The following is a 144,179-nucleotide window of genomic DNA, read 5'->3' as shown; positions in this document are numbered from 1 at the left end:
TAAAACTTTAATTGACAGGCATTCAACATCAATTATTAACCACCATCCAGTAACCCCAGTCAACTACTTATTGACGGGCCTAAATTCAGAGCACTTTTCGGTCTATATTACATAATCACCCATTTGAAACTCATTTTAGATAATCACCCATTTGAAACTCACCCCAATTCAGTAATTAAGGCTGCCGTATATATAGCTTTTTACGGTTTCCCACGTCCAATAAATTTACAATAGAAATATCTTACCAATCCCTGTATCTAAATATCAATGATCTCATTAAAATAGCAGATCATTATGTACTTATATTAAGACCGTCTAAAACCAATCAAACAGGACCTTCAGTAGAAATACCTTTTAATCCCACAGACAAAACTGGTGCCCAGTTAAAATTCTGGACCACTATTGTCACACTATTACAGGTTGTCCAAGAAATATGCCCCTTTTGTTACTGCTTGGTAAACCAGTCACGTCCGCTAAATTTATATTTTACATCAGGACTCCATTCGTGAGGCTTGGACTAGACCCATCTACATTTTTAGGATATTCCTTCAGAATCAGTGCTGCATTGGCTGCCTCTAGCAGGGGTATTTGCGCTATACCTCTTTTTTCTGACCACAAATATTATTTAAACAGACACATGGTTTTACATAGACCCTTTATTTTGTACAGTGTATTCACACATATATTATGCAACATAGCGTGCTCAGTTTGGTACATGGTATATTTACTTGGTTAATAAGGGCATTGTTTACTATGTATAGGGGTATACTAGACCGCCTACATTTTTTACATTTATGTTCATATATTTTTCATATATCAAATATATTTTCTTGCTACAATATGATTCATATCTCATCATTCTGCTTTTTCGTTAAGTGTTTATCATTTAAATATAGTTTTTCATTTACATTTTATATATATGGAGACCTTTTTTTTTTGTTTTGGTTTTTTTATTCTTTATTTTTGTTGTGCATGTTATAACAAAAGAGCTTGCACAGCCACGACAGCATGGGCAAGTACAATATTGACAGTAGAGAAAGACATCATCATGGCTTATGTAAAAAAGCACAAATTTTTAAGGGAAATAGTAGGTTACGATAGGTTAGTGCGCAAATACAAGACATGCCCCCCCACTGGGTATGTTAAAGGATTCAAACAGTGTGCTATACTCAGGAGCCCAGCTCAGTAACGTGTTAGAGCTACATATTATGCATTGTATAGAGTAGTGAGCTATACAGTCCTGTATAGCAATATGGACACCTTTTGAGTGCCCCTTACTTCTATTTGATATATATTTCCATGCCAAGGGAGCACCAAGGCAGGATTTTTCGTTTAATATATCTAAGAGGGTGAGTGCCAAGATTAATTTTTGTATATATATATATATGTGTGTGTGTGTATATATATATCCACATTTTTAGATATTTATTTTATAGCTTTTTTTTTTTTTTAATTCTTTATTTGTCATGACACAACAAATTGTACAGAGAGAACAGTGTCACATGGCATTGGTTTACAACTTTGACAAGGTATAACAGGGTTACAATGTCTCAAACGCCTAACGAGTTATAGGGTTACCACTATCTCCCTGCATCTCCGTTCACTCTGGTATGCCTTACGGCTCCCTGAAGAGATCTGTTGTACTTGATCCTAGGCCGTAGCAACCCTTGCGTTGTCTGGATGAGATAGTGTCTAGTGTTTGTCCTGTCTGTGGAATGCCCCCTGTGTTGCGGCTGTTTGGGCCGCTGTTGTCTACCCCTGGATGAGGATATGCCTCTCGTGTCTGTTCTCATGTATGCGGTATGTTGGTCATCTATCTTTATGTCTAAGTCAGAAGAAAAAGAAAGAAGGAAGAAGCGAGAGAGAAGGTCAAGGAGGGGAGGGGGAGGGGAAGGAGAAGGGGGGGGCTCCAGTCACCAAAATCGCTGGGTCGCCATCAAGATCTGGCTGTACGTCAGTTTCCCAGGGTAGAGTTTTCCCAGGGTGCCCAAATTTTTTGGAAGGATTTGGAGGTACCCCTGAATCGAGCTGTCAGATCATCCATCAAGTGGACCTCTTTTTTGTTAATGACCCCTGCAATGGGAGGTGTGCCTGGTTTAAGCCAGTCGGAGGCTACCGCCCGCCTGGCCGCTAGAGTTATCTTGTGGAGTAGCTTTTGCTCTTGCCTAGTCCAGCCCTCGAGAGTCCTACTTAAGAGAAAAAGCCATGGGTCGAGGTCTGGGGGTCTACCAAAAACCTGTGCCAGTAGAGCCTGTATTTGTTTCCAGAAAGCGACCATCTGTGGGCATTCCCACCACATGTGGACATACGTCCCTCTCTGGCCGCATCCCCTCCAGCACTCGTCCGTAGGGGTCTTGTGCATTTGGTATAGTTTAACTGGCGTGGTATACCAGCGCAGCATTGTTTTGATAGATTGTTGTTGGAGGGAAACACACACTGACGAGGTGTGGTTCGCCTCCCAAATCTCTTGCCACTCTATGCCTTCCAGCGTGTCCCCTAGGTCTCTCTCCCACTGATCCGTATAGGCTAGTTTGCCCCAGTCCCTTGCTTCCGAACAGAGGTGGGCGTAAATGCGTGCTATCATGCCTCTGGGTATGATCTCTTGGAGGCAGATGCGCTCAAAGAACGTCATCTGTTTCCGAGCTGCCATCTTTATGTGTGTCTGGTTCGCGAAGTCCCTGATCTGTATGTATCGAAAAAAATCCGCGGGGGTGAGATGGCCCTGCTGTCTTAGGGCATCGAAGGGGACAACCTCTGTTTCCTCGTATAAGTGGCAGATGCGTTGTAAGCCTATGCCTTCAAGGTTTTTAAAATCTCTCGCCGTCATCCCTGGGACGAAGGCTTTGTTGCGTAAGTATGGCATAAGCGGGGAAGGGTCCAATGTCAGCTGATATTTAAGCTTGGAGGTGTCCCATACTTGAAGGGAGTTAATGATAGACGGGCATGTGGCCCTAATCTCTGTTCTGAATTCCTTTGGGACCCACATGAGAAGCTGTGGGATATCCGCGCCCGTCATAAGGGATTCTATGTGAGCCCATTTGCGCTCCCCTGGTGGGGAGTGCCACATTGCCACCTGTGATAATTGTGCCGCCATGTAATAGAAATATATGTGCGGGAGGCCCAGACCCCCCCTCGTGCGTGGCCTATATAATATAAATCTGGAAATTCTAGGTTGTTTATTCTGCCATATGAAGGCTCCGATCGCCCTCTGCAGGGGCTGCAGGGAGGCCCTGGTAACGCGAATAGGAAGCGCCTGGAACAGAAATAATATTCTGGGCAGAATATTCATTTTAACGGCGTGTATACGCCCTATCCACGAAATTGGCCTGTCCACCCACGTCTCCATCTCCTTCACCAGCTGTTTTAGTAGTGGCGTATAGTTTTGGTCGTGGAGGTGGTCTGGTTTGGCTGTTAGGCGGATGCCCAAATATTTGAGTGCCTGTTGCTCTATATTTATGTGGTAAGTATCCCGTATCATAGCTGTGGTTCCTGTCGGTACCCCTATGGGGAGGGCGCCCTATTTCGCCATATTCGCCTTATACCCGGAAATGGCCCCGAAAGTGCCCAGCACCCCTTGTAGGGCCCTCATGGATCACACCGGGTCGGTCATAGCCAAGAGCACATCATCCGCATAAGCCGAGACCAGGAACTCCCAGCCTCCCACCCTTACGCCCGTGACGCCAGGATGCCTCTGTAGTGCCTGCAGCAAGGGTTCTAACGATAGTACTAACAATAGGGGGGAGAGGGGGCAACCCTGCCTCGTACCTCCAAGATTTGCACCTGTGCCCTGACATTAGTGTACATTGCGGTTAGTAAGGTCATGAACTGGTCTGGGAAGCCCAGATGGGTTAGCAGAGTGAACAGGTACGGCCACACCACCCGATCGAAAGCCTTTTCTGCGTCAAGTGACACGAAAAGCGTTGGGGTTCTCGTGGCCACCTGTCTCCATATCAGGTCAATGTTCCTGCGAGTGTTTTCAAATAGCTGTCTGTTTGGTATAAAGCCGACCTGATCTGCGTCTACCAGCGACGCAAGGAATGGGTTAAGGCGCTCAGCCTGAATTTTTGCTAGGATCTTCATATCATGGTTTATGAGCGAAATGGGCCTGTAACTCTCTGGGGCCAAAGGATCTTTATCTGGTTTTGGCAGTAATACGATGGTGGCGAGGGACATGTCCGGGTTGGGAGCGCCGCCGGCTTGGAAACTCTGGAATACTGTTGCTAAGTGGGGGACTAGTTCCTCTCAGAACGTTTTGTAGTAACTACCGTCGAACCCGTCGGGTCCTGGGGCTTTATTCCCTTTCAGTAGCGTTATTGCACGGTCAATTTCATCCGGTGCGATCTCTGCTGCCAAGGTGTCCACCGCCTCTTGAGACAGCTTAGGGAGGCCGAGATCTCAGACAAATCGTAGGGTTGCCTCGTCTGTCTGCGACAGTCGTGGGTTGGCGTTTGGGGAGTGGTTATAAAGAGATTTATAATAATCTGTAAACACCTCCTCTATATCTCTAGGTAGTGTTTTGACCGTCTTATCTGTATGTCGGATGGAAGTTATGTGGCCTCGTTTCGCCCTAGGTCAGAGGACACGTGCCAATAAGGTGTCCATTTTATTTGCCCACTCGTAAAAGTTTTGTTTGGTCCAGGTCATGACCCTCACCGTATCGTCCACTAACAAGGTGCATATGGCATGGCGGGTTGCCTCAACTTGTCTATACGTGTCCCCGTTTGGCTGGTCTTTATGTTTTTGTTCTAATGTCCGCAAGTCTGTCAAGAGTCCCTGTAGTTTTTGGGCTTTCACTTTCTTTTTAGCAGTCACTATCTGAATGAGTGATCCTCGTATTACCGTTTTGTGGGCCGCCCACAGATTTTCCGGGCGCATGTCCGGCGTATCATTGGAGTCGAAAAACTCCAGAATGTCCGTACGGATCTGTTCAACAGTTTCTGGGTCCTTGAGGAGGGATGAGTTTAGCTTCCACGACCATGGAGGGGCCACGCACAAGTTCCCCAGTGTAACGTGGACGTCCGCGTGGTCCGACCACGAAATGGACCCTATCTCTGACCCTGTGACCCATGCGAGCGAGCGCCCATTGACCAAGAACATGTCGATTCTAGAATATGTACCATGAGGTGTCGAGTAAAAAGTGAAGTCCCTCGTGCTTGGATGATATGCTCTCCAGATATCCACCAACCCGGTGTCCACGAGAAACTTGTGGAGCTGCCTATCCTGTCCCCCCCTGATCCTGGTCCCTGAACCACCACTGTGTGCGCTTCTGTCTATCGCCGGATTCGGCGCTGCGTTCAGGTCTCCTCCCAGGATGGTGAGCCCATTGTTTAGTGTGCTAAGTTTGGCTTTTAAGTCGTCCCAGAACCCTTGGTCCGGGTGGGTGGGGGCATAAACATTAATGAGGTGTATCTTGTGTGAAAGAAGTGTGCCAGAAACTATTATGTACCTCCCATTCGGGTCCGCCATGGTGGAGTCTATTTTTAAGGGGCAGCTGTTGCGGATTAATACCGCAACCCCATTATGCTTTGTGTGTTTGCGTGCTTCATAGGAAACCTGAAATGTGTGATCCTTTAATTGAAATTTTGCTTGCTTCGGCAAATGCGTTTCCTGTATAAAAGCAATGTCGGACTTCATTCTCTTCAGTTCCTGGAAGAGAAGCCGCCTCTTGGTCGGCGTGTTAAGCCCTTTTACATTTAAAGATGAGATCTTCAGAGCCATTCTAGTAGGTTATAGGTTGTGCCCGTCTGCACGCCCACCTCCGTCCTCCTCTGGGCCCCCCCACCCCGCCCCCGGGTCCCCCGCCCCAGGGTGAAAAAGGAATGGACAACAGGGTTAGGGTAAGAGAAAAGGTAAAGGTCAGAAAAGAAAATAAGAATATGAACAATAGAGAACCATGGCCGCGCACGCGCGGTGCTCGGTTGTCTTCGTCTGGTCTTATCCGTCGCCAGACTGGTGTGGGGTTCACAATTCCCCATCTCGTCAGCGCTCCGCGCTAGAGAGAGATGTGGATGCATGAGCCGCCAACCATGTAGCGCTGTCTTGCTATTGGTTAAGATTGTATATGTGTGCCATGTGTTCTACTCCTTTGTGTAACATGTCATAAGTACCCGGTTTGTACATAGGTCTCAGGTAACAGATATGCCGCATTGCAGGGCTAGTAGCGGCCAAGGATCCCCAAATAGGGAGGGAGTTTGTCAGTGCCCCTAGTATTGTGGGTGAGTGATAACGCTCTTCCCCCCTACCCTCAATTACCCCCCGCTCCGAAGCGAGCTCTCGAGCCCCCAAAGGTTCCCCACCCCCTCTCCAGGTGCCCCCCCGCCTCTCCCTTCACTGGGACTGCTCCAGCCCGCTGCCCCCCCCAGCCTTCCTCATAGGGCCCCTCGCCTCCGACCTTTACCCCCCTTGCTACTCCCTCCAGCCAGAGTAGGGCAAGAAACCCACCCGCCCAGCCCCATATCCTGTTGTCCCGCCACCCTTGGCACCACACCCCCGGCTGATACCCGAGGGAGCCGGCGCGGAGCGGGCCCGCAGGTCACCAGCCCATTCGGGGGGAACCCCTGTCCCACTCCCAGCAGGTACCATATGGCGAAGTGTCAGATAAAGCCGGGGGGCGCACTTTTGCTTTGTGCGCATGCCCTTCATCGTCCGCAAACAACAAAAAACATGCACACAGTGTTGGAGCTAGTTTCTGCATCCCTATGGAGGTTTTACTTATAGCCGTGAAAAGGAATCTTCACCTTAAGAACACTAAATAGATACACCCTTGTCAAACTTGTTGTACACTATTTAACATTCAGATATGGTTTTGGAACATACATTCAATAGATAATGACTTGATGGCAATGATGCTGCTATCTATTCTAATCATATTTTGTCTCTGATGCCTCATCCTCACTCCAGGGCATTGTACATCGACAGTTCTCTGGTGATAACAGAGGCTTAAGAAAGTAATTGACCATGTTTTAACTTGGGGAACCTGCTTTCCTTGTTAACATTTATGTTGGTGTCACGACACTCCTTAGCTGATTTGCCCTCGTGCAGTACTCATACTCACCACTGTTTCTGTTTGGCACTGTTCCTGATTTCTTTTCATTAAGCACTTCACCTGGTCCTTGTTTAGCACCTATTTAGTTTGGGTTCTCCCCTCACTCCTTGCCAGATCATTGCCTTTTGTTTCCTGTTTCCCTGGTTTCCTGTGTTCTTGGCTCCTGGCTCCTGCATACTGTGAATTGGTCCTGTTTCCTGTGTCCTGTGTCCTCCTGATCCTGCGTTATTGTGTCCTCCTGATCCTGCGTTATTGTGTCCTCCTGGTCCTTCGTTATTGTGTTCTGGTTCCGTGGTTCCGGCTTTACTACCAGTGATCCTGTCCCTGCAGACTTATTCATTGATTTTCCTTTGGATCTTGATGTCACTATAATTGTCTTGTGACTCTGGACCTGTGCCCTACTGTGATGTAATTCCAGTAAAATACAAGTTTAGCAGGCTAAGATTGCCACAAGGCATATGTATGTATATGTGTTTGTAGTATCAGTTAGTTAATAACACGTAGCTAAGATACTGTTATCACTGTACTGACCAGGTGCAGGAATGTAAGAACTGGAATTACGCGTCCCTCTCCTTTGTATCAGATGAGCCACGTGGTTAGACCGGATGGATGAGTTTAGACTCTATTTATTAAATAGGTTAAGGGTATGTGTGGGTGTAGTTAATTGTGGGAGGAGCTACAGTGCTATATAAGGAATGTACTCTATGTATTCAGTACTCAGACTTTGCTGTATTTTGGTGACGCTAGTCCCTCTGAGTCCCGATCGGTGATCCAATAAAGAATCTCTTCCTTCCTGAAGAAACCTGTGTCCATCTCTCTGTGCTTGGCTTCCGTCAGTTTCTCCGGTATCATTTGGTGCATTGGCCGGGAAGCTCATCGTTCAACGGTAGCTGAGAGGCAGAGGCGTGAGACGGTCTATCTTTGCCCACGTTCTCTACGGCTGCACCCCTGAACTTCTGCGTGGACCTCCCTTCGTCTCGGCGCCACTGGTCTGTTGTCCAGGAGATCATCGGCCTCTACGTGAGAAGTGCTGGGGTGTCCCCGTCGATGAGTGTGAACTCAGGTTCAGGAACGAGGAGGTAAGATAACTGCTGTTTTAGACGGCAGGACCCGCTAGGGGTATACCGATTGTGCGGTAGGCCCAAAGGGGTTTTTGAATCTGTATCTGCCCCCTCTGTCGGAGGGAAGGAGCGAAGGCGCACCGCTCGATCGAACGCTCTTTAGTCAGACCGTTTGATTTGGTTAGTCAGGCGGGGTCCTGGTGTAAGATAGCCCTAGCCGGACACCGGTGTCTTGTCTAGACTAGCGTTCTAGGGTGTATATTACGTTCGCTAGGTCGGAGGGACCGGGAGACTAAGCGGCGCCTGTGTAAATTCGGTTCGCTAGTTCTCATCCTATCTGGGCTAAGTGGGAAGGCGTGTAAATTTGGAACCCACTAGACTTTTGATAGTACGACTAAGAGGCGCCTGTGTAAATTCGGATCTCTAGCTCGTTGTATAGTGCGACTAAGAGGCGCCTGTGTAAATTCGGTTCTCTAGCTCGCTATGTATATGTGGTGATTGGGCAGTGTGGCTAACCAAAACGGGTGTATATAGTTTTAGGTAGTCCATTCAAGGTACTGGCCAATAGTTTAGTTGGGAATTGTAAATGTGTTAACGATTGTTTTAGTAAAGTGTATATCTTGTTAGATAGCGCGAGCTCAGCCGTCTAGCGAGAGTGTTAATAGTGTGTTGCTGTATTATAGTGCACGGTACCATAACCCTGTATATTTACTGACATTATATAATAAGTACTAATCATTGTCGTCCATTGCATGTTTAACACCATAACCACTAATAATTGTATTGTGACCTTAACTTGTGCTTTGACCTATGCTAACCGTACTGTAACCGCTATTTGTAAAAGACGATGTTACTGGGGTGTGTTATAGACGGGTAATTCGTATATAGAGAATTATAGCGTGGGTGACTGTGTAGTTACGCCAAAGGGCATAATATTGATTATATAGTGACTGGTGTAGCAGCTGTGTGTGTACGGGAATTCCCTGAGTGTTTATTGTTATTGTGTACGTTTCACTTGGTAACCGTACCACGTGGTGCTGTTGCCAGAGGAAACGGGTGTGACTGTTGAATAGTACGCGTGTATAGTAATCGTTGTCGACGACGTTCCACTGTTAAGTATGGGTGCGTCGCAGTCAACGATTCCGGATCCCTTAGGTTGTATGGTTAAGAATTTTAAAAAGGGATTTAAAATTTGTGATTTTGGGGTAAAGATGTCTCCTGTGCGTTTAGTTACTTTGTGTACTAGAGAGTGGCCTACTTTGGTTGCGGCATGGCCGCCACGTGGCAGTTTGGATCCAACTCTGGTACAGCGCTTACACGTGGCTGTATCGGGTAGGCCTGAACTTTACGGCCAGTTTCCTTATATTGACTGTTGGAGACAGGCCGTAAATGACTCGCCAAAATGGCTCCAGACATGCCACGAGGAGCAGTGTCGCCTCATGGTAGCTAGGACTTGTTCGTCCACTAGGACCGGTGTTAGGCCCATTTTGGACACGCCCCCTGAGTCCGAGATCCCTTTGCCGCCCCCTTACTTTCCGTTAAGAAGAAGTGACGCAAACGCAGGAAGTCCTGCACCCCTCCCCTCATTACCCTCATCCACTTCCGCTTCCTCCTCCAGTACAGGATCCACCCCCCCTCGTACTAAATCTCCCCTTCCGGAACCAGAATCCACCCCCATTAGAAACGAATATCCTGATTTGGCGCCACTTCAGACTTCCGGTCAAGCTTCATCTAGCTCGGCTCGAAGTGTTTTATTTACGACCTTTTCCCAAAACCGACCTCCCACATCCCCATACCCTATCTCTCCCCGACCGGAACCCATGACTGACGCCTCTCTACGTAGCCCCATCCAAACCCGACAGTTGACTGGTGCCCAACAATTAAAGCACTATCAGATGCCTCTTCGCTTAAATCCCGGGTCAGCTTATATCGATGCCGCAGGTCAAATGGCACACGCTGACCCTGTCTTCGTATATGTCCCTTTCACCACTACCGACCTTTTAAACTGGAAGACCCATAATTCCTCGTATACTGAGAAACCACAAGCCATGACTGATCTGTTCACCTCAATAGTACAGACACATAATCCGACATGGGCTGATTGCCAGCAGTTATTAATGACTTTATTTAACAATGAGGAAAGGACAAGAATAAATCAAGCAGCCATTAAAGCATTAGAGGATAGAGCCCGTGCTTTGAACCAAGCTAATCCAGCAGCATGGGCCGCAACACATTATCCCAACACTGATCCCGATTGGAACGTAAATGGTGCTGATATGGTTCAACTCAGAGCCTATAGAGACGCTATAATTGCTGGCATGAAAGCCGGAGGAAAGAAAGCCATTAACATGTCGAAGACAGTTGAGGTGATCCAGAAAAGCGATGAAGCGCCCAGTGTCTTTTATGACCGATTATTGGAGGCATACCGCTTGTATACCCCCTTTAATCCGGAAGACGCAGACAATTCCCGAATGGTTAACTCCGCCTTTGTCAGCCAAGCATACGGAGATATTAAGCGCAAGCTACAAAAGTTAGAAGGGTTTGCAGGTATGTCCATCACCCAACTAATGGAGGTAGCAAATAAGGTCTATATGAACAGGGATACAGAAAGTAAGAAAGAGGAGGAGCGCAAGATGCGTAGAAAGGCTGATATGCTAGCGGTAGCAATCGCAGGCGTAGATAAACGGGGCCCAGATAGAGGCGATAGTAGATGGAATAGGGAGCCTTTGAGTAGGGATCAGTGTGCGTATTGCAAGGAAGAAGGGCATTGGAGGAACGAATGTCCGCAAAGAGAGCAGTACGAGAGAGACCAACCCAGGGCAGGCTACGGAAACTTTAGAGGCAGAGCGAGAGGTAGAGGAGGTCCCGGAGGGAGTAATGGTTATAGAGGGAGTAATGGGAACAGAGGAAGTGTTAGGGAAGACAGGTATATTCCAGCAGCGCAAAGGTCTCGCGATAGAGAAGGTAGGGACTTTGTAGGATTGGCTGACACTGTCATGGAGGACTATTGATACCGACCGGGCTCCATCCCCCTTGGTCGAGCGGAGCCTATGGTCGATGTATCAATAGGGGGGAAAAGGAGTGCGTTCATGATCGACACTGGTGCTGAACATTCAGTGGTGACTAATCTAGTTGCTCCTCCATCTGGAAGGACTATTACTGTGATAGGAGCAACTGGAAGAAGTGCTGAAAAACCGGTTCTTAAAAGTCGACTCTGTACATTGGGAGGCCACGTAGTAAAACACCAATTCCTTTATATGCCTGAATGTCCAGTCCAATTGCTGGGACGTGATATGCTATCAAAATTACAAGCGCAGATTACGTTCCTACCAAATGGAACAACATCCTTAAAGTTTAATGGACCTTCAGGTATTATGACTTTATCCGTACCAAAGGAAGAAGAGTGGCGACTTTATACAGTGTTGACTAGCCAAAACCCTAGGAGTGATGAGACATTGTTTAACATACCAGGAGTTTGGGCAGAGAACAACCCACCAGGACTGGCCCGCAATATTCCACCAATAAAAATTGAACTGAAACATGGGGTTTATCCAGTGAGCCTAAGACAATATCACATTCCGCAGAAGGCTAAGAAGAACATCCAATCCTATCTGGATAAGTTCATACGGTATGGTATCCTAAAATTCTGTACTTCCCCCTGGAACACCCCATTGCTGCCATTTCAAAAGCCCGGTACAGATGAGTATCGACCTGTACAGGACTTAAGAGCAGTCAATGATGCGGTTGTTAGCATACATCCAGTTGTACCCAATCCATATAACCTGCTTGCTTTAATTCCGGGCGGGGCTACTTACTTCACAGTCTTAGATCTCAAAGATGCCTTCTTTTGCCTCCGAATTGCCGCAGAAAGCCAATGTATTTTCGCTTTCCAATGGGAGAACGCTGTAACGGGCTCAAAACGCCAAATGACTTGGACAAGACTGCCCCAAGGGTTTAAAAATTCACCTACCCTATTTGGTTCAGCTCTAAGTCAAGATCTACTGGATTTCGAGTCTATCCCAGGAGAATGTGTATTGTTACAATATGTAGATGACTTGTTGATAGCAGCAGTTACAAAAGAAAAATGTCAGCAAGCAACGCACGATCTACTACATATTCTCTGGAAGGCAGGATACAAGGTGTCCAGGAAGAAGGCTCAGTTGTGTTTGCCAACTGTCAAGTATCTGGGATTCCATATCTCTGAAGGTCAAAGGATTATGGGGCCAGAGAGAAAAGAGGCTGTCTGCCAAATACCAATACCCAAGAATAGAAGACAAGTGCGAGAATTCTTGGGGGCAGCAGGCTTCTGTAGGATATGGATTCCCAGCTATGCGATACTGGCAAAACCTCTGTACGCAGCTATCAAAGGTACAGAGCACGACCCCTTCCTATGGACCCAAGAACAGCAAACGGCATTTGAAGATGTGAAGAAGGCTTTGATGAGTGCCCCAGCATTAGGTCTACCTGATCACACACGACCATTCTACTTATATGTACACGAGCAAAGAAGAATGGCTGTGGGAGTATTGACACAGTACTTGGGATCATGGCAAAGACCTGTTGCCTACATGTCTAAGCAACTGGATGCAGTGGACAGCGGACTTCCACCTTGTCTAAGAGCCGTAGCTGCAGCCGCCCTGCTAGTAGCTGAAGCCGATAAACTCACTCTGGGTCAAGAACTTTATGTACGAGTCCCACATGCAGTACAGACGTTGTTGGATTACAAAGGAAATCATTGGTTTAGTAACAGCCGTATGACCAAGTATCAAGCAATGTTGTGTGAAAACCCAAGAGTGCATTTAGAGACTGTAAACACCTTAAATCCAGCTACCCTTTTGCCGCAACCTACTGAAAGTCAACATGATTGTTTGGAAGTAATGGATGAAGTATTTTCAAGTAGACCAGATCTTCGTGATTTTCCCATCCAGAACCCCGATGTTCAATATTACACCGACGGCAGTAGTTATGTGAAAGAAGGGATCCGCTATGCAGGATATGCAGTGACAACAATAGACAAGGTGATAGAAGCTCGGCCACTGGCGAAAGGAACATCAGCACAAAAGGCAGAATTAATAGCACTAACACGAGCGTTACAATTGGCTGAAGGTTTAAGAGTAAATATCTATACGGACTCTAAGTATGCGTTTTTAACCACTCATGCCCACGGAGCTTTGTATAAAGAAAGAGGACTACTGAATTCAGAAGGCAAAGAAATCAAGTACGCAGCTGAAATCCTACAACTATTGGAAGCAGTGTGGGAGCCGAAAGAAGTCGGTATCATACATTGTCGAGCGCATCTGAGAGGAGATGGTGATGTAACCAAGGGAAATCGGATGGCAGATAGTGCAGCTAAGCGTGCTGCTGAATCAGGAAGACAGGAGTATGTGGGGCATATAGCTGCTCTTATACCAACTCCACTGTCCCAATGGACTCCAGTTTATACAGCTCAAGAAGAGGAGTGGTTAAAGACTGAACCGGGAAAGTATTTGGAGAACAAGTGGTATCAGCTAGAAGATGGAAGAATAGTTATACCAGCATCACTAGCGGTAGAAATTGTCCAAAATTATCATAATGGGACACATTCTGGGAGAGACAGTACAGAAGAATCTCTCAGGAAACATTTCTACATACCAAGATTGTCCAACTTGACTCAGGCCATTGTACGTAGATGTGTAACGTGTGCTAAAAATAATGCAAGACAAGGACCAGTAAAGCCACCAGGAGTCCAGTTTATGGGGGGACTCCCCATGTCCGATCTACAAATAGACTTTACAGTAATGCCTAAATCGGGTGGACATCGTTACCTGTTGGTAATTGTGTGCACCTATTCAGGCTGGGTAGAAGCATGTCCTACTCGTACAGAGAAAGCAGGAGAAGTTGTAAGATTCCTGCTACGAGAAATAATACCCCGATATGGACTACCCTGTTCTATAGGATCGGACAATGGTCCAGCTTTTGTTCATCAGTGCCTACAACAACTGACTCATATGCTTGGTATAAAGTGGAGGCTTCATACTGCATATAGACCCCAGAGTTCTGGTAAGGTAGAGAGAATGAATAGAACTATAAAGAACCAGTTGGCTAAAATGTGTCAGGAAACCCAACTTAAGTGGAACGTTCTCTTACCTATAGCCTTATTGCGAATCCGCAGTACCCCTACCAGAAGGATGGGCCTCTCTCCTTTTGAAATCATGTATGGGCGACCACCTCCCGTACTTGGTAACTTAAGGGGGGACTTGAGTCAGTTGGGAGAAGGAATTACTCGGCAGCAGGTTGTAGAGTTGGGTAAGACTATGGAGGAGGTACAGAAATGGGTACAAGATAGATTACCTGTGAATATTTATCCCCCTGTTTAAAGAGTGGAATAATGTACCGTTAGGGCCCAAGTGGAGAGGTCCTTATGTTGTTCTTTTGTCTACCCCTACAGCAATAAAAGTAGCAGAAGTGACTCCGTGGATACATCACTCCAGGGTTAAACCAGCAGCAGTCGATTCTTGGCAAGTTACAGCAGATCCAGAGAATCCCTGCAAGATCCGGTTGAAACGCACTACTCAGTCGGAGTAACGAGGAATTATTGTGGATTACAAATTTTATTGTTACAGGTGTGAGTGAGAAGGCCATAATAAAGCCTGTCCGCTTACCATCACATAGTGTATAAGCCAGGAAAGTCTCGAAGGGACACCTGTGAAGACGAGCAGAACTCCATTCCCTGCAGCCCCTCACATCCTGGAAGCTGAGGCGCCATCGCACGGACGAAGACTGAGGATGACGGCGAAAGATGTGCTTTTGATAGTGTTTATTTATATGTGTTTTTATATTCAGGAAGGTAGAGGTACCGACACTCCTAGCTGTGAGGTATGCATTAAGACTACGAGAACAGGTAACCATATTTCCCAAACCCTAATTTGGCATTCACAATACGAGTGTAAAGGAGATGTATCGAGATGTAGATACTTAAATATAGATTATAGTGTGTGCCATTTAGGAGTAGGAGAACCTAAGTGCTTCAGTCCGGAGTATCAGCCTCGTACAATTTGGTTGACTCTCAGGAATGGAGATCCTCAGGGGACCCTAATTAATAAAACGGTGTTAGAATCCGTACATTCTTCGGGTGTTCTGCTATTTGATGCGTGTAAAGCGATATCGAGTGGTAGAAAGCCGTGGAATGTATGTGGGGATCTTAGATGGGAGAGGACGTATGGGTCTAACGATAAATATATTTGTCCCAGTAGCAAAAATAAATATGTAAGTCCTAGATGCCCAAATAAAGACTATAACTTTTGTCCATATTGGTCTTGTGTGGGGTGGGCGACTTGGGGACAGACAGTAGACAAAGACATGATAGTGACTAAGTTGCCGACTAGCCCTTATTGTAAGTCTATGGAATGCAACCCAGTCCATATACTCATTAATAACCCCGACAAGTTCTTAGATAAGTATGGAAATTTATTTGGGTTTCAAATATACGGGACGGGTTTAGATCCTGGGACATTATTGTTTATAGGAATAGAGACTGATACGGTATCCTCCCAGACTCATCAAGTATACCATTCCTTTTACGAAGAGATGAGTATAGATAATAAGATCCCCCATAATGCTAAAAACCTGTTCATCGATTTAGCTGAAAGTATTGCCGGTAGTCTTAATGTTACCAACTGCTATGTGTGTGGAGGTACTAACATGGGAGACCAATGGCCTTAGGAAGCAAAGGAGGTAATGTCCGGTTCTGAGGCAGTTCAACAATTAATATCTTCACAAGCCGATTATCAGATGAGTGTTAGAGGTAAATCTGAGTGGAGATTAAAGACCTCCATCATAGGTTATGTTTGCATAGCAAGGAAAGGAATAATGTATAATACTTCTGTAGGAGAATTAACTTGTCTAGGGCAAAAAGCTTATGATGATGATACAAAGAATACAACTTGGTGGTCGGCTTCAAATGTCTCAGAACCATCTAACCCGTTTGCTAGATATGCCAATTTAAAGGATGTGTGGTTTGATCTATCCATCACATCTACTTGGAGAGCCCCAGCAAATTTGTACTGGATCTGTGGTAAGAAAGCCTATTCGGAGCTGCCACAGGACTGGGAAGGGGCATGTGTGTTGGGTATGCTCAAACCATCCTTCTTCTTGTTACCGATTGAAACAGGTGAGACTTTAGGTGTTAAAGTGTATGATGTGAATCATAGGAAGAAAAGGGGACCCCTAGAGATAGGTACCTGGGAAGATAATGAATGGCCTCCCCAGCGTATCATAGATTATTATGGGCCAGCCACGTGGGCAGAAGATGGTACCTTTGGTTATAGAACCCCAATTTATATGCTCAACCGTATTATAAGATTACAGGCGGTGGTTGAGATTATTACTAATGAGACCTCACAAGCACTCAATCTTCTAGCGAAGCATAATACCAGGATGAGGACAGCAGTGTACCAAAATAGATTAGCCTTGGATTACCTTTTGGCAGTAGAGGGAGGTGTATGTGGGAAGTTTAACCTAAGCAATTGCTGTCTTCAAATAGATGACGAAGGGCAAGCAATAGCTGAGCTTACTAGCCATATGGTTAAACTAGTGCATGTGCCTACTCAGGTATGGAAAGGGTATAATCCAAGTAGTTGGTTTGGTAGCTGGTATGAGTGGTTTGGAGGGCTTAAGGCAGTGGTAGGTGGAGTCCTACTGATTTTACTGTTGTGTCTACTCCTACCGTGTCTTATACCCTTAGTAGTTAGGTCTGTGCAAAGCCTGATAGGAAGTATAGCAGAGAGGAAGGCTGCTGCACAGATAATGGCGATATATAAGTATAAGGCTCTAGATCAGGGAGAACCAATGCAAGAAGATGAATGTTGAAGATTCACATCATAAGATAAGTCTGGTCTGGTTCATGGTAACCTGAGGTATATGCAAACCAAGGTTAAGTGATGCCTCAAGTAATTGTGAAATATCAGAGGCATCAAAGGGGGGAATGTGATGTAATTCCAGTAAAATACAAGTTTAGCAGGCTAAGATTGCCACAAGGCATATGTATGTATATGTGTTTGTAGTATCAGTTAGTTAATAACACGTAGCTAAGATACTGTTATCACTGTACTGACCAGGTGCAGGAATGTAAGAACTGGAATTACGCGTCCCTCTCCTTTGTATCAGATGAGCCACGTGGTTAGACCGGATGGATGAGTTTAGACTCTATTTATTAAATAGGTTAAGGGTATGTGTGGGTGTAGTTAATTGTGGGAGGAGCTACAGTGCTATATAAGGAATGTACTCTATGTATTCAGTACTCAGACTTTGCTGTATTTTGGTGACGCTAGTCCCTCTGAGTCCCGATCGGTGATCCAATAAAGAATCTCTTCCTTCCTGAAGAAACCTGTGTCCATCTCTCTGTGCTTGGCTTCCGTCAGTTTCTCCGGTATCACTACCTGATAATCGTGGTAGCTGCACAATCCTACCCTTATACCAAAGGACTGTTTCAATATTTGTTGCCTGCACGATTAGTGCTAATTTTGATTTATTGTATATATTTTGTGGCCTTGTGTGTGTGTGTGTGTGTGTATATGTATATGTATGTGTGTGTATGTATATATATATATATATATATATATATATATATATATATATATATATATATAGAGAGAGAGAGAGTTTTGCGTTTTCTTTTGGTTTCCTGTAAATATATTTATGTCTTGATTTTATCCTTTTTAATTGTGTCTTGGTAATTATTTCTCTGCTGAATGGGTTCCCACATTTAAAGTGACAGTGCTGTTCCAGGGCAGCACCCCTTCATGTCATTACAGTTGGTCATATATTTCTGTTCAGCCATTCTAACATTGTCTAAACGTCATGCTTTACTTATTATTTAGGGTCTTGCTATTTTAGAATACTTGGTGCTTAAAGGTTTTTGACTAATACATTCAGGGTCTGTAAATTCCATTTAAAAGGACCCCCGCCTGCCCAAATTTAAAGATAACGAAAATAAAGTAATCACAAGTTGCCTCCCCCACGTTATGTGCCGTGGTCGTTTCTTCTAGGCGATCTTCCAGCCTTGCGGTCCTTTCTCCCACCGCAGAGATCTCGGCTCTGAGGACAGAGGTGGACCTCTCGATCTCCCCTGCGAGGTAGGTTTGAACTTCGGTTAGCTTAGTGAGAATTTGCGCTGCCTCTCCCCCTTGGGACTCGCGGCTCGCGCGGTGAGGGGGAGTGAGGAGATAGGCTCAAGCCGGCGCCATCTTGGCTCTCCGCAGTGCCGGCCTTTTGGACGGTCAGCATGTCCAGAACAGAGGTCCCGGGGTCAGGACCCTTCTTATGCAGCTTCTTGGCGCTTCGTTTATCCATCATAAATTGGAGTAGAGTTAGGAAAATTGCTTTTTATTGCTATATACAGCGCTGTGGGAACGGAGCTCTAGCTAGATGCGTCCAGCTCGTTCCCTGGTCAGCATTTTATAGCTTTTATATCCGTTTTTTTTTTCCTGTTAATAACATCATTGGAAATTTGTATTAATATGAAGGGTTTTTTTTGTTTAGTTTTTTTGTAATTTCTCTATACTTTCCTTGTTATTCGGCTTGCTGTTGGTCCCTTTCTTTTTTTTTTTTTTTTTTCTTTTTTTTTTTTTTTAAATTCTTTATTTTTGTAGTGCACGTAAATAAGACAGTTAAGCTTGAGGTGCCCCAAAAGCAATCCTCAGGAGATTCCCACGCTTAACATGCGGGGTATACGATTAACTGGCACAATTTTTATATTTTATCAGGCTTAATTTAACGTTAAAGCATCAGTTGAAATGTAAGTATATCATGCAAACAGATTTGGTTCATGCGTGAGTTAGGTTAGAGGCAATATAGATAGTACAGGTAGTGTAGTATAACGCTAGTGACAACATTCAGCTAATACATGTGTACTTGATGTTAGTACTTGCACATTTTTATATTCTAGGTTAATTCACATAGATTTATACAATGGCGAACAAGCTAGGTATATATATCTAACTGGAAATCATTCGTCATGGCTAAGACTTTGCTAATTGTTAGATAAATAGAAAACAAGCTTTGGCGTAGCTGAGACTTTGCACATTTTTAGTAAAACATAGATTCGAGTTGTGCATGCAACTGGTCTATCTCCGGCTGCTTAATCATGTGCTTGCTGAGTGTTGCTTAAGCAAAGGAGATAATTAGTAAAGAAATAATGATACAAAAAATACAAATTTAGTAAGCAGATCAAACTTGCGTATATCTAGTGTGGATCACGATAATACAGTAAAGTCCCTCTTTGGCCGGGCTTTTTCCTCTTTGCCTCTTTGGGGCTGTGCTGTCCCCTGCTGTGGGTGTCCGTGAATCCCCCACTGGTTGCGGTAAGTGGTTGGGAGTGGGTGGGGACGGTTGGTATCTTGGTGCCCTCGTGGGGTCGTCCCTGTGGCTGCGGGTGTCTGGAGCGGGCCAAAGCTTTATTTCTGCGGTGGTCTTCGCGTTATTGCTCGGCGTGGGTGAGATACACACCTACCACTCCGCCGCCGTTTTTTGGTGTTATGTCCCGCTGGTGCAGCTTTCCGTTGCTGAGGGTCAGGTGGCGGCTGTTGAGGTGGGTGGCTTGAGCTGGGTGGGCGAGTGTCGCTTTGTTGTAGTAGGTGCTCGAGTTTAAGCCAAAAGTCCATGAATATGCGGTCCAGGTTGGACCCGGGGACAAGCTAGGCCTCGTGGTTGCCTGGGGGCCGCATGGTCTCCGCCATTTTAGGTGGGCCTCTCTTCTCTCCGGCCATTCTCTCCACCATTAGCTCTATGTAAGGGGGGGCCACCTGGGGTGGACCGGGATCACCCCCACCGGTCCAAAGGGGGGGGGGGTTGCGGGGTGCCCGTTCATGGCTTTTAGTCTCCGGATGGCTCTAGGTTGGGAGGTTGGCCGCCTCTCCCACCCGGCACATGCCGGCCCGCATGCCTTCGCGGGTGAAATCTGCTGTCCATTGTCCGCTCATGGGCTGCTTTACCAGTTCACCATGTGGACTTGGAGGTGGTAAGTCGCTTGTGGTTTCATGTGGTGATTCAAAGAGTGCCTCTTTAGCCATTTTTCCCATTTTCATAGGGAGCTCTAGTGAGGCACGTCTTCCCTCCATGGCTGTCAGGCCCCGCCCCCCCTTTCTTTTGTTTTTAATAGAATTTTTTGCTATTCTGCTTTAATAAATCACCATTGAGGTTGAACGCAGGTATCATGAGTGGAATGCATACACAGCTTCCAGAAGAAAGTGTTTAGCAACCACAAATATATCTATTGGAATGCAAGGAAACCAGCAATCCACTCTGAAAGAAGGATGGACCAGTGGGTAAAGAAACCAGTGATTTAAAGGGGAGACTTTATATCAGATGGGGATTATGGCTATTTTTCTACTTTTACTTTACTGGGATCCCTGAGGAAGTCTCTGAAATGAAGAAACATGTTGGACCTTACTTTTTTTTTTTGTCAGTCTATTTTTTATTGAGGCATTGATGGTTCATTGCAAACATAAAATAAGTGCGTTAATGGTGACATGACAAATGCAAGAAAAGTGTACATGTCACTAAACTTTAAGGAAATTCAGGATTTTTTTATTTGTTTTGTGGTTGCGATGAAAGCAAGCTAAGCATCACATATCTGAGCATATTGCAGAAAAAAAAAACCATTACAGGGTTAGATATCTATAGAGATAATACAACAAGCAGTACTGTAGCAATAGTATCATGAAAGTAAACCACTGTATCAGTATTCTTCTACTCCTTCCTGCACTTTCTAAATTACATATTGATATTTACACATATTGGTGGATGAAAAACAAAACCAAGAACATTATTTTACTACATTTCCCAATAAGCATTGGGATGCACCATGTGATCGCGGCACCCCGCGATCACATGACTAGCTATTTTACTTCTATTCACCAATAATAACTCGTTTTTAAGCTATTTATAAAGTTTTCAGTTACACTTTTAATTACAAAACTATGTCTTTGTTATATTTATGTTTTTAAGATCCCTGTATTGATGACGTCATTTTGGCGCCAAAATTTGAATAACCATGTATCTCCTAAGTTTATATAAGCTTCTATGTACCAGGTCAATTTTTATTATTGCCAGTTGATAAAGCCCTGTGTGGCGAAACGCGTTTTGGCTATTTTTATATATATTTTTATTGTACTAATAAAGAAATATTGGCTTTTTTTACTATTTATTTGCCATATACATTTTATTTCATTTTATATTTCTAATTTATTTATTTTTCAACCTGGTCACACGTCACTTTGGAGCTGACTATCATCCAAAGAATCCTAGGTGGGGATTATACCACCCACGCCATCATATTGAGCAGTATATCCTGCTCATTCAAATGTGAATACGCCCTCTACTTCTCAGACTTACTTTTATTAATACAGTGAGCACTATATTTGGTTTCTATTTTTCTTTCATATCGTGGAATTATGTACACCTATATCCCGACAGTGGGGGGCTAACGCCACTGAATGCGAATCACACTTGAGCAAGTTCATGCTCTTATATAGGTGAGTGAAATACCTCCCTAACATACACTTTATTCTATCTACTCTAACACAGTTTGCACTATTGGAGTCTCTGTTTTTTTTCATCCACATGTCCGCCATTGAGTCAAGATATCCTAAGCTATAAAAGATCCAGCCTCTCATTGACCACACTATCAAGTCTTAATTAGCCTATTGGAACCCACAAGAAGTTTACTATATATTGGGACTATTATGCACATATCTATTTTTATTCTCTGTTTGCCCTTATATGTGAGTAAAATATATATTTTTATTTATGTATGTGGGGAAGCCTGAGCATTTGAAGGGGCTCTTAAAGTGATCTGTACCCAATTGAGGTGTACTCCACAATGCTACTCCACCAGCCTCCCTCATTGCACAGTGTCTGTTAAATGCCTGCTAGAGCTTTCAATATGTTTATTAATGAATTACAGGTTTCCAAGTCAGTAAGGTCCCACACTATTTTGGTCTTTATACAATATTTTGTAGATATAGTCTATGTGGTTATATGTTGAGGTTTTAGAGGAATCCTTTTTATCTACGAATCCTGTCATTTGAAAAATGAATAATTACCATTTTTCAATTTTATGTGTGAAACACTTGCACTGCACTTTATAGGTGTGTGCTAGTTGAGTAAGGTCCCAACTTGACCTGATTTCAAAATTAATTGATCTGAACCCTGAACAATAAAATTATGGGTTTAGTGGAAAAGAGCCCTTGAAAGGGTATTATAGATGTGTTCTGGAGAAGTCATACACCCACCTCATCCAATAAAAAGAAGAAATTAATAGTCTACTACCCTAGAACTTCAATTCCCCGTGTGCACTGAACACTTGAATCAGTGCTATTTCTTTGAAGCATTGAGCCCCCTTGGAGCCAGAAAATGAATATATCAGCAAATTGTATCCAGCACAAAGATGGGGCTTGTTATCTGTACTTTGTACACAGTTATGGTGGCTCTACAGAAAGTGCTATCAATGTAATGAGGCTGAGATGAACCTACTGCAGGCAAAGAACAATAGGAAGATAGAGGTAGAGAGACGCCCTGACCTACTAAAAAGATTACTAGAACAGTTCTTCTCTTACATCAGTATCTACAGGTGATACTCGAAAAATTTGAATATCGTGCAAAAGTTAATTTATTTCAGTAATGCAACGTAAAAGGGGAAACTAATATATGAGATCGACGCATTACATGCAAAGCAAGATAGTTCAAGCCGTGATTTGTCATAAGTGCGATGATTATGGCTTACAGCTCATGAAAACCCCAAATCCACAATCTCAGTAAATTAGATTATTGTGAAAAGGTGCAATATTCTAGGCTCACAGTGTCCCACTCCTATCGGCTAAGTAAGCCATAACACCTGCAAAGGGTTTCTGAGCCTTTAAATGGTCTCAGTCTGGTTCAGTAGGAATCACAATCATGGGGAAGACTGCTGACCTGACAGTTGTGCAGAAAACCATCATTGACACCCTCCATAAGGAGGGAAACCCTCAAAAGGTAATTGCGAAGGAAGTTGGATGTTCCCAAAGTGCTGTATCAAAGCACATTAATAGAAAGTTATGTGGAAGGGAAAAGTGTGGAAGAAAAAGTTGCCCCCCCAGCAGGGATGACTGCAGCCTGGAGAGGATTGTCAGGAAAAGGCAATTCAAAAGTGTTGGGGACTTTCACAAGGAGTGGACTGAGGCTGGAGTCAGTGCATCAAGAGCCACCACACAAAGATGGATCCTGGACATGGGCTTCAGATGTCGTATTCCTCTTGTCAAGCTGGACTCCTGATGTGCCTAAGAACCGTATGCGGTGTACAATTGGGAAGTATGCTGAGTTTCTGATACGGAAAGCATCAATCCTACACTTGGGGAAGACCAGACCGCCTTTGCTGTGCCCTGAGGCTTTGCATAGGCCATCTCTGTTCTGCAACTGTGCTCTATCCTTAGTGGGCATCGGATAAACAGAGACTATGGACCAGGCGCTGGGAGAAATGTGACCACTCACCTATCCTCTCCCCGCGTTGTCTGACTCTCTGTCCCAACTTCTAAATCACTTTTACACTCACTCGGAACCGCTGCCCTCTCTTAATACCCCACACACCTGGGGGCCTCCTACGGGACTCACGCTACCCAGTTAAGCATCCATGAATCTCAATACTTCAATCTCTACCTTCTAATCTATTTTAAGTTAACTGTTTCTATTTAACTCTGTCTTAACTTACTAAGTGTCTGTGTGATCATAGCTCCTGTTTTAATGGCTAAGATTATGCACTTTTATTGTTTTTAATAATACTGATCATACATAATCGTCTTCTAGATTCATCCTGTCTACTTATAAAAAATGTGCAGCTAACTCTTGTCATGATACTGTTGCTTTGATATGCCTGTTACTGCTATCGTGGCACTACAGGCTTGTTTGTAATCCATATTGCATAAAAAAATTAAAAATTACAAAAAATAAAATACTGGAGATGGATATTAAATGGTGATAGGTGGAAGAGCAGAAAAACTTATAGGCCACTCTTCCATATTTCACTACTGTAACGGGGAGAGAAAAGGAAAGGCATTTTGAATAGAAATTGTAAGGCTATGTTTCCAAAGCATCACCTAGAGTCTTTGTAGTTGCACCACTAGTTAGAACACTCAGAAATAGTATGTGCCAGAGGCAGGCACCCTGCTGGCTCTGCTATAGCTACTCCGATACACTGACAGTCTATGGAGGATTATACTCATCAACAGCCTGAGTATTGCAGGTCTGCTTCCTAAATAGGTATAGCAGCATGACAATTAGTCCAAGAAAATACACAGCCGCTGTCCACACATGGCTGGATTAAGGACTTTATGGGTCTAATGAGAGAAACTGAATTTCTTCTCATGGTAGCTGTTGTAGTCTGTGTGATATATTGCAAGCCTACTGCTTGTCCACGTGGCCTCTCGATACATTTTCCTGTGTGATTGCCTGTCTTAGATACTGTGCACGCAACAGAAATAAAAAAAAAAAGTACACAAGATATATATGTAAGCAATGGAGCATCTCTGTAGCAGCGGAAACTAATTTTATAATAAATAAATGAAAGGGGGAAAAATGTTTATATTGCAGATGCTTTGGGCCTATTGCAAACATGGGCCAGGAGCTGCTGTTTCAATATCCATTATGTTAATTTGACCCTACATACATGAGGTAGATCAATAAAAGGTGTTAACCCCTTATGCCACAATTTACAGTAATGCCCTGAACAGTCATGTTTCAGTGTGCTTCCACTAGCTATCTATTCTACTGTGATCAGATACAACATTAAAACCACCTGCCTAATATCGTGCAGGTCCCCCTTGTGCTGCCCAAACAGGTCCGATGCATCGAGGCATGGACTTGACAAGACCTCTGAATTTGTCCTGTGGTATCTGGCACTAAAACATTAACATAAGATCCTTTTAATTCCTACAAGTTGCAAGATGGGGCCTTCATGGGATTTGTTGTTCCAGCAGATCCAACATTGCCCAGAGCATGACACGGCCTCCGCTTTCCGACCTTCTTTCCATAGTGCATCTTGCTGCCATCTCTAACCCAGGTAAAACATAAACATTGACATCCATCTCATTTAAAAGAAAATGTGATGCATCAGACCAGGCAACCTTCTTACATTGCTCCATGGTACGGTTCTGATGCTCACGTCTCCATAGAAGCCAGCTACGCAGTGCCATATGCATCAATCTGCTATGTACCGTGTGTTCTGACACCTTTATATCACGGCCAATATGATTTTTTTCTTAGCGATTGGAGCTACAGCTTCTCTATGTGAGCACAGTAGCCTAATGCCAATAGGCAGGGCTGGCCTTAGGACATTACGTGCTCAGTAAGACAGTCACACACACACAGTTACAGGCAGACAGTCACACATGCTCAGTTACAGGCATACAGTCACAGAGCCAAACACACAGTTAAAGGCAGACTGTCATACACACAGTCACAAGCAGACAGTCACACATACAGGCACACAACGGCATAGCTACAGCGACACACACAATTGGAGTCACCCACAGTTACAGTCACACTGGCAGACTGTCACACACAGGCAGGCAGACAGTCACACACACACACAAATACACGCAAATAGCCACACACAGGCAGTCAGACAGACAGTCACACACACAGGCAGTCAGTCACACAGACAGAGTGTCAATCACGCAGGCAGGCAAACAATTACACAGGCAGGCAGTCACACACAGACAGACAGACAGTCACACACACACACACACACACACAAACAGGTGAACAGTCCCCTGCTCCATGGCGCCATGTGCGGCCGCACAGCTCGCATACCCCTAAGGCTGACCCTGTCCTACACTAATTTTAACATGGGTGGGCCACAGTAGAGCATGAATTGAGGAGAGTCTATGGAAACAATTTAAGCAGTAAGTCTTGCGGTTAGCGTGTTTATCTCCCATGTTAAAATTCGTGTAGGACCCGACGATATTGGGGTACTGTGACATAGTGGTTGGCTTAACACAATATAGCCATATGGTGTAACTTAATCCCCATATTTGTTTGCCAGAATAGGTGATCTTAAGTAACCTTATAAGAATTAAAACATTTTTTGCATGTGTGCACTGTTCCCTAATCTATATTTTCTACTGCATGGAATAGCAGGAAAACAGCAGGATCCATAACTTGCTATTTGGTTCATTGCCAGCTTTTTATTCAGGTTCTGGCTCAGCCATTTCTTGGGATATTTATAGCAGCTGATCAGTCAGAAGGATGGGGGAGGACACACAAACACTTTCGCAGAACCTCACCCTCCTATAAAACATTTCTATTTGAACCTCTTCATACACCATAACACCCCAGTATTGATGGGGGGCATACATAAGAGTCTCACCCTGGCCTGTTCCTAAAAAACAAACTTATAAACACTTTTGTTTATGACCCCACTTTTCATGAGCTGAACTCAAAGACCTAAGACTTTTTCTATGTACACAAAAGGCCTATTTCTCTCAAATATTGTTCACAAATCTGTCTAAATCCGTGTTAGTAAGCAGATTTAGACAGATTTGTGAACAATATTTGAGAGAAATAGGCCTTTTGTATGCATAGAAAAAGTCTTAGATCTTTGAGCTTAGCTCATGAAAAATGGGGGCAAAAACAAAAGTGTTGCGTTTATATATGTGTATATGTATATGTTCAGTGTGTGTGTGTGTGTGTGTGTGTATATATATATATATATAATGTAACCTTGGTACTCACCCCTTTTTAACAATTTTTCCAATACTCTTGACTTGGTGCAACCAAATATATCCAAATATATATTCCACAGATTGAGAGGTGCACTCGAAGGTCTTTTAACCCCTTAAGGACCAAACTTCTGGAATAAAAGGGAATCATGACATGTCACACATGTCATGTGTCCTTAAGGGGTTAAAGTGATTCCTTTATTGTGATTAGTACATCAAAGAACTCTCTGTCTTGAAAATGACCCTCAGGGGTCGAAACGTCAATCGGGACAGATAGTTCTTTGATGTACTAATCACAATAAAGGAATCCCATTAAAAGACCTTCGAGTGCACCTCTCAATCTGTGGAATATTATATATATCATAGGATTTTAAATTCCATTCATTATATCTTAGTCTACAAGAAGGGCCATTGTATATTTCATTAATGTAAAAGAACTTTAAGCCTATCTGAGCAGTCAGCATTTTTCTCCTCTATATGGTTGCATGTAATAAAATAATCATACATGTGAATGACACATTTTACTGGCATTCTATAGCCATGACATTTCCTGTACAGAGGTCATTTGTGTAGATGAACGAGGCAGCTCTGCATATAAGAATCCAACAAGCATACAGCTTGACAGTATCCCTACCTCAGCTATGTTTGTAGGTCAGAAAGAAAGCAACCGACAGAACAGAGCATGCTTAACTCCTTCATAAGAGAGGGTTCTGGAGTTTCTATGTATTAATACCTGACGCAGTTGTGAATTTATTTTCTGTTTATTTGTTCCTCTGTAATTTCATGCATCTCATTAAAATTGATATTGCTTGCACGCACACCAAAATACATGCATACAGACATTGTACACATGCAGAGACATTGACACCCACTTACAACATATAACCTCTGAAAGACATCCATACATGTAGACACCGTGGCATTGCATAAAGAAATATTCACACACGTCAAATGGTTTCTCACACACACACAGCACTCACAGATATTGAATTTATACATTTAAGGAGCATTCTAAGCTCTATAGCCATTAAGGCCACTGTAGTAGTTTTCGTGCCATTAGCCGTTCTGATGATCCGAAAACTTGCACAAAATGCATACTGTAACTAAAGTGTAATCTGAATGTCTATCTTAGCTGTAGGGAGGGGACAGGAAGCGGCACCGGAGAGACCTAGGTAATTGCCTAACTGTTCAGAGTTAGCAACCACTTATTCTTGGTTGCCAACTGTCTCCTTGTTCTAACAGAAATGAAGCCTGGCACCCATCCTTCATTACCTGGCAACCAGACCAGGCCTCTGTATTCCAGGAAGAGGCACACGAAGAGTCAGAGCATGGAGGGAGAGAGCCTGGTAAAATAGCAGCCCAATCCCTTTTGGTGTAGCCTGCTCCCACTAGACTCCAGAGAAGCCACCCTCCTGCATAGAAAATATACGGAAACATATACTTCATTTATTTTTTTTGTCTGTGTGTCTCATTGTGTATAATCTGAGTGTATTTGTGTCTTTATATGTGAATGCACCCATGCATTCATAAACAAACACCACATGCATACTCGGTGACGAAATCCACTGGTTTTTGGAGGGGCCTGTTTGCCAGCCTCCTACCCTGGGACTATGGGTCCTGTGATAACCCATGTTCAAAAGTACTGTTTCTGCCCCTTGGACTTCTAACTTGAACAGATTCAAACATGTGGCTGGGCCCATCTTAAATTGTCCAGCGGTGTTTTGTCGTCAAGTGTATGGAACTGTTTTGGGCATGGGACCATGTGCACGGTGGGGCAAAAATAAGACTTCCAGGAAATTCCTGAACCCCTGAACCGATCTGGGTGTATTTTGGATATGTTGTTCAGCCAGATAGGGGCTATCAGGGGATGTGTGGTGATATGTTGTATTTTGGGGTACTTTTTGGGGTTTGTAAAAATTGGCCTGAGGAATTGTATATAAGCAAACCTGTACCAATAAAGCCTCAGACTTGTTCTACCCTTCATAAAGTTTCGGCTCATGTGTGGGGGACTGGAGAACTACCTACACTCTTGGGATTGCTATACTCACTATACTCCCCAAAGTATAATCACTAAGCTCTTGTAAGAGCTTGTTCCTGTTCCTGCTCTCTGGATTAAGAGAGGTCTACCTACTGGAAGCTGGATCCTGGTCTTGGGTCCAGAGTGGTTGAAAGACGGTGAGACCCCAACCAAGCGGCGGTTTGTGGGGTCTGTGGTGGTTATGGTGTCTAGTGGAGTGCTTGGAGCACTAGGAGCATCAGTCAGTGGAGGTGCCAGGCGATCCGTTACATTGGTGGCAGCGGTGGGATGGCGTCCTAGTGAGAGGAGAAGCAGCTCGGAGACACTGGTATCGTATGAACTTAGAATTGTGGGCAATGCTAGTATTCGTGCAGTGTCCCTGATTGCGGAGGAACGCAAGAGATGTAGTGAGCTGGCCCCTGGGCAGTGTCCCCATATGAAGAGGAATTCCAGTTGAGATTACAAGGCACACTGGAGAGGTATGGCCCTGTGTCAGCCGAGACGGAACTGGGCTATAGAGAATCTATAATGCAAGAGCTCTGGCAGGAGTCCCTAGAGGCAGCACAGCTTCGGTGGAGAAAGAAGCTTCCAAATACAGCACACCGCTGGCAGGAACAAGTGGCCCAATGGATGGGGATCCTGGGAGAACAACACTTGACTGGTCCAGAGAGAGATGATACAGGATGACTCATACCAGGTGCTATGGTGGTACGCAGTCCAGCGAGACACTTGGGTGACAGAGGATATTCAGCCAGAGGGGGAGGGCTACTATGGCCCCGGCCTGTTGCTAATGGCCATGGAGGAAGACGATGACCTTGGGAGTCCAGAGGAGTCGCGGTTCTGGGCTATTTATCATTACTGGAAAAAGATGCTGCCATTCCCATTTGCTGTTGAGCTGGGACAACACCTCACTTACCTGGTTACTCGGGAGTGGGCACTGGAGCATGATTACCAACACTTCCTGAGCTCAATTCGTCCCCAATCTACCCAGCACCAGGCAGCGTTACCAGGAGTCGAGACAGTCGGTCTGACTCACCAGCAGTAGTGTGTAAAGGGAGAAGAGACAACCGGTCTCTCTCCCCAGCGGCAGCCAGCTTTACAGGGAGAGGAGATTGTCGATCCCTGCAGCAACCAGCAAACACTCGGAGTGGAGATGGTTGCCCCCACTACCAAGCACCAAGCATTGTTCCTGGGAGTCGAGACAGTCAGTCTGACTCCCCAGCGGCAGCTTACCTTACAGGGAGAGGAGACAACTGGTCTCTCTCCCCAGCGGCCGGACAAGTTATTGGGAGTGGAGACTGTCGGTCTCTCTCCCCAGCGGCAGTGCATCCTACAGGGAGAGGAGACAACCGGTCTCTCTCCCCAGCAACAGTGCATCTTACAGGGAGAGGAGACAACCGGTCTCTCTAACCAGCAACAGTGCATCTCACAGGGAGAGGAGACAATCGGTCTTTCTTCCCAGTGGCAGTGTGCAACACAGGGAGTGGAGACAGTCGGTCTCCCTCCCCAAGTACAGGTCGTCAGCACGCCCGACCCCAATGGTGCAGATGGGACCTCGGTCTCTGCACCAGAGCTACAGGGATGCTAGACGATCGGTCCAGAGCCTCAACTCACCACGCTTGAATACCAGGAGGAGGAGGTCAGCGATTTCTCCTCTCCACAGCCAACTCCCAACCAGGTACTGGGGTCAGTGAATGAGACTGAAAACCCCACTGGCCCCCTTCCAGCAGAAGAGTTGGCATCAGGGCAGAGCGCTGCAGGTCCCTGTCCTAACTTTCCCCTTGTTACATGGCAGGACTATGTACTGTTATGGGCAAATGCAAATATTACAAGTTTTAGAATGAAATGTTGTATTTCTTAAACTGTGTACTTTGTCTTTAAGAGATATTGCAAACTGACAAGATGTTAGAAATGGAACATATTGTTTTTCATAAATGTTTCTTTAAGCAATAACCTCAGTGCATAATATGTTTGCGCCATTTTGTCCCAGACGAATTACAATAACAATAATGCATAAACAAGCTTCAAGGCTATCCTATGACTCTTTCAGTACACAATATACTGTGGTAACCCTAAGTTAATGGAACTTCCCCAAATCCGTGAATCTCCCACGACTGTGCACTTACGTCTTAGTATAAACAACAGATAAGCTATTCAGACTTTAAGATGCCATCTTGAACTAAGTCAGGAAAATTTCCATGACGTATGCACCCTTTAGTTATGGCCTTGTATGTTTGCCAAATTAGGGGAGGTCCTAAAATGAATAAAGTAAAAGAAGTGTTACTTTTTCATAAATGAACTACAGTGACCGTAAAATGATGACACCTAAGGTATATATAGGTGTACTTTTAAATGTTAACACAGAGGGGGGCGGAGCCAAGCACTGAATGAGACCAGACGTCTATGCACATCGCTCCGGCCAAAAAACGACATTAAACCCCGATTACCCATCGAAAACTCACCCGAAACCGCACCAAAAGTAGCCCGGTCCACCATGGGGCGCAAACTAAAAAAACAGAAACCGGACAAACCCAGGCACAGCATGAATATCGGAGACATGCTCCGTCAAGCGCGTGGAGCGCAAGGGCCCAAAATGGCGGCCGACATCACAGACCATTCAGACTCCTCAGACGACTACCCACTCAGTCTGAACACCACCACTACCCAGACCGCAGCAAACCCACAACCCGCTAATCGGGGCGCTGACTCGACCCCGGTGACAGAGGCGGCTCTACGTGAAATGCTCACCGACCTGAAACAAACGATCCAGGCAGACGTGGCCTCGCTCCGGGCCGATCTCACAGGGTTGGTGGGTAGGCTGGGGGTGGTAGAGGCTGCCGCAGATGCACACTCCCAAAAGATTGCGGCCCTCGAACGAGAGGTCAAGATCCTTAAAAATAAACAGGCCGACACGGACCTGCGCTTTATAGACCTGGAAGACAGCAGACGCCGTAAAAATCTCAAACAGAGGGGAATCCCCAAAGACATTCCAGAGGCAGAAGTCCCGCACTTTGTTCGCAGACTGATGGCGTCCCTACTCACGACAAGACAGGCCAAGAATGCAGCCCTCACAGGAATGTTCCGAATACCTAAACCACGGAAGGCGCCGACCGCAGCACCCAGGGACCTGGTGGTCCAATTTCAAACGATAAAAGACAAAATGGCAGTCCAAGCCGCTATACAAGGGACTCACAAATTCGAAAACCTGGATCTATCTTGTTACGCTGACATGTCAGGCCCTACACTGCAATGGCGGAGAACCCTACAGCCTTTTACCACCTTGCTATGGGAGCATAACATCCGATACCGGTGGCGTCCCTCGCAGACCCTACTGATCCTCCATGCGGACACCCCATACTCTGTTCACTCTCCCCAGGATGCGGCTGCACTACTGGGAACTTTGGGCCTTCCACAGACTACCCTACAGCCACAAGCACCTCATCTGGCTGAGCCGGCGACACACAGATGGAACCCGGCGAAAGCCACCACCTTCGTCCCTCGACAGGCCGCTCAGAACGCACAGGCGACCGGCGCACCCTGAGACCACAGGCCACGTACCGGGACTTTACCCTCCTGTCTCCATGGCACACCATGGAACGAAATTGTATATAGTCTTATTGTTTTACCTACTATAAGTTGTGAGTTAGGATTTACTACCTGTGAGTTTCTCCCGGCACGACGCTCTGGACCCACCTTGTGGACTAGGGGGCGCCAGGTACTGCCAATCCTCCCCCCCGAGCTCAGGGATACAGAGCGTTTCATATAGCAGGCACAGACAGACAGCCCATTAAGACACACTTTAACGCCCTACACACTTGACCCACCAATTTAGAATTCACAGGGAAAACACCTCTAATGGCTATATATGTAGTAACCACCAGCATATGCATGTTTTACCTATGTGGATAAGCCAGTTCTCACATATCTAGCTACTAGCCAACGACTTTAATGTAGGCTCACTCATGATCCTGTTCAGAATAAGGCCTTGCTGCTTTTTACCATAAAAAGACAATGTCACAATACCTCTACCAGCTATATCTTTTGTACCCAACGTTATATGCATGTTTTATCTATACAGATAAGCCAGTTCGCACACTTTTAATATGGCACGCTATGTGCCAAACCATTATACTACTAGTTAGTAGATTGGAATTAAGCTATGTTTACCCCCGGTTTACATTTCCTCTCAAAAGCAAAAATTAGCGACTGTTATATGCAAACATTTGAGAAACAGCTAAGATGTAAGCAGATATTGTATCTTTAGTGAGACAAGCTAGGTGCAAAATCATTAAAAACGGTTTGTTAGATAGAAACAAGATTAAAGCTAAAATTTCCCATTGTTTATTTTGACTCTCTAAAAACTCGACTGTTAAAAAAAAAAAAATGTGCACGTACTACCGCCACGAATAAGTCTGTATGCATATCAATATGAACGCTGTTGTGGCGTATGGAAATGCTATGTACCTACCTGCACAATAAAAATAAAGAATTAAAAAAAAAAAAAAAAAGTCTAGACAGAAAAGTACAATTTCTGTTTGCACGTACATTATATCTTGCCCTTTTTTGACTTGCTTTTTTGTGCCATGTAATTATTAAACTTGCTATAGTTCAACAATTAAAAAATAAAATAAAAAAAATGTTAACACAGAGGAGAGACTTGGAGACAGACGCTGCTCCATCTTAAAATGACAGAGAGGCTGACATGATGACATGTTCAGGAGGGTATGTTAACCTAATAATGATATTTGCAAGCATTTAATTTCATCTTATAAACTCTGCTATAATGGATTTTATATGTCTATATTTATATTTTTATATAATAAATATCTCAAAGACAAAACTATTGCTTCCAAGACAATCCTTATTTTATATTGTATTCTCAATTATTTATATATGTTAAATAGAGGATCTCTTACTAACTATATAACATTATGGCTAAGATATCTGTATGGTTAGCCCTACTAAGTTCTATGCTTTAAGACATTATAGTGGTAAATAAGGGAACCGCCAGCGGTTACAGTACCTGTTCCCCCAGCAGAAGCGCTGGCATCAGGGCAGAGAGTAGTTGGCCTCCGCCCACCAAGTACCTACAACTCCATGCCTGGGAGTGCAATGGAGACCAGAAGGACCAGATGCCCACCTGATCACTGGGGACATACAGGACAGAGATGGGCTACAGGCGTCACCAGGTCCAGTACTTGCTTGTTGTGGGTGGGTTGCTCGACTAACTCAGGCACCGACTGCCAGAAGGTCAGGTACCTGGTTAGTCTCCCCCAGAAAGGGAAGGTGTGTGATGAAATCCACTTCGCTACTTGTTTTTGGAGGGGCCTGTTTTCCAGCCTCCTTGTGGCGATATGTTGTATTTTGGGGTACTTTTTGGGGTTTGTAAAATTTTTTTTTCTGTTTAGAGTTAATTGAGTTAGCCCATTGTCTTTGTTTATTGTATCGCATGCAAAGTGGAGGAATTGTGTGCTGTAAGTGGGAGTGTCGGACATTGTTGTATTGTTCTTATTGGTTTGTGTCCTTTGTGTGCCTGTGTTCCATCCGGTCTAGGGGGTGTGCCTCTGGCCTGTACCAATAAAGCAAACCAGTACCAATAAAGCCTCAGACTTGTTCTACCCTTCATGAAGTTTCGGCTCATGTGTGGAGGATTGGAGAACTACCTACACTCTGGAGATTGCTATAATCACTATACTTCCCAGAGTATAATCACTAAGCTCTTGTAAGAGCTTGTTCCTGTTCCTTCTCTCTGGATTAAGAGAGGTCTACCTACTGGAAGCTGGATCCTGGTCTTGGGTCCAGAGTGGGTGGAAGATGGCAAGACCCCAACCAAGCTGCGGCAGTTTGTGGGGTCTGCGGTGGTTATGGTGTCTAGTGGAGTGCTTGGAGCCCTAGGGAAGCACTAGGAGCATCCGTCAACAGAGGTACCCAGTCGGGGTGCCAGGCGATCCGTTACATACTCCATATAATAAAACATTGTTGTTCAAACACAGGCACTTCATACATATACAACCCTGGAAGGATGGGCATTGGTAGACCCTCCGCTGGCAAGGCATCATGAGTTATACAGCCATTGATCTACTTTTTTGTGACTCCTGCACTATAAGAGACCCAATAAAATATATGAACATTTTCTTTTAAAGTTTCAACTTGTGTGACGGCAGATGAGATCCATTCGGCCTATCTAGTCTTCCCAATATTCTGAACACTTTCATTAGTCCCTGACCTTATCTTAAGTCTAGAATAGCTTTATGCCTATCCCACGCATGCTTAAACTCCCTCACTGTGTTAACCTCTACCACTTCAGCTGGAAGGCTATTCCATGCATCCACTACCTTCTCAGTAAAGTAATACTTTCTGAAATTATTTTTAAATATTTGCCCCTCAATCTTAAATACATGGTCTTAAATTAATGTATTTAAATGTTTCTATCATATCCCCCTGTCTCGTCTTTCCTCCAAGCTATACATGTTAAGTTCCTTTAACCTTTCCTTGTAAGTTTTGTCCTGTAATCCATGAACCAGTTTAATAGCCCTTCTCTGAACTCTCCCTAAAGTATCAATATCCTTCTGGAGATACGGTCTCCAGTACTGCGTACAATACTCCAAGTGAGGTCTCACCAGTGTTCTGTACAATGGCATGAGTCTTACATTGTCTTCCTACCTTTAAGTCATCTGAAATAATTACTCCTAAATCCTTTTTCTCAGATGTTGAGGTTAGGACTCTATCAAATATTCTGTACTCTGCCCTTGGGTTCTTACGGCCGAGATGAATTATCTTGCACTTATCCACATTAAATGTAAGTTGCCACAACTCTGACCATTTTTCTAGTTTACCTAAATCATTTGCCATTTGGCTTATCCCTCCTGGAACATCAACCCTGTTACATATCTTCGTATCATCAGCAAAAAGACATACCTTATGTGGCGGAACCCACCCCGCCACTGGGCATTGGAGGGGCCTGGCTGCCTGCCTCTTACCCGCTGTCTATGGCCCCTGGAAAACTGGTACATTTAAAGATTTATATTTGGGCTTGTTATACTGTATATTGCTGTTGCTGGCCCTTTTAAACTCATCTATAGACAGATTGGGACTTTTGGGACTACTGTCCCTTTAAGACTGTGAAGCATATTCAGTATATTGCCTTTCATATTATATATGTATTTATATATGTGTTAAGTTTAACCTGGGTGATTTGTATGCAGCATTCAACTGATTGTTCGGTAGAATCACTCCATTCAGTATATTGAGTGAAACTACCGAACAACCAGACCACCCAGGAATGAGTGTGCCTCCAATTACCGTTTGCAACAATGTTGCAAACAGGTAATTGGCAATCAGTGCAGTGTGGTCTGTGTCCTCTGGGTGGCCGCCATTTGGGAGCCGAACACGTGGCGGCGGCCATCTTAAACTACCGAACAGCGGTGTTTTGCCGTCGAGCGTCTGGAACTAAAATCGGACACTCGACTAGGCAAACACCGCTGAGACCTCCAGACTTCCTGGATTTCGTGGGGAAACTACCGAACGGCCCGCCGTTCGGTAGAAAGAAACTCACGAACTAGGGGATTCATGCGAATCCCCCTTAGTCTCTATAACACCAGTAATTCGTCTGTTTCATTCACTTGTTTGTGACCGACCGCAGGGCCAAAAGGCATGGAACTGTTTTCGGATACTTTACCCATGCGGTCGGTCAAATCTTTGGAACCCCATATCTCCTGAACCATTCATCCGAATGACTTGAATTTTGGAAATGTTGTCCCCCTGAATAAGGGCTATCCAGCGATGCTGGATTTAAAGGTGTACCCCCGGTTTTCGGGGTACATCCAGAACTTGGCTGGAAAAGTGTACCGGATAATTGGGTTTAATGTTATCTGAGGGGAGGGGATGTGTGGGCTGAACCATGTATGTGATTGGTTAATTTCATCCTCCCCCTGGGAGTGTCCTGTATGTATCTGTTTGTAATAAAAGCCAGGCTGGATGTGCCAGTCCTGAGTTCCTGTTTAACCCTCAAAGTGATGTGTCGTCTCATTATTGGGGGAAGGATTTATTGCATGCTGTTCCAGTTGACTGTTAGGAGTACAAGCCTATTCGTATGGTTCCTATTCAATGGTCTACAGCATTCATATGCTTGGGAGAATTTAAAAGGTTTCTCGGATTCGGTGATTGTGGTGTCTGCCAGAGTGCTTGGAGTCCTCAGGAAGCACTAGGAGCATCCATTAACGGAGGTACCAAGTCGGGGTGCCAGGTGATCCGTTACACCTTACCATCCTGACCTTCTGCTATATCCCTAATAAAAATAAAGAGAATGGGTCCAAGTACAGATCCCTGAGGTACCCCACTGGTGACAAGCCCATGCTTTGAATATACTCCATTGACTGCAGCCCTCTCTTGCCCGTCACTAGGCAACTGCCTTACCCATTCAACAATATTGTTGATTGCAGTTTATTGATGAGCCTTCTATGTGGAACATAACCAGAACAAGCTGTAGTCATTATGGTACTCACTTTACTTAGAGTAGTCGTGATGGCGTATCCTTTACATAGAGAATTCCAAATACATTTTACAAAATGACAAAGGGAAACTCCAGGTGAGACGTGACCAATTTTGTAAAGCATTATATAGGATGGTTAAAGCAGTGGTATCATCACTGCCTTAGAACTGGGAAACATAGGGTAATATCTTGGTTACCAGTGAGTGTCCCTGGACAAGATAGCTAACGATATATATCTGCCTACATCAAATTTGTTAGATTGTAATCTTCTTTGAACAAGGTCCGCTTCACTTTCTCCACTTTGTGTATAATTGTAAAGTGCTGCGAATATCTTAGTATATAAATGAGAATAATAATGGTGTATTAAGTATGTGGTAGTTTACTCGGTAAGATTATGGAGGTTTATGAGATATGTAGGTTGTCTCCAGTAGCAATTCCATTCAGCAGAGAGTGCAGCCGATAGCAGGCACCCTGTGACAACCAGTTTGCAGCACAAACCTTAGTGAGGTGGGTTGTTGAACAGGGTAGGCTTAGAACTGCAGGGTTTGTAGATCGGTGGAGTTAGAAAGTTAATATATCCCATAATTGCATCTTAATGGTACTTAGAATATCTTTTTGAATGGACACTATATTCACCCAGACCACTTATTCTCATTAAAGTGATCTGGGCACAGTGTCCATGTCCCCCTTAGTCCTGTAATGTAAAACATTGCCTTAAGTGGCTGTCTACACTGTGCATGAGGACCTCCAGCGTCAAGCAAAATCCCATAGGAAAGCATTCATTTTTATTTTATTTTTTTAAACCCTTTCAGGTATGGGGCGGAGCACAGAGGGACACTTTTGTGTAGGCACTGGGGGCGAGACAATAGGTCCCTCTCCCCCCTTTTGCCATATCCGCTGCTTAATGGGTGGGGCTGGAATAATAGGTCACCCCCCCCCCCTTTTGTCACTTGGGATCCCCAATGGATGGGGGCTGGAATAATAAGTCACCCCCTTTTTGTCACTTAGGACCCCCAATGGATGGGGGCTGGGATTATAGGTCAACCCCCCTTTTGACACTTAGGGCCCCCAATGGATGGGTACTGGGATAATGTCACCCCCCCCCCCTTTTGTCACTTAGGACCCCCGCTGGATGGGGGCTGGGATTATAGGTCACCCACATGCCACTAATGGGTTAGTGCTGAGGTGGAGGGGAAGACAGTAGGTCCTTCCCCCATTTTGTCAATTAGGGTCCAAACCCACCACTAATGAGTAAGGGCTGGACTACTGACTGCTCACTGTTTAGTAGACATGCCCTTACTCATGGCATAGTGAGTAGGGGCATTAGGGAGATTTTAAACTCCCTTCATTTACTAATGCAAAGTTAGTTTTACTTAGTGCTGGTAAAGTTGGCTGAAAGACCAATTTTGGTCTTTCAGCTTTTTAGGTGATAGCCCTCTAATTCCCACAGTATTAGGGAGCTATCTACTAAATGGCTGCAAGATGCAGCTGCAGCAAGTATAGGATTTTCATTCAAGTACAAATTAACAAATATGGGGCATTTGGTACAGATAAAATTCTGTGAATTCGCCAGAGCCCTGCCTGTATGAAAGGACGTTCGGGAATAGTGAAAGGAGGCAATGCGAGGTAACAGAGGAAGGGTGAGTATTGTTGGAAAATTTCTTTGACCTCAGGCAATGGAGCTGACTTAAGCTCCTCCTTTGGCCAAAGAAGGTCAAACGTAGGAAAAATACATAAGACAAAGTGGTCCCTACTTTATCTTATGTTTTAAAGAAAATTAGATATGATAGAAAGAAAAGAAGAACAGATTCTGAGAGAGGAAGAGAAGAGGAAATAATAAGAGAAAGGTAAGTTTGGAACAGCAGCGCCGCTTTAAGGAATATAAATAATTTAAAATAGACCCATCCCGAAAGCAAAAAGAACAGTTGTATATTAGCCTTTGGAGATAAACAATTGTCTTATTTTAGTTGAGCTAGGTTATTGTTAGCACATTAGAAATCTGGATTCTCTGAGGAAGAAAAAAAGAATTCCTAAAATAAAAAATTACCGGGAAAACTTCACATTAATCACTTGAGCATAAAATGTTCTACATGATGTATTAGCTATTCTTGCTGTTCTGACATTAAAATATTTTTAGTAATACATTTTAACCTACCTTGCTCAAGACTTCATGCTAGCTGCATTTAACTCCTTCAGTGTCCACACGGAAGTGCCCATGTCAGGCTAAAAATAAATATAGACTTTTTCATAAAATTTCATTTTGGACCATTGCCCAGGTAAGACCCTTTTTAAATACAGATAGAGATATGTGCTGTTCATCAGTGATTAGGACATTTTCTAAATCTGTTTTTAAAATTTAAGCCGCCGACCGCTGCACTCTTTAAAATAAATGTACAAAAAAATTAGAAACCTCATGTAGTAGCATCATTGTGATGTTAAAGACATAGCATCTACTTTCTATGCATGCTGGATAAAATTGTGTTATTGAAGGATGAGATGGAGATCATAGGTAGGCTGAGAGAAACTATCTTGTAAGCTGGGTTCAAGCTAGCAAGATACACACATTCCAAAGACTACTCCTACTACTCTACTGCCACAAAAACCTACTTGAGGATAAACGTGCTTTTTCTCCCGCACATATTCCTGCATTTAATAGAGAACTGCCGTTATGGCCCCATCACATGGTCAGACCATGCATCCCTGTCTCTTGCCATTCAAATTCCCTCCCTCCCAATACACACCTTCCAATGGAATTTAAACAACCAATTGATGAATAACCCGACCCTGATTTCCAAAGTGACAGATACCCTCCAACACTGCTTCTCAGATAAGAACTCACTGGACGTTACACCCACAATCATCTGGGAAGCGCACAAACCAATAATTAAAGTGCTTGTCATAGCATTATCCTCAAAACTAAAAGAAACGAGAAGCGCAAATAAACTTACTCACCAACGCCATCCGCTCCTTAGAGGAACACAAAGGGTCCAATTCCTTTGACACTTACAAACAACTGACGCAATATCGAACATCACTACAGCAACTCCTCAACACGCAAATTAAACGTAAACTCTCCCTATCCAAACACAATTATTATGCTAATAGTGGCAAATGTGGCCGCTTACTGGAAAAATGTTGCAAGACACTAGACAAACTACATTTATACCTAAAATCAGAACCGACTCAGGAGACACGACCCATAAACTACCAGACATATTAAATGCCTTCAATGACTTCTATTCCAAACTATACAATTCAAGGCAGGCACCCCCCAACAATGAGGAAATCCTAAACTTTCTCTCCAATAGAAATGCCCAAACACTCCCCACTAACATCCAACAAGCTTTAGACGAACCCATATCGACCGAGGAGTTCGAGGGAGTATAAAACACCTCCCCCTGAGGAAAAGCCCAGGCCCGGATGGCTTCACAGCTCCGTATTACAAATCCTTCATGAGCCTGCTATCCCAGCCCTTTACAGCAGCATACAACTTCCTCACACACACTACTAAACTCCCAACCTCGGCCCTAGAAGCACACATCACACTGATCCCCTGAGCTGTGGGAGCTACAGCCCGATCTCCCTTATTAACATGGATCTTAAAATTTTCACCAAAATTCTAGCCAAGCGCCTACGTCCACTTTTACAGGAGCTGGTCCACCAGACGGGCTTTGTCCCAGCATTTTGTCCCGAAGCTAAAAGCAACACCAGGAAAATGCTAAACCTCATCCACTTCTCTAAACTGTCCCGCACACAAAACCTACCAATTTCTATAGATGCAGAAAAGGCCTTTGACAGGGTGGACTGGTCCCTTCTCCTGACGACCCTTGAGTATATGGAATTTGGCCCCACATGGCTTAGGTGGATGACAGCCCTATACTCCAATCCCAGTGCAAAAGTCAGTGTCAACGGACAACTCTCACAACCCTTCCATATCAGAAATGACACGAGACAGGGGTGCCCCCACTCCCCGCTCATTTTTGTACTCGTGATGGAGCCCTTCTTACAAGGCATCAGAGTCCAATCACAGACTTCCCAATGCAGCTCAAAGAGAAGTCTTTGCAAGGCAGGTGCTCTGGACAATTTACTGCCTCTTGAGTTTACCTTTACTGAGCTAGCCAAACCAGGAAGTAACACGACCTGTTGTATGCATGAAAGACAGGGGGTGTAATTAGGTTCATTTATAAAAGTCAAAAATAGGTGACACTTTTCACACGTAAAGCTTTTAACCCCTTAAGGACACATGACATGTCTGACATGTCATGATTCCCTTTTATTCCAGAAGTTTGGTCCTTAAGGGGTTAAGCAAGCTTCAGGGGTCTGGAGCGTCCTCTTAATTCAGCAATTAAAATACTCCTATTATTATTATTGGCATTTGTATAGCACCAGCAAAGTCCATAGCGCTTTAGAATATTATAGGAGGGGGAGATTTAACAATAAATTAGACCATTACAAAACTTATAGGAACAATATGATGAAGAGGACCCAGCTCAAACAAGCTTATAGTCTAGAGGAGGTGGGGTATAAAACACAATTGGACAGGAGATAGAAATCAAACAAGGTGGGAGTGAGGCAGGAGGAGATAGTAGAGTGCTGCCCTTTAGCAGAGAGCAAGGGACAGATATGGGAGGTGGAGGTTACTCTGGGAGGCCATAAGCTTTCCTGAAGAGATGGGTTTTAAGGCATTTTTTTAAACGATTGAAGACTGGAGGAGAGTCTAATTGTGGTAGGTAGGCCATTCCAAAGGAAGGGAGCCGCCCGCGAGAAGTCCTGCAAGCGCGAGTTGGCCTTATGGGTGCGAGCAGCGGACAGGAGAAGGTCATGGACAGAGTGGAGAGACCGAGAAGGGGCATGCTTATGGATCCGTGAAGAGATGTAAGATGGGCTAGAATCGTTCAGTGCTTTATAGGTGTGGATTAGTACTTTGAATTGACTCCTATAGGATACAGGAAGCCAATGTAAGGACTGACATAGGGGTGAGGTGTGAAAGGAGTGACTGGAGAGGAAAATCAGTCTGGCAGCAGCATTCATTACAGTCAGTAGCGGAGCAATGCAGCTTCTGGGAAGACAAATTAGGAGAGGGTTACAATAATCCATGCAAGAAATTACTAGAGCATGGACAAGCTCCTTAGTAGTATCTTGCGTAAGAAAGGGGCAGATACAAGCAGTATTTTTAAGTTGAAATCGACAGGATTTGGTGACACACCGGCTCAAAGGTGAGGCCAGAGAAAATATAACACCAAGACAGCTCGCTTGCAAGTATGGGCTGATGTACACCCTGTTCCAAATTATTATGCAAATTATATTTTTCTCATTTACCTAAATAGTTGATGTAAATAACAGTCAGCATAATTCTCATGTTTTCAACTATTAAGAGTTATATTAATGATAACAGTATTTTTGTTAAACATAAACTTACAATTCACTGTTCCAAATTATTATGCACAGTAAGTTTCAAAACACTTTATAGGTTGTAAAGAACTGAAAAATGTCATTTGTTGTGTTTTCAGTATATTTACTGAAATCAAAAGCTATTTCAATCAAACTTAAAACAACATTTTAACTTTTTAAACATTTTAACTGGTCACGTTACATTTTAACATAAGACCCCTTATTTGATAGCAGCTTCACAAGTCTTGCATCCATTGAACGTGTGAGCTTTTGGACAGTTTCTGCTTGAATTTGTTTGCAAGATGTCAGAATAGCCTCCCAGAGCTGCTGTTTGGATGTAAACTGCCTCCCACCCTCATAGATATTTTGCTTGAGGATGATCCAAAGGTTCTCAATAGGATTGAGGTCAGGGGAGGATGGAGGCCACACCATGACTTTCTCTCCTTTTATCCCCATAGCAGTCATTGATGCAGAGGTATTCTTTGCAGCATGATGGTGCATTGTTATGCATGAAGATGATGTTATCACGGAAAGCATAGTTCTTCCTTCTGTACCAGGGAAGAAAGTGGTCAGTCAGAAACTACACATACTTTGCAGAGATCATCTTTACACCTTCGGGGACCCTAAAGGGGCCGACCAGCTCTCTTCCCATGATTCCAGCCCAAAGCATAACTCCATCACCGTGTTGCTGACGTCGCAGCCTTGTTGGAACAGGGTGGCCGTCCACCAACCATCCACTACTCCATCCATTTGGACCATCCAGGGTTGCACGGCACTCATCAGTGAACAGGACTGTTTGAAAATTAGTCTTAATGTATTTTTTCTGCCCAATGCAGTCGTTTCTGCTTGTGAGCATTGGTTAGTGGTGGCCGAATAGAAGGTTTATGCACAGTTGCAAGACTCTGGAGGACTCTACACCTTAATGTCCGTGGGACTCCAGAGGCACCAGCAGCTTCAAATATCTGTTTGCTGCTATGTAATGGTATTTTAGCAGCTTGATCCGATGCATGGATCTGGCAGAAATCAGAAACTTTGAGGAAAAAGGGAGCAGGGATATGTGACGACTGTTGGAAGGGGAAGATGGGTACAACAGTAGCATGCTTAACCCCTTAGTGACCAGATAGTTTTTCAATTTTCTTACCATTAAGGACCAGGGGGGCTCTTCTACATTGCGTTGTTTGTGTTTAGGTGTAATTTTCCTTTAATTCATTTACTGTACCCACACACATTATATACTGTTTAAATTAAATAATTGGTAATTTTATTTTGACACACATAGCGATTTAAGAATACATGTACTGAGAACTTCAACGGTTACTGCCAAAGAACACCCAAATATGTGTTCAGCATCATCTGCTGAGTACAGTGATACCACCAATGTACAGGTGTGTTGGGTTCTCTGGGCGCTAAAAAAAACCTTATTTGGAGGGTGCGCATTCCTGTTTTCCAACTTGGAATTTTCACAGCTGGTCACCATGTGCCCATGTCCCATTTAAGACATTTTTGAAGCCGGCCAGTGTAATTTACCCCCATCAAACCATATATTTTTGAAAAGTAGACACCCTAGGGTATTCCAAATGGTGGTATTTTAACACTTTCCATGCACTGCAATGCAAAACTGATGAGAAGGCGGGGATCAAGCACAGCCGCGGTCCAGTCCCTTTCTACGCTACTCTGCCTCCTCGTCTGGCCCCGGACGGTCCGCCCTCGGCCGCAGCTGTATATGATCCACGGTGTCCACAGGCGAGTGCAGCGGTCTTGTGTTCCCCTGAGTTCGGCCGTAAGAGTTTCCATGGTATAAAGTTCATCGACCTTTTCTATCCATTGAGTAATGGTTGGGACGACTGGCAATTTCCATCTGGCGGGGATGAGGCTTTTGGCTGCGTTGAGAAAATGTCTAATAAGGGTTTTCTTGTAACGCCCCAGGGGCATCTGCGTATGGTTTAAGAGCATAGGGAGGGGCTCCATGGGGATGTCTTTCCCCAGGATTTCCAACATTTTGTCATGGATCTGTTGCCAGTAGGGGGCTATCTGAGGGCAAGACCACCATAGGTGTAATGCCGTCCCATCGGCGCTATCGCATCTCCAACACTTGTTGTCGGGGGCGATCCCCATGGAATAGAGTCGTGCGGGGGTCCGGTACCAATGCGTCAGGAGTTTATAATTAAGTTCCTGCATTTTGGAGCCGAGTATTCCTTGGTGGGATAGAACGTGTATTTGCTCTCATTGTGGCTCCGTTAAGTTGACGCCTGTTGCCTGTTCCCACTTTGAGTGGAAGTGTGCCGGGGGACCCGCGTCAGCACCCAGGAGCATGGCATACAGGGTCGATAGCCCGCGTGTCGGGTGCATTCCCCTTGAGCATAGTGTTTCAAAGTGAGTTAGGTCTCGGTGGGTTAGGTGTTTCCCCTGGAGTGTGGCATAGTACCGGCGTATCTGGTGGTACCTAAATCGCCCAGCATGTCCTCCAGCGGTTTTAGTGCTTTATTAGCACACCAGGCCCGGAGGTATTGCTTCGTCCTCTACCCCAATCCCTCAATGTCCCCCTGTGTCAAGCCGCGCGCCAGGTCCGGGTTGTGGATCACAGGTGTCAGAGGAACCGGGTTCGTGGTGAGCTGCAGCTTGAATCGGATGGTTGTCCATGTTCACAGCGTCGCGCCTATGAATGGGTGGTTCCGCAGGGTATTGTCGCATGTCGGATTTTGTATCCATACCATCGGTGGGATACGCCCCCCGGCTTGAAGCCGCTCCCATATGGACCCATTGTTTTTCTGAATCCGATACATGCCATTCTATAATTCGTAAAAGGTGTGTCGCTTGGTAGTATCCTTGTAGGGACGGGAGGGCTGTTCCCCCACGATGTCTCGGGAGTATCAGCTGCGTCTTTCTTACCCTTGGCGGACCCTTCGCCCAGACGAATCGCCGAGCCCAAGGTGTTGAAGTAGGTCCGCAGGATCGCGATCGGGATGGCTTGGAAAAGATACAGCAAGCGTGGCAGCATATTAATCTTTACTGTATTTATCCTCCCAAACCACGACCCGCATAGGCGGCCCCACTGGGCAAGTCCGCACGGAGCGTTTGAAGGATCGGGAGAAAGTTTTCTTGGTAGAGTTTTGTCAGGTCTCTAGTTAACCAGATCCCAAGGTTATTTTATGCACTGGTGGCACCATTTAAAGGGGAATTCTCCTGTCAGCCGTTCGACCAGCTCGGGGGGTATAGACATGGGGAGGGCCTCCGACTTGTCCGCGTTCAATTTGAAGTTAGAGATCCGTCCGAACCGCTCAAAGGCCGCCAGTAGATTGGGTAAGGTAATCAATGGGTTGCTCACGAAGAAAAGGAGGTTGTCCGGGTAGGCCACCACCTTGTGTATTCTGTCCCCCTGGGTGACCCCCGCAATGCCCCCGTCCCGTCTGACCGCCTCAAGAAATGGTTCCAGAGAGAGGGCAAACAGGAGGGGGGGAAAGCGGGCATCCTTGGCGCGTCCCGTTACGTATCCGAATCGGTGTGGATAGGACCCCATTAATGCGTAATTATGCAGTCGGTTCCGTGTATAGTGCGGAGATCCACTGCAGTATGTTCAGTCCGAACCCCATTGCCTTTAGCGTTTCGAGGAGGTATCGCCAGTCCACCCGGTCGAAAGCCTTTTCAGCGTCGGTGGAGAGGAGCAGGCTTTCGGCTGGCGAATTCCGTTGCATGTGCATGATGGTTAGCGCTCTGATGGTATTGTCTTTGGCTTCTTGACCGGTAATGAATCCGGTCTGGTCCGGGTGGATCAAGGATGGGACTATTCGGCGTACGCACGCTGCCAGGATCTTCGTAAACAACTTGAGGTCCGCGTTCAGCAGAGAAATTGGTCTGTAGTTCGCACAGGCCGCCGGGTCTTTTCCCTCTTTCAGGATGACCGCAATCGTTGCTAGTAGGGTGTCTCCTGGGAGGCGTGTACCGTCAAGGAGAGAGTTCATGCCCGTCAGCAATTCTGGTAGGAGAGTGTCCCCGAAGGTCTTGAGGTATCTGGCGGGGAGGATGTCCGGGCCCGGGGCTTTGTTAAGTTGTGTGTTCTTCAGGGCTGCTGTCAGTTCCCCAATCGTGATGGGGGCATCAAGGTCATCCCTTTGTTCTTGAGTGAGAGTCCGAGGTACGTGGTTTTTCAAATATTCCCTCGTCAGTCTCGCCGTCCTTTCCCGGTCCGCGCTTGTCGCATCTTTCTGGATATCGTATAGGCCGGCGTAAAAGTCCCGGAATTCCTTGACTATTTTGTCCGGTATCTGCGTGATGGCGCCACTCCTTGTCCGAAGTTTAGTGATCTGGTTCACGCGGCGTTGTCTCAACATTCTGGCTAGCATACGACCGCATTTGTTAGTGTTCGGAATAATAGCGGTGGTGTTTCTTCATCGTGTGGGCAAGGTTTTTGCAAGCAGGTGTTGTAGGTTTCGGCGGGTCTCCCGGAGTGCATGGTACACCACCTCCGTCGGGGCGGATTTGTGGTCTTGTTCCAAGCTAGCGACTTTCGTATATAGCTCGTGTAGCTGCCTACTGTGTTCTTTCTTCCGCGCTGTACATACCTTAATGAAATGTCCCCGAATGACGCACTTATGGGCCTCCCAGCGAATCATTGGGGAGGTGTCAGCCGGGTCGTTTTCGTTGAAGTAGTGGCGAAGCACTGTCGTAGCGTCTGCTATGGTGACCGGGTCGCTGAGTAGTTGTTCATTCAGTTTCCACTGGCGTCTTGTGGGTTTATGCAGAGGCAAGGTCAGCTGAGCCAGTACCGTCGAGTGGTCCGACCAAGCGTCCAGTAGGATTTCACATTTTTGTAATAGGTTCAGGTATTCTTGTGCAATAAGGACATAATCTAAGCGGCTGTAGCCGCGGTGCACCGGGGAGAAGTATGTAAAATCCTTGGCCTCTGGGTGCAGGATTCTCCAGCAATCTGCAAGGTCCGCCGTTCTGAGTGCCGATTGTGCCGCTTTGATGCATGCGTCCGGCAGCGAGCAGCGTCCCCGGGAGGTGTCCGACCGCGGGTCCAATGGTATGTTGAGGTCCCCCACTAAAATTAGGAGCCCCTCCCTAAAGTGTTCCAGCAATTTCAGGGTTCTAGTGAGGAAACTGTGTTGTCGGGTGTTGGGTGCATATATGGAGGCAAAGGTGTAGCGCCTGTCCGCAATGGAGCCCCTGAGGAAGATGTAGCCTCCCAGTTGGTCGGTCTTGCTCTCCGCACACACGAAGGGGACATGAGTGGCAAAGAGTATGGCAACTCCTGCCTTCTTGGCTTCCCTATGGTTGGCAAAGTAGCCAGTGGGGAACCGTCGGTCTCGGAGGGCTGGTCCCGTCTGTCCGCGGAAGTGTGTCTCCTGGAGGAAGGCCACGGAGATTCCGTTGGACCATAGTGCTCTTAGTAGGTGCGATCTCCGTTCCGGCGAGTTCAGGCCCCGGACGTTGTTAGACCAGACGCGCAGAGGAGGAAAGGTGTGGTCGTAGGTAGGGGGTCGTCGGGGTAGTCAGTTGTCCGAGTGTAGAATAACAGAAAAAGATAAACAAGGTGAAAACTATGTACAGTGTCAGACTCAGCTGTCTAGGTTGGTGAGTCAGTAAGGGGTGGACTGTCCCACATAAATATGTCCCCCCTTGTCGCTCCCCCCTAGTGTGTTGTACAGTGTGTTTGTGGGTGCGTGAGCGTCCGCAGGCGCAGGGTTGTGTGAGTGGGGCTGAGATTTGTCACCACGAGCTCCCCCTTAGCCTGTATGGTCCTGCTGCAGTCCTCCTCTCCCAGGAGGGAATACCTCAGTGCCTGGCCATGGCCATCTCCCACCCCCCAGGTGGTCCCCGTCGGGGCGGTAGTGCAGTTGTTCGCTGTGCATCGCGGCTGTCATTTCCAGCGTACCTTGGTCGACCGGCTACCTTAGTAGCCCCTATGTCCCTCTCGTCTGCGGCTAACTTTACTGGTTCGATGTCCCGCTCCCCTCCCACCTCAGTGACCCTAGGCTACCACCCCGGTTCGGGCTAATGTACTTTCCCCTCCTGTCACATGGCTTTCCATCCTCGTCTCGCCCCTGACTCGGGGTAAGTGATCTATGGGCAGGTGTTGAGAGGGCGCTGTAGTGTAGGGGCCATCCCTCCTCCCCACCCTGTGGGGGGCATTTACCCGCCTCCCCGACGTCTTGCATGGGTGTAGTGTGGAGCTGTGGGGTCTCCCACCCCCCCTCCAGCCCAGTGCGGGGGGCAGTTTGCAAAGTGTCCCAAAAGTAATGCAGTCCAGTTCTGTGCCTTCCCCTCCCCCCCTTGACCATCGGTCCCCCAGGACCCTGCCCTTGTCCTCCCCCACTTCCAAGGTGCAGTCCCCGGTCCCCTCCCGGTGCCCCCCCCAAAGCCCAATGAACACCCTACAACTCCTTGAGCCTAAACTTTGCCGGTGCAGCAAGTCCAGGGGCGAAATGGAGGGCCATTCCCCATCTCAGGTGCGGTAGTCTGGGTCCCGCCAGGGGAAGAAGCGGCACTCTGCATCCATGAACTCCCTCTCAGGCAGGCGACTTGTGAGGTGCCTTCGCCTCCCTCCCCACCTAGCTATCCTACTCCCTCTATAGGCAGGTGCAGACCCACTTCCCGGCTCCCCCCAGTACCTTGCGGCCCAGCTGGCGCCAGGCCGCGAATGCTCCTCTCCTCACTCCTCCACGCCTAGCGGGCCTCCCAGCATCCTCGGGGCCCGCTCCCTTCTCCTCGGGGGCGAAGAAGGGCGCCCCTCGTCCGCCACGTCGTGCAGCTGTGCGAGCGGGGTTTCCAGGAGCCAGTTCCTGGAGCGGATAGGTGGTAGGCACAGGGCTCGTACGACTCGGGGCACATCCTCTGGCCAGCGTACTTGGATCCAGGCATTCCCCTGCGTAATCTGGAGGCTAAAGGGGAAGTCCCACCGGTAAGCTATTAATTTCTCCCGCAGGGTCGTCGTTAAGGGCCGGAGAGCCCGTCTGGCGTCCAGGGTGAGGCCAGACAGGTCCTGGTATAGGGCCACGTTTGCTCCCCTGAAGGGTATATCTGCCATTCCTCGGGCTGCTGTCATGAGGCGTTCCTTAAAGGGACACTATAGTCACCTGAACAACTTCAGCTTAATGAGGTTGTTCAGGTGAGTGCTACAGCTACCCGGATCCTTTTTCTTGTAAGCACTGTATTTTCTGAGAAAATGCAGTGTTTACATTGGAAGCTTGGAACACCTCTTGTTGCAGTCAATCAGACGGCCACCAGAGGGACTTCCGAGTTCAGAGGCCCTAAAAAGGCCTCTCGTCCGATGCATTCTGGGTGAATGCATCAGACGGGCTATCAGCACACAAAGCACTGTGAACGCGCTTTGTGTGCTGATAGCCTGTCAGCACTCCTGTGGGCGTGGCTTCAGCTGACAGCTGAAGCCCGAACCCACAGGGACGCTTACTGTCCACAATAGTGGTTGAAGGGGGGGGGGGAGACCTACTCTCCTTCCCCCCCGGCCCCCACCGCTGTGCGGCGGGTGGGGGCCCTAAAATTATCGATAAGGGGGGGAGGACCTACAGGGGTGGGGGCCGGGGGGGGACAGTAGGTCCCCCCCCCCTCATTGATAATTTTAGGGCCCCCACCCACCGCACAGGGGTGGGGGCCGTGGGGGGGACAGTAGGCCCCCCCCTTATTGATAATTTTAGGGCCCCCACCCGCCGCACAGGGGTGGGGGCCGGGGGGGGGAACAGTAGGTCCCCCTCTCATTGAGAATTTTAGGGCCCCCACCCGCCGCTCAGGGGTGGGGGCCGGGGGGGGGACAGTAGGTCCCCCCCCCTATTGATAATTTTAGGGCCCCCACCCGCCGCACAGGGGTGGGGGCCGGGGGGGGGACAGTAGGTCCCCCCCCTCATTGATAATTTTAGGGCCCCCACCCGCCGCACAGGGGTGGGGACCGGGGGGGGACAGCAGGTCCCCCCCTTATTGATAATTTTAGAAAGCGAGCTGAGCTGTCAGTCAGACAGCTCAGCTCGCGAACGCGCATTCCGCGCACATGCGCGGTAAAGCGCTCAGGTTCTTCATAGGGCGGCATTCAATGCCGCTCTATGAAGAACGCGATTGGTGCAGCGCGAAGCCGTCCCATTGGGCCCCGCGATTTCGTCATTTTGACGAAAAAGGGGGCGCGGCCTAGCGTGGAGCTCGGCGCTGGAACGGAGGTAAGTTTTTAATATAAAAACACCTCGAAATTTTTTTTTAATGAATGAAAGTACATATAAAAGCAAGAAGGAAGGCTGGGGGACCTGTCTTTCTTGCTTTTATATGGTGACTATAGAGTCCCTTTAAGGCTGTAGTCGTGTAGGCAGCACAAGACGTCTCGTGACCTGCCGTCAGGCCTCTGCGGCCCCAGGGCCCTATGTGCCCGGTCCAGCTTGATCGCCGCCGGACATTCTTCTCCGAGGATCTGCCGGAAGTGGGCCTGCATCGTGTCATGTAGTGGAGCTGTGTCCGGTTCGGGTAGACCCAGAATCCGGATGTTCTGCCTTCTGCTGCGGTTCTCTAAGTCTTCAACTTGGCGCCGAAGGGAGAGGAGCATGTTCCCCTGGCGTGTGGTGGCGAGTTCAGCCACTTCGTGCTTTGCGCGGCTCGCTTGGGCCTCCGTTTCCAGTGCCTCCACTCTCACTTTCACTGCTGTGAGATCCGTCCTCAGGGCCGCAACTTCCTCCTTGATGGCTGCCCGGAGTTCTCTCAGGAGCCCCCCTGTATCTGCCTTGGTGACAGTGGCGTACATACCAGGGTCGCAGGGGTCGCGGCTGCGACCGGGCCCGGCCCACCAGGGGGCCCGGCCGCCCCTGCGACCCGGTATGTAGCCACTGGGCCAGCCTCTTCTCCTGGGGGGCCCTAGAGCCGGCCACCTCCGGGCCCCCCGAGGCTGGCCCTGCTGCCACCCGGCTGGCCGGTCCTGCGGGCGCGCGAGGGAGCACTCTCCCCTGAGTGCTTCCTCTTCAGCTCCCTCGCGCACCGCGTAGGGATGCCGGCGCCGGAAGATGACGTCATCTTCCGGCGCCGATATCAGTACGCGGCGCGCGAGGGAGCTGAAGAGGAAGCACTCAGGGGAGAGTGCTCCCTCGCGCGCCTGACTGCCCGCCGGGTGACCGGACCCCCAGGAGCCCAGCAGCACCATTGGACCCCAGGGAATCCCCTCAGCACTCCAAAAGGTAAGGAGGCTGGGGGGATTAAATACAAAAAAACGTTAGTGTGAGTGTGTGTGTGTGTTAGTGTTTGTGTCTGCTAGTGAGTGTCAGTGAGTGTGTTACTGTGTGTGTCTGTTACTGTGTGTGTTTGTGTGTGTGTTAGAGTGTGTGTGTCTGCTAGTGTCAGTGAGTGAGTGTGTGTCTGCTAGTGAGTGTCAGTGATTGTGTTACTGTGTGTCTGTTACTGAGTGTGTTTGTGTGTGTGTTAGTGAGTCTGTTTGATGTCTGTTAGTGACTGTGTGTTTGTCAGTGAGAGTGTATGTTTTGTAAGTGAGTGTGTATGTATGTCTGTCGCTGAGTGTGTCTCTGTCAGTAAATGTGTGTGTCTGTTAGCTAGTGTGTATGCGTCTGTTCGTGAGAGTGTGTGTGTGTCTTCAGCACTTACCTTTCTCCAGCGCCGGACTCCCTTGGCGCAGGGGAACCCTCCGCCTCTCAGCTCCGAATGCGCATGCGCGGCAAGAGCCGCGCACGCATTCAAACCGCCCATAGGAAAGCATTACTCAATGCTTTTCTATGGACGTTCAGTGTCTTAGAATCGCGGAAGCGCCTCTAGCGGCTGTCAGTGAGACAGCCACTAGAGGCTGGATTAACCCTCAGTGAAACATAGCAGTTTCTCTGAAACTGCTATGTTTTCAGCTGCAGGGTTAAAACCAGAGGGACCTGACACCCAGACCACTTCATTGAGCTGATGTGATCTGGGTGTCTGTAGTGGTCCTTTAAGTGTGTGCATCTGTATGCACTGGCGTACATACCGCGGTCGCAGGGTTCGCAGCCCTGCAACCCCTGCGACTAGGTGCCCGCCGCAATGTGTTGCGGCCCCGGTCCGCCAGAGTAAGCGCGGGGGGTTGGGGGGGGCCCACGGATCAATTTTCGCACCGGGGCCCCATGGGTCATGTGTACGCCACTGCTTGGTGAGCATCTGTGCTGAGATCATTGACAGCTCTTGTTTAATTAGAGCGAGCGTGTCATCCTGTGTGCCGTCCAGGGTGGGATCTCCCGCGCTTTCACTGCTCGGGGAGCCGGGCGCCATGTTGTCAGGCGGTCGGGTGCTGCTTAGTGTGCTCGGGGTGCACACACATTCGTCCAAAGTGCCGGTCGGGCGGTGCGGGGTGCCCCCCAGGGTTTGGGGCTTCTTGTTTCGGACCATGTTTTAAGAGGTATTTGCAGATTTTAGCGCTATTAAGAGCCAGGGGAAGAAAAGCTCAGGTATTATGCGTCCTGTCGCATGCTCGGCTCGGCCACGCCCCCCTTCTTTTTGTATTTGTACTCACTTTTTGTATCACACAGCTAGGTTACAATGCTGCCGCCCATCCCATGTGTTCACTATTAAGGGTTAACAAGTATAAAAACAAGTATTAAAAAAAAATACCCATTTCTGTCTCACTAGAGATATTTTTGCCAGATGCTCAAAGAAGCAAGGTAATGGGTCAGAGTAGGACCCGTCTAGGGGGGTCTGCCTTGACATTGGCAGGCGGGCATTCCCTCCAGTGGCCAATGGAGTAACTAAATGACCTCCATTTGTTTTAATATACATAGGGATTAAGGAGAGAGTGCAGGTAACTTTTTCCCTTTGGTTTTTACTATATGTATTAGCTGATGTGTACTGTAGTCATTGCTGCCACCCAGGAGTGATGGGAGTGAGCACAGGACTTTTCTTTTTGTATTTGTACCCTCTAGTTTTAACCCTGCAGCTGAAAACATAGTTTCAAAGAAGTGTTAGAGTGGGTAGTGCCTTATCGCCAGAGGCCAGATATCACACCCTCTACAGCGGGAGGGGGCCCTGAGGGTGGGGGGGACGTAATGACCTTACAGTGCCAGGAAAACAAGTTTGTTTTCCTGGCACTATAGTGCTCCTTTAATGGCTCTGAAAAGAGGCTTTGGGTCTCACAATTTTACAAATCCCTAACTCTACCTAAAACACAGATTTCTCTCCCTCTCCCACTAAAACACAAGTGCAGAGTGAGAGTGAGATCCAACCTGATCAGAGAAATGGGGATCATAGTTAGAATAAAATTGTGTTAGGGGCAAGCTCTGATTGGATGATGAGGCAGGCTTTGGACACCCCCAGAAGCCCCATGATGCACTGCCTTTAGAAAGGCAGCACCATCTTGGGAGCCACATGGCTGGGGGGTTAATATATATATATATATATATATATATATATATATATTTCATGTTTTATAAAAAAAAAAATCTACCCTTGGAGGCACTCAGCACAGGCTTCCGATGCTCTGGTTAACGATCACCCGGCAGTAAGGAGAGGTATTGCACGATGCCTCGTCATCGAGGCATCACTACAATACCATTAAAGCGGCTGGAAGCGATCATGATCGCTTCCAGCTCTCTAATTAGCCGCGGACGTATCAGGTCCTTAAAGGAGCACTATAGTGCCAGGAAAACAAACTTGTTTTCCTGGCACTATAAGGTCATAGCCCCTCTTCAGCCACTTACCTTTCTCCAGCGTTGGGCTCCGACAGTGCTGGGGAACTCTCCTCCTCCTGACGACGTCAGCGCCAAATGCACATGCGTGACAAGAGTCGCACGCGCATTCAAACCGCCCATAGGAAAGAATTACTCAATGCGTCAGCGTCTTCTCACTGTGGTTTTCACAATGAGAATCACGGAAGCGGCCTCTAGTGGCTGTCAGTGAGACAGCCACTAGAAGCTGTATTAACAAACAGTGTAAACATAGCAGTTTCTATGAAACTGCTATGTTTACAGCTGGAGGGTTAAAACTAGAGGGGACCTGGCACCCAGACCACTTAATTGAGCTGAAGTGGTCTGGGTGCCTAAAGTGGTCCTCTAAGGACTGTTTTTTGTCAGACGTACCTGATATGTCCGCGCTCGGAAAGGGGTTAAAAGGAGCATGGACAACACCAGAGGAAAGAGAGCAGTTGAAGATGTGCATTAAGTATGGCACAAGGGGTGAGAGATCTGATAAGGTGAGACAGGATGGGATCAAGCGGACATGTGGTGGGACGAGAGGAAAGGAGAAGCGCAGCCACCGCCTGTTCAGTAGCTGGAGAAAAGCCTTGGAGTTTAGGGAAGGTACTGTCCAAGTTTGAGATAAAGAGTGAAGAGAGGCAAATTAATTCCATAACGGTTTACTCTTGTCAGTAAAGTAACATGCAAAGCTATCAGCTGAAAGATTAGCAGAAAATCTGACAAGGTGCAAGACTTCCTTCAGCAGAACAAATGATAGTAGGTGGTGTCAGATAGAGGAAATGGAGTGTTACAGAGATTGGATACCGTGCATGTTTTGAAAAAATAAACATTTTCCAGATGTTAACTCAGCATAAGGCTTTGAGCTGCAAGACTTAGTAGCTTTGAGTCCTGTGAGCAATTGTATGTGTTCAATTGATGGGGCTCAGGCAGACAGAAGTATTCCTGTACTAATAACATCACAATTGTGGTGTCCTAAAGTGAAATAAGATACCTTTCAAAATTATTAATACCTTCAATGTTTTTCCAACTCTCAGCTAATTGCCCTGATATTTTTTTTTTTGTGACAATGCCCATAACAAATGTCAATATGTTTTGTTAACTCCCACTGTTTTAGTTAGTGGCTAGTGGGGAAGCTTTTCCTCTCTTTGGAACACCCTAAAGAGACTCTCCAGAAACCTTAATTTGGAGAAACCTGCATTGGGAAGTTTGTGATTGTACACCCACAAAGTCTGGGAGGGGTTAGAAAGATTTCAGACAAGAGATATGCAGCTTCTAAATGCTGTATTTAGATATACCCCAATGAAAAGCATGCATGTTTTCATTAGTGATACATCTGCTGAACAGTGATTTTTATTTTTTGGTACTTGGGTAGCGCAGTGTCCCTTTAAAGCTGTATTTCTAACATTATAATGTTCCTCGCCACCCCAAAGTTAAAGGGTAACATCCTTTTTCTCACTGGCTCCTCCAACATCAGCAGCAAGTGCCGACATTAGGTCTTTACCATAGGAAAGCATTGAATCAATACATTTCTATGGGGTATTTGACGACACTGGATGCCCTCATGCAAAGCGCGAGTACGCCTAACATTATATCAGAGTCAAACTCTGTGAAACAGCTGAAAGCACCTATAGTGGCTGTCTGGGTGCCTATGGTGCAATTTAAAACATGGTCAACATCTTGGATTTTTAAGAAATGGGGGGAGGGGGGAAGAATGCAGAACCAGGCTACAAAAGTGATAGAGAATGAAAGATTTTTAGTTCTAAATGAAGGCGAAAAGATATATGCATTTGTCAACCAGATATCTCTCTTCTCTTTCCTCTCTCACTTAACCTTCCTCCTGTTGTCTTTTTTCTTCCTCGCTCTCCTGCAAACAGAGGCCTCCTCTAAATGTGACTAAAAATCTTTGAAGACCGGGACACTACTCAGCTTGATGTTATCGCTTAGCAGTTGTTGTTGTTGTACTCCCACTTATGCCCTTGGTTGATAATGTGTATTACTTACTTGCTTTGTACCTACATGTATCGCAGATTGAAGTATATTTGGTCACTTTGATCTAACATTGCCGACGTACATGTATCCTTAGCCTACATTATCTATCCAAAGGCGATTACTACTCAGCATTTTGTTTTTCTTTGTTGTAAACAAATGTTTGAATATGTAATGTCATCTGCTCTTTAAACTTTTTGTTGTCAGCTGTCGTTGTATATGTACCACCCACTGTCCAAGATTAATAAAGAAAGAATATAAAAAAAAAATATCTGTGGCTTGTTTTTCTTTCAGATACACGAAAAATTCCACAGGACTTACAACCTATTTTTTTTAAAAAAAATTAAACCGCAATGTACAGAGAAAAGATAATTAAATCCACTGCCTACAGCAGAAGAATATATTGGGTTTTTAAGTGCTTACAATTGTGATGTGTTGTACCTATGTTTAACCATGGTTAGTTGGGTGATCTGATTGCCTTATGAAATCAACCCACACCCTTTTTTTGTAACAATTGCTTCAAATTGAGTTTTTTGATCACCAGGATAAAGAGATATGTTTAACTTGTAAACAATACACACAAATCAACACTATTGATTTTATATGGTATGTTTAAATGTGTTAACTTTCAGAAGCCACAACTCCTACACTTATGGTGTTAACTCAACCATAAATTTGTAGAGAATTGTAAAGTTTAAGCAAAAATAGCCAAAACCAAAAACAAATCTCCAACATGGCTATTTAACCAGTTTAGTAAATAGCATTAACATTTCTTAACATATGCTAAAGCCGTATTTTATGTTTTAGAACTACTGTACTTACTGTATATCCCTTCTACTATAAGTACTAGCATGCCAGTGTGAAGTGAGCATGTGTACAAACATTTCTTTGGTAGGTTAACATTTGTCACCCTCTCCCTCAAGTGTTTCATAAAGATACAAAGCTTTATGAAATATAAACTGTTGGAATTTCACTGAAATTACAATGCAGTCAAAAGATATACTAAGACAAAGTAGGGACCATTTTGTCTTGGTATATTCCCTACACTTGACAAAAACCAGAGCTCTCGTGTATTGTGAGGCGGCCACGAGGGAGAGGTTAATGTAAGTAAAATTTACCAACGCATGCACACAAAGGCCATCGAATACCTAGAGGTGCAGTCATAAGCAGGAGACAGAGCCACTTTAATACACAAATTCCCTCTACTTAAAGGGACACTATACTCACCAGAACAACTACAGCTTATTGTATTTGCTCTGGTGAGTAGAATCATTCCCTTAAGGCTTTTTGCAGCGAACACTCACTGTTCAGAGAAAATGCAGTGTTTACATTACAGTTTAGGGATACCTCCACTGGCCACTCCTCTGATGGCTACTAGAGGTGCTTCCTGGGGCTGTGCTGCACCATTCCAAGTCTCCACCCTCCGCATGGAGACATTGATTCAATCTTCTCGATAAGGAGATGCTGATTAGCCAGGGCTGTGTGTTCATATTAGAAAGCATTGTAATTGGCTTTTGATCAACACTTCTGATGACAGCCAAGCAGGCAGATCGGGGCAGAGCCTGCAGCAGCAGCAGACTGGATTAAAAGTAAGCTTTTATTTTTAGTGGGGCATGGTTGGGCTAGATGGTGTGTTTAACACTATAGGGTCAGGATTACATGTTTGTGTTCCTGAACCTATAGTTTTCCTTTAATTTTGGTGATTTTGTACATGGAAATGGGGAAAGTAAATAGGATTTAGCAACTTTCTGATAATATATGACCAGTGACAGCAGCACGCGCTAAACACCAAGAACACATTGCAACACATGTCCAAAATGTCTCAACATAATTTATTTTTTTAACGTTAAAATGTACAGTTTTATTTCTGAAAGCACTTACTAGAAAGGAGGAGAAGGGTACAGAGGACACTAGGGGGTAAGAGTCTTATTACATACAAACCAGACTGGGGCAGTAAGGACCCACAGCTTCAAGAAAAGGCCGGAGGGAGAAGGAGAAAAGAAAATGAATGGGATGGGCATTACAACCATATGAAAATGTAAATGGCCACTGTTACAAAAAAAAAAAAAGTTGGGATGGAAGGGAAGAGAAGTAATATTGCATACATATACTATGGACCCTTAAACATGTTCCATAAAACCCTCATTCAATGAGAATTTGTACTTAAAATGTTTTTAATAAAAAAAAAAAAAGCAGTTTCTGGAAAGCACATTGCAATATAGCCATAATTGGGTACTTGTGGAAGTGCATACTGCTTAACCCATTCACTGCTAGTAGGCCCTAATACCTCATTGGTAGGCAAACTGGGGCTCATTTGCCTATTAACTAGCAGAGAATTAAGGGAATTGTAATCTAGTACAGAAGCTAGCAAACTGCAGTTTTCCAAATGTTAAACAACATTAGACTTGGGTTTTAAAATATATATATATATGCAGAGGAATTCTATGGGTAAAACAACCTTTTGTGTAAGTGTATATTCATAATATACACACACTAATATATATATATATATACATATACAGATATACATAAAAAGGCACCAGTGGGTTTTGATGCATTAGGGCAGAGAAATGTCAGTTACCAATTAATTATTCTTCCTACTCATTTTCAAGAATCGGCACAATGCCGGACTATATCATAACCAACGTATTCCTTATAAGACAAGAATGTTTCATGAATATTTGTTTCATCTCCCCCCTTAGACAGCTGCACCAGGAATATTGTGTGTGTGTGTGTGTGGGTTACTGTCTGTTGTATAGGAGTAAATAGTAACATAATTAACATAACCGAGTGCCCATATTAGACATATGCCAACACAATACCTTTCATGCCTTTTACATTGCACGTATACACATCATTTTGTACGGTTATTGCACATGTAAACACTTACACTTTACCTAATGTGGCTGTATTGGTCAGCTGTGTATACATTATATAAACTGGTGAGATTTATTGAAAATTGCCGAGTCATTCATAAAAGTGTCACAATGTTTGAATATTGCGGAAATCACCGTGATAACCAATTTAATGCCCCTGTTGATTCCACTGCTTTCATGGCTGCCACACCTTTAGAACTTTGCACCAATTTTCAGTTAGCCACACTTTTAGAAGAACCCCTAGGGCTGTTTGTATCCTTTTTACTCTAGTATAATAAACAGACACAAATGTTGGACATAAGTGGCAAGAATTATTAATATTTTAAGTTACAAAGTTGGAGTATCCAATTTCTATTTTTCCTGGACTGATACCGCTTTTCACACAAAAATATATTTATGCATATATAAAACACAAAAGGTGGACACAATTTTTTACATATCTTTATGTATAGGCACATTTCTTCATTTACCAAACCAACCTCTCTTCTCCCACTAACAAGATGGCTTTGCCCTGATGTGTCTACCATATTTTTGAATACTGGAGAATAGATAAGGATGTGTCTTCATATACAGCAGTGAAAGTTGTGTTTGTCCCATTCAAAATTTACAATGAGTAGATGTTCCAGACAGTGTGTAAAATCCAAATCTGCTGAGTTGGTTGTGTATAATTTTGGTAACAATAAGCATGTAGACCCGCTGCCGACCAGCAGCAAATCACTTCAGATGACAACAATAATGCTCTGACACAAATTAAAACCGTAAAATACATGCCTTGACAATGCCTTACCTTGTGTGTGTGTATATATATGCAAAAATGATAGAACCACAATGTATGTCAGAAACAAAATATAAGGGGGGAAAAAACACCAACATCAAGAACAAAACATATGTACAATAATACAAGATATTAAAATCGATGCCTGTCATCCAAAGTGTACAAATATACAAAACATGAAAGAAACCATTTCGGAAGAATATACAGTTTTTACAACACGGTGGGTGTAGGTTTGGGCTTTGATGTGAGCTTTAAACATTGAGAACATTATAAATCGTTTGTGCCAGGCAAAAGCATAAGCTATAACTTATAGCCAACTCATCCACGCACTCAAAAGGTAAAATCTCAATTCAGTGAGAGTGCCCTAAAGTTTTATGTATGTGCATTTAAATATACACATCACAACTTACTGGTGCAGCTGCCTGGTATGCAGTTTTTTTTTTTTTCAACTGCATAAAACAGAAACATTAAAGGAGGTTAATATGTATATGCATGTATTCACCCCCCTATGTAAATACTCTGCTTTATTGGTGGAAAATAAGTGCTTCTTATCGGTATGGGAGAATGATAAACTAACCATTGACAGAACAGCAATAAGGAATATATATGTGCTAAACTCTATAGCAGTATTTCTCAAACCTGCTCATAGAAAAATCAATGATTCAAGAATTAAGGAGTACCCAACAAAATTAGAATTTCTGGTGGTCCTTGATGACAGAGTTGAGAAGCATTACGAAAAATAAGTATCCAAATGTGAAAAATGTATGATTATGATCGTGAAGGTGTATCTCACACCAGACTAATTACTGGGAAAAAAATTTAACAATGGGTCATGCTCTCCTAAGATGCAGTTGCACTCTGTAATGATCTAGATCATGGCTTATTCCTCAGCAGTGAGTTACTATTTGAAATCCTAGGGTCTTTGATGTTTAAACTAAACTGTGCTTTGATGATAATGGAGATTGCAGTCCAAATCACAGGGAGGATTGACCGACCCCATATGGAAATTTTAATGTTTGGGAAATCATTGTAATAGTGTAGGTGTACTGCCCCTTTGGCCTGCCCCCTAGGTAATTAAAACTCTTCCCTTAACACCCCAGCCATGAAAACAAAGACGAAATTTATTTTTTTAATTTAAAAATCCCTAAATAAAAGAGCAGTCGCACGCTGAAAAAAAATATACAGTTGTCGCAGCTGTATTGTAGACCACGACCGAATAAGGCTACAGGGTTAGATTTTTTTTTTGTCTTTCTTAAATTTTTTTCTTTTAAACTTGTTTTCTAAAAATTGATTTCCTATTTTCGTGCGATTCTCCACTAAAACCAATCTTATATTTTATATAATTTTTTGCCTCTGTTGTATGTATGTATGTATGTATGTATGTATGTATGTATGTATGTATGTATGTATGTATGTATGTATGTATGTATATATATATATATATATATATATATTTATTTATTTTTAAAAAAAATTGGAAGGGAAGGAAAGGGTGGAATTTGTTTTCCGCCAACACTTTTGTATAAACCAGAGTGAAAGACAAAATGAAGAGAGAAAAAAAGTTACAAAAAAAAATAATAATAATAATAATAATAATAAATCTTTCTACAGAAAAGAAAAACAGGAAAACCCCACAAAATTACATTTTTTTGTAAGGGGAAATAAAATAACAATAAAAAACATAGAATATTAAATCTACAGCAACGGGATATAAGGGATAGGGAATAAAAGTCCTGTCAGTATAAAAGGCCATATTTATAGTCTGCAAGAGAACTTTGAAGGTCAGGTGGGTACTTTCTGGGGTGGCACCGGTGCCCCCCCTCTCATCTTCGCATGTAAGGGGAGTTAAGAGTTTGTTTGGGGACAGGAGGGGAATTCATATAGGAATGGTGTGGGGGTGGTGTGTACATCATATTTCCATGGGGATTCGGCTGCATAGGTTGTTGGGTATAGGCCTGGGCACCCATCATGCCCATGCCAACCTGCATGGGATACTGTGTTGTCTGGTTCATATAGGCTGCGTTGCTGTGATAAGAACTGTTGACCATAGGCTGGGACATGCGGTACCCGCCCATGGCATTGAGTGGGTTCATGGTGTTGACATTGTACGGTGAAGTGGACATAAGGTTGACACCCATGTTCATGCTCCGCTGGACGGTAAGTGCCCGGGCGGCTGGCTGCATGCCTGGTGTGCTGCGCCCATACAGCTGCTGCTGGTGAGGAGATGGGGCAGCAGGAAGTGGTGCAGATTTGGAGCGAATGGATATGTGCCCTTTGACAGGCATCTGGCTCTGAATACGCTGGCTGTGGGGGATGCCCAGGTTGCCAGCTGACATGTTGCACTGAAGGAGGTTCATTGAAGGACTAGTCATGGTGGCTTGTGCTTGGGGTGGTCCCGCCAGGGGGTGGGAAGAGGTGAGCTGGGAAAGGCCTGAATTGGAAAGGGACACGCTATTTGCATAGGAGGTGACAGCCTGAGCATGGCTGTAAGGCATAGCATGAGGGTCCATGATAGTGTTGGTAAGTTGCTGCAACTTGGCTAAGCTGAAGGTAGCTGAAGGCTGGGAGTAACTCCCACCCCCAAAATCCCCCGGGTAAATGCTGAGATTGCTGCCATTATTCTGGTCTGGTATCTCCATTATCATCTGTGAGGGGCCAAAGCTGTTGTTCATGCTGCACTGGGACATAGGGGTCTGTTGCTGTGGGGGTGGTTGGGGCTGCTGTGGTGGCAATGGGGGTGGAGGAGGAGGAGGAGGTGGGGGCTGCTGATTGTTGCTACTAGGAGGTCGCTCTGAGGCACAGCTCTGAGGTGACTTAATCCCACACGCTTGTGTTGTCTGCATCATGCTTGCCATGCCAGCCATTTGCTGGCTCACTGCACAGCCATTCTGTGCCATACTAGCTGAAGAGGGCAATCCCCCAGCTCCACTGTTATTTCCACCACTGGCATAAGAACAACTGCTCTGTGAGGAGATGCTACCACCTCCCATGCTCGAGTCATAACTGCTGGGGTTCTCATAGTTTTCTGTCGTGCTCTCAATGCTGCCCAAGTCACTGAAACCACTATCCACAACCTGTTGTGAATGATCCGAAACAGAGGGTACATCCATCATGGGACTAGTCGTCTCGAGGTTCTGCATAGAAGGAGCAGAAAGGGAACCTGCATCAGGGCTAATTTGTGGGTAGCCACTATTTCCATTATTTTCCAAAGCTGGTGGAATGCTCGGACTGCTGGCTGATCGAACTGACTGGCTGGGATGAGAATGAACAGAAGAAATTGGGCTGTCATGGGCAGAGGGGTGGCACTCCTCGGACAAGCCTAGCTGAGGGTCCTCTTCTGCCTGTGTAAAACTCTGCAAAGTCTGACAGGCTGTTAGAGTCTCATCTTCACAGTCTCCATATGCGCCATCATCACGTTCACTGCCCTCTTCCTGTGTTAGTGACTGAACAGCTTGCACAGTCTCCAAGTCAAGCTCTGTATGTGGAATTTCCTCTTCCCCTTCTTCATCATCTTTCTGCTCTTCATCTACCTTCTGTGGACTCTCTTCCTCCTCCTCTTCCACCTCCAAACAAGGCGGATCAGGCACTTCTGTTGTGGCCTCATGCACAATCTCTCCTTTTTCCTCCTCTTCACTTCCACTTACTACAGATGGCTCCTGCTGAACAGGATCTTCAAGGGCAGGTTCTTGCTCTAACTCCTCAACTTCTTCAATCTCTTTTGCACCATCATCTTCATCATCTGCATCATGGTCTTCCTGCTGGTTGGGCACAAAAGTCACAGTAACCTCCTTGTTTTCTTCAACTCTTTCCTCCTCCTCCTCCTCTTCTTCTTGCTCAATCTCTTCCACCACGAGTTGTGGCTCATCTACAGTTTCTGGTAGTCGTTCTGGGGATGGGGGATTTTGTTCAGTTTCCCTGGATGAGCCATCACAGCTACTGCTACTGCTGCTTTCAGAAGGGGATAATGGTTGCAGAGCATCAGTGATATTATCTTCCTCATCTCTAGTTTTCACCACCACAACTGGAGCCACCTCTTCTTCTTGCTGCTCTTTTGTCTCAAGTGGCTCTTCTCTAGGAGGCTCCTCTTCTTCCCTTGTCCTTGATTTCCGGATGGGCCTGGGAGGTGGAGGCTGGATAGGTGCAGCTGGTGGAGGCTCACGGTTAAGTTTGAAACCAGGTTTCCGCCCAGGACGCTTCTTCCAGTGGATTGGTTTCCGGCTCTTACCCTTCGGCCAGCCTTTCTTCTTTACAGGGGCAGGGGTGCAGGCATCAGGTGTGGATACATTCTCTTCTGTGGAACGTATAGTTGAGGCAGGAGGCTGTATTGTTGATCCTAAAATAAAAAAAAAAAAACATAAAAAAAGTTTATGTAGGTGTAGTGTGGATACATGCCAAAGATTATTTGATCTAAAAAAAACAGACATTGTAACTTGAGAAACACAAGTTCAAAATAAAAGGCACAGTGATGTACTCTACACTATACTTTTGGGCTGTGGCAGCTTACCTTGGGATGGCTCTGTACACATTCTCCTCTTGCTTAATGGGCGATTACGTCTAAGTAAAGTATGTTTGGTGAGGTAGGGGAAATAGCCAGGGGGAAAGGAGGCACCACGACCATTGCCCTCCTCTTCAGGCTCCAATCTTGGCATTGGCCGCTCAGAGTCAGAGTCATCAAAAGGTTCATCTAGAACTTGGGTGGTTTCCGATATGGTCTCAGTCACTACACTACTGTTATGGTGGTGCTTGCGTCGCCGCACACGACGCTTTCTATAAACTCCTGGCTTCTGAAATAAAATTAGGAGAGAAAAGTGTCAGAAATGTCAGGAATATACTTCAGTGCCCCACGCAAGTAATACACTACTTTCATCTTCAAAATTATGGCATAATAAATCATACCGAATATTATGATTAATACCCCTACATATAAGAGAGAAACATACATGGGATACAAGACAGAGTGAGTAAGCTATACTTTAATAGTAATGAGGCTAGAATAACTAAAGTCTAGATATTAGACTCTAGATAGAAGAGACTTGTAATGAGACATCTGTTTGAAAAAAGTGGTTACCCTAAAAAGTACATCAACACCTACATTTGCACTATACCTAGTCATTTCACCATGGTAAATAACTGAAACAGAAAGCTAGAAATACACTAAAATCAATACATTTGCATTATAAATATAATAAATAAAATTATGCGAACACTGATGGCCACTAAGTTATGCCATAATGCAATATTGTAGAATATATAATTATTTGCCAAACATGCATTTTGCACAAGTTATGCGTATGCATTCTTAATATGCTTAAAACTGCACCTTGCGTTTGAGTGTAGGCTTAGTCAGAATAGGTGGTGATTCTGATCGACGACTGTGGGTCTCTTCGTCGTCATCATCATCATCATCTTCCTCCTCACTGCTCTCGCTGAATCTTCTCAGCTGTTGATGATCACTTTTATAATGTTGTGAAAGCCTCTCCTGGTGTTCCAAGAAATCTCTTCGTAAAATAGGGGCTCCAATCCTCTTCAGCCTTCCCCTCCTTGATCCAGAACGGCCCCGTTCTCCATTACGCCCAGGAGGACCTGGAGGTTCCCTAGCCAACAACCTCAGAATGTCAGCTGCTCGGTTGGAAGAAGCACGAAGACCTCTGGCCCGTCGAGCACGCCTTCCTCGCCGCCCTCTCCCTGGAGGTTGGCTGTTGGCTGGCAAGCTATCCCGGAACAGGTCTTGAAACTGAGGGTGTGGATATCGAGATGGTGGTGATGAGGAACGATTTGGAATAGGAGGCGGGCTTTTCTCTTTCTCCAAGATGGGACATTTGTCTCGCTCCTTAAAATCCATACTTCTCAGCATCTGTGGCCAAGAGTGAAATAACAATGTCATTAATTTTGTTTACACATACTGGAGCATGTTCCTAAATACCTGCTCTTTTCTTATTTATTATGTATTTAAACCAATCCTAACAGAAACAAGGCTTTTTACACAGTCACGGTTTAATTCAGCACAACTGTTTAATACAACATAATTGTATTAAATCAAATAAATAGAAAGGAAAAGCAAAACAGAAAATAAAAATATTGGAGTTAGACCATAGTCTAAGAACATAATGAGGCCAAATGGCTATAATAAAAATAAATAAATCTTAGCCAGTGATTTTTGTTTCTTTCAGAACAATTGTTAAAATGGTTTAGAATGTTTTACCAACTAGTGAGGTCAAAGTCAATCAGACTGACATACAATTGGTCTCAAGACAATTAATTTTCTTTTTAACTAAATATTTCCCAATACTTTTTACAGGTGTGGTAACTCCCTAGCTTGAACATTGTAGCATGCTATACTACTAACGCAACTAATCTTCCATAATCCCATAGGAAGAAAAGCAAATTGCAACCACTAGCTGTGGATGTAGATACACTAGATGTATATGTTCATTTTCAGCTCCAAAAACATACCGAGGAAGGGTTTGTGTTAGGCTGGGATCATTTAAGGTCTATCATGACAGATCAAAATTAGCTATAATGATATATCTTCAATAAAAGCTTACACTGCTGTCTTTCAATTGGTGCCTTTGTTCTTCATCCTCTTCATCCTCTGATTCATCATCATCATCTGATACTACAGAATTTGTGACAATTACTGGTGTCCACCTTAAAGCTTCAGGATCAACGTCCACCTCCCTTGGTCGGGCATGCAGGCGGTTCATGTGAGCCTGGATTAGCTGTTCTCGGCGCACCAACACAATGCTAAATAAAAACGGAGGGAACGTAAGAGAAAAAAACAAAACAACAACCTCTAAAACATTGAAAACTACAAGAGGATTGAAGGGGAAAAAAAGGCAGGAAGTAAGAAAATGTAAAAGTATAGTGAGTAGAGAAAATCAGATAAGATTTACCGGTCTCCTCGTATCTCTAGCATATGCAGCTGTTGCAAGGTGGCTGCAATATCCTGAGGGCAAATACCAGTTAGCTTGGTAAGTCTTTTAATACTCAGTTGCCGCTCCTGATTTTGGTGCAGACACTCAAGTAACACACTCTTCCAATATGCCATGTAAGAGAGACGGCCCAGATCAGAGAGTGGCTTTTCTGGAGACCCAGCCTGTCCCTCATGCTTAGACAGGAGGTAACCTTTAAAAAAGGAAATAATAAATTAGCAATAGGAAAATAAAGTGGTTTGTCAAGTGTATGGGTAGCTAATGCTCTTGCCATTTTTTTTTTTACGTTTTTGTACAAATCCAGTCAGAGTAAGCCACAATGCAGACATGTAGATTAAAGAAACATCAAGGGTTCAATCTAGAGACATTGAATGCATATTTTTTCACTTACTAAAATCTATGAGAAAGCGGCCATATCCCTTCCTCTGGTACTGGGGGAGGATCATTATGCAGGACACGTTGTATTTCTGCTGACAGTGCTTTTCCTAAAGATACAAGACAGTGAAAATGTTATGTGTTGCAAAAGAGAAAACAAAACATGCAATGAGCATTTATAACCATCAAGCAAATCTTCCCTGCATAAGAAGATGTGGGCACGATGTGCTGGTATAACAATGCTATGCTATATTAAGCATTAAGATTTGACTGCTTTTTGACTCCCAATAATGACCCCACCAAAAGATTGCATACAAATGGCCTTCAATCCATGATAGTGGTTAACATATAGTATTGTTCCTTCAGTACAAACTCAGAACAGGAAGGTCAAGAGCAAGTCTGTTCTGCCACCTTGTGGACATGTTCTCAAATCAACTATCTAATGCCAGTAATAGTCGGAACGGACTGTAAACAAAATGTCACAGACATAGCGAATATATCTAGGCTTTTAAAAGTACAGTATTCTATTATAACTGTTAAAATTCCCAAAAAGGCAAAATGAGCTTGGTCAGAACAGTGAGCAGGAAACATTTGTGCTGACCTAAAGGGACACTATAGTCACCAGAACAACTACAGCTTATTGAATTTGTTCTGGTGAGTAGAATCATTACCTTCAGGCTTTTTGCTGTAAACACTATCTTTTCAGAGAAAATGCAGTGTTTACATTACAGCCTAGTGATTACTTCACTGGCCACTCCTCAGATGGCTGTTAGAGATCCTTCCTGGGTCATGGCTGCCTAAAATGCATCCAAACATTCAGTGTCTCCTCCCTCTGCATGCAGACACTGAACTTTCCTCACAGAGATTCATTGTTTCGATTCATCTCTATGAGGAGATGCTGATTGGCCAGGGCTGTGTTTGAATCATGCTGGCTCTGCCCCTGATCTGCCTCATTGACAGTCTCAGCCAATCCTATGGGGTAGCATTGTGATTGGATCAGGCTACCACTTCTGATGATGTCAGCAGGTAGTGGGCAGGTCAAAAGGAAACATTGACAAAGCAAGCAGCTCCAGACGTGAATACTAGTAAGATTTTACTATATTTAGGGAGGCATAAGGGGATCAGGATGGCTAGATGGTGGTTTTAACCCTACAGGGTCAGGAATACATGTTTGTGTTCATGACCATATAGTGCTCCTTTAATTTAAGTAGAAGAATGGGGGGACCTGCAACACAGCAAAAAAGTATATATATATATATATATATATATATATATATAATATATATAGAAATAAAAATGTGAGAAAGCCACCAACATGGCCTTGAGCCTTCTAATGCTCAAATGAAATAGTTTTGAGCAGTAAGATCCACCATTTTAAGAAACTTTCTCATTCTTCCCTGATCTCTAAGACCAATTTCCACCTAATGTAGTGAAGGAAGAAGAGGCAACAAAAAGTACACAAATGTAAAAACAGCACATCTACTTTATGTTATCGTGAAATGTTGCACATACAGAGTTGAATGAGGTGTAACTCTCACTAAAAGCAAATTTCTAAAGCACAGACACATTTGTAGGCGGAGAAGGTTCAGCGGACGATCTCAGCCAATAATAAGCGGCAGGATTGACATCCAGCTCCTGCATCTTTGCAGAACCTACAACCGAGACCTGACAGGACCATGTAAGAGGCAGGCGCCAGGTACTCCTACCTACCGCCATCACCAGTACAGTGAGCTATAGTGGCTATGGTGGCTGAAATCCTTTACGTAAATGTTATAGCTTACTTAAAAACCAAAAAAAAAAAACTATATTGTGTCCCCTTTTGTTCTCTTTCTTTACTGTCTCTCTTGGCAAACTCATCAATTCATTTGGATTCCACTACCACCTGTGGACACACAGATATATCTCCTCCCCTGACCTCTCCCCTGCTGTCCTACAACGTGTCACCAATTCCCTTTCTTCTATCTCTGACTGGATGTCCTCCTGCTTTCTGAAACTCAATCTCTCTAAAACGGAGTTTCTTATTTTTCCTCCTCATAACACTGATCCTCCTCCTTCACTCTCCCTGCAGGTTGATGGTACTTGCCTCACACCATCCTTTCAAGCTCGCTGTCTTGGTGTCACTTTTGATCCTGGCCTCACCTTTGCGCCTCATGCCCAGTCTGTTGCTAAAAACATTGCCCACATACGCCCCTTTCCTACGCAAGATACTGCCAAGGAGCTTGTCCATGCTCTAGTAATCTCTTGCATCGATTACTGTTATTCTCTCCTAATTGGTCTCCACAGAAGCTGTACCGCCCCCCTACAATCTGTGGTGAATGCTGCTGCCAGGCTGATCTTTCTCTCCTGTAACTCTTCTCACCCCTCTGTTGATCCTTACACTGGCTTCATGTCCCCTACAGGTGTCAATTTAAAATACTAACCATTACCTAAAAAGTTCAAGCCAACTCTAGCCCCTCTTGCATTTCTTCACTGATTCATAGGTATGCCCCCTCTCGGTCCCTCCGCTCTACTGGTGACCTTCTTCTTTCTGCAAATTCACGCCTGCAAGGCTTCTCACTGACGGCTCCTTTCCTTTGGAACAGCCTGCCTTCCCCTGTCAGACTCTCCCCCTTGTCTTCAATCCTTTAAGAAGTCCCTCAAAACCCATCTTTTCAGGATTGCTTATGGCCTCCAAGAGTAACTTCTATCTCTCAAACCTTCCTCTTGCTCTCTCTTAAAGGGCCACACTCCACTCTCACTTCCAGTTCTGCTACTTTCCCACCATGTCTATTTGCGGTCTATCTCAATACCCTTCCAATTGTGTTTTTATAGCTCACCTCTTTTAGACTGTAAGCTCGTTTGAGCAGCGTTTTGAACAACCTATTGTTCCTATTACATTTTGTTACGTTTTGTTGTCTCATTTGGTAAATTCCCCTTTTATTGTAAAGCGCTGCAGAATAAGCTGGCACTATGTAAATACTAATAATAATAATAATACTGTCCAGGATTCTTATGAAACACAGAGCAATGAGTATGGAGCTTCCTATCATAAAGTGTTGAATGGTAAATATCCTACAGTGAGCAGCTCAAAATCATGTGAGTGATTTCCTACATCTTTATTGCCATACAGGTTTACAGCTGCTTTTTGTATTCGTGGACCTTCGTGATGCAACAATCTTCTCTCAAAACACAAAGAAAAATTAACTGGTGGAAATGTTGTTTAAAAACACTGTAGTGGTTTTGGTGCCCCAGTCTTTGTCTCTTCCAGTAATTCTCTATCAGACCTAAGCCCCAGTGGGACACAAGACATGGCTCATTGGTTGAGAGCCATAAACTGACGCTATCCCTGAAGGGCCACTGATGTTCCTAGCAGCAACATTTTTCACTACCTACAATGGTGGGGGTGCCAAGGATACTACCACTATACAACATGCTTGAGGGTGTAGATTTTATGGCTACAGTCCACCTTTATTTTAGACAGCAGATTTCAAGTCTGTGTCATCAGCACTTGCACAAACTCCTTCCTGGGTCTCAAAGGGAGCATAATGAAGTGAACATAATAATCAACCAGGTTTTCTGCAGCATGTGCATCTCATTAAAGCTTATGTGAGCAAAGCAAATAAAAGTCAAAATATTACAATAGCACATGTTAATCACAGCCACTCATGTAAAACAAAGCTTTCCTCAAAAAACAACCCCCCCCCCCCCCAAAAAAAAAACAAAACACTATTTCACCAACTCTCTTTAGCACTCTAAAAAATCTGCATTTCCCTATGTAACAAGAGGTGACATCACGCTCAATGTCACAGTGCTACATACAGTTGGCACATCCTTCTGGTGTGCAGCTACTGAACTAAAACACATAACTGACCTTGCTGCCTAATACGTCTACTGAGCAAAATTAGCATTTCCTTCAAAACAGCAGATCGTAGTAAATTGAAAAATAGAATTACTAGCAGTAGTAATGGCAATCACAACTTCTCTGAAAGGTTACAATTGTGTAATCAACATTAACGTTTTCCTGTTAATTTCAAACTGAATACAGATTATAGAAAGCCTCATCGCTATGGACACTAAATTGAATGTGTACTCCGTTATTAACACTACCAGGTGATCCAAGTTTTCTAGTATCTTTTTTTCTCTTTCAACATGTTGACAAAATTCCAAATACACACTTACCAGTATCCAAAATAAAGTCACATATAGTAAATAACCAGAGGATAAACCAAAGCTGAAAAGGAACGACCTTCCAAGGAGAATATCGATGGTGATAATTCACCAAATTATGAATTGTTTTTAATTCAAAGTGAATTACAAATTTAACCCCTTAAGGACCAAACTTCTGGAATAAAAGGGAATCATGACATGTCACACATGTCATGTGTCCTTAAGGGGTTAAGACAAAAAAAAATCAAAACTAGGAAAAACATATTTTAAACTAAATTTGAAATTAATTTTCAATTAGAAAAATCAAAAGTGAATACCCATTTCAAAACAATGTGATAACTATCCAGGAAAGAGGATTTGGACAAACTTTTACCTGAAAGAGTTAAATTGACAGTCTAAGCTGGTCATTCCATGTTGAGTAATCCAATACAAATTTTAATACAAGACCGGAGGTTTCATAGGAACTTTTTTTTTTTTTAAAAAGGCCAGGATTGAGATAGTTCAATAAAACAAGCATAATTTTGTTAACAAGTTTCGTTTGATATGTTACAAGACTATATAGAATATAGTAAAAAATAATATGACATAGTAAATAAATAGGAATATAAAAAATTGTGTTCCTTCAGAAGAGTACCCATATCAAGTTTCAAGCAGGGATCTGGACGGGAAGTAATATTCTTACTAATATTTCAGAATTATAATGTTGGATTTACTGATATTTTGCAACATTGCAAAAATATATACTACACACATGTAGTGATCTCATTCATAGATAACAGTCATAGACTACTCTATCTCCAATATAATAAGATGATTTCAGAAATGCCAAACCTTATATTTAGCATTTGAGGGTGTTTAAGTTTTCAAGGCTTTTTTATGGAAAGCATTTCATTACCTTAGTGATATAAACTTGCATTTAACATATCTGTCTCCTCATTTGTCTCCATGTTTGATACCACATTACTTCATGAACAGTAATGTGGGATCAGAGTAGTAGTACTTAAAAAAAAAAAAAAAAAAAATTCACATTCCACATTTTTAGCGTAGGTGAAGAGAAAAAATAATAAATAAATAAATAAATAAATGTGTTAGAGGAGCAAAAAAGATGTCAAGTTGTAACGTGACCTACAATGATAGCACAGAGACACAACCACACAGTCACGAGTGGTCATTACTCTTCCCAGTCAACTTGCCATCTGGAATTAGCTCATGGAGAAAGAATGGATCCTGAGTAACCTACTTAGAAAAGCAGCTGAATCAGAGGACACCCTTATTCGAAAAGAGAAAAGACATGTGTGGCACAGCAGACCATTCTAGCTTACCTTGGAGAAATATCCAACCAGGTGACAGCCTTTCTGGTCATTTTGTGTCAGAACATAGAAGAGGAAAGGTTCCACGTCGTAATAGAGAGTTTTGTGGTCAAGGAAGAGCTTAGCCAGAAGGCAAAGATTTTGGCAGTAAATAGTGCTCACCTTTCCATCCACCTAAAATAAGAAATGATAAATAAAACTCATTAAGGCACATTAACCAGCCACACCAACATTTTTATTCGTGACTATACATGTTCCTCAGTAAGACCCTACAGGGAAATGTAGGGCATAGTAGACTTGGAGTGCGTGGAGGGGGAGGTTTCAATTCGGACAAATTATTTTTCCAAAAATGTAACATATTTCGTGACGTTTAACGCTTTTTCGTGTGATGATTCGGTGGAATGGTGAAAAACTATTCGGGAAAACATTCTGAGAAACCAAAAAGTGTACAAAAATGTGCCAGTGTACTGTAAAAAAAAAAAAAAGTGTAGTGGCAATCACATTCCCCCCATCAACCATGCTTAGTTTTTTTTCTCTTGGTGTTATGGATGGAATCCCTAATCCTGAAGAATTTGAACACAGGCATCGCCTTGTCGTTTGCCCAGTTTAAGTCCACATGGTGCTTGGGAGATAAAGATTTCAGCCATCGGCCTGAATTACAGTTTATATGAAACGGATTACTGAAGTTTAGTGCCTAGTATAAAGAATACCAAATGTTGGCAAGCCCATCATATGCTCAAAGTTGGCATACTTAAAGGAAGACTAACATTAAAGAACTTCAGCTTGCTTAGGTACTTAACCCCTTAAGGACCAAACTTCAGGAATAAAAGGGAATCATGAAATGTCCCACATGTCATGTGTCCTTAAGGGGTTAAAGAATCAACTGCATGTCCACTAAAGGGTATAAATGTGCCAATTGTAACAGAAAACAGCACATTTTTTATTGATTTTAGCAACACATCTCAATCTTGGTAAACCTGACAGCCAAAAGGGTTTCTTGATCCCCTAGCTTTTAGCTATTGTTCAAAGTAGAAGTGAGTGTTTCAGTGAGAAGCATCATATTGACAGAATATGGTGATTGCTTCACATGTGCTGTATGACCCCAATGCTTCTCTATGAGACTGAGATCTTAGACTAAGATCATCAGTATAGATCTCACTGTGCAAGGAGCATGTTAGAGAGCAGAGACTTTAGTTAATCTCTCTCAGGCACTTTCTTGCTCCCAACTCTGGACTGAGAAGAAGTAATTTAACATGTCAGAATGGCCTTACTTGCATTATTTGCTAAAAATGTTCTGTTTACTCAAAAGATTCATAGGAGCCGTTTGCTCATTATGACTCCCCAGAAATGTGTGGTCTTAACAGGTTTCTTACCAAAATGTTTCTCTATAAGGGATGGTCCTGGTAGTGTGCTTTAGACCTGTGTTTACCGGATCCGTAGATACCCTCCTCTATTTAATTTGGCGGTTAAGGGACATCAATGGCTGCTTAGTTGCTGGTAAGTCAGTAAAGCGTCAGTCTATATTACTGACATCTTGCTATTCTCTAATAAGTCATGTGATTTGATTCGCTAGCTACTTTAATGTATATCTTGGAAATAGTCTAATGGGTCTCAGGATCGAAGGTGAATATTGATAAGACTGCAGCTCTTCTTCTCATTGCCCCTCAAATCTTAAAACACCACTTCAGACCCTTAAAGCAGTCAGCTTGCTATGTTATATTGACTGCATACAGTCCTAACTCTAGCATGTAAGCTCATTGAGCAGGGCCCTCAATCCCTCTGTTCCTGTGTGCCAACTCGTCTGGTTACAAATACTACTCTGTTAGTCCACCCTATTGTACAGCGCTACCGAACTTGTTGGCGGTTTATAAGTAATAATAATAATAATAACTGGTTTTGTACAATGGCATGAAGTATTCATCTGCTCAATAAAGCAGATGCATAAAAAAGAGCAAGAGAGAGCATGAGATGAAGAGGAAGAAAAGTTGCTCTACTTTATAGATTCACAAACGTGAAGATGAAACTATAATAACTACATAAGCCAATGCACAACTGTGTGTCACCCTTTGTAGAAGAAGAATGCCCATTCTGGAGTATTACGACACTTACCTCAAAAACTGAAAGGTTGTCCTTGCGGTAAATTTCATTGGCAGGTGGGTGGTACCAGCTGCATTTTTTTGTATGTTGCTGTAACATAGCACGACTTTTCATGTAACGGAGACAGAATTCACACAGGTACAATTTAGGAAGCCTGTCAGAAAACGATATAAGTTAAAATACATACATGCCGACATACGGATATTGCCAACAAAGAAGTGTAAAATTCCATTAGAAATAAACCAATCCTTTAACTAAGCCACTGGGATACCCTTGGTTAGTGTCAAACTGCATGACATTGGTTTGAAACAGAAATGGAGACAGATGTTTGTCTGATCACTACAGGGGGTTATGGTGCTTGGAGACTGCAGTAAGTGAGACAGACAAGTTATGGGCAAGTTCCATGTGGACTTACAGGGAGAAGGTCAGAGGCAAGGACCTGGCCATTCATTCGTAACAATTATCTCTAGAGCAGAAGTACATGTTTTTATTGTTTTGTTTTTATGCTGCACTGAAGTAATGAAAATAAACTTGCTCTTCATATAACTCCTGTCATGGAGCCACTGAACAAGAAGGAAAACTCTAAAACCTTTACTTGTGTAATCTCTGCCCTTACCTTGTGTACTCCTGTGGATATGGAGACGAGTACCACGTCTGTATCTCATACTTCCCAAACTCTATGACTGAAGGGCAGCGTACCTGTGGGTCAGGAGGGCCATTAACCCCAACTTTCTGCAAGAAAAACAAGAAGAGAACAGAAGTTATAAATGAAACTGTGAAACTGACTGGATCAGAGACAGTGAAAGAAGTAGATAATGGAACGGACTGTAAAAAAACAGTAATATCACAAAGTCTGACTCCAGAAATGCCACATATTTAAAGAGCTTAACCACCACTGGGAATACTAAGTCAATCTCTAGCAAACATGCAATTGCATATGTTATAGCACATTAGAAAACCCTCTCAGTTTTGAGAACTCCAGATCTCTAAATGCTAGATATATTTTACATAAATGGATGTGAATAACATTTAAAGGCCTTGGAAAAACAATTACCTGATATTTGACTTCCAAACACTAGTTTTTAAACCTTCAACATTTTCAAAGGGCAAATTAATAAATAAATAAATAAAAATAAACCACGAGCGTTGGGGGAAATGTTTTATATATTTAGAAATTTATTAAAGGGACACTAGTCACCAGAACAACTGCAGCTTATTGAATTTGTATCTGGTGAGTAGAATCATTACCTTCAGGCTTTTTTGCAGTAAACACTGCGTTTTCAGAGAAAATGCAGTGTTTACATTACAGCCTATACAATAAACAATAAGTAGTGACATGACATGAATAAAAGTAAGATTTGACTATATTTTTACAATACTGTTTGTGTTCATAAACCCTATAGTGTACCTTTAATGGTGTCAAATAAATGGACGTTTCGACCCCACACGGCCTTTATCAAAAGGTGATAGAGGTCCCGTGGGGCCAAAATGTTACTCATTTGACACCATTAATAAAGAATCACCTTATTGAGATTGGGACTGTGCCGGACTCCTTTTCTACCGTTTTCCCCTGCAAATTTAGTTCTGCAAGTCAACAGTGAAAGGTGGTACAATCCATCTACCGACATTAAAAAAACAGACTATTCCAAATATCAACCAGGTGTGATTTTGCCCCTGGAATGCAGAATCACCACTCAAACAAGCTATGTTGTGAAGTCACATATTTGTTAAAAGACTCTAGGGAGGCGGGGCTTGGCCGTCTAGCTGAACGGTCGCATGGAACTAGGGCTCCCCGCATACTTTGCTCTAAAACCGGCTAACGACCGATACTGACCTGCAACAGACTTCCCTCCATACCGGGGCGACTGAGGCCTAGCGCGGTCCCAGCTGGGAGTGGCGAACGACCTTCACAGCAGGGACTGCCGGCTATATCGTGGCTGAATCCCGCACCCCCCGCCCCCCCTCCCGGACCGGTGGGGGTCATCCCAGTCTACACAACCCACTGCTGCGTCCCTTATCTGCACTTTCCCATCCATATTTGTCTTCAAATACGACTGCACAGAGGGGGCCGAGTGGCCGAACAAGATGGCGGACGCACGTATCAAGGAGCCACAAGGTCAAGCTCCACATAATGCGGAACTCATTGGGTCTCACAACAATATCGGAGACCAACTTGAAGTGATCTTTAACCACTTTTGGGCTGCACTGGAGGAAAGGAGGAGGCTGCATGTGGTTGACAATAAACCCCTGAAACACCGCAACACCGTGAGGTGAGATTTCTGGGGCCCCACACAGGCAAAATAACCCTGGAGTCACCTATATCCCCTAAGCCATTCACTCCTAAACCTCGGGCTAAACGAGGGTCGACCCCAGGGCACCGAACACGCCGGCGGAAGAGAGCAACACGCAGAACATCAAGCAACAACCCAGCGTGAAAGACCGCATCCTCCTGCAGATACCAAGCTTGCAGTAGCGTGATGCTGGTCCCATCTCAGGCCGGAGGCTAGAGAGTCGCCTCACACTTGTCCAATAAGGCCACCCACCCTCATACATTATACCCAAGCGGACGTTCTGAATCCAGCCAGGGTATTGGATGACTGCCTTCCAGGTGGATCGGAGCAGCCAGCCTGACATGCAAGCGTACCTTCTCAGAATACTCATGACACCGCTATATATCCATCTATATGACACTGTGCCCCCCATGCACCTTTTGTTTGCCTTTGTTTATTACTTGTGATTTCCAGCAGTGCAACACTTCTTGAATTAAGGCAGCAGGGGATATCTATACCTAACAAGCATCTAACTACTCCCTCAATACCCTGTCTGATAATCTTGATAAAGTCTAGTTCAAGCAACTTAAGCTAAAGTCTAGCTAGTTAGGCAATGTTTAACTGCCTCTAATCACTATTACACACTTTAGAATCACTGTATGTTTACAGTCTCAAGTTTGACGATCCCAACGTGACCCACCACAATAGACATACATAGTTAGCCTGTATTTAGCTTGTCTTATACATTTTATAAAATTGTGGTTTTCTCCGAATGCCGTGCAAATGTTAACTAATGCTTGTTTTCAAATCGCCTGTAATTGCCGTCGTGGCATTACAAGCATGCTTCTGTTATCTCATGCACAACAAAAAATAAAGAATTATAAATAAAACAACAGACTTCCCTCCATACCAGGGCGACTGAGGCCTAGCGCGGTCCCAGCTGGGAGTGGCGAACGACCTTCACAGCAGGGACTGCCGGCTATATCGTGGCTGAATCCCGCACCCCCCGCCCCCCCTCCCGGGGGTCATCCCAGTCTACACAACCCACTGCTGTGTCCCTTATCTGCACTTTCCCATCCATATGTGTCTTCAAATACGACTGCACAGAGGGGGCAGAGTGGCCGAACAAGATGGCGGACGCACGTATCAAGGAGCCACGAGGTCAAGCTCCACATAATGCGGAACAATGTTAACTAATGCTTGTTTTCAAATCGCCTGTAATTGCCGTCGTGGCATTACAAACATGCTTCTGTTATCTCATGCACAACAAAAAATAAAGAATTATAAATAAAACAACAGACTTCCCTCCATACCAGGGCGACTGAGGCCTAGCGCGGTCCCAGCTGGGAGTGGCGAACGACCTTCACAGCAGGGACTGCCGGCTATATCGTGGCTGAATCCCGCACCCCCCGCCCCCCCTCCCGGGGGTCATCCCAGTCTACACAACCCACTGCTGTGTCCCTTATCTGCACTTTCCCATCCATATGTGTCTTCAAATACGACTGCACAGAGGGGGCAGAGTGGCCGAACAAGATGGCGGACGCACGTATCAAGGAGCCACGAGGTCAAGCTCCACATAATGCGGAACAATGTTAACTAATGCTTGTTTTCAAATCGCCTGTAATTGCCGTCGTGGCATTACAAACATGCTTCTGTTATCTCATGCACAACAAAAAATAAAGAATTTTAAATAAAAAAACAGACTTCCCTCCATACCGGGGCGACTGAGGCCTAGCGCTCAGTCTAGTTCACCCTGTCTGATAATCTTGATAAAGTCTAGTTCAAGCAACTTAAGCTAAAGTCTAGCTAGTTAGGTAATGTTTAACTGCCTCTAATCACTATTACACACTTTAGAATCACTGTATGTTTACAGTCTCAAGTTTGACGATCCCAACGTGACCCACCACAATAGACATACATAGTTAGCCTGTATTTAGCTTGTCTTATACATTTTATAAAATTGTGGTTTTCTCCGAATGCCGTGCAAATGTTAACTAATGCTTGTTTTCAAATCGCCTGTAATTGCCGTCGTGGCATTACAAGCATGCTTCTGTTATCTCATGCACAACAAAAAATAAAGAATTATAAATAAAACAACAGACTTCCCTCCATACCGGGGCGACTGAGGCCTTTTTTTAAAAAAAAAAAAAGACTCTAAACAGTAAGTTGTCAGGGCCATTCTACTAATCCTCAAACACCTATCTCAAGCTACTAGCGTCTCTTTAACCCCTTAAGGACCAAACTTCTGGAATAAAAGGGAATCATGACATGTCACACATGTCATGTGTCCTTAAGGGGTTAAATACTATGGGTATTAAAAGTGACGCGCTGACAGCAATTCAACTTAAAGATGAGAAAATGTAACAAGCTTATCACTTTTCACAAGTGAAAGTAGTATTTCTAATTAACCACATTTCTAAATGGAAAGCGAGCAAATGCAAAGCAATCAGCAGTAAATTGCACTGGTTTCAATGGCATAAACTCCACTTCTAGACTTTTGCATAAAGACTGCTCTTGGTAGAGAACCTTTAATTTGAAATTTTTAAGACTGATCTGTTTTAAATGTGAGGTTTACATGAGCATGAACCAGGGCAGTTAAATATCTGGCCGTGTAGAGTTCAGCAGCTGCATGTAACCTGTAAGTATGTAAAGATTAGCAGATTGCGTTTTTAAATATACAGCAATTTTGATCCTCCATCACAAGTTTTTTTTTTTTTTAGAGTAGCTATAGCACAATCTATAACAACAGTATTTAAGTGTCAAACGATTCTTTACACTAACAAGTTAGTAGTGATGGTCACCTGCAATTACACACTTACAATTGTAGTATATTTACATGTTATATAAAACTAACATCATAGTGCCCAGTGGGACTCCAAAACTACGTGTTCACCTGGTTCTGGAGTGGTGCTAAGTCCTGTAAGAGTTCTTACACCTAAGCATGTAAAGGTAACTGACCTGAGAGAATTGCTGTTGATTGTGGGCTTCCTTTCCAAAACTTTCCTCCAGTTGAATGCCAAGTGTTAGGCTGGTCCCAGGACTCCAATACAGCTGTTTGCACATTGTGTGAACACCTGAACTGAGTTGGGGGGCACACAAGGTGCTCTTTTTTTTCCCTCCCTTGTTTCTTATGTTCTCCACTCTTGTTTGTGTCTCTTTATCTGACCTCCCCTGGGCTCTCCCCTCCTCTATCCCTCCCCCTCCACCCTGTGCCTAGGTGACAGAAGCAGGGAATTCTCCTGTGGGTATATGCATGGCTGTAAACGTCTTCTGGGTACATGGCAATTAACTAGCAGAGTGCTGGGGAAGTGACCAAAATGAAACATAGACATAGGGGAAAGATAAACAAGAGGCTATCCTGATACATTAAAAATATCTACAGGAATAAGATTAATTGCTTATTAATATTAACAGTGAGGTTTTCTTGTACTAAAATATTTTATTTAAACCATGGTTGCCAACAGGTGTCAGCCCTGTGTCCATGTTACAAATGTACCATATAGAGAGCATAAAAAGTAATGCTGTGGAAACAATCGTTTACATCTTGGCCCAAGGTGGCTGTCAAATGTAAACTTGCCACTGCTTATAGAAGAGAGTGATGCAGAAGAAAAACAAACACATGAACCAGGTGTTATTGACTGCTTTAAAATACATACACCATGGGGGCTGGGATGTGTGATCACACTGTGTATAGTAAAAGATTGAATAAAACTGAACTAGGAACTGAAACATTAAATAAACCCTAAGGAGTGTATACTAGAGCCCGATGCCACTAAATGCTTTACAGCGCATGATATAACATTAACTTTAAGAGTGCTAGTGAGAAATGTAATGCATTAGTAACCACACAGATAATCATACTAGGTCCGCAGCATCTTAAGCTTCAACGCCACTTGTGATCATTTTACCAGGTTAATAGCTATTAGACGCACAAAAATAGTTGAATAAAAAAAAATATATAATAATAATAATAAAAAGAACAGTGCAAACTGACTAATCCCAGAAAACCGATACTCTGTCAATTTCCTGGTTACTAAAAATATATAAACATACTTTATTTTCCATAGAGATGCACCAAAGTTAGATCCTAACACCTGATGCACTTAATGTCTACTTTAAAGAGACACTACAGGGAGTGCAGAATTATTAGGCAAGTTGTATTTTTGAGGATTAATTTTATTATTGAACAACCACCATGTTCTCAATGAACCCAAAAAACTCATTAATATCAAAGCTGAATATTTTTGGAAGTAGTTTTTAGTTTGTTTTTAGTTATAGCTATTTTAGGGGGATATCTGTGTGTACAGGTGACTATTACTGTGCATAATTATTAGGCAACTTAACAAAAAACAAATATATACCCATTTCAATTATTTATTTTTACCAGTGAAACCAATATAACATCTCAACATTCACAAATATACATTTCTGACATTCAAAAACATAACAAAAACAAATCAGTGACCAATATAGCCACCTTTCTTTGCAAGGACACTCAAAAGCCTGCCATCCATGGATTCTGTCAGTGTTTTGATCTGTTCACCATCAACATTGCGTGCAGCAGCAACCACAGCCTCCCAGACACTGTTCAGAGAGGTGTACTGTTTTCCCTCCTTGTAAATCTCACATTTGATGATGGACCACAGGTTCTCAATGGGGTTCAGATCAGGTGGACAAGGAGGCCATGTCATTAGAGCATTGTCCTGCATGAAAATCATGTTTTCTTGAAGGATGCAGACTTCTTCCTGTACCACTGCTTGAAGAAGGTGTCTTCCAGAAACTGGCAGTAGGACTGGCAGTTGAGCTTGACTCCATCCTCAACCCGAAAAGGCCCCACAAGCTCATCTTTGATGATACCAGTCCAAACCAGTACTCCACCTCCACCTTGCTGGCGTCTGAGTCGGACTGGAGCTCTCTGCCCCTTACCAATCCATCCATCTGGCCCATCAAGACTCACTCTCATTTCATCAGTCCATAAAACCTTAGAAAAATCAGTCTTGAGATATTTCTTGGCCCAGTCTTGACGTTTCAGCTTGTGTGTCTTGTTCAGTGGTGGTCGTCTTTCAGCCTCTTATCTTGGCCATGTCTCTGAGTATTGCACACCTTGTGCTTTTGGGCACTCCAGTGATGTTGCAGCTCTGAAATATGGCCAAACTGGTGGCAAGTGGCATCTTGGCAGCTGCACGCTTGACTTTTCTCAGTTCATGGGCAGTTATTTTGCGCCTTGGTTTCTCCACGCGCTTCTTGCGACCCTGTTGACTATTTTGAATGAAACGCTTGATTGTTCGATGATCACGCTTCAGAAGCTTTGCAATTTTAAGAGTGCTGCATCCCTCTGCAAGATATCTCACTATTTTTGACTTTTCTGAGCCTGTCAAGTCCTTCTTTTGACCCATTTTGCCAAAGGAAAGGAAGTTGCCTAATAAATATGCACACCTGATATAGGGTGTTGATGTCATTAGACCACACCCCTTCTCATTACAGAGATGCACATCACCTAATATGCTTAATTGGTAGTAGGCTTTCGAGCCTATACAGCTTGGAGTAAGACAACATGCATAAAGAGGATGATGTGTTCAAAATACTCATTTGCCTAATAATTCTGCACTCCCTGTATAGTCGCCAAAACGTTTTTTGTGTATAGATCATGCCCCTGCAGTTTTACTGCTTAATTCTCTACCATTTAGGAGTTAAGTCACTTTGTTTAAACAGCCGTAGTCACACCTCCCTGTATGTGACTTGCAGAGCCTTCCTAAACACTTCCTGTAAAATCACATCTAATATTTAAACATCCTTTGTTGCACATTTGCTTAATTTAGAATTTCTTATCCTCTGTTCTGTTAATAGCCTTTTGGACCCTGCTGTGTGTGATTAAAGTTATATTTGCAGTGCAGGAGATAAAAACTTTAAAGCAAGTTGACTTCTGATTAAAAGTGAAAACATTTTTTACGCTGGCTGTGATGGAGATGTGGCTTAGGCTGCATATGTAGAAAAAATTTTTTAACTACTGAATTGTTGAGAATTGAGCAGTGACACTGCAGGGGCACGAACTATACACCAAAACTGCTTTATTAAGATAAAGTTGTTTTTGTGACTATAGTGTCCCCTTCAAGTCTGCCAACCATCCACAAATATAAATGACATAAAAATAAAATGAAACTGAAAATACACACAGCTTTCTGTGGGAGGGTGGAGAGATTTTTACCTGCAGTGCCTGCTCCTGGATATCTTGGAAGAGCTCAATTTCTTTCTCTGACACCACACCAATTCGATCCTCACTATCCAGCTTGCTGTCCCAACCGTCGTTATTGTCTGGGCGTGAAAAGGAAAGGGTTTATATAACATACAAATGCCATATAATTATAGCGCATAATGTTTGTGCAATCATGTGTGAACATCTTGACTTCACATATAAAGTGTGTAATCACAAGAACAGCTCTTTGCTATCTATAGCCCTTTCTCCTCACATCCCGAGGCTTTGCTCACCCCAGTCTGACTGTCCAGACTTCCGTGGTCCTCTCTTGCGGGACCGCTGTAGGGAGTAATCAAGTCCCTCCGCTCGTGTCTTGCGTCCATCAGGTGAGGGAGTGAAGAACTTTGTCAAGCCATCAATAAGACCCTTAGTTTTTTTGTTAAAAGGAACTGTTGTACCAGAGCCAGCAGAAGGGTCAGTGCTCCTGCCATCTTCTTCTGATGATGATGATGATGATGATGTGCAAGATGAGAGCTTACGTCTTCTCCCTCGACCTGGATTACCCCGACCTTTCCCAAATGGGCCTTTAGTCCTGTAAGAATTCAGAGAAACGGTCAAAAGATTACTTTGATTTTAGGTAGAAAAATATTGTGGAGTTATGCACTCCATTACCTTCTAGTGATAAAAGGTCCACTATGCAAATAAAACCAAACATTGGCTCTCCTCAGGTCCCCAGGCTCTGCTCACCATTGAAGAAGTTTTTTTTTTTTGTTTTTTTTTTGATAAATAGAATAGAGGAAGACACTCACGTTGCACTCTGCTTCTTTAAGCGATTCTTGGGACGCCCAATGGGGTTAGTGTAACGTCTCCGAATCTGTGCGGCTTTCTTATGAAGTAGCTTTCGACCTTTTTTCCGAGGTCGACAGATCTGACATATCCACATGCCTGAAAATAAATGCATGGTTAATAACTGGAGTCACTTGAAAAATTGAGAAACAAACAGGGGAAAGAAGAGTGGGTGGAGGAAGAAGGGAAAGTCATATGTAAGATTAGGAAATGTTGGATGTGAAACAAACCTAAAGAGAGAGACTTACAAATCATACATTACATGTCATATGTTTCAACAAAACGACTATAGTTTATTGACCCTGGAAGCTCCAAATTTCAAACGGTTTCTCCAAGTCATTTTATTTTTTACTTATTAAAGTTTTTGGGGTATTAATTAGATTTAGATTCCAATCCCAAACACTTACCTTTCGGCATTCTGGTAAGAGGAGGCTCACAGCATTCCATGTGAAACCCGCGGTCGCATGAATCACAGAACAGCATATTGTCCTGAGAAAAATCCAAAAATACATTTCAGTGCATTTCTTGTTTATGCAAGACTAAGTGAAGTATTGACCACAAATTACAGGTAAAAGAAAAACCCAACTCAAGCTTTGACAAAGAAAGAACGAAAGATAAACCAGATTTTAAGAAATTTCTAATTGTATCACAACATGGAAAGATTTCACCTGGACTCCAAAATGGCAACTAGATTTGCCTTGGGAAACACTCACATATATTGTTCATTGTCCCTCTCTATGAAGGGGAAGTATATATTGTTCTTTATTTAATATGTACTGTACTAAATTGTGGGATTTTACTTCATATGGCTCGATATATGGATTATGAATTTAAATATTTGGAAAATGGGATATCTCCAGCCACCTCCACGTAACTTTACAATTTGTGTGACAGAATGCTTTTGATGACTCTTTAAAGGGTTACGCCAACCATAATATCTAATACAGCCCGCTGTACTAGTTATGTTGGTTGTAACTGGCAAACTGTTTTAAAACGGTCTGTCCTGTTACCTAGTCCTGCCTGGCACCTCCAATGTAGGTAGATCTAGGACATGCCGCTTCTGCAGGGCTGCAGAAGCCGGATGCCGATCCTGCCTCTCATTCTTTGGTGGAGAGAATAAGCTAACCGCTGTCAGCCAGTGAATGCAAATTTGTGCATAGGAATAATTTCCATTAGTCGTCCAGAAGTCTTGTCCCCAGGATGCCAGATGACTGCCCATGACGCTGCTGAAGGTGGAGTTTCATCTCAGCAGTTAAGGTGTTAAACATGGTATGTGTAGCATTTCACAGTGAAAGGTTTTACATACAGAGTCCAGGCACCATGATCACTCTACAGGAGCCTTTTGTATGGGATTAAAGTTCAATTTACAGAGCAGGAGATTTAAAAAAAATGAATTTATTAAAACAATTTTAAAAAACTTGTAAAGCAAATTAACTTTTATTCAAAAATGAATAAGTTTTCTTTTATACAGGCTGTATTTTTTACTCATACATTATGCTGTAGGCATCATGGGATTGAGTTACACTGAATGGATAAAAAGTTGCATATTAATAATACAAACTAGAAATGCAGAATTAAAAAACAAAACAAAACAAAAACAGCAAAGCAGAAGACAGATCTTTTCAAATTGATTAAGGAAATATTTTACTGTGTGTACTCACAGCATTTTTGCCCTGGTCACGGCATGAGCTGCAGGTCTTGCACTCGATGCATTGCCAGCGGAGGGCTTTCACTCGAACCGTTAGCTCTGGGGAGAACTTGAGACAGGATGGGTGACCTACGAAAGAGTGGAGAAAATGTATGATATGCGATAAACAGAAAACTTGAAGCAAAGTTTTTTACACTTTATATATACTGGGCTCACAATTTACACTAGAAATTAACTCCTAGTGAGAATGCTATGGAAAGTAACTATTAAAGACTGACTAGTAACATATGACTTTAAATTTTAAGAAGGGCGAGAGTGGAATATACACACAAACATGCATTTGAATAAGTAGTATTAAAATAAATACATTGCTTAGTCAGACCCCCCCCCCCCAAAAAAAAAAAACACGATATTCACTAGAACCACTACAGCTTAACCCCTTAAGGACCAAACTTCTGGAATAAAAGGGAATCATGACGTGCCACACGTCATGTGTCCTTAAGGGGTTAAGGCAGTTGTTCTGATGGTTATAGCCTGTCCCTGCAGGTTTTCAGAGAAAAGGCAGTGTTTACATTGCTGCCTAGTAACACCTCTAGTAGCAGTCACTCAGATGTCCACTAGATGTGCTTCCTGTAACAATGCTGCACAGCGTGCGGCCTGACATTCAGGGTCTCCACCCTCTGCATGGAGACAACTTTCTTCATACAGATGTACAGTTTCAGTGCATCTCTATGAATAGATGCTGGTTGACGCAGGGCAGAGTTTTGGCACAATGCCCAACAGAATCTCAATGCTTTCCTATGGGAAAAACATTGGATTGGCAGAGATTATCAAGACTGATGGTCTCAGCCATGGGGGCCAGGCGTGTCAAGCCATGGCATGGAAAGATGGGAGAAAAAGTGAGTAAAATCACCTTTTTACTGTGATCTAAGGGGGCAGGGGACCTAAATAGTTAAACACTACAATGTCAGGAATGAGGATTTTGTTCCTGACACTATAGTGTTCCTTCAATTTTTAAGCATTGTTTTCACATCTAATAGGCGATAGGAGTTCTAGATAAAAAGATGTACAGAAAATTGTTTCTCACTCTATTCATAATGCCTTTCCATGTATTTAAGGCTCTGTGCTGGAATATGTACTGTATATACTCGAGTATAAGTCGAGTTTTTCAGCACATTTTTTTGTGCTGAAAAACCCTAACTCGGCTTATACTCGAGTCACTGTCTGTATTATGGCAATTTGCATTGCCATAATACAGACAGGGGCTTGTGGGGGCTGCAGAGAGTTTACTTACCTCTCCTGCAGCTCCTGTCAGCTCCCTTCTCCTCCGCGCCGGTCCGTTCAGCACCTCGGTCAGCTCCCAGTGTAAGTCTCGCGAGAGCCGCGGGGTCATAGTGCGGCCGCGAGACTTACAGTGTGAGCTGATAGAGGGAGCTGCACGGACCGGCGCGGAGGAGGAGGGAGCTGACGGAGAGGTAGGTAAACAAAATAAAAAATAAAATTGCCCACCCTCCACCAAGGCTCAGCTACACACACACACGCTGCACTCATACACACACACACACACACACACACACACGGTAAATAAAAATTCAATTAATATAAATTTTTTAGGATCTAATTTTATTTAGAAATTTACCAGTAGCTACTGCATTTCCAACCCTAGTCTTATACTCGAGTCAATACGTTTTCCCAGTTTTTTGGGGTAAAATTAGGGGCCTCGGCTTATATTCGGGTCGGCTTATACTCGAGCATATACGGTATTAGGAAGAATGAATAAGATATATATGCAGTTTGTTACAAAGAAGACATCTTCTTTGTTGCAGTTTTTATTATATTAGCCGAGAGCAAAGTCTTAAAGGGACACTATAGTCACCTGAACAACTTCAGCTTAATGGGGTTGTTCAGGTGAGTACAATATCTCTCTGCAGGCTTTTTCATGTAAACACTGTTTACCTTAGAACCTAGGAACACCTCCAGTTTGAACGCGCCTCCTGTGTCCTGTAGTAACCCCGAAAGGCTGTCAGCAGCTGACAGTGTGGAAGTTAAAGAGTGAGTAAGTGAATGAGGGTGAGTGAGAGAGTGAAAGTGAGAGAGAGAAAATATGAGTGATAGTGAGAGAGAGAGAAAGTGAGATTGAGTTAGTGAGAGTGAGCGAGAGAGTTAGTGAATAAATGAGTAAGTGAGCGAGAGAGAATTAGTGAGTGAGAGTGTGAATGAAAGTGTGTGAGCGTTGAGTGAGTGTGAGAGTGAGAGTTAGTGAGAGAGTGAGAGTTAGTGAGTGAGTTAGGTAGAGATCTTTACATATAGTGTGTCTATACAACACACAAACTTTATATACATTGTGTAAATACGCTATATTTTCTGAAGTGTAGTGGATGCTGCCTTCGGGGATCTGGGCTGGGAATAGCAGCGGAGGGCATAGATCGCGAATGCCTCGCAAATATGCAGTGAAGCGCTCAATTCTAATTCAGAGTGAACTCTGCTCTCTGATGATGCAGATGATTTGTGGAGCACTATGCCGCGCATGTGCAAATAAGGACGATGATGCTTCTATGAGAGAAGTGTTTGGTTGAACCTTTAAAAATTGTCATTATGACAAAAAAATGGGCGAAGCCAGCGGAGGGTCTCGGCGCTGGAACTGAGGTAAGTTTTTTAAATTAATCAGCATTATAAATTAAAAATGTGGAGAGATAATAATACTAAACAATAGGAAGAAGTCTTGGGGACATAAAACTAGAGTTTTACAATAGTGACTATAGTGCTCCTTTAAAAGAACACTATAGGCACCAAGACAACTTCAGCTTAATAAAGCAGTTTTGGTATATAGATCATGTTCATGCAATCTGTTTACTTGGGCGACAGACAGACAATCTTTTGGAGCACAGTTTCGATAGTTCCTGAAGGCAGGGCAATTACCTCCAGAAGGAAGTAATGAAGTCTGCTCCGGAAGTCAGCATTGCTGACAGCTGGATTCAAGAGCCTGGGTATTATTGATGCCCATCGGTTATACGCCATCTGGCATTCTAAACTATTACATCGCATTGAGCTGAATGTTCAGAGCTTCATAGCCTGAGCAGTCTCTACCTGCTCGATGTTTGAGGGTCATTCAGTCCATTTATATTTCTTTGTATTAATATCAAACACGAACACTAAATATTTTGTACTCCCACTTTTTTATATATCATTTGAACGGATACACAATTTTCCATAAGTATCTAAAGTGCACTTTTGTTAAAAAGGACTTTATGGCATATATTTATTTTTATACAATGCACATTTGTTGAAAAATACTTTATTGCAACAAAACTGTTTACACTGTGCACTTTGGTTGAAAACACTTAGATTTTCATATTTAGAAAATATTATTGTTTTTTTGTTTTCACAAACACTGAATAGGATTTAAAGACACAGCTCACCTTTTTATGATTAATATTTATCACAGCAAAATCGAATAATTAAATATATCTACTAACAGGCTAGGATGCTAAAAGCCTTGCGTCGGAATTGACTCACTGGGGCACCACTGTACTTGTTATGACACCATGTGGAGATAGTAAGTTATTACACCTGTTTTTTTTTTTTGTTTTTTTTTTAGCAAGCCATGAGGTCTTTTGATGCAATAGACCAGTCAAGACTATACATTTCTCTCCCCCAGTATATACTGGTCAAACATGCATAGTCATTAGTCACATATCAAGAGGCACTCTGTCCAAATGCATACACAGACATACACAATCAGATATACACAAACAGATATAGTAACAAACAAACATAATGAAATGTGATTTTTTTATTTTATTATTGAATACCCTACTGCTCTCCTTCCCTGTGCAGCTCATGTTTGTTGGCACCATGGGGAGGAAAGGAGTCCAGGTTAACATAGACCAATGTTTTAAGCAGTGTGGAAGCAGGGACTCCTTTCTCGTTACACTCTGCAGACAGTATAGTTTACAAGTAGCCAGTGACGGTATACAACTCAGCACCCGCTGCCAGTATCAGCGATGCAAGGCACTTGTCAGCCTATGCCAAAACAGATTCTCCCACCCCCCTCTCCCCTTCAACAGACACACATAAAAACATCCACATTACAAAGAAAATACTTGTTAGCATATAGTAAACATTTCAACCATGTTGATTTTGATTTAATCATAGGTCCATGTTAAGATTTAAAATATATATATATATATATAAAAACTTTAAAAAATTAGCATATGTGATTTTGTAGATAAAATTGTATGTTAAAATGTGTATGCATAAAATAATTACCGTATATACTTGAGTATAAGCAGACCCGAATATAAACCGAGGCCCCTAATTTTACCCCCAAAAACTGGGAAAACTTATTGACTCGAGTATAAGACTAGGGTGGGAAATGCAGCAGCTACTGGTAAATTTCTAAATAAAAGTGGATCCTAAAAAAATTATATTAATTTAATATTTATTTACAGTGTGTGTATATAATTAATGCAGCGTGTGTGTGTGAGTGCAGCGTGTGTGTGTGTGAGTGCAGCGTGTGTGTGTGTATGAGTGCAGCGTGTGTGTGTGTATGAGTGCAGCGTGTGTGTGTGTATGAGTGCAGCGTGTGTGTGTGTATGAGTGCAGCGTGTGTGTGTGTATGAGTGCAGCGTGTGTGTGTGTATGAGTGCAGCGTGTGTGTGTGTATGAGTGCAGCGTGTGTGTGTGTATGAGTGCAGCGTGTGTGTGTGTATGAGTGCAGCGTGTGTGTGTGTATGAGTGCAGCGTGTGTGTGTATGAGTGCAGCCTGTGTGTGTATGAGTGCAGCCTGTGTGTGTATAAGCAGCCTGTGTGTATGAATGCAGCGTGTGTGTGTATGAATGCAGCGTGTGTGTGTATGAATGCAGCGTGTGTGTGTATGAGTGCAGCGTGTGTGTGTATGAGTGCAGCGTGTGTGTGTATGAGTGCAGCGTGTGTGTGTATGAGTGCAGCGTGTGTGTGTGTATGAGTGCAGCGTGTGTGTGTGTATGAGTGCAGCGTGTGTGTGTGTATGAGTGCAGCGTGTGTGTGTGTATGAGTGCAGCGTGTGTGTGTGTATGAGTGCAGCGTGTGTGTGTGTATGAGTGCAGCGTGTGTGTGTGTATGAGTGCAGCGTGTGTGTGTGTATGAGTGCAGCGTGTGTGTGTGTATGAGTGCAGCGTGTGTGTGTGTATGAGTGCAGCGTGTGTGTGTGTATGAGTGCAGCGTGTGTGTGTGTATGAGTGCAGCGTGTGTGTGTGTATGAGTGCAGCGTGTGTGTGTGTATGAGTGCAGCGTGTGTGTGTGTATGAGTGCAGCGTGTGTGTGTGTATGAGTGCAGCGTGTGTGTGTGTATGAGTGCAGCGTGTGTGTGTGTATGAGTGCAGCGTGTGTGTGTGTATGAGTGCAGCGTGTGTGTGTATGAGTGCAGCCTGTGTGTGTATGAGTGCAGCCTGTGTGTGTATGAGTGCAGCCTGTGTGTGTATGAGTGCAGCCTGTGTGTATGAGTGCAGCCTGTGTGTATGAGTGCAGCCTGTGTGTATGAGTGCAGCGTGTGTGTATGAGTGCAGCGTGTGTGTGTATGAGTGCAGCGTGTGTGTGTATGAGTGCAGCGTGTGTGTGTATGAGTGCAGCGTGTGTGTGTATGAGTGCAGCGTGTGTGTGTATGAGTGCAGCGTGTGTGTGTATGAGTGCAGCGTGTGTGCGTATGAGTGCAGCGTGTGTGCGTATGAGTGCAGCGTGTGTGCGTATGAGTGCAGCGTGTGTGCGTATGAGTGCAGCGTGTGTGCGTATGAGTGCAGCGTGTGTGCGTATGAGTGCAGCGTGTGTGCGTATGAGTGCAGCGTGTGTGCGTATGAGTGCAGCGTGTGTGCGTATGAGTGCAGCGTGTGTGCGTATGAGTGCAGCGTGTGTGCGTATGAGTGCAGCGTGTGTGCGTATGAGTGCAGCGTGTGTGCGTATGAGTGCAGCGTGTGCGTATGAGTGCAGCGTGTGCGTATGAGTGCAGCGTGTGCGTATGAGTGCAGCGTGTGCGTATGAGTGCAGCGTGTGCGTATGAGTGCAGCGTGTGCGTATGAGTGCAGCGTGTGCGTATGAGTGCAGCGTGTGCGTATGAGTGCAGCGTGTGCGTATGAGTGCAGCGTGTGCGTATGAGTGCAGCGTGTGCGTATGAGTGCAGAGTGTGCGTATGAGTGCAGAGTGTGCGTATGAGTGCAGAGTGTGCGTATGAGTGCAGAGTGTGCGTATGAGTGCAGAGTGTGCGTATGAGTGCAGAGTGTGCGTATGAGTGCAGAGTGTGCGTATGAGTGCAGAGTGTGCGTATGAGTGCAGAGTGTGCGTATGAGTGCAGAGTGTGCGTATGAGTGCAGAGTGTGCGTATGAGTGCAGAGTGTGCGTATGAGTGCAGAGTGTGCGTATGAGTGCAGAGTGTGCGTATGAGTGCAGAGTGTGCGTATGAGTGCAGAGTGTGCGTATGAGTGCAGAGTGTGCGTATGAGTGCAGAGTGTGCGTATGAGTGCAGAGTGTGCGTATGAGTGCAGAGTGTGCGTATGAGTGCAGAGTGTGCGTATGAGTGCAGAGTGTGCGTATGAGTGCAGAGTGTGCGTATGAGTGCAGAGTGTGCGTATGAGTGCAGAGTGTGCGTATGAGTGCAGAGTGTGCGTATGAGTGCAGAGTGTGCGTATGAGTGCAGAGTGTGCGTATGAGTGCAGAGTGTGCGTATGAGTGCAGAGTGTGCGTATGAGTGCAGAGTGTGCGTATGAGTGCAGAGTGTGCGTATGAGTGCAGAGTGTGCGTATGAGTGCAGAGTGTGCGTATGAGTGCAGAGTGTGCGTATGAGTGCAGAGTGTGCGTATGAGTGCAGAGTGTGCGTATGAGTGCAGAGTGTGCGTATGAGTGCAGAGTGTGCGTATGAGTGCAGAGTGTGCGTATGAGTGCAGAGTGTGCGTATGAGTGCAGAGTGTGCGTATGAGTGCAGAGTGTGCGTATGAGTGCAGAGTGTGCGTATGAGTGCAGAGTGTGCGTATGAGTGCAGAGTGTGCGTATGAGTGCAGAGTGTGCGTATGAGTGCAGAGTGTGCGTATGAGTGCAGAGTGTGCGTATGAGTGCAGAGTGTGCGTATGAGTGCAGAGTGTGCGTATGAGTGCAGAGTGTGCGTATGAGTGCAGAGTGTGCGTATGAGTGCAGAGTGTGCGTATGAGTGCAGAGTGTGCGTATGAGTGCAGAGTGTGCGTATGAGTGCAGAGTGTGCGTATGAGTGCAGAGTGTGCGTATGAGTGCAGAGTGTGCGTATGAGTGCAGAGTGTGCGTATGAGTGCAGAGTGTGCGTATGAGTGCAGAGTGTGCGTATGAGTGCAGAGTGTGCGTATGAGTGCAGAGTGTGCGTATGAGTGCAGAGTGTGCGTATGAGTGCAGAGTGTGCGTATGAGTGCAGAGTGTGCGTATGAGTGCAGAGTGTGCGTATGAGTGCAGAGTGTGCGTATGAGTGCAGAGTGTGCGTATGAGTGCAGAGTGTGCGTATGAGTGCAGAGTGTGCGTATGAGTGCAGAGTGTGCGTATGAGTGCAGAGTGTGCGTATGAGTGCAGAGTGTGCGTATGAGTGCAGAGTGTGCGTATGAGTGCAGAGTGTGCGTATGAGTGCAGAGTGTGCGTATGAGTGCAGAGTGTGCGTATGAGTGCAGAGTGTGCGTATGAGTGCAGAGTGTGTGCATGAGTGCAGAGTGTGTGTGTGTATGAGTTGCAGAGCCTTGGTGGGGGGTGGGCAATTTTATTATTTGAATAATTTTTTTTTATTATTATTTTTTATTTTATTTAATTATTATTTGTATTATTATTTTTTATTTTATTATTATTTAATTTTCTTTCGTCCCCCCTCCCTGCTTGATACATGGCAGGGAGGGGGCTCTCACTCCCTGGTGGTCCAGTGGCATTGGCAGTTCAGTGGAGGGGGGCTGGCAGAGAGCTGTTACTTACCTCTCCTGCAGCTCCTGTTAGCTCCCTTCTCCTCCGCGCCGGTCCGGTCAGCTCCCTCTGTAAGTCTCGCGAGAGCCGCGGGGTCATATTGCGGCCGCGAGACTTACACTGAGAGCTGACAGAGGGAGCTGACCGGACCGGCGCAGAGGAGAAGGGAGCTGCAGGAGAGGTAAGTAAACGCTCTGCAGCCCCCACAGCCCCCAGTCTGTATTATGGCAATGTAAATTGCCATAATACAGACAATTGACTCGAGTATAAGTCGAGTTGGGGTTTTTCAGCACAAAAAAATGTGCTGAAAAACTCGGCTTATACTCGAGTATATACGGTAAATGAAAACATATTACTTACTGGAAAATATGTGTTGTATATGTAACATAAATAGATATGGTTGGCATTTACCTTCTGGATTACACTACTAACTCTTTTGTAATAACACCAATAGTCCCCTTTAAGTATGTGTGACTCATTATCTCCTGTTCCAGTACATACATATTTTTGTTATCAAACACTTGTATGATTATTTTTTTTACCCAGTGTAGAGTGATTTATATATTAAGAAGACAAGGCAAGAAGATATTTCTGATGTTCTCCCACCAAAAAATAAAGGCAATTAAAAATTTATTTTTTTCCATGTTGTACAGCTACATGTGTATATGTATATATTCATACACAAACAATCCATCAAAACAGAACATATATACAAAATGTGCACAATGTGATTAGAGGAATTGAAATGCAATTGCACAAAGATGAAAAAAAATAATTAGGTAAAGTTAAGTCCTGTATGCTAATAGGTATTAAATGACTTTGTTAATTTCTAATCAAGGTATGTGATACCATGTGGACTTCTATGATCCATTTCAGCAATGGATAACCTTTGAAACCCCAAATATGTGATCCTCATAGGAAAGGATGGTCAAATAAATTTGTAGTGCTATAGAGTAGCCTTTGATAGGGTTTTCAGTCGTTCTACAGAGATGCAGAGGGCCTATGTAGAAGGATTGAGGGCAGGATTGGATGGACAGGCCTCAACTCTCAAATTTGGCATGCTGCCCTGCATTGAATGACTCACTGGGATCGCTCTGCAGAATATGGCTGTGGGAAGGTCTATTGCTTTGTGTCACTGGTCTACTTACCACTGTTTCCACAGTCTGCACATGATATCAGCTCTTCTGGTTTCTTCTCTCTGTTATGCTCCTTCGTTCCCAAACAGAAGCTGCATATGGGTATGGGATCAGCTACAGGCTGCAGAGACAAAGAGGGACATGAGCTCTGAGGCACAAAAATAATTTGTAAAAAGGTACAATTCTCCAAACCTTTGTAGATTATACATCACATACTCAAATGTACACACATTATAAAAGATTTTAGTTTTTTTAAAATTAACACAAAGCATTCTTATTATATAAGTGGGATCCAACATATAACAAACTGGAGATACACAGCACAAGAGTTCTAATTGTACATATGGAAAATACAGTAATTATTTGCGGAAAAACACACACCTTGTTAAGTTGTAAACTGTAGAAAGAAAGAAACTGTTAGTACCAAGGGAAGCTAAATGTAAAAGATTAAAATGGCCAAAATCTCTTTAGCTTGCCACCATTTGGGTTTCATAGGAGTTTTAACTCCCTTGTGCCATTACTTAAAGGGACACTATGGTCATCAGAACTATAGCTTAACATAGCTGTTCTAGTGAGTATAATCATTGCCTTCACCCATTTTGTTTACATTGCCCCTAGGGACACCTCCAAGTGACCAATCCTCAGATGGCCACTGGAGGTGCTTCCTGAAGCAGTGCTGCACAGTAGGCAGCACTGCCGTTCAGCATCACCACCCTCTGCATGGGGACGCTGAATTTTCCTCATAGAGATGCATTGAGATTATATATATATATATATATATATATATATATATATATAAATATATAATATTCCTAGATGCCCACCTAATACCCTGTAAGCCAGCAACCTTATTGTTAACCATGGGTAATGGAGTGGACCCGGGAGCAACATACCTGTTGGTCAAGTGTATGCTTGATTATCTGCCCAACGGTAGTCTGAGTTCCCTACTAAGGAGGGATGCCTAAACCAAATGGTGAACAATTCAATAGAAGGAAGGAGATAAATATATAAGTGTATGAAATAAAATGTCATACTTAAAGAAAACCTAGCGTATATTGACCTAAAACCGCTACGGCCTACCCACCTATGACATTATGACTGAGGTTTGAAGAGCCAAGCTTGTCTTAGCTTGGGTACCTTGTAATCTGTAAAACATGACACATAGCGTGAGTCCGTGTTTCAGTAAGAGCATAAACAGTACAGTCTGAACCATGTATGAATACTGAGATTAAGTGCATAGTGAAAGGGTTAACGTAACTTGCCAAATTGATTGATTTGAGAAACAGACCTTTAACTGAGCAGCTGCAGTTATACAATTAAACTGTAACATAAGCATCTGGCTAATAACCCTGCCCCTGTACCTAGCACCTGCAATACCAGGTACTGGACCTAGAGGGCCACAAGCCGTTCGTGGCAACTTCCATATGTGCCCTGGTGACACGTGACCGTGGGAACCACAGTGCGAGACGAGTACCAAAATGGAGCTGTTAGCAAAGTTTCAGTGGTGATTGCCTTGCTTTTAGGACTCATTCCCAATATTGCAGTATTTGCATAAATCTCCAGGATTTATAAGGTCAAGTTTCCAAGGATCAGTGGGAGAGATGTATAAGATAAAACAACCAACAGATAAAAATGAAGTTGTGTAAGAAACACAAGGTGTGTATGTATGTGGTTATTCACAGGCAGCAGAAAGGGGATTATATATATATATATATATATATATATATATCCGCCGGACCCTCGGGTTATCTAGATGACCGACCGAAACCTCCCCCTTTCTGCTGCCTGTGAATAACGAGCAAGGGATACAGAGGCTCTATACGACAATAGAGTCTCGGTGCCTGCTTCGCCTAACCCCGAGATAAGTAATGTATACAGTGTTGTGTACTGTATATATATCGTACGGTATGTATTCAGGAGTGAGGGCAGGTTAGCCCTGCCAGGTAGAAGGATGCTTCCAAGCCGGAGGCCTGCCGCTCTCTCAGACAAGGTACATAGAATATTGCCCAAGCTAAACAATAAAGTATACAATATTAACCGTAATTAGACTGCCTTTGTGCGACCATGCCCCCGGAACCTGACCTTCGTGTAAGGAGCCGAAGGGGAAGTACCCGTGCCAGCATTGGCCGGGAGCTATGGATAGCAAGGAGGTTAGCTTACAGTTGCGGGAACCCGGGATGGGTAAAAAATGATGTTACTGGAAGGCGCCTGTGCGAGACGGCCTTCAGTCGTGGATTCTGCGTCAGCTGTCTATCAGGCAACCGTCCGAGAGTAAGCTGCGGTAACCAGAGCCTCTGTGACGTGGCTAGGTACCGTGATGACCCTGATACTGGAGAGCAGAGTGTTTCCTGCTGCAGAATATGGCAGTCAGCAGCATTACATATAGACCAATTACAGTCGTGTAGAGAAGGGGGAAGTCCCTTTTAAAGGTCCATAAGCCCCACCCACAACTTCAGGCCAAGCCTGAAGGGGGGAGAGAGGAACATTAAAGGAACACTATAGTCACCTTAATTACTTTAGCTAAATAAAGCGGTTTTAGTGTATAGATCATCCCCCTGCAATTTCACTGCTCAATTCACTGTCATTTAGGAGTTAAATCACTTTGTTTCTGTTTATGCAGCCCTAGCCACACCTCCCCTGGCTATGATTGACAGAGCCTGCATGAAAAAAAACTGGTTTCACTTTCAAACAGGTGTAATTTACCTTAAATAAATGTATCTTAATCTCTAAATTGAACTTTAATCACATACAGGAGGCTCTTGCAGGGTCTAGCAAGCTATTAACATAGCAGGGGATAAGAAAATCTTAAACAGAACTTGCAATAAAAAAAAAAAAGCCTAAATAGGGCTCTCTTTACAGGAAGTGTTTATGGAAGGCTGTGCAATTCACATGCAGGGAGGTGTGACTAGGGTTCATAAACAAAGGGATTAAACTCCTAAATGGCAGAGGATTGAGCAGTGAGGCTGCAGGGGTATGTTCTATACACCAAAACTGCTTCATTAAGCTATAGTTGTTCAGGTGACTATAGTGTCCCTTTAAGGGAAGACACTAAGATACAGGGGAGAGATGGGAAAATGAACACTGGGGTAGGGGGGAGACCACTAAAAGAGAAGGGAGAGGAACATTAAGGGAAATTGGGGGGTGGGGCACTAAGAAAGACTGCATCTACTGCACAAACACTGCATCCACTACACACACACACACACAAATATTCTTGAAAACATTAAAAAAAAAAAAAATCTTAAAGGGAAACTCCAGTGCCAGGAAAACAATCAGTTTTCCTGGCACTGCAGGTCCCCTCTCCCTCCCACCCCCCAATCCCCGGTTGCTGAAGGGGTGAAAACCCCTTCAGTAACTTACCTGAGGCAGCGACGATGTCCCTCGTCGCTGCTTCTTGCGCCGCTCCTCCCTCTGATTGCATCGGCCGGTGGGCGAGACTGATCCCGCCCGCCGGCCTGGGAGACCTAATGCACATGCGCGGCAATGCCGCGCATGCGCATTAGCGCTCCCCATAGGAAAGCATTGAAAAGGCATTTCAATGCTTTCCTATGGGGAAATGAGCAACGCTGGAGGTCCTCACACAGCGTGAGGACATCCAGCGACGCTCCAGAACAGGTTTCATGTATTAGAAACCAGGAAGTGCCCTCTAGTGGCTGTCTAGTAGACATAAAAAACTGCAATAATTACACTTGCAGGGTTAAGAGTAGTGCGAGTTGGCACCCAGACCACTCCAATGGGCAGAAGTGGTCTGGGTGCCTGGAGTGTCCCTTTAATGGCATGTATATTTTGTGTATTTACCACTTCATATAAAAAAAGGTTTTGCAAAAAAAAAAAACAAAAAAAAAAACTGTAAATGTACAGAATATCAGTTAAATATATATATATATATATATATATATATATAAATATTTTTTTTTTTTTTTTTTTTTTTTTTTAATCGGTCGATCCCTAATAAATAAATTTCTGTGGGAGATTTCTGTGGGAAAAGCAAGTCTTATGGCTTGCCTGGTGTGTGTATTTGTGTTTAACACACACACGTCTGTGCAATTCTTTTAGCAAACTCCTGTAATTCTCAACTGGGAGGATCACAGCTGAAAAGGGTAAAATCATATATTTAAAGAGGTAAATATATCAAACTTATGTTTAGGAAAAAACTTCCCTTTAAAGGTCTGGCCAGGCTCCCAGCAACCCTCAACTTAAATGGTTAAGTGTCACTGCTCACAACAGATGTCCTCCATCTGCAGAGAGAGGGGAGCTGGGAACAAGAGCCAGAATTGAGGAATATGAGCCGTTTGTTTACCATCTGAGAGACCCAAAGGCCAGAGATATACATGCCCTATACAGAGAATCATATGTGTTTCTAATTCAACTCCGTATACAGTTTAATATACACATTATTAAGAATAAACACAAAATATAATTCTATACAGTTTGTGCACTTTTACTATTTTTTTTACTTTAGACAGGCCCTAGTTCTCTCCTATTGTGTTTATTGTGATTGAGTATCTGCGCCAATATGTAGAGTACATTCAGGAAAATAAAAAATCCTTGCCTACATACAGTACACACCAGTTTTAAGAAGGGGAAATTACAAAGCAATGTCATGTTTAACCCCTTAACACCGCAGCCAAATGTACAAGTTGTGAACGAAACAAAACGTAAACAAAACCTGGCATTTGGGCTATATGTCTGTCCAACCGTAATTCACCTCTTTCATATTAAATGCACCCCCTTATTATATATCATTTTATTCAGGGGAAACAGGGCTTTCATTTAATATCAAATATTTAGCTATGAAACATAATTTAATATGAAAAAAATGGGAGAAAATAAGATTTTTTTTTTATTTTTTTAGTTCTACATGACATTTTAACTGGCAATGTCATAATACTGTTTGCTTTTACTGCAATAAAATACACATATTTGTATTCAGCAAAGTCTTACGTGTAAAACAGTACCCCCTATGTACAGGTTTTATGGTGTTTTGGGAAGTTACAGGGTCAAATATAGCGTGTTACATTTGAAATTGAAATTCGCCAGATTGGTTACGTTGCCTTTGAGACTGTATAGTAGCCCAGGAAATAAATTTACACCCATAATGGCATACCATTTGCAATAGTAGACGACCCATGGTATTGCAAATAAGGGATGTCCAGTCTTTTTTAGTAGCCATTTGGTCACAAACTGGCCAAAGTTAGCGTTAGTATTTGTTTGTGTGTGAAAAATGCAAAAAACACCAATTTTGGCCAGTGTTTGTGACTAAGTGGCTACTAAAAAAGACTGGACATACCCCAATTTGCAATACCTTTGGTTGTCTACTATTGCAAATAGTATGCCATCATAGGGGTAATTTTCATTCTTGGGCTACCATAGGGTCATAAAGGCAACGTAAGCAATCTGGCGAATTTTAATGTGAAAAAAATGAAACACAAGCCTTATATTTGACGCTGTAATTTTTGAAAACACCATAAAACCTGTACATGAGGGGTACTGTTGTACTCGGGAGACTTCGCTGAACACAAATATTTGTGTTTCAAAACAGTAAAAAGTATTGCAGCAATAATATCGTCCGTGTAACTGCTGTGAAAAATGCAAAAAACTTCACTTTTACTGGCGATATCATGGTTGTAATACATTTTACTGTTTTGAAACACTAATATTTGTGTTCAGCGATGTCTCCCGAGTAAAACAGTACCCACCATGTACAGGTTTTATGGTGTCTTGGAAAGTTATAGGGTTAAATATTGTGCTAGCAAATTAAATTCCCTATACTTTCGGCCTGAGTTGTCAGGCAGGTCCCGCAAATTGTAATTAATCAAAGGACCTAATTATGTAAACTTATTACATAAATATATATGTCAATTATATATATATATATATATATATATATATATATATATATATATACATATACACACACACACACACACACGTGTGTATCTATATAATTTTTTTTTATTACTTTTATTTATATATACAGGTATACATATAGTGATCTATATCTATATACATATATACTTATGTATATAGATATATTTTGTTCTACGTGTATTTTGATATCTATATATATTATCAAAATACAGTTAGAATGAAATTACACACATATATTTATTTTTTAACTTATTTACTGGCTGTCACTGTGATCACCTCCTGCAGATTGCGGTAATTGGCCACAGGGGGAGTGCCTGGGTGGCCAGGCATGCCCCCCACCGTGATCTGCAGGGGGATCCTGCCTGCAGTTACTATGTGTCAGCCAAAAGGCTGACACATAGTAACTCTGATCGCAGAGACAGGCTGTCACTGCGATCAGACTCTGCAGATCGCTTTTAAAATCGTCTGACACATGGTAAATACCGATCGCAGTGACAGCCTGTCACTACGATCGGAAGCTGCAGACCGCGGTCCCCGGGCCAGGCGTGCCCCCAACCGCGATCTGCAGCAGCCATGTGCCGCCGGCCACATGGGAGGCAAGACCGCCCAGGGCGTTCTATGCCGCCCTGTGGCGTTTAGAGCCATCCAAATAGGGACGGCATAGAACGCCCTGCAGTCTTAAGGCAGCAGTTAAAATATTTTCATATTTGTATTTATAAATATACAATACAGGGGGCGGGGCTTGGACGCCATGCTGAAAGGTCGTGGTTGACTCAAGCTCCTGACTAAGCTTTGGTGTGGGTTACATGTCCCACCACCCATGCTGTTCGGTGATCTCAAGCACCAGCTTGCTGTGACCTGGTATTTCCGCGGCGGGGAAGCGGACGATCTTTCTGTCTGGCGTTACCCAGGCTTCTAACTAACACTCCATGCCCAGAGCCCACTCCCCCCCCCCCCCACCTCCCGGGCTGGTGGGGGTTATCCCAGTCCCCACATTTACTCCGCAACTGGGTGAAAGCTGTGTAAGGAGCTCCCACACTGTTTCTCCAAGATGGTCGCCGACAACAATGATGCCACGCATGTTGAGCAGGCTGCTGCCTGAAACTGGGAAGCTGATTTCCAGTTGGCATTTGATGCCATATGCCAGCGGTTGTGGAAGGGATTGGAGGATCGGAGACTGCAATCTGTGCAACCTACCCTTCAGGTACCACATCTGACCAGAGCTCCGGTTGCACACCCCAGGCGGGGATCCAAGAAGGTCCGTGTACCTATCCGCAGTCTACGCACCCGGATGAAACACCACTTCCTGGGATCTCAAGGCGCCCTCCTAGTACTGGTGAGAGCAGCCTGTGGACAATGGGAGTTGGTTCCCGTTACCGCCTGGGGCTGCAGGGATGCCACAAGACACGGCACCTCGGGAGGCACAAACCCCCTCAAGTACATGTCTGGATTCTGCCTGACTGTCACAGGTATAGGCTGATTGGGCAGAACTCTGAGACACCTTCTCAGAAAAAATAGCAGGCTATCACCATTGTTATATTACTATGGTCTCTTTCTGTACACATTTAGCAACTGCTTACAGCCTACTCTAAGTTTGCTCCTTTATTGCATATCCCTATTGGGGTGACCATCTTGGTCTCAGCATACGTACTGATTGGTGGTACACTCCTCATGTAATCTCTCTTGTGATGTCAGTGTACCTAGTTGACAATTCTTTCCTCTGCCCTGAATCACACTTATATTTGTCCTTTCTATAAAATGTTTAAAAATAACATTTTTGACGCCTCCTGTATTACCACTGTCATTTTTTATGTGTTCTATCAACAAGGAAATTTCATGCCAAGTTTGTTTGTTATTTATATTATATATATATATATATAAAAACTTTTGCACTCCTACCTCCAGCCAATGATTACCGGGTGCTCAGCCACACTTTGATACAGGAAACAAACGATTGCCAGCACTCCTGGATTTCCAATATCAAAATACTTTATTGTCAAGTCGACGTTTTAGCCCCTAATCCGGGACTTGCATCAGCACACATACACACACAATACATATAGTTTTGAAATTTTGAATATTTACTAAAATTTCAAAAGCTTAAAGGACCACTCTAGGCACCCAGACCACTTCAGCTTAATGAAGTGGTCTGGGTGCCAGGTCCAGCTAGGGTTAACCCATTTTTTTTTTATAAACATAGCAGTTTCAGAGAAACTGCTATGTTTATAAATGGGTTAAGCCTTCCCCCAAAGCCTCTAGTGGCTGTCTCATTGACAGCCGCTAGAGGCGCTTGCGTGATTCTCACTGTGAAAATCACAGTGAAAGCACGCAAGCGTCCATAGGAAAGCATTAAGAATGCTTTTCTATGCGACCGGCTGAATGCGCGCGCAGCTCTTGCCGCAAGTGCGCATTCAGCCGACGGGGCGGAACGGAGGCAGAGAGCTCCCCGCCCAGCGCTGGAAAAAGGTAAGTTTTCCCCCTTTTCCCCTTTCCAGAGCCGGGCGGGAGGGGGACCCTGAGGGTGGGGGCACCCTCAGGGCACTATAGTGCCAGGAAAACGAGTATGTTTTCCTGGCACTAGAGTGGTCCTTTTATATTTTAAATATTAAATTTGGGTCTAAGCAAGCTGATTTGGAAATTACAGGTTCGAGACATAGCTGTGCTCCAAAGACAAAAGCACTGTTTAAAGAGACACGGTCGACACGACAGTTGTTATATTTTCTGGAGTCCCCTGGCTGTCCTTCCATTCAGAGTTAAACTAGTTTAAACTAGTTTAAAGCTAAACAAGAGCCGTCAGCAGCCTATCCCTATTGCCCTACTTGAGCTTATAATGAAGAATTGGCCTGAGCAACAATGGGCAGCTCTGATTAACAGAGTGTCAGCTGACCACTTTCAGCCTAGAACAGCGACCATTGCTGTTATGAATTGGTATGGTTTGCAGGAAGTGTGTATTCTCTGCATTAGCTATACCTCCAGTAGGGACTAGGTTGTGGTTGTCCAGAGACTCTTATCTAGTATTGGATTGCTTGGAAATGGTTTAATATTGAATGGAGGGACAGTGCTAGGGGACTACAAGCATAATAACTAAATCAATAAGATGAAATGTTTATAGTGAATACAGAGTCACTTTAAAACAGGGACGCACTCAGATCCCAAACTCCCTGAATTCTTCAAATGTAATAGATGGCTGGAAAATCATGAGCGTTTAATTAAAAAACCATGAAGAAGGGAGATTTGAGATGGCTGGCTGGAACTCTGGAACAAGGCGCTGAAATGTGAATAGCTCTATCCCTCCCCAGTAACTGGACGACACACAGTTCTGGAAGAACAACTAAAATTTTATTCAAGAACCTGTTCCCATTATAAGCCCACCCAGGCATCTTTGTGTCTGGAAGATAATGAAGTCAAAGACTGGTAACTCACTTATCTCCTAGTTAGAGGGAACCATACACAAAAATCACAAAAGTACCCCAAAAACATAGCGAAATCATACAGCAACCCCACCTGTCCCATATACTCTGATACCCCTGATCTGAGCGCCCAAGTTGTCCAAAGAGCACTCAGATCCATCCAGTCTAGGGGTATCACCATCCAGATAAAGATCTAAATGATGCCCAAAATAGTTCCAGGAGAAAGAGGGGTTTTGTCCGGTCAACTTTTGGGAGTTCCTGTATGAAAATAAACGATGGTTCCCCCTGGCTCTTGGGGAGTAATTGCTCCCCCCTCCCCCCCCCCAGTCTGTAATGTCTTTCCTCCAAACACCGCTCTCCTGGCTTGTCTGCAAGAGGGGCAGACAATAGTAAAATTTCCATGGGAACTGCGTAGTGGAGTGTCTGAAATTAGTTCCCTTTGCCTTTGACGACCAAATACCGTTGTCTGCGTTTGTGTGACAAAATGGCCACCATGAGAGAGCACTTAATGTTATTCGGCTTGATTAAAGTCATAGAGCCTGGGGGTGGTCAGAGTTTGACAATTTTAAAAAGGGGAGAACATTTATTCGGGAAACGAACAAGGGGGGTACGGGTAACCAAACGAGCAGATGGCCCAGTCTGCTACATGCATAAACCACTACAGTGTGCTTTGGGGGTTACGGTGTCTATAAAAAAAAAAAAAAATTGTTTTAAAAGAGCAAAAAGTCATGCTGACTATATATATCATATCTTTATAAAACAGTTGTCAAAGAAAAAATACAGTTCAGCAGGACAGGTCTCAGACTGAAGTTTAAACATTTTTAATGCAACCTGCATGGCAGCCAACCTGTGTTAAAGGGACACTATAGTCACCAGAACAACTACAACGTATTGAATTTGTTCTGGTGAGTAGAATCACTACCTTCAGGCTTTTTGCTGTAAACACTCTCTTTTCAGAAAAAATGCAGTGTTTACATTACAGCCTAGTGATACCTTCACTGGCCACTCATCAGATGTCTGTCCAAACATTCAGTATCTCCTCCCTCATGCAGACACTGAACTTTCCTCATAGAGATTCATTGATTCAATTCATCTCTATGAGGAGATGCTGATTGGCCAGGGCTGTGTTTGAATTGTGCTGGCTCTTCCCCTGATCTGCCTCCTTGTCAGTCTCAGCCAATCCTATGGGGAAGCACTGTGATTGAATCAGGCCACCACTTCTGATTATGTCAGCAGACATCATGTTATTCTGAGGCAAACAGCAAGCAGAGTAACAGCTTCAGGCTTGAATACAAATAAGATTTTGCTATATTTAGGGAGGCACGAGGGGTTCCGGAGGGGGGGCTAGATGGTGGTTTTAACACTATAGAGTAAGGAATACATGTTTGTGTTCCTGACCCTATAGTGCTCCTTTAATGATATAAATCCTCCTCCCCTGGCTAAGGTAATCAATCTTAATGATCTCAGCCAATCCAGTGCTTCTCAATTGGGAAGTACTGGGAGGCTAGTGCACATGTGGCAAATATACAATGCTGCGCTAATCAAATACTGCTCTAGGAGAAGCATTTGATTAAGAACCAAGTCTGACTTTGTTCTCAACGTGAAAGGGACTCTAGTGGTTGTCAGGAAAAGAGCCACTAGAGTTTTGTTAACACTGCAATCCTAACATTTTTATATCTACTAAATGGTAATGTTTTAGATTGCAGGGTTACAACTAAAGAGCCACTGCAACGAGACCACTTCATTAAGATGAAGTGGCCTGGGGTGCCTTTAATGGTCCTTTAATGATGCAGCTTTGGAATATAAATCATGGCCATTTAGTTTCACTGCTCAATTCTCTGCCATTTAGGAGTTAAAGGAACACCATAGCGTTAGGAATACAAATATGTATTTCTAACACTACAGAGCCCTAGTCACGTGGCGAATAAATGGTTAATTAACCATTTATTTCCTTACCTTAATCCAGCGCCAGGCTCCCTCGGCACTGGTGACCTCTCCTCCTCCATCGACATCAGCTCCCGAGTGGAGCCGAATGTGCATGTGCGGCCAGCGGCGCGCATGCATTCAAACCCGCCCATAGGAAAGAATTACTCAATGCGTTCCTATGGGGATCTTTTTTGACACTGGTGGTCCGTGAAGACATCCAGCGTCAAATAAGTGCAATTTACTCAGTGTAAATCAGGGAGACAGCCACTAGAGGCTGGATTAGCCCTTCAGTGTAAACATAGCAGTTTTTCTGACACTGCTATATTTTCAGCTGCAGGGTTAAGACTAGGGGGACCTGGCACCCAGACCACTTAATTGAGCTGAAGTGGTTTGGGTGCCTATAGTGGTCCTTTAAATGCCTTTGCTTATTCAGCCCTAGCCACACCTCCATATTAGAACACTCCTAGTAACACAACACCTACAGCCTGATATAGAAATAAATAATAACATGTTCAGTTAACAGTAGATTTGTGTAGAAATAGTTTATTTTTTTAAATGGTAAATGTACAGAATATCGGTATTTGTAAGTTATCGGCTATCGGCCTGAAAATTCACAGATTATCGGTATCTGCTCTAAAAAAAATTATATCGGTCCATCCCTAGTTGGAATAAACCTTTAAATTGTTTGGATTGTTATTAACCGAGCTAAGTAGGTCATAATAGTGAACAAAGCTAAGTACCGTATATACTCGAGTATAAGCCGACCCGAATATAAGCCGAGGCCCCTAATTTTATCCCAAAAAACTGGGAAAACTTATTGACTCGAGTATAAGACTAGGGTGGGAAATGCAGCAGCTACTGGTAAATTTCTAAATAAAATTAGATCCTAAAAAAAATATATTAATTGAATATTTATTTACAGTGTGTGTATAATGAATGCAGTGTGTGCGTATGTGTGTGTGTATGAGTGCAGCGTGTGTGTATGAGTGCAGTGTGTGTGTGTGTATGAATGCAGTGTGTGCAGGGCCGGTGCAAGGATATTTGCCGCCGTAGGCAAAAAACATTTTGCCGCCCCCTCCCCCCCCCCCATATGTCCTGACTTCCCCTCCTCCTCCCTCAGTGGTCCTTACCTCCCCACCCCCGTGTTCCTTCACCCCCCCCCCAGTGGTCCTGACTCACCCCTCCCCTAGTGGTCCTTACCCTCCCCTCCCCTAGTGGTCCTTATCCCACCCCCTCCCTCTCATAGTGGTCCTTATCCCCCTTCTCCCTCCCATATTGTTCCTTATCCCCCCCATCCCTCCCATAGTGGTCCATATACCACCCCCTCCCTCCCATAGTGGTCCTTATACCCCCCCTCCCTCCCATAGTGGTCCTTATCCCCCCCCCTCCCTCCCATAGTGGTCCTTATCCCCCCCCCTCCCTCCCATAGTGGTCCTTATACCCCCCTCCCTCCAATAGTGGTCCTTATCCCCCCCCCCTCCCTCCCATAGTGGTCCTTATCCCCCCCTCCCTCCCATAGTGGTCCTTATACCCCCTCCCTCCCATAGTGGTCCTTATCCCCCCCCCCTCCCTCCCATAGTGGTCCTTATCCCCCCCCCCTCCCTCCCATAGTGGTCCTTATCCCCCCCTCCCTCCCATAGTGGTCCTTATCCCCCCCTCCCTCCCATAGTGGTCCTTATCCCCCCCCTCCCTCCCATAGTGGTCCTTATACCCCCCCTCCCTCCCATAGCGGTCCTTATACCCCCCTCCCATAGTGGTCCTTATACCCCCCCCCTCCCATAGTGGTCCTTATACCCCTTTTTTTGTTGTTATTAATTTTTATTTTATTATTATTATTTTTTTATTATTTCTTATTTTATTTATATATTTTTTTTTTCGTCCCCCCTCCCTGCTTGATATATGGCAGGGAGGGGGGCTCTCCTTCCCTGGTGGTCCAGTGGCAGTTCAGTGGGGGGAGAGGGGGGCTGGCAGAGCTGTAACTTACCTGTTCTGCAGCTCCTGTCAGCTCTCTCCTCCTCCTCTGCGCCGTCCGTTCTGCTCTTCTGTCAGCTTACACTGTAAGTCTCGCGAGAGCCGCGGCTCTCGCGAGATTTACACTGGGAGCTGACCGAGGTGCTGAACGGACGGCGCGGAGGAGGAGGAAGCTGACAGGAGCTGCAGGAAAGGTAAGTACAGCTCTGCCAGCCCCCCTCTCCCCCTGTCTGTATTATGGCAATGCAAATTGCCATAATACAGACCTTGACTCGAGTATAAGCCGAGTTGGGGTTTTTCAGCCCAAAAAATGGGCTGAAAAACTCGGCTTATACTCGAGTATATACGGTAGGTCAATAGTGAACAACAAGTACACAACAAACAAAATCAAACATACTGTAAATGAAATTCTTCCATAGTCTATGCAGCAGTGTTTTCTTCCTTCTGAATTAATAAATAAATAATGGTGGGGTGTGTATGTGTGGGGCATTGTATGTGAGAGCCTGCATGTGGGGTTGTGTGCATCTATGTGGATTGTTAGTGGTGTTGCGTTTGTGCGGTTCATATTATTTGTAGGAGGAGAGGGTTGTTATGCATTTCTGTGTATATCTAGCAGTGTGGGTGGCTTCCCTGGGGTCCAGCGGGGACCAGGCTGGCCAGGTACAGGTCAAGGACAGAAGCTGCAAAAGCAGCTGCAGGCTGATCTACTACAGTGTGGATTCCTATTCACAAGTGCTGGGAGGAAGTGATCTGAGATCACTTCTTTACGTGCTTCAATGCATAAATTGAGGATTGACCTTCACCACCTTTTCGTATTAGCAGATATTTAAATTTTCCCTGGGACTCCTGATAGGCCAGACCCTGTTTGGCTCTGGCAGCCATGAAGAAAAAAAAAAAAAGCCTAATAAACTGATGTATACAGAAGGCTGGAAGGAGGAAGTATTTCCATCTCTGTAATGTTCTACAAACTACTCGCAAACACCAGAGGGAGATAACTTGGAGGGGGGCAAAGATTATATAACCAGCAAAGTAAGTTGTGTACTCTGTTGTATAATTTTTTATAAAAATGTTTTGCTTAATACAAAAAGTTCAAGCATTCAGTCATAGAGAAAAGAAAGTACCCCCTCTTTGTATTCTATGTATCTACATATCAGGACATAATGACAGTCATCTGTTCCTTAGCAGGTCTTAAGGCAAATACAACCTCGAATGAACAACATTCAATTCAGATTGCAATTAATAAAATGACGTAATTATGTAAAAATATTCTATAAAAATATTTGTAGAATTTACACACACACACACACACACACACACACACACACACAAATAAAAACACGTCATTCCAAATGTATTTTGAATTTAATATACATGTATATTAATATCAAAATAGTTCGAACAGGGGGGCGGAGCCTGAGCTCGGACCGGAGCGGTCGCCATTTGCCTGAGCTCCGCAACTTTTCCACGGGACAATCAGCCAAAACGAGTTGTGCCGACCTCATAAACTGGCTACTCACCCTACTCCACCTAGACGGTAACGCCAACACGCCATATGCCGTTCTTTCAAGCGGCCAAAACGCCCAGGAAAAAAAGAAAAACCGGGGCCTACTACACAGCCCAAAGCCTGGACCTGACGGCTCTGTTTGGCGCCTACACCCCGGCGGACATAGCTGGAGGGAAGCCGGCACAGCCGGATACGGCACCCGCTGAGATGGGACGCAAGTCCCAAAAATCGCCCCCACATACCCCAGCAGGGGCCAGGAACATAGAGACAATGCTCCAACAGAAGCCACCAGCTAAAATGGCGTCGGCCGGGACAAGCAAGGCCGCAGACACGCCGGAGGGCGCCCCATCAACCGCAGCGCACACACAGCATGTCCTGCCGCAAAATGGACTTACCACAATCCCTGCAGGGGATAGCTCAGCTCCAGTCACCCAAAGGGACTTCCACAATCTGGTGGGAGAAATTAAACACCTCCGAGCAGCAAACGTGGCAGCCATACAGGCAGATGTGCAGAAAGTCAGGGACAAAGTGCAAACAGCAGAGGGGGATATTGCCGACCTGAAACAAGGTATGAACACAATACATGAAACCATCCAACACATACAAATCATGCAACAGGCCCTCTCCCTGCACCAAGCCGCACTGGATGATAGGTCCCGAAGAAACCACCTTAAGATAAGGGGCAGCCCAGACTTGGTAACCCCAGACGAACCCCCCCACTACATAAGAAGACTGGTTGCCACCATCCTACCGGCTGCACAAGCTAAAAAAAGTCGCCCTGGACAGGACATACCGCCTACCCAAACCCGGCAGAGCTCCGGCAACGGCTCAACAAGACGCCATAGTGCGATTCTCTTACTCCTACGACAAAATTGCCGTCTGGTCGGCGCTGCGGGGCAAGACACCACTCATCTTTGAAGGCGATACCCTCACTTTCTACCAGGACCTCACGAGATCCACCCTGCAGTGGCGGAGCTCCCTCCAACCCCTCACAAGCCAGTTGAGAACTGCTGGCATCAAATACCGCTGGATGTCCCCCAGGACACTGGTAGTGAACCATAAAGGGACGGTACATAGACTATCGTCAATGGCAGACGCCTCAACCCTCCTCACGGCACTCGGCTTGCCAACGCAGGCACCGACAGATGGTGGACTGCCAACTACTCGCAGATGGAACCCATCCAGAGTGACCCCGTTCGAACCCACTGCCAACCCAGCCGTGCAGACAGGGACTTGAAACCTGCTCGCCTAAAAGTTAAACCAGGACTTTTTTGTTATGTTTTGTTGTTACTCAGTTATTTTATATTTGTAACACGATACACACACGAGAGGCCTCTTAGTAAGACCTCACACACCTAACACTTTAAAGCCCAGAGACAGGGCAGGCGACTGGCGTCACACCGGCCAGCTCTCCCCCCCCCCCCCCGCCACCCCCTTGGTTAGGGGTAACACCTTAGGAGGGCAAACCCGCTCATACTCAACAACCATGACTCACGTAGCAATACGATGGCTCCGCAAAGAAATGCCCGTCCCGATCCATAGTTAACACCTCTCCAGATTACCTATCACTCATCTCAATACCACAAACACACTCACGAAAGAAAAAGAAAAACAAGTGCAAAGTCTTATCTATGTTGTTTTCTATTCAACTAAAAATGTGCAAAGTTTTAGCCACGACGACGCTTATCTACTATAACTAAAAATGTGCAAAGGCTTAGCTCAGTCAAAGTTTGTGTTCTACTTAACTAAAAATGTGCAATGTCTTAGCCATGACAACATTCATCTAAATTACCTAAAAATGTGCAAAGTCTTAACTATGCCAAAGTTTGTCTATTTACCTCACAATGTGCAAAATATTAGCGATACCAAAGATTGTTTCTGTATTGCTCGCACTTGCTATTGTGGCGCTGCAAGCACGTTTGTACTCATTTGCACTAACAAAAATAAAGAATTACAAAAATAAAATAAAAAATAGTTCGAACAAATTTTTAAAAATTTTATAATTTTTTTCACTCTATTGATTATCTTTATTAGGGATCGACCGATTATCGGTTTTACCGATATAATCGGCCGATATTCTGTATTTTCGGCAATATCGGTATCGGCCAATATAGATACCGATATTGCCGATAATACCTCCCAGGACCGCCAGGCTCATTACAAGCCCGGCGGTCCTGGGAGGGCGGGCAGCAAGCACTTACCTCCCTGCAGCTCCTCCAGCTCCCCAGTGTAACTCTCGCGAGACCTGCGGCCGTCAGAGCGTTGCCATGGGTTACCATGGCAATGCTCCGCGCGGCACGCTGGCCGCGAGAGTTACACTGGGGAGAAGGAGGAGCTGCAGGGAGGTAAGTGCTTGCTGCCCGCCCCCCCACAGCTCAGTCCATACCACTGGACCACCAGGGACTGCCACAGCCCCCCTCCCTGGGCAGGCAACAAGCAGGGAGGGGGGAGAAACAAAAAATAATAATAATAATTAAATAAAAATAAAATAAAAATTATGTAATAAAAAATGCCCCGCCCCCCCCCACACACACACACACAGTGTATATAATGTAGTGTGTGTGTGTATATAATTCAGTGTGTTTGTATAGTGTGTTTATATAATGCAGTGTGTGTATATAAAGCAGTGTGTTTGTTTGTATAGTGTGTATATAATGCAGTGTTTGTATAGTGTGTTTATATAATGCACACTGCATTATATACACACACTACACAAACACACTGCATTTTATACACACTACACAAACACACTGCATTATATAAACACACTATACAAACACACTGCATTATATAAACACACTATACAAACACACTCCATTATATACACACTATACAAACACACACACTCCATTATATACACATACACTACACAAACACACTGTGTATATAATGGTGTGTGTGTGTGTAGTGTGTTTATATAATGCAGTGTGTGTAATGTGTATATAATGCAGTGTGTTTGCATAGTGTGTGTGTATAATGCAGTGTGTTTATATAATGCACACTACACAAGCATGCTGCATTATATACACACACTATACAAACACACACTCTGCATTATATACACACACTACATTCACTATACACACACTACACAAACACACACACACTCTGCATTCATTATATATACACACTACACAAACACACACACTTTGCATTTAGTATATACAGCATTCACTTCACGCACACTACCCACACACTACACTAATACACACTGCATCCACTACACAAACACACACTGCATCCACAACACACACACACTACACAAACACACACAGCTCCCCTGTCTAAACACACTGCATCCACTACACGTGGCATGTATATTTTGTGCATTTACCTTTAGAAATAGTTTTTATTTTCCAAAATGGTAAATGTACAGAATATCGGCAAATTATATCGGCTATCGGCCTGAAAGTTCACAGAATATCGGTATCGGTATCGGCTCTAAAAAAATCAATATCGGTCGATCCCTAATTTTTATTAATATTAATATATATATATATATATATATATATATATACATTATACATATATACACACACAACATTCTAAGTGTATTTTAATATTTATATTATATACATTAATATTAAAATACACACAATATAATATACAATATACACACACACACACACACACACACACACACATATATATATATATATATATATATATATATATATATATATATATATAATCTAAGTACTTATTTAATTGTAAAACTTTTTTTACAGGCAAGAGGGGGACTGTCTGATAGTTCAGGCAGGCCCCCATGCAGGCACTGCACAAGCAGGCTATTCTGGCCATGTGATTACAAGGACCCCGCCGTGTGATCATGAGGGCGTTCTATGCAGCCCGCCGGCGTTTAGGACCACCTAAAAAAGGACGGCATAGAACACCTGCCGCCCTTAAGGGATTAAAAAGTGGGTCAACATTCCACCACAACGACGTGATAGAGTGAAAGTCATACAGAAAATTAATGCTTCAAATAATTGCTGCTAAAGGTGGTTCTACAAGCTATCGAATTGTAAAGTGTACCTAGTTTTTCACACATGGCTTCTCCATTTTGGCTTTATTTTTGTTAAATAAATCATGACACAGTGTAATATGTCATGTGTTGTTGTTCATCTGAGGTTGTATTTACCTAATTTTAAGACCTGCTAAGGAACAGATTGTTATCATGTCCTGATATGTAAAACCATAGAATTCAAAGAGGGTGTACTTTATTTTCCCCATGACTATATATTGCTGCATAAATGACAGGCATAAAGAAATGTGTGTGCTTAGTGGGTTATTATTTAATAGCAATTATAAGGTAAAGCTTGAAAAGAGAAGCAGGACCCTATGCATGTTACCTCAGAATTTCCCATTATAAAAATATATATAACGCTAGAAACAGAAATTTAAATAAGTCATGGCTGTTGTGCCTCACAGTCCAGGAATTAAATAGCATACCAAATGCCATTTTCAGTTTTAAGTGATCTGGTGTAATTTTCTACTAGGACTAGATATCCATATTGTAATGTTCAAGGCGCATACTGAAAAATACTGCTATAGCAAACTGACAAACGGTATGCTAAGACTACAACTTTAACCCCTTAAGGACCAAACTTCTGGAATAAAAGGGAATCATGACATGTCACACATGTCATGTGTCCTTAAGGGGTTAAGCAGTTACAGAATCTTAAATGGCTATACAAAAGTAGATATTTATAGAAAGAAGACACCCAGTAATTAACCCGCAACTTTTCTTTTCTTTCAGGGAGTGTTCTGGAGGATTGGAGGAAGGCAGATGTGGTTCCTATAATCAAAAAGGGGTTCAAAATCCTTGCCTGGAAATTATAGACCTGTGAGCTTAACTTCTGTGGCTGGAGAAGTATTTAAAAGGTTAAGGGATAATATTCAAGAATTCCTGGAGAAGAACATGGTTATCAGCAAAAATCAGCATGGTTTTATAAAGCACAGGTCATGTCAAACTAACTTGATTGCGTTCTACGAAGAAGTAAGCAGAAGTATAGATCAGGGTGTTGCAATGGATGTGATCAACCGTATATACTAGAGTATAAGTCGACCCGAATATAAGTCGAGACCCCTAATTTTACTCCAAAAAACTGGGAAAACTTATTGACTCGAGTATAAGACTAGGGTGGGAAATGCAGCAGCTACTGGTAAATTTCTAAATAAAATTAGATCCCCCCAAAATTATATTAATTGAATATTTATTTACAGTGTGTGTATATAATGAATGCAGTGTGTGTGTGTGTGATGCAGAACGTGATTGTGTATGTGACGTAGAGCCTTGGTGGGGGGGGGGGGGGACATTTTTATTATTTTTTTGTCCATAACATTATTATTATAATATTTTTTTTATTATTATTATTTATAATTTAAATTTTTATATTTTTATCCGTCCCCCCTCCCTGCTTGTTAGCTGGCCAGGGAGGGGGGCTCTCACTCCCTGGTGGTCCAGTGGTGTGCACTGTGTAGGAGGGGGCTGGCAGAGAGTGTTTACTTACCTTTACAGCAGCTCCTGTCAGCTCCCTTCTCTCTCCTCTGGTCCGGGCAGCTCCCCTCTGCAAGTCTCGCGGTGTGACTGCCGCGCGGAGCTCTGACCCCGCGGTTCTCGCGAGATTTGCAGAGGGAGCTGACCGGACCGGAGGTGAGAGAAGGGAACTGACAGGAGCTGCAGGAAAGGTAAGTAATTGCTCTCTGCCAGCCCCCAACAGCCCCTTGTCTGTAATATGGCAATGTAAGTTGCCATAATACAGACATTGACTCGAGTATAAGACGAGTGGGGGTTTTTCAGCACAAAAAATGTGCTGAAAAACTCGTCTTATACTCGAGTATATACGGTATTTGGATTTTGCCAAGGCATTTGATACAGTTCCACACAATAGATTAGTGTTCAAACTCAAAGAAAATCGGTCTAGATGAAAATGCTTGTTCTTGGGTAGAACATTGGCTTAAAAATAGAGTACAAAGAGTTGTCATTAATGGTCAATTTTCAAGCGGGACAGAGGTGGCAAGCGGTGTCCCTCAGGATTCTGTTCTGGGACCTCTTCTATTTAACATATTTATAAATGATCTTAAAAAAAGCATTGAAAGTCATGTTTCAGTGTTTGCAGACGACACAAAACTCTGTAAAGTAATACAACGTGAGCAAGATATTACTTTGCTGCAGAGGGATTTAGATAGACTGGGCACTCAAATGGCAGATTAAATTTAATGTTGAAAAATGCAAAGTTAGGCACTTCGGCGTAAAGATTGCACAAGCAACATATACCCTTAATGGAAGCGTATTAGGGATAACAACACATAAAAAGGACTTGGGGATTGTTATAAACAACAAACTATGCAACAATGTGCAATGGCAATCAGCAGTGGCTAAGGCCAGTAAGGTATTGTCATGCATGAAAAGGGGCATTCATTCTCAGGATGAGAATATAATTTTGCATCTTTATAAATCACTGGTAAGACCACATATTGAATATGCTGTGCAATTTTCAGCACGTGTTCTAAAGAAGGATATTATGGCACTAGAAAAAGTGCAGAGGTGGGCTACAAAATTAATAAAAGGAATGGAACATATCAGCTATAAAGAAAGGTTAACAAATTTAAACCTCTTTAGTTTAGAAAAATGTTGCCTGAGAGGGGATATGATAACATTATACAAATATATTTGGGGCCAATACAAACCATTGTGTGGAAATCTATTCACAAATCGGCCTTTACATAGGACACGAGGTCATGCGTTTAGACTGGAAGAAATAAGATTTCGTCTAAGGCAAATAAAAGTTTTTTTTTACTGTGAGAACAATAAGGCTGTGGAATTCTCTGCCAGAAGAAGTGGTTTTATCATAGTCATACAGACGTTCAAACAGCAACTAGATGCATACTTGTAAAAACAGGATATCATTTTTCAATGTAGGGTAATAACTGCTTGATCCAAGGATAGATTTTACTGCCATTCTGGGGTCAAGAAGAATTTTTTTTTTTTCTAGTTTGTTGCAAAATTGGAAGTGCCACAAACTGGGTTTTTTTGCCTTCTTTTGGATCAACCGCAAAAACCAAATGTGAGGAAGGCTGAACTTGATAGACGCAAGTCTCTTTTCAGCTATGTAACTACTGCCAAATTTGCAGCTTATTTCCATTTTTTTTTTTTTTTTTTACTCATTTCATTCACAGGGGGCATTTTACAGACCATGTGCTTCCCACTACTCTAAAGAAGTCAATATTTGTATTCTGCGAATGCCCCAGTGTACAAGAATATAAATTGTGTGCGTTTGTTACATGACTTTAGAAGTCCCTCAGACAGTTGTCATGCATGCCCAAATTAAAGCACTTTCTAGAACATCAGAGAATGCCCTATGGACACTCAGGGGTTAAGAAGTATAGGCCATGCTTATGATCAGGGTCAGGCTTGAACGCTTGATGTCAAAACACATGCCACTCATTTCTCCTCTCCTGTAGTTCACATATAGAATATAAGCACTCTCCTTGAGACCTTTTAAAGGAACACTATAGCAGGGCTATATTGCTTGGAAAAGTTAGGAATCAGGTTTGTTTTTTTGTAACCTACAAAGCATAATTTTCTGCAACAAAATACAATTCTTAAAAAGACACTATTACTCACCAGAACTACTACAGCGTAATGTACACAATACTCACAGACACACTCAGAAATATTTTTAATTTTATTTTAATTTAAATCCACCTGACCTCCCTATCTGGGAGATCTGGCGTGGATCTGCTTTTCCTGTGGTATAGGAGGGCTGCTGTCATCTTCCAGCTCTACTCCCTCTCGCACACGGTTTAGTGATGCTGGGGCCGTAGTGTTCGCGTTTTGTTGCAGATTTAATCCCTTTCCTATTTCATAACCAAAATAAAGTCAAACTGTTTCTATAATCAAGACAGTTCATTAATGGTTTAACCCGTTAAAGTAAAATGGTTTTGTTAATGGATTCGCTGCATAACAACTTAATTGGGTTTAATAGCAAGTCATGTTGGGGCTATAAAATGTGAAAACAGTTTGCTATCATGTTGGTATAAGAAATACCACTATAAGAAGAGCAGATTCAAGGCGGTTCAGCATGTGGCATATATATATATATATATATATATATATATATATATATATATGTTTTCAATAAAGTACACCAACATACTATACTGCAAATGTACATTGCACCTTATTCTCAAACTAAATATAATTGGGTCAACATACATGCATAATAGATATATCAAGACAAAGATGATTTTGGAAAATACGTACATTATTAAAGTCCTGCTTAAGAAGACAAAGACATATGGAAAACACAAGGAGTACATTTTACAATTCTAATTACTCATTACTTCAAAGACTGTAATAGGCTGCAGAATAGTGGCACATTAAATATAAAAGTTTGGGAGTTCTGTAGGATTGTCATCATGTGAGTGTTACATGATTTGTGTACCTGGTTGATGTAATATTAAAATGGTAATCAGAGGGCATCAAGTGTTTGAGAGATTGTTACACATTAATGTAGATACCCATAAGTCACCACTAGCGTAGAGCACGTGACGTGTAGTTTCAGGGTTGTAAGAGGTGTTAGATCCTGCTTATAAATGGTTGCTTAATTAGGTTTTTATTCCAGGTTTTTGAAATACTATCAAGGATTTTTAAAAAGTAGACAACAAAAATCTAAGTTTAGGATAAGGGATTATTTACAGAGGTTCTTTTGTGGCAACACTTTTTTTTAATAATCATGAGAGGAGAGCCTGCTCACCTTTGGCACGCTGTCGGAAACGCGCAAAGGCAGATCCCGGCGGCCTACCTCGTGGCTAACAGGGTTTCCGGCGGCACGGCCCCTATTTCTCCTCTGTCCTTATTGTATGTATTCTGTTGGTGTTACTCAACCCTGTGGCTTTGTTGTTTTCTTTTAGGCATATTGTTCTACCTGTGGTGTGTTGCTGGGAAGGATATGTGATGTGACATACACTTTATACCTGGGAGTCTTGAGTTTAGGTTTGGGCCTATAGTATTGATTGTGGGCTGCAGATTGAGCCCACACTGCTCTGCAGACCTGAAGATTATACTGATTGTGTCCCTGTGGCCTTCTTAACCCCCTATCCTGTCCTAATCCCTACTCCAGGATCCAATCCCGTGGCGATTGGGTTTCAGGCCCGAATTATCCTAACCCTGAGCCCTTTTTTATGAACTGCCAGGAATTCCAGGCCCTCCTGGGCACCGGTCAAAGGGCTCTGGCTTCTGTGTTGGGGACTATGTCCTCCATTTCACAGTCCTTTGCACAGGCCCTATTACATACCCAGGGTTCATTGCCTGCGCTCCCCACCCGCCCTGATCTAGCAGCCCCAATGAGCCATAAGGCGCGGGCAAAGACCAGGCATACAGCCCCCTCTACCATTGACGCAGGTTTTATCTGATATGACTGACTCGCCTCTGGTGGTCCAAGATGGCGCGTTGTCACCGCGCAAGAGAGCCACTGGCCAGGTGAAATCGTCCATAAACTGGAAACGGGTGTGTGCCCTAGATGATGATGGGTCATATTCCGACCAGAGTGGGATTATGGGGTTGGTTGACCATGATTATGCCTCCTATGGGGAGGATGACTCCAACCCACGGATGGGTTCTGGTATATCACCCTCCCAGCCACCTGTGGTTGTGTCTGGTGGTCCTACCGATCTGTCAGCTGGGATGGGGGATGGTATCCGGGACCCACAGGCCTGTTTGACCTGGACGACCTCCGTCATCCTCGTTCGGCAGAATGGGACACTCCAGAACATATTGCTAATTATCCAAAAGAGAGCCGCAGCAAATAGCGGGCTGAATGCCCCATGCCTTCTGTCCTTGACGCGGCATGCAAGACACCGGAGATTGATCCTCTAATCTTCCAATTTCTGACCTACACAGGGTGGAAGTCCAAAAAGGGGTTGGAGACCTCCCTGTACAATTGTCACAATAAGATCCTGGAAACTCTGAGGCCAGCTTCCAAACTTTTTGAACTACTAAGGTGGGGTATGCCCCTCTTGACTTTGATGAGGTCATTGGCTGGGTCCAGAGACCGATATGTCTCTTGGGCAACGCGAACACCACGCTGTCAGCAGAATGCCGTAATCTTGCTTAAATTGAGCCAAAGCTAGTTAATTTAGCAGGTATTGAACCAGTCCCGCAGCGAAGGGCATGTTTGGGGATTCCTTTGTAAAGTTGGGTTTTTTGTCAAGACCTTTATATGGCCTTGGATAAGGCACAATCAAACCTTAAACAGGTTTTTGGCCCTAAGGTTTTCACTGGGGCTGGGAGATCTAGGAGCCGTCCACCCTGCCGGGGATTTCGAGGTCCATCACAGGCCCAAAGACGTTCCTACGCTGCTCCGCGACCCTACTCTGATTATACGCCAGCGCCCTTCTTCCCGCCTCGGAAACGCCCCTGGTCAAGTCGTGGGGGGTGGGGACAACCTACCAACAGACGCCCTTACGGTGAGTACAAGGACTCCAAAGTGTGGATGGATCCCCAGATCGGACAAAGTCCTTATGTTAGTAGGCTACTTAAATGTATTAGGTTCACTATACCCCCACGAGCAAGAGACTCCTCGTTTTGGGATGTCAAGGTGGTGTTGACCTTTTTGGACTCCTGTCGGATGAATGAGGAATTGTCCATGAAACACCTGTCTTGGAAACTGCTTATGCTTCTCTGTTTGCTCACGTGTAAGAGGATATCAGATGTTAGAGCCTGGGATTGTACTGTGATATCCTTCACCCCAGTGAGTATTATTCAACATTTCTCGTAGGGCTAAAATCAGCTACGAAATCAGTCTACTACCCAAGTTATTCTGTCAAACCTGATCTGTGCCTGGTGACATGTTTGCGATCTTACCTTGATAGTACGCGGGTATTGAGATCACCCGACTTACATCAATTGTTTATTTATTGTTTCGTACACCACATCTTCCAGTCTCTACGCCCACTCTGGCACGGGATCTTCTCTCTGTGACAGGGATTGATACTTCAATGTTCTCTGCTCATTCTGTTAGGGGTGCCATGGCCTCTAAAGCATCGGGGATTGGTTTGTCGCCTTGACGATATTCTAAGAGTGGCGGATTGGTCCCATTAATCTACATTTTGGGATTTTTATTTCCGCCCGATTGACCATATTTTCTTCTCAAGTGGTTGCTCAGTTTTGAACTAGCATAATAGGAGCATCTGTGTCATTAATAAATTTCCTAGATTTTACCATTAACATGATGTAAAGTCATAATTTTATTAATGACACGGAGGCGAGTATTATTCCCACCCGCCCTCCCGGTGGGTTGTCCGACACTACTTGGTTATGTTTAATTATCTGCAAGGTAAGTATAAGTAAGTGTCTTTTGTTATGTTTTATGCAGATATCGTTGTATGATGCTTGTGTATCGTTAGAACTTTGCTATATTCCTGTAGCCTTCAGATTAAGCTTATATTAGGATGGGTCCGGAGTTTGGATTTCACCATATGTTTTGTTTCTTCACAGCTTGATTTTCGAACTGGATGGTTTTCCTATGTGACAGTGGTTCCTGTTTGAAGTTTTCAGTTTGCTTTCTGGTCTTTGGTCGTACAGGCAAAGAAGAGGAAGTGGATGGCTAGTTCAAGACCTTTTATAGACTGTTCCTGTATCCTGATTGGTTGCCCTGTTTCTAGGCAGAGTTGTTAAATGTATTCTTTTATTCATATTTCATTCACGTTTACATATTTTCTCTTTGCTGCTGATGGAAAATAAAGAATGCATTATACTCGCCTCCATGTCATTAATAAAATCATGACTTAACGTCATGTTAATAGTAAAATCTTAGAATTATATGCTTGTACCAGACTCACAATTTCTACTCACTACTAGCCACTGGCAAGTGAAAATTTAGCCCTGGCAGGTAGAAATTTACTTTTGGTGACTGTGCCATGGACCCTGCAAGTTACCTAAAGCCTGGCTGGTAGCCATAAAACACAAAAGCCTTGCTGATGGGTGGCAGAGCTTGACTATCAACCTGAACAGACGCCATTCTTGTTAGATTCTCTGGGGAAAAAAATATATATATTATACACACACACACACACACACCTAAAGCTCACTGAATATCTAGATATGGATAGCCCATCCAGCCTTCTAAAGTTGCCAGCTGAACTCTACAGCACTTTCTAAGGCAATAGATGTCATTCTTTCTTGCACCCAACCAGCCTAAGTGGAGGGGAAAAACAGGGGTGCGCACCACGTTGACACTCCCGGGCCTGGAGGAACTCTTTGGTGGAACTGCGGCAAAGGGAGTGAGAGAACAATCTTCCCCTACAACACCTGTTCCTACAGCCCACATGCCAGTTATGGGCGGTCGCGCACAGAAACCACATACAGCAGGAGACAGCAGGAACATCAGGACCATGCTACAGAGGCCCATGCAGCTGAATACCACTCCCGTGGAAGTCCCGCGTGCCACTACAATCATACCCATCTGAGGCCAACGAACCCACTGGGCACTCGAGCACCACAACCACTGTTGCCTGAAGCCATCAACATCATCCTCCAGGCACGGTCTGAAGATTTTGCTGTCAGATATCCATAAAATACTGGCAGCGGAATATGCACCCATCAAAACGGATTTGAAAGCCATTATGAACCGAGTGCAGGCTCTTGAGAGGGACATTGCTGATCTACAGACCCACATTTCCGCGCTTCAAGATTCGGTTCAGGGGGTCTGGTACCACCAGAGAGCCATGTCAGCACAGATAACAGCTATAGAAGAAGGTTGTCTCACCAATATAAAAATAAGGTGCATCCCTGCGGAAATCTCAATGGAACACTACATCAGGTGTTTATTGGCCACCATTCTGCCTCACACAATAGTAAAGAAACTGGCTATTGATGGGATATATCGACTACCCAGCTCCACTAAGGTTCTGCCCAAAGTGCCCCAACACGTTATCCTCGGATGTCTAACGGTCCATGACAAAATCCAGATCATGTCAGCACTTTAAGCTCAGTTTCGTTAATATTTTCTTTTCCTAATATTTCATGACATTATTTACAACATAGCACAATATAAGATTGTCCCAGTTTGGAGTTACTCACACTAGATTAGTGTAGCCATATCCAGGAACAGATAGTTCTACCAAACGTTTAGAACCTTTTCGCCCGGGGGCGGGGCCTGACCGCCGACCGGATCAGACGCATGGCGTCTGAGCTCCTGCATCAGAACCGGAATATCGGTGCTAACGGCGATCCGATCACAGCTACAGCCATAAATTTGGACCCACAGTACTCACTAGCTGACGCTGAACACGGGGATACCCCTCAAGCTCCGATCTGGATTCAAAGTAACCTGATTGAGGTCTGCGGCCTAGGAAGGCTTGAGCTGGGGTGAGACGGCCGCTCTCCCAGTTCTCCGGTCGGCGCTCCGCTGCCCCGTCCCCCCCCCTTGGACCGGTGGGGGTCATCCCGGTCCCCATGGCAAACCACTGCTACACTTCCTCACATTTACCCATCCTGCGGAGAATCGCGGCCTGGATACGGCACCCTAAGATGGCGGCCGACTGACTGCCTTGTGCACTAGGTAGTGAGGATCAGAGGCGACACAGCAGAGCAGGGGCAGATAACAGCCACTGGAACAGGCTCCTGACATCATCAGCATTACTTATATTATCCCATTGATTGAACAGGGGACAGAGAACAACCGGGACCCCCCCGGGCGCCCCTCTCACACCATCTCCTCATTCCCACTTACAAGGCCCTTCCGGGCTGAAGGCCACCGGGGACGCAATCCCGAAGCACCGGCCACTAACGTTGAAGACTCAACACCGCTGGCGGCGACAAAACGCAGGGACTGAGAAAGAAAACTGCGACCTCCTGCCTGAGGACTCAGCTACAACGCCAAGAGGTGCAGGCCTACTAAACAGCCCAGGCTCTGGGGGGGAAACTGCTTAGACGCTGCCCCCAGCCCTCACATCACCCCCTGAGCTGGATTCCGACACAGAGCATAAGAGGGACTGAGTCTTTGCTGCACACTGGCGCAGACAGCCACAGTAAATAGGACTAAATATCCACAAATGACAATCTTGCTTTTGCTCCAGCCATGCACAGGGCCACCCTCATAGCGAACTGTGATACTTGTACCCTGAAACAGTAGAACTGCCCCTGGACACACGTTAAAGCATTTGATTCAGAATGTTGGGTATATATGTGAATTAGCTGAGCGACTCACCAATAACCGACAGGTTTCGTACACATAGCATGCAACTGATACACGCATACAAATGAATGGAGCAAAGCCACCTACCTACCTAGCAGACCACAAACATCCGCACACACTCACCGCACACACGGCAAGCCCATATGGGGGACACCAGTCCAGACACACATCTCTCGCTAGTGTAAACCGCAGGGTGGAGGCCATGGCTCTCTGAGCCTGCCGCTAAGCAATACGACCTAAGCATTTTTACTAAGCATTTAAATATGGGCATAACGTTTAAGCGCACTGTGATAGCTGGTATACTTAGCTTAACATACTTATATTTACAGATAAACCACTGAGACATCTTAGACTGTCGACTACGTGTAATGGTAAACTTAATGTAATTTTTACTGCATGTCATGACATCTTAGACCAACAGTTACTGTGTATAAAATGTATGCCTCTCATTTAGCATGTCTCCCGCGTAGTTATGCATAGTCAAGCAGAACCAGGTTCACGTTTAGACCTTAAAGCGAGGACACTACGTAAATCTCAAGCTACTGTTATAAATCGAATGTTATCTTTCATGTAATATTAAAAAAAGTGCATTGTCTATTTACTACCCACTGTAACTAATGTCTAGTAATCAACGTATGGATTGCCGTTGGGGTACCATATGCAAGCCTGTACCCATTATAAGCACTGCAAAAATAAAGAATTAAAAAAAAAAAAAGAACCTCCCCCTCTGATACCCTCTCGGTCAGGGGTAACGACATTCAAAGCATAGAGTACTACCACTAGCTCAAGTAGCTTCACTTGCGACCAGTTACATCCAATCAATCTAAAATCACTAGACATTATGTCAATGGGATTAAACACTTCTATGCAATCACTGCATCTTCACCTTAAACTAACATGGACATATATGCCGAGACTTCAGCTACAAATATATAAATAGAGTCACATTTATCACTGATGTACAACCTATATTTTTCCACCTCTCTACCTATTATTGATCAATGTTAGGCTTATGCACTGCACCCAAAAAAAAAAAAAAAAATTACATTAATACACATATACATACACATACACACACACACCGTATATACTTGAGTATAAGTCGACCCGAATATAAGTCGAGACCCCTAATTTTACCCCCCTAAAAACTGGGAAAACTTATTGACTCGAGTATAAGACTAGAGTGGGAAATGCGGCAGCTACTGGTAAATTTCTAAATAAAATTATATTCCAAAACAATTATATTAATTGAATATTTATTTACAGTGTGTGTATATGAGTGCAGTGTGTGTGTGTGTGTGTGTGTGTGTGTGTGTGTGTGTGCGATGCAGAGCCTTGGTGGGGGGTGGGCATTTTTATTATTTTAATATTATTTTATTTATTATTAATATTTTATTTTAACCCCTTAAGGACTGGACTTTTTTTGCGATGTTGTACATTTGCGACCAGGCATCTTTTTGACACTTTTGTGGTGTTTGTGTTTAGCTGTAATTTTCCGCTCTCTCATTTACTGTTCCCATACAAATTATATATTGTTTTTTTCAGGACAAAAGGGGCTTTCTTTACATACCATTATTTATATAATCTCATCTAATTTAATTTAAAAAAAATGAAAAAATATGATGAAAAATTGAAAAAAATACACGTTTTTTGAATTTTATGTGAAAAATCTTTTACTCATCTACAAAAGCGAATGAAAAAAACTGCTAAATAGATTCAAAATGTTGTCCTGAGTTCAAAAATACCCAGTGTTTACATGCTTTTTGCTTTTTTTTTGCATGTTATAGGGCTATAAGTACAAGTAGGATATTGCGGTTTCAAAACATACATTTTTAAAATGTATCAATAGTGACATTGTAACACTGTTATCTGTCATAAATTGCTAAATAACACCCCACATGTACATATTTTTTTAAAAGTAGACAACCCAGGGTATTCAATATGGGGTATGTCCAGACTTTTTTAGTAGCCACTTAGTCGCAAACACTGGCCAAAGTTAGCGTTCATATTTGTTTGTGTGTGAAAAAAGTAAAAAACTAAATTGAACGCTAATTTTGGCCAGTGTTTGTGACTAAGTGGTTACTAAAAACGACTGGACTTACCCCATTTGCAATACCTTGGGTTGTCTTCTTTTGCAAATGGTATGCCATCATGGGGGTAATTCTCATTCCTGGGCTACCATATGCTCTCAAAGGCAACGTAACCAACCTGGCCATTTTCAATGTAAAAATATTTGACCTATATATTTGACCCTGTAACTTTCAAAAACGCTATAAAACCTGTACATGGGGGGTCCTGTTCTACTCAGGAGACTTTGCTGAACACAAATATTAGTGTTTCAAAACTGGAAAATGTATCACAACAATTATATCATCAGTAAAAGTGCTGTTTGTGTGTGAAAAATGCAAAAAAAGTCACTTTCACTGACAATATCATCGCTGTGATATGTTTTACTGTTTTGAATCACTAATATTTGTGTTCAGCGAAGTCTCCCGAGTAAAACAGTACCCCCCATGTACATGTTTTAGGGTGTCGTAGAACGTTACAGGGTAAAATACAGTGATAGCAAATTAAATTCTCTGGTCTTTCGGCCTGGGTTGGCAGGCAGGTCCCTTAAATTGCAATCAATAAAATAACTTAATTATGTAAAAATATTACATAAATACGCACGTAGAATTTAAATATATATGCATATTTATATATTTGAAGTCTACGTGTATATTTATATAATTATTTATGTAATTTTGTATATCGACATATGAATAGTTCGCATTCTTTTTATTTATTTAAATATACATAGATATATATACAATTTCATTCTAAGTGTATTTTGATATAAATATATATATATTAATATCAAAATACAGTTAGAATAAAATTTCGTATAGATATATAATTTATTTTCAATTTTTTATTATTATTTTTAATTTTTTTAATTTAATTTAAATTATTTATTATTCGTATTTTATAATAATATATATATACACAATATATATAGTTATTATATATATTATATATATACGTGTGCAAATTAATTATAAGTGTATTTTTATATTAATATATGTACATATTAATATAAAAATACACTTAGCATGACATTATATATATATGATATATAGACATATATTATATAGGTATAATATATGTCTATATATCATATATATACACATATATCATAATATTTTTTTTTTTTTATTAACTATAACTTTACATTTTTTTATGATTTTACAGTTGCAGGGAGACTGCCTGTCAGCACAGACAGTCCCCCTGCAGGCAGAGTCTAGGACACCTATTGTGACCATGTGGTCGCCCTGTTGGGCGATCACATGGCCCCAGGGGTCCTAAACCGCCATTGGGAGACTGTCTGGGCTGCAGGCAGTCTCCCCACACCGGGAGCACCGCCGATCGCCGCCGGGGGAACGACGGCGATCGGGTAAGTACATTTTAAATTTAGGACGGTTCAGGACCGTCGTCGGTCGGCAACGCAAAAATGCCGATGACGGTCCTGAACCGTCCTGCGTCCTCAAGGGGTTAATTTTATTATTATTTATTTTGATTTTTTTTCGTCCCCCCTCCCTGCTTGTTAGCTGGCCAGGGAGGGGGGCTCTCATTCCCTGGTGGTCCAGTGGATGGGTTGTGCAGTGGGGGGGGAAGGGGGAGGCTGACAAGAGCTGCTGTAAAGGTAAGTTACAGCTCTCTGCCAGCCCCCAAGTTGCCAATAAGGGAAGCACTCTCCGGTCTTCATAAAAAGTCTTGAGGATCTTGAGGAAGACCCTGAGGGGTCGAAACGTCGATCGTAATTTGAAAAATTTGGAAATAAAATACTGAAGGACTTTTTATGAAGACCGGAGAGTGCTTCCCTTATTTCTACATATATATCCTTTACACGTGGGATAGCACCAAGGCATCTACAACTTTATTTTTGAGATATGGTGAGTGCCAAGCTATATTTGTTTTGTTTGTATATATATATATATATATATATATATATATATATATATATATATACACACACACACACACACACACACACACACACACATACACCTTGCTGATTTATACCAAAATCAATATAATGCATATCTAAAAGGCTAGTGATATGACATGCATCACAGTTTATAATTATATTTTTACAATTTGTCCCTTTTACCATGATCACTAAATAATGACATGTACAATGCACTGTAATTCAATACAAGTGTAACAATAACCTAAAGTCCTAGATTTCCAGTACTATTGAACGCAGGCCATGTCATCCATTATAACAACAAATAGGATTCTGGTGGTTGCTGCTCTTTGCCGGAGACATATCTTAGGACACTTAACAGTGTTTCACACATTAATGATTGTCCACCTTGAACAATCCTCAGACACATCCTGTTTAATTTTTTTTTTGTCCACATTGCAGTAGTGTCTACTTTCAGCAGCTGTAAATAATGTTAATCTTCGGGCTGCCCTGGTAACAGTTACCATGGCAAAGGGTACACAGTACCAGGAAAGATACTCTTTACATCCTGGACAGTGTTTGGTGTCTTTCTTTCCTATTGTAATTTACATTTGACACCTGAGAACCAATTCCTCAAGTCTGGGACACTTCTAAAGTATGAAATTATTGTAGTACAACTTCTAGCGTTCAACCCTTGTTAAAACCTGCAACAGGTATTACACAACAGCAGCAATTAAAATACTTTTCAGAGAGAATTACTCTATTATAATGGAAGTAAACTAATGCACGATTTGTTTACTTTCATTATAACAGTGTTCAGACACATACATTTTCAGTAGAAAAAAAAAATAATGTTAAAGGATCACTATAGTGTCAGGAAAACAAAGCGGTTTTCCTGACACTATAGTGCCCTGAGGGTGCCTCTACCCTCAGGGTCCCACACCCGTGGCGCTGAAGGGATTAAAACCCCTTCAGCAGCTTACCTTATTCCAGCGCTGGGCTCCCTTGGCGCTGGTGACCTCTCCTCCCCGTCCGACGTCAGTGGAGTTGAAAGCGCATGTTCGGCAAATGCCGCACGCGCATTCAAAGTGTCCATAGGAAAGCATTTCTCAATGCTTTCCTATGGACGCTCTGCATGATGGAGGCATAATATGCCTTCAGTGTCGCAGATGCGCCTCTAGTGGCTGTCCGGAAGACACCCACTAGAGGCTGGCTTAACCCCAAATGTAAACATAGCCGTTTCTCTGAAACAGCTATGTTTGCATCTGAAGGGTTAAAACCTGAGGGACCTGGCACCCAGACCACTTCATTGAGCTCAAGTGGTCTGTGTGACTATAGTGTCCCTTTAAGAGTAATTCCATATTCTTAAATGTCATTATCCTGCCAGTGTGTATGAAGAAGCTATGTATTTTTGTTTTCTCCTTTTGGTACTTTCCTTATATCTCAATGATTATACTCCCTCCACTTGCCTTTATCTAGATTTTCTTTTCTTGTGCTGGATCTCAATATTTGGGAGCAGCCATTTTGCTCTCCTCTGTCCATGATGTCTGCTGTTTGTGCCAGTTTACCTCAAGTGGTTAAAGGATCACTATAGGGTGAGGAACACAAACATGTATTCCTGGCCCTATAGTGTTAAAACCACCATCTAGCCCCCCTGGGCCCGTCATGCCTCCATAAATATAGTAAAAATCTTACTGTATGCAAGCCTGAAGCTGTAACTCTGCATGCTGTTAGACTCAGAAAAACAAACAGTCTGCTGACATCATCAGAAGAGGTAGTCTGATCCAATCACAGTGCTTCCCCATAGGATTGGCCGAGTCTGACAAGGAGGCAGATCAGGGGCAGAGAGAGCATGATTCAAACAGAGCCCTGGCCAATCAGCATCTCCTCATAGAGATGAATTGAATCAATGAATCTCTATGAGGAAAGTTCAGTGTCTGCAGAGGGAGGAGACACTGAATGTTTGGATGCATTTTAGGCAGCCATGACCCAGGAAGGATCTCGAACAGCTATCTGAGGAGTGGCCAGTGAAGTTATCACTAGGCTATAATGTAAACACTGCATTTTCTCTGAAAAGACACTGTTTACAGCAAAAAGTCTGAAGGTAAGGATTCTACTCACCAGAACAAATTCAATAAGCTGTAGTTGTTCTGGTGGTTATAGTGTCCCTTTAAACTGTTAATTAACAGGTTAACTAAAAATTCTTCATTCTGGTGCCCGCCAGTTCTGTCCCTTCACTTCAATTCCAATCCGAAGCTTTAATCAGTAAACACTGAAACGGGCATCACTGGTAGGCGCTTTGTGTCAGCTGACAACAGGGACTTCCTTCTACCATAACATTTTCATTTCAGTTGTTATGGTGCCTGGAGGTTCCCTTTAATGAGTTTTCTAATTCACATGTGTGCATTTTAGAATAAGAAAAGGTACATCGATAAGCTTTTCTTATTGACATTTACATAGTGCAAAAAAATTCCACAGCACGATTCTAATGTAGGGATATAACCAAAAAAAAAGAAAAGAATTGCTGGCATTCTTGTAAACAAAAAACAGGGTTTATTAAAAAGGATACTATAGTCACCAGAACCACTAAAGCTCAAAATAGTGGTTCTAATGTTTAAAGCATGTTCCTACAGGCCGGACACTGTAAACGCTGCCTTTTCAGAGAAAAGAGAGAGTGTTTACATTGCTGCAGAGTAACACCTCTAGTGGCAATAACTCAGACAGCCACTAGGGGTGCTTCATTGTCCAGTGCTGCACAACGTGCAGGCCTTGCGTTTAGAGTCTCCACAATTTGCATGTTAATGCTGAACTTTTCCCCTAAAACTGATTCAAGGAGAAAATGCTGATAGGCGCAGCATGGGCATGCACAATAGCATCCTAATGCTTTGCTATGGGAAAGCATTGGATTGGCGGAGATCATCAAGATTGATGATCCCAGCCACAGAAGCAGAGCCAGCCCTGCAAGAAAGGAGCGGCGTGTGAGAAAAGGTGAGTAACACTACCTTTCATCTCCAGACAGAGGGCGGCCGGCATACCAGCACTATAGTCTCAAGGAATAAATGCTTATATTCCTGACACTATTGTGTTCCTTTCACCCCTTAAGGACACATGACATGTGTGACATGTCACGATTCCCTTTTATTCCAGAAGTTTGGTCCTTAAGGGGTTAAGCATCCTGCTCGAACAAGCGGATCATAAAATAAAAATGTAAAAGCAGTCATTGGGACTTCAAGCACCACTATAGGCACCCAGACCACTTCAGCTCAATGAAGTGGTCTGTGTGCCAGGTCCCCCTAGTTTTCACCTTGCAGCTGAAAACATTACAGTTTCAGAGAAACTGCTATGTTTACACTGCAGGGTTAATCCAGCCTCTAGTGGCTGTCTTCCTGACAGCCACTAGAGGCTGCTTCCGCGATTTACACAGAGTAACACAGAGTCCAGCGTCAAAAAAGATCCCTATGGGCGGGTTTGAATGCGCGCGCCTCTGGCCGCGCATGTGCATTCGGCTCCACTCGGGAGCTGACGTCCATGGAGGCGGAGAGGTCACCAGTGCCGAGGGAGCCCGGCGCTTGATTAAGGTAAGCAAAGAAATGCTTAATTAACCATTTATTCGCCGCGAGACAGGGCCCTAGTTACCTAAACGGTGACACCTAACGCTATAAAGCCCTAGTCACCTAAACGGCCGGTGGTCACTTCCTCCCAGTTCCCTCCGCGCCAGGCCGCGGGAGCCACGCTGACTCCCGTGAGCCACAGCCACCCTCCTGCAAAAAAAAGTAAGCAAAATGAGCTATGTATGTGTGTATGTATATGTATCTGTCAATATGTGTACGTATCTGTATGTGTGCGTGTGTGTGTGTGTATGTCCATATGTATGTATGTATGTATGTATGTATGTATGTATGTATGTATGCATGCATGTATGTATGCATTTATGTCCTTATGCGCGTGTGTGCAGTGTGCATAGGAATTCGTTCATAATTTTCATAGTCCGGCCCCCAACAGTGTCTGAGGGACTGTGAACTGGCCCCCTGTTTAAACAGTTCAAGGACCCCTGGGCTAAAGCATTATTTTGTTTTTGACCAAGAGGTTTTTTTTTGTTTTTGTTTTTTAAATCACTGTGCGCCAGTGTACATGTGAATGGAAAGGTGACTGCAAATGTGTACAGGACAAGTGTACTGTTAAATGCCATGGTATATATGAACGTGTGTGCAAATTGTCACTGCATATCTGAATGAGTTATGATGGCATAGAGCTACACACATGCAATGGGCTTATTTAGAAGCAGGACCCAAATCATCAAGTCCTAAACTACTAACTAGGTCTAAAGGCTGCTTGTCACCTTAAACCTTGAGGGTTCATGGCACATTCAAAAGGTGGCCAATGAGCTAAGTCTCGCACAACCGTGCTTATAGCGCTTAGTAAGGATGCAGAATTGCATGAAGCAGTGTCTGGAGAACTTCAGGTAAGAAGTCATAGCATTCTAAAACATTGTGACTATTTACTCTAGAGGTTCCAGGCAATTTCTGGCACTATAGCCACTAAAGTGCATGGTCGTGGTTTTCGTGCTTGGAGTGTTCTTTTAAAAATTCACCTGGGGTATGTAAGGCACCCATCACTGCCTCATCTGGAGCCAGAAGCTCTTGAAGGCGCAACCAATAGCTCCACTGTCTCCTGCAAAGTAAGTCCTGCTGCACAAACTCACTGGCTATAACTTAAACAGTTTCAATACTGGCACCATAATAATCAACTGTTTGTTATGGTACTTTGAGTGCGCCAAGGTTCCAAACTATTAAACTATTATAAAACATCTACAAAGTAAATCAACTAAAAACACAAAATACACCATTAAATGATCACTATAGTGTCAGGTAAACAAACTTGTTTTCCTGACACTATAAAACCCATAGCGCGCCCCCCCCTCCCCCCCTGGCGCTGAAGGGGTTAAAACCCCTTGAGTTACTTTAATCCAGCGCCAGGCTCCCTCGTCGCTGGTGACCTCTCCTCCCACTCAGACATTGGCTCCCGAGTGGAGCGGAATGCACATGTGCAGCAAGAGCCGCGAGCGCATTCAAACAGTTCTGCACGATGAATGTGATTTTCACATCCACTGTGGCAGAAGCGCCTATAGCAGCGGTCAGAAAGACAGCCACTAGAAGCTGGAGTAACCCTGCAATGTAAACATAGCAGTTTCTCTGAAACTGCTATGTTTACATATAAAGGGTTAAAACCTGCATCCCCGAGTAAGGCAAATCTCTTCAGCAACGTCGGCTTCATTGTCAGTGTCGGAATGGAGTGACGTCAGATGACTCCTTTCCCAAGCTCCCTAGCCAGCGCTAGAAGTGCAGGCTGGAGAATTGTGGGAGGAGAGAAGAGGAACATCCTGTGGAGGTCTTTTCTGTTCTCCCTGGTCAGTCGATGCCTTGACATGCTGAGACATTGACTGACAGCCAGGAGCAAAACTGCTAGCACAATCTATAGATACAATCTTATGCTCGGTCCAATGAGCAGAAGTTGTTTGGGGCACGACAGGTGCCCTTCAACTCGATTATTAGTAAAAACAGTCACCACATGGTTCAACAGTTCACATAGCAAGGACATGAAACGGATATACAATATGAACAGTGGTAAAGGTCTAGGTTAAAAAAAAAAAAAATCAGTTGTGCTTACTGTATACATCTTGTACCAGGTGACTAAGCTTACTTAATAAAATGGTATAAATCTGCAAAGTTAAAAGTGTGTCTTCTTACCTTGTCCTTTTCATGGGGCAGCAGACACACAGGTGGCAATGAGGCCAGAGACTCATACCCATGCCTGCCTTCTGTCACCTTCGCATTCAACTTATAGAGTGAACCTTCCTTCATAATTCTACCATGGCCCAATGCCCTTTTAACAGCAAGGCGCAGCTGCTGATGGAATGCTGATGCTGCCCCTGTGTTGCCACCATACACTGCAACTACATCCCGCTGATTCCGCAAGAAACGCTCAATACTCTTCAGGGAGGAACCCCCTGGTTCGGATAATCCTTCCAGTGCCCGCCTTAAGAGTCTGTGCCAGTCTATGCCCTCTGGCCGCCCTGGATTCCTAGTAGTTTTGGGTAGGGCTAAACGGCCTGGATTATCAGGATCTTTGTAAGAGTTTTGACCCTTATTAGTGACCTTAAGGACGGTCCCATCCTTGACACTCAGCTCCAGCTGCTCCAAGACTGTGTGGCGGTCTAGACCATGGGAGGTGGACACGGCATTGCAAAGCCGCTCCTCTGATGGACGCTGTTTCTGCTTCTTCACCTTTCTGATTGCCTCCAGAATCCATTGCGTGTACAGAGGATTTGCCAACTTCACCATGATGACTGTATATCCATAGAGGTTTAGCCCTGGTCCTGGAAGGAGGAAAGGAGGCTGGCACTGACCAGAAGCGTGCTCAACATAGCATATGCTAGCCCACAGTCACACCAGCCTCACCAAAGTCCAAGGGCACTGGTACACAGACAAGAAAAGAAGATGGTATGCAGCTGATATTCGCTTGTATCTGCTGGATACAGTTGTACAATGGTGCCAAGGGAGAAAGGTTCAAACCTGAAGGGAAGATAAAGAAAAAAAGGTCATACTTGGGAAAAAGATAGCAAAGACAAAACTTCTAGTACAAGGAAATCAGAACCAAAAAAAAAGCATTACTAGTGATCACTAAAATGTGGACTACTCATTATTCTGCACAACTGAAAACTGATCGAAATTTGATTATTTTAACTTAAGACTATGGCTACGGTAGATGGAAATTAAATATTTTTTGTTACACCACTTATATAGTTCTGCATAGACTGGAAGTCACGTGATAACATTAACTATGAGCCTTAAGGGAAAAAAACAAAACAAAAAAACAGTGTAAACAAATACATGGGTTTATTCACTTAACACCAAATTACATAGCTGAGGCTTAAACAGCCCAACTTAAGTATTTTTTCATATCAGATATTTTGGCCTAAATGTTGTAGTTTGTTTTTCAAGTCACTAGAATTCTGTTCTTAGCAAACAGACCCCATTAGCAAAACAGATTAAAATACTATATTCATATGTCCAGCCCTCAGTTATCAAGAGGGGGGGGGGGGGGGGGAGGAGGGCATATACTCTTAATTTTAGGCTATAACCCCTGAGTTTTTTGCCTCCTAAGAAGGTTCATATATTACTTTGTGTATCCCAAATCTTTTTGTCCAGCCTTAAGGGCACATCCAGAAATGTGAAATAGCAGGTAAGTGGCAAAGCACAAATAAAACTACAACAAAACTCATCGGATTTGTAAACATTGATAGTGTTGCCTGTTGGTAATCAAACATTGCAGAGAGGCAGCACTAACCAGGTTTACTGACAATCAACAACTAATTTCACTTTGACACATCAACAAAACTATTACGGTTTATATATACACTTTCCTTAAATCTTTCAATTTGGCTTCACAGCTTAAAGTTAAGTAGTGTAATAGCGTGTGAGAAGTGGTGCAGGGGTTTAATATAGGCAAGAACTGATAGTGGTACTGGTGGTGTTTGAAAGAAGCAATAGTGAATTCATCAGGTTCAGTTATCATCAAACTCCTTTTGACACAAATGAATTAAAACCCTACAGTCACTAATAATATACACTAGTGTACTTCATGTAAGACCTACACTATCAAATGCTGAAGTTTAGACATGTGGAGTGTACAGTAACAGGTTAGTACTACACAGAGATAACCAACATCACAGTAGGGCAGCCAGATTAAATTGCTCACGAACGTGTAAATACACAGGTAATTCCAACATTATACAAATATTGAAAAACCTCAAGCTATGCTTACAAAAATAATAATAATAATAATAATAATAATAATAATAATAATAATAATATATCGGTGTTGCTAAAATAGCACATCTACAGAGAAGCTGACTTCCTATAAATTTCACATTGTCAATCATTTATTTCACCTAATCATCAAAAGCAACAATATATAGGTACAGGTAGAGAGAGGCTTTGATACAAACTGAGAAAACATGATCAACAAGCGGGTAATTGGTAACACACACTAGCAGTGTACCAGGAGATATTAGCAGGCAGATGCATCTCTGGCACAGAGACTGGGATAAGATGTCTATGCATATGGAAAACACAGATGGGCACATGAACACACAGATGGCACAGGTGGGCCCATAAACAACAGTGGTGACAGCTACCAGAGATGCATTGAAAGAATAGCTGGTGTCTCAGATCTGGTGGTGGTGGTTGTTAAGTCAATGTAATACAAAAAGAACCCAACAGGTTCCAGGTGTGTATCAGTCAGTCTCTCACACACACAGAGTGCAGCACGTTCACTATCACTGGCAATCAGTGCAGCCACACAACCATAACCACAACACACACACACACAGTGTGATCTATGTAAACATTGTGCCTGTACAATCACTGTCCCTGGATACAAACACACACACAGTGTGATCTATGTAAACATTGTGACCGTACACTCACTGTCCTTGGATACACACACACAGAGTGTGATCTATGTAAACATTGTGCCCGTACACTCACTTTGCCTGGATACAAACACACACACAAAAGAAGAAAAACTACCACAACAAGAGGACATAGTCTTAAATTAGAGGGACAAAGGTTTAAAAATAATATCAGGAAGTATTACTTTACTGAGAGGGTAGTGGATGCATGGAATAACCTTCCAGCTGAAGTGGTAGAGGTTAACACAGTAAAGGAGTTTAAGCATGCGTGGGATAGGCATAAGGCTATCCTAACTATAAGATAAGGCCAGGGACTAATGAAAGTATTTAGAAAACTGGGCAGACTAGATGGGCCGAATGGTTCTTATCTGCCGTCACATTCTATGTTTCTATGTTTCTATGTACACTCACTGTCCCTGGATACACACACAGTGTGATCTATGTAAACAGTGTGCCTGTACACTCACTGTGCCTGGATACACACACACACAGTGTGATCTACGTAAACAGTGTGCCCGTACACTCACTGTCCCTGGATACACACACACACACACAGTGTGATCTATGTAAACAGTGTGCCCGTACACTCACTTTGCCTGGATACAAACACACACACAGTGTGATCTATGTAAACAGTGTGCCCGTACACTCACTGTGCCTGGATACACACACACACAGTGTGATCTATGTAAACAGTGTGCCCGTACACTCACTGTGCCTGGATACACACACACACACACAGTGTGATCTATGTAAACAGTGTGCCCGTACACTCACTGTGCTTGGATACACACACACACACAGTGTGATCTATGTAAACACTGTGCCTGGATACACACAAACACAGTGTGATCTATGTAAACATTGTGCCTGTACACTCACTGTCCCTGGATACACACACACACACACACAGTGTGATCTATGTAAACAGTGTGCCCATACACTCACTGTGTCTGGATACACACACACACATAGTGTGATCTATGTAAACATTGTGCCTGCACACTCACTGTGCCTGGATACACACACACACACACACACAGTGTGATCTATGTAAACAGTGTGCCCATACACACACACACACATACATACACACACACAGTGTGATCTATGTAAACATTGTGCCTGCACACTCACTGTGCCTGGATACACACACACACACAGTGTGATCACAGGACATTACAGGCAGCAGAGTGCCCAGTATCTCAGTATCTGTCCATGGACATACTCCACACCACTATACAGGGGAGCAGGTGATAACTGGGCCGGTGGATTTCCCCGGGGGGGCGGCAGCAGCCTGCGAGCGCTATCCGGCTGGGAGGAGTACGCGAGTCCCCGGCGCGCTCAGGCGGTGTAGGCCTCAGGCCAGGGCCTGGCAGGAGGTCGGGCTGCGGCCCCGGGAGGAGCCTGGAGAGGAAACAGGCACCCGCGACCCCACCGGGAGGGAGCGGAGAGAGCTCGCACGGCGGGAAACGGGAGGATAAAGGCGGTCTCTTACCGGGTGTCCCAGGAGGCAGCAGCTACGGAGCGCGGAGACACCCCGGGCTGATGCGGCGGCCATCTTGAAAAGTGAAACCTAGGGAGGCGAGCCAAAGCTGGGAACAGCGCGGGGGGTGTAACGGCAGGTTCCTGGAAGAGCGCGGAGGGCGAAAAACACGATGAACGGAACAGCCAGGAGGGAGGGCAGGCGGAAAGACGGAACAGCGCAACGCCAGTCTGTAGGAGGTGAATGGAACAGCCGGAACTAGGGGCGGGGATGTTGTGGTGACGTCACGCCGATAGCGCTCACTGTGGCCGAGTAGGCGTGTGTTTTGTTCGTGAACTGCGACGTGCGCTACAAGCCAGGAGGAGTATGGGAGCGGAGCAGCTCGTTCAGGAGGCGGGCTTAGCAACAGCTGCGCACTTCGAGTTTTGATTGGCCGAGTGACGTCAATAAAAGGCGGGGCCTACGGTTGTTGTTGGAGGGTTTCTGCGAGTCGAAGAGGGAGGATTGACTGTGTGTGGAACAGCCATCGATTGCCTTGGAGAGGAGGGAGAGAGCACAGAGAAGACGCGGTCAGAGGAAAGGCGCTCGGAGTGGAAGTTGGGGAAATATGACGGAGAGGAGGGCGCGGGGCCGGTTCGCGCCATCTTGAATGAGGGCAAAACATTGTAGCGCCATCTTGTTAACTCTTTCTTTGCTCTGGCACGTTGTGGCTTTTAGTGTTACCCTATATAACCCCACCCTCCCGCGCTTATACACACCATTAGCAATAATGCTATGTACACAGAGTGTATTTGCATATATACTGCAGACATAGTGTATGTGTACGGGCGGGTCTCAGGGAGCCACATTACAAAGAAACCCATTCACAAACCTGACATCCCCAGGAACACGGGCAATGCAGGGATCATTTAATATATAAATAAACATAGCTGGGGGATCAGTGCTTCATACTACCTCAGATGAGAGAGAGAGAGAGATTTGAATATTTCCTAGTATAGGAAAAAAAAAATCATTACCCAAACATGCAATGTGAAAAAAACAAACATTCATATATTTTTTTATTTTATACTGCCAAAGGAGGGAGATACAGATTTGGTGATGCAGTGTACAGAATATTCATATCCCATGGCAGTGCCAATATTATATGGCTGGAGATAACCATGGTACTCCCCTTTATTTACTTCTCTGCAGTGAGCATTTTCCTAAAGACAGATTTGCCAAAGATGTGTAATTGCATTCAGGGAGAATTGGGATATCGCCTACGTTTGCAATTGTCCATTCATGTTGTACTGGAGCTGATAGATTTGGGAGGAAATTGTGGCAAAAGAAGAGCATTCATTCGTTCTATAGAACGTATCTATTAAGTGGGAATCCAAGCACTTTTTGTAAACTAATCTCAAAAACTAGAGATCACAAAAAATCCTATTTCAAATAAAAAGTAGAATACAAAAGTATATAAAACAGCAACTATGCATAATGCACATCAGAAACTTCCTTATCAATTTCACACAAACCGTACCAATACAAAGTGTCAGTGCTTAAGTAGATACACCCCTAATTGCACATTTAGGGTAGTCTACACATATTTTATAGAAAAAAAAGCCCAATGGACAAAACTATTAATGAGATTTCCATTAGGCTGACAGCATCCACAATATGGCTACAGTCACTTTATTAGTGCCCCAGACGAAGGCGCATTCATAGCGCCAAAACGCGTATTGGGCTAACGTCCACTCCCTAATTCACTTTGACTGCACTGATGCACATCTATTAGTTTGTCAGTAAGGGCTAGTGGGGGATAAACGGACGAGAGGGAAGGGGTGGAACATTAGTACCAAGAAGGCTATTTAGTCGCCGCAGGTAGCTTAGGCTAGCTAATTCACCAGTCAGTTCCACAGAGATCGAGTTTAGAAACTGCTGAATTCAAACGCTAGGAAATCTCATTGTGCCGATGTATAGTGACATCTCTGAAGTATTAATACTCCACTCCTGATCTCTCAGACCTGCAACAATTGTTATTTATACTTTGCTACATGTTACAACTTTCACTATAACTTCTGAGTGTACAGCTGAAAAGTGATAGGGATTTTTCTGATTTAAACAAAACTTTTTGCAGGATAACTGTGCAGTGTGTGTATAGCGCCTCATTTTTAACTGGAAAGTTGCCAGGAGTGTCAGTGGCAAGCCAAGTCCATTGAAATGAATTAGAGTGCATATTGCTTTAAAGATTTTGCTTAAATGCTTCTTGTAGAAAAGTATTGAGTTGCATGGTTTGATATGTCCTTGTATGCGAGACCCATCTCCATAATACTCTCAACCTATTTATGTCCTCTGGGTTGGATGTATGTGATATTATGAAGGCAACTTGTAAGGCGTCTGTCTATCGATGCTGGTTAGAGCCTATGTTTTTGTCAAACTGGTCCCCGCTGTTTGCCAATAAAAAAAGCAGGGCTGGGGCTAACAAAATGTTGCACCATAACCACTATATTGTAGTAGTTATGGTGTGTGACGGAGCTCCCTGTACCCAGTTTCTTCTGGAGCTTTTCCACCCAACCAGGCAGCAGCTCTCTCATTCCAGGCAGGTATCGCCCCCTCTGCCTTTTCCTCTGCAGCTTTCCTTCCAGGCAGGTATTGTCCCCGCTGTAGCTCTGCTCACAGTGATTGCTATTGCCTTTACAAAGACACTTGCAGCTCTCAGGTCTAGCTCTCTTGATTTACCCCAGGAATTGTGCAACCAAAACGTCTGAAGACTCTGTCACTGGGATCCCTAAAAATCCCAACAGGACCCCCAATTCCAAATGGTACTAAAATGCAATACTTTAACTCAGGACATGTTCATGACACGATTACTGTGACAACTTCAATAAAATACAAATAACCAAATCATAGTAGACAATATACAGCAACTTATTATAACACAATTACATAATTACGCAAAATATCTGTTAACAAGCCTTGCTATTCAGGTAGTGCATATTGCTGTTGCTACCAACAGAGGATGCTATACAGGCTCCACAGCCTATTCCACCGAGGTGGTAGCAATCCTCAGCAGGACAGGACAGCAGACAAAACACTGAATACTAAATATTTTACACTCACCCTGCACCTATAATGGGCACAGGGTGGCTGAAACATAAGAATAGTCCAGGAACCTACATAAATAGTCTGCCTGAAGCGCCTGGTTATGGTGACTACCATCACATATTATATGCCTCTTTAAGATTGTAATAATCTGCTTAAATTAATTAACCGAGACACTGGAAACAAAAACTTGCACACAGTTGTTGACTTATTGTGAAAATAAATAAAAACTTTTTTATTTTTATTTAAATAAAATATGATTAATCTCACAAGCAAGCTTACCTTCCAAGATGGGGAGCCATTTAGTGAGGCAGAAAATTGAAAGGTTTAGGCCGAAATGACAGAGCTTGGAAAATAGCCGAATTGGGAAATATTTTCCAGTTCAAGTATATTGATACAATATTTGCTATTCCCTGATCAATTCCAAAAATTTTTTATTTAATGAAGATTACTTAAGTATCTCTCCACATACCTGCCCCCCCTCCCCCCCCACACACACACACACACCTTACTGCTCCCATTCCCCATCCACATAATCCATTATTCCCATGCACACAGATACTACTGTACAAACCGCCCCATCCACATAAACCTAGACAACTCCACAACAGCCTATTTCTCACCCAAGCAACTCTACAAGTAGCCTTCCCCCTGACTTGCACAACCTCACACGTAATCAACCGCACAAGGATTATACCCAGAAAAAGGCAAAACCATACTCTCACATACACCCATCAGGCTGCCATCAGGAGGTGACAACCATGGGGGCCCTAACGCCGTTACACCTGCAGCGTGGTCTGCACGCTGATGGGGCCCATCGGGTGACCAAAGCATTTAGGGCCCATCGGGTGGCCTACATCTTCAGGGGCCCGGTCAGCGCTGCACCACAAGCAGCCTCCCCTACACACAAACACAATCCTCTCACAACCCTGTCTCACTTATCTAATTACCCACCATCTAATTATTCCCCAAACTAGTTGCACTTACCCACCCAGTCACATACAATAAAATTGGCATATATGTATTTATGAAGGCTGGTACAAGGATTTTTGCCCATCACACTTTTATCCTCCTCCCTGATTGTGCGGGTCTCACATAAATATAATGAGCTCTCTGCCCAGCACCAAGAATGGCTGTGTGAGAGCTGCTTAATCATGACTCACACAAGCAGCCCCCCTAGTCATTGTCAGATTTTACTTTTAAAGAGTTTCTCCAGCCAAGAACAGCACATTAATGAAATCCTGTGTTTGGATTGAGTAACCCTTACTGGCATTCCCCCTGCTCACTGGAGGAGGAGAGATGTCTGACTGAGGGGAAGAAGTGGGTGGCCGTGACACCATTGGTAGTCTGTTGCGCACATACTACATGTGCTGACATTAGATGCCAAATATGCACAGAATTTACATTAGCCAGGCTGGAACACTCGTTCAAAAGCTGGCTATTCACGCTGGGATTGATAGTTTTCCATCTTGCAAAGGGCTTTAAAGTGATTATGAGTTTTAGAACGATTGCTAAATCCCACCCCTCCCCGCCCCCCAAAAAGGACCTATAGAATAGGATGTCAGCGACCGCCTAAGTTAAATAAAACTCACCTCCCCTGCACCCCATAGCCACCAGACCCACATTGGATCTGTCCGTTTCAGAGGTCTTTGCGAAATATGCAAAGTAACAGATTTACCTTACCTCTTTATGTGTAGCATTTCAGATTGAAATGCTGCAAATTCAGACTCCAGGCACCATGACCACCTCAAAACACAAACCCAGAAACCGGGGAGAACACTGGTAGCCTTCGTTACAAGCACTACAATGGCATAAATTAGTTGGGATGCTTAGCCTACCTCTTACAGTGGATTGGGTGCAGCTGTAATTTAACTGTCCGTTTCATTGCAAAACTGATACTGCAGCCGCAAGTGAGCAGAATCAAGGACATTTGGGAACTGAGATATGAGACTGGAAACGCTGCAGCCCACTATGCCATGAGTAACATAAGCATTGTTGTTGCTGTAAAACAAAAATAAATTTCACACATAGTTATAGGTTGCTACCAAGCAGGTGGTTCAAATGATGGTATAGCATTGGGTGATGGTGAATTTAATTTAACCCAATGTGCCACTGAGCTAATGGGATCTGTAACTTTATTAAGAAATGTTTTGTTTTTTTACAGGAGGTCGAATCCATTAATCTGAGGTCAGTTAAGTAAGAAGGTTATTTTACTTTAGCATGTGTGTGTGTAAATATACACACACATTGGTTTTTCTGCATGCCTACCCACAATGAAGCATCTATTCACACTCAAGGAGACGCACACACATTTATACTCCGCCCCATGTACAATGAGCTAGCCAGCTGGTGTGTGGAGGGGGAAGGCAGGGGAGTCAGCTGATTGTTACAGGGGGAGGAAGCATCATCTGATACAGAGGAAGGAGCTGCAGTGTGTGTGCTGTGTTTTTGCATCGTGTGTCAGTAATTATTGTCACAGGTAAGCACCCTAAAACCTCCTCATGAGTACCCTCTAAAATGCCAGGCAGGGCATGTGAAAGAACAGAGTGTTTGCAGCATGAGAGGGCATGTGGATATGGAAGAGGAAGAGCATCTCTGGGCATACTGTCCATGTTTGTATGAATGGAGTAGCACTAGAAACTGTGAACTAATATTAATTTGTCTACAGTTTTGTTATATCTAGATGTATGGAAACATGCATGTGCAACTATATATACTGCAGTTATATTCCACAGTGAACAGGGGCGGTGTTTTACTAAAAATGCCTGGCAAACTCATGTTCCTTGGCTCGTGAAATGTGGTGACAGTTATATTTGCATCCTTGTTCCGTCTCCCCTTTCTTCACACATAAGACTTAAAGCTCACTGTCATGCAGAACTTACCTTTCCCCAATCGCTTCCTCTTCTTTTCTCTTCTCTCAGAATCTGTTTTTCTTTTCTAACTTTCTGATCTAGTTTTCTTTAAAACAAAATATAAAGTAGGGACTACTTTGTCTTATGTATTTTTCCTACGCTTGACCATCTTTGTCCCAAGGAGGAGCTTAAATCCGCTCCATTTTCTGTGGTCAAATTTTTTTTCCCACAATACACAACTCTCCTCTTGTGTTCTCACATTGCTTCATTCACAGTTCAAACACCCTGTCGCAGAGACAGGGCGCCGGCAAAACTACCAAATTTAGTCCTAACACAATCACTACAGTTTGTTCATTTGTTAGATCGAAATTTGTAATTTTATTTTTTATTTTTTTCCCTTTTGTTCGGTTCGAAATTTCATTTAAATGAATAAAAATCCGATCAGTGCTGTGGCTATATGTTGCAGCCACTTGGTAGATAGCGCCTTAATTCCCATGATTATTTTTCTGTGTATATTGTACATTCTCTACTAATTGTACAGTGCTGCGGAATCTG

The 144,179-nt window shown here is 43.7% G+C and overlaps 2 protein-coding genes across 2 annotated transcripts in view; one reads left to right on the top strand and one right to left on the bottom strand.

Moving 5' to 3' along the window:
* Positions 1 to 61,676: 61,676 nt before the first annotated feature.
* On the bottom strand, positions 61,677 to 137,781 carry KAT6A (lysine acetyltransferase 6A). Its single transcript, XM_063448443.1, has 17 exons — positions 137,704 to 137,781; positions 133,480 to 134,304; positions 94,916 to 95,024; positions 85,846 to 85,961; positions 84,592 to 84,673; positions 84,148 to 84,283; positions 83,632 to 83,930; positions 83,351 to 83,457; positions 75,492 to 75,607; positions 74,888 to 75,029; positions 72,791 to 72,952; positions 67,339 to 67,432; positions 66,909 to 67,140; positions 66,561 to 66,759; positions 65,336 to 65,869; positions 64,520 to 64,799; positions 61,677 to 64,348 (listed from the first exon to the last, which is right to left on the bottom strand). The coding sequence occupies exons 2-17, from the start codon at positions 134,071 to 134,073 to the stop codon at positions 61,839 to 61,841; spliced, it is 5,712 nt and encodes a 1,903-aa protein (XP_063304513.1). The 5' UTR covers positions 134,074 to 134,304; positions 137,704 to 137,781; the 3' UTR covers positions 61,677 to 61,838.
* Positions 137,782 to 143,144: 5,363 nt separating this feature from the next.
* Positions 143,145 to 144,179, top strand: part of AP3M2 (adaptor related protein complex 3 subunit mu 2) — a 10,938-nt gene continuing 9,903 nt past the window's right edge. Inside the window, exon 1 of the mRNA XM_063445500.1 lies at positions 143,145 to 143,251. The gene's annotated coding sequence lies outside the window, so the exon portion shown is untranslated. The remainder of the gene's footprint in view (positions 143,252 to 144,179) is intronic.

The sequence above is a fragment of the Pelobates fuscus genome, chromosome 3, assembly GCF_036172605.1.
Source record: "Pelobates fuscus isolate aPelFus1 chromosome 3, aPelFus1.pri, whole genome shotgun sequence".
NCBI lineage: Eukaryota > Metazoa > Chordata > Amphibia > Anura > Pelobatidae > Pelobates > Pelobates fuscus.
This window is presented reverse-complemented; position numbering and strand designations above follow the sequence as displayed.

What these genes read in the sequence shown, in the direction of transcription:
- KAT6A (XM_063448443.1), bottom strand. Translation starts at nt 134,073, where the DNA reads ATGGTGAAGTTGGCAAATCCTCTGTACACGCAATGGATTCTGGAGGCA. An exon ending in TATCCACAGGAGTACACAAG is followed by an intron (nt 75,030 to 75,491) that starts GTAAGGGCAGAG and finishes GTTTTCTGACAG; the next exon opens with GCTTCCTAAATTGTACCTGT. An exon ending in ACCAATTGAAAGACAGCAGT is followed by an intron (nt 65,870 to 66,560) that starts GTAAGCTTTTAT and finishes TCTTGGCCACAG; the next exon opens with ATGCTGAGAAGTATGGATTT.